The sequence below is a fragment of the Miniopterus schreibersii genome (genome assembly GCF_964146895.1).
Source record: "Miniopterus schreibersii genome assembly, chromosome: 15".
NCBI classification, from domain to species: Eukaryota; Metazoa; Chordata; class Mammalia; order Chiroptera; family Miniopteridae; genus Miniopterus; species Miniopterus schreibersii.
This window is the reverse complement of record NC_138115.1, coordinates 30,005,147-30,149,325: the sequence shown is the minus strand read 5'-3', so window position 1 is coordinate 30,149,325 and position 144,179 is coordinate 30,005,147. Positions and strand designations below refer to the sequence as shown.

Below are 144,179 nucleotides of genomic sequence, written 5' to 3'. Positions count from 1 at the left end.
CAATAATTGTCAAAAATATGCTCAATGAACTAAAAGAGAATACATATAGAGAACAAAAGGATGCATGGACAAAATGGGGTTATCAACAAAAAGATAGAAACTACAAAAAAAGAACCAAATAAAAATTCTGGAATGAAAAACTAATGAGGGGCTCAACAGCAGACTTGATCAGACCAAAAAGAGTATTAGTGAGCTTAAAGAAAGGTCATTTAAAATTATCAAGTCAGAGGAGCAAAGAGAGAAAAAGAATGAAGAAAAACAAAGAGAACTTAAGGGTTGTATAGGACACTATCAAGCACACCAACATACACATAATGGGAAGGAATCCCAGAAGGAAAACAGGGAGAAAGGGGCAAAGAGTTTTTATGAGGAAATCATGGCTGAAAGCTTCCCAACTCTGAAGAAAGGAATGGACAGAGAGATTCAAGAAGATTAAAGAACTGCTAGCATAAATCCAAAGTGAATCACACTGAGACACATTAGAATCCAACTGTCTAAAGTCAAAGACAAAGAGAAAATCTTGAAAGCAGCAAGAAAAAAATGATTCATCACATAAAAGGGAGCTTCCATAAGATTATCAACGGATTTCTCAACAGAAATTTTGCAGGCCAAAAGGAAGCAGGATATTACTATATTCAAAGTGCTGAAAGAAGAAAAAACTGCCAACAAAGAATACTGTATCTGGCAAAACAGTCCTTCAAAAATAAAGAAGAAATTAAGACTTTCCCAAATGAACAAAAGCTGAGGGAATTGATTACCACTAGATCGGCTTTACAAGAAATGCTAAAGAGAATCCTTCAAGTTGAAACAAAAGGATGGTAGACAGCAGCACAAAGCTGTTTGAAAACATAATCATATCTGGGAAAAGTAAATATATGGATAGATATAACTTGTACTTCTGTAATCCTGGTGTACAGAATTTATATACACGTGTGATTGAGACAAAACATTTCTTTAAAACTATAAATCTATGTTAATGGGTATACAATATATAAAGATGTAATCTGTGACATCAATAACAAAGTTGGGGAGGGTGGAGCTGTAAAAGAGTAGAAGTTTTGTATGCAACTGAAGTTACATTGTCAGTTTAAAATGGAATGTTATAATATTAAGAAGTTTTATGCAATTGCAATGGTAGCCCTCCCCCACACACAGACAAACATACACAAAAGGAAATGAGAAGGGAACCAAAACACAGTACTACAAAAGAAAATGAAACACAAAGGAAGGGAGGGAGGAAAGAAGGAAAGGGGAGAGAGAAAAGCCACAATTAACAAAATGACAATATTGAGTCCTCCCCTATCAGTAATTACTGTAAATGTACATAGATTAAACTCCCCAATCAAAAGACACAGATGGGCTGAATGGATTAAAAAACAGGATCCAACTATATGCTACCTACAAGTGACATACTTGAGATCTAAGGACACACATAGGCTGAAAGTGAAAGAAAGGATGGAAAGATAGTCTATGCAAATAGTAACCAAAAGAAAGGAGTGGCTATACTAACATCAGACAATGCAGCCTTTAAATCAAAAACTGTTACAAGACATAAAGAAGTACATTATAAAGATAAAAGGGTCAATTCACCAAGATATATAACAATTATAAACATTTTGCACCAAACCTCAGAGCTCCAAAATATCTGAAAATCAACTTTTCTTAGACCCACAGAAAGTTGAGGTCATAGGGCAAACAGCTGCTCTGAAAACTGGAGAAATAGAGGGATACAAACAACCACAGCTCACCAGAAGAATCCCAGGAACAGATGCCCACAGCTGGAGCCAGTACTGATGGGAACACTTAAACAAAATTGACAAATTGCAGGAGGATCAGCATAGACAAGTTTAAGAGATAAACTTCAGAGGGGACAGCTTTGGGAATCCCCCACACTTTTATGAATTTTACCTCCAGGAGCCAACCAGGTTTTCACTGTGAAGACTGGAGAAGGGTTCACTTGTGCTTCAGGTATGGGGAGGGGGAAAGAAACCATTCTGGAACATATCCAGAGCTCCCTGTTCTCCTTAACATGATCTGCCCTCAAGGGAAGCTATTTTAGTAGATCCTAACTGCCTTGAGTTTTACCAAAGCCTAACCAACCTGGGGAAAAGAAAATACCCAACTCCAGTCCCCTGTAGGCTTCCTGTCTCGATTAAAGGGAGAGGGAACTGAGAGGCACTTTGAAGCCCAAGGACACAGGCCTACTAAAAGACTGAGACCTAATCATAGGACTACAGAGTGCTTCCCTCTCTGTTGGACTTTGAAATCTCTATGATGACAACAGGGGATTACAGCTAAAAGACTGCAGGCCTCAGATCCTATTTAAGAAGGAGTCTCTAGAGAAACCCAAAGACAGCAGAAGAGACAAATACAAGAATGCTAAGAGGAAATTTTAGCCTCTGGTACCACAGCTACAGCAAGCAGTAAGCACAGCCAACTCCTAGCTAGATAAACATAAAACTCCACACTATCATTTCCTTTTATGCATCATGTCTGACTTTCAACAAAAAATTCCAAGCATGCTAAAAGGCAAAAAACACAATCTGGAGGAACAAAGAAAGCATCAGAACCAGACTCAGATACGACAGAGATTTTGGAATGATCACACTGAGAATTTAATATAAATACAATTAATGTGCTGAGGGGGAAAAAATGGACAACATGTAAGAACAGATGGGTAATATAAGTAGAGAGATAGAAACAAACTCTAAGACAGAATAAAAATGAAATGCTAGGAATCAGAAACACTTTAGCAGAAATGAAGAGTGCTTTTGGTTGATTCATCAGCACACTGGACATCACCAAGGAAACAATCAGTGAGCTTGAAAATATGTTAATAGAAACTTCCTAAATGGAAAAGCAAAGAGGAAAAAGATACAGAATATCCAAGAACGGTGGCACAACTACAAAGGGTGTAACATATGGTAACAGGAATACCAGAAGGAGAAAGAGAAAACAGGAGAAATATGTGAAGCAAAAGGATGTCCACTTTCTCTAATTTGGCCTCCAAGATTCCCAATCAAAATACACAATAGGTTTTATTTTAATGTTTTTTATAGAACTTGACAAACTGACTCTAAAATATATGCAGAAATACAAAAAGCTAAGAGCCAAGATCTTTTACAGAAAAACAAAATGGACAAACTTGCCCTATCAGATATTAAGACACTACAAAGCGAGGATGGTACAGATCATGTTGATACAGAGCCCATAAACACATATAAATAGACTGGATTCAAGATGATAGTAGCACTGCAGAACAACAGAGTATGAATGGCCTTTTTGATAAGTTATTCTGGAACTATAAAATACCTACATGACATGCTATATACCTAAGCTTACACAATGTTACATGTCAAATTTATTCTACAAAAATGAATAAAGTCTTAATTAAAATATACCCATAAGAAATACTAATGAAACTTAACTCCTATATCAAACCATGCACAAAAGTCAATTCCAGGTGGACTATGGACCTAAATGTAAAATGCAAAACAATAAAGATTTTAGGAGATAGAACAGGAGAATATTTTCTAACTACAGGATAAAATTTTTATTTAAAAATAAGGCACAAAACCACTACCACAAAGGCAAAGGTTGATAAATTTGACTACATTAAGGAAAAAATTTTGTTCATCAAAAGATGCCATCAAAGCAGTGAAAAGGGCAAGCACGGAGTGGGAGAAAATATTTGCAATATATGTAACTGACAAAGGGTTGTATACCTTATATCTAAATAATTCCTATAATTCCTAAAGAAAAGGCAGCCAAATAATAAAAAAATGAGAAAGGGGTGAACAGGTATTTAAAAGAGGCTTCCCAAATGAGCAATTAAGGAGACAAAAAGGTGCTCAACCTCATTAGTAATCCACCTAATGAGATACCACTATCCTTCCACCTGACTGCTTAAAATGCAAGTTTCACAACACATACTAAAATATGAGATCAAGTTGCAGAACAGAAGGCATACTAAACAAATAACAGAGATAATCTATGATGGGAAATACCAAGGCCACGCCACAATAACTTATTGGCTTACAGCCAGTCTGCGTAAACGCAGGGAGCTATGTGAACACAAATTCAAATGAAAACAACACTTCAAGGAACTGAACTCTCCCAGTTCCTGGAAACATCTGAAGGCTAAGGTGGAGAGCCCTGAAATTCCTTCCCACTGGTTCTCCCCAGGGCCCTTGACTCAGCCGCTCTGAAGAGTGTGGTAGATCCCCTGACATGAGAACCAGGAAATGCTCCCTCCTTCTTTATCCCAAGAAATAAGATGGACATTTCATGCCGGGGGTGGGGGTGGGGGTGGTTTAGGCAGGTAGGACAAGAGGGTAGCCTTTTACTAACTGGTTAAAGCCAATTTATTCTCTGGACAAGACTCTTCAATGTGTGATAAATGAATGATTGTTGCTGATTGAAATACGATGAGAGAAGGGCTGTCTATGGTTCTTTTAGGTATGCTGACAATTTTTGTAAAGAAATTTCTAAAGAAACCAGTAGAATCAGGAATTTTGCATTTGAATCCAATGAAAATGTGTCATGCATTTGAAACATTTTAATCTCTTCCTAAAAGCGGGGCAGGGGTAGTGCATAAACTTACTGATGGAGGTTTCCTACTTTGGGAAACAAGGAACACATGTGGGCTTCCTGGCAGGGACATGGATAAGTAGGAGGCAGAGAATTCTAGAACAGGCAAGAGAGCAGAGACAAGCCAGCTGAGGTTGGCACGGGCTTCCCACAGCACAGGCTGTAATGAGCACTCAGTAAATGGTGGTGATCATGGTGATGGTGGTGATGATGATGATGGCGATAGTGGTCCTGAGGATGGTGGACGGGGGAGAAATCATAATGGTTAGTAGTGACCATGTACAATGTTGATGATGTTATACGTCAGAAAGAGTTCGTTCACCCGGTGCTAGCAGAGCCAAACACGAAACACCGAGAACCGTGAAGAAATATTGGCTATTTTATTATGAATGGTGCCACCCACGAAGCTAGTGATCAAAAGCTCAAACTCCTGGATGGCATGTAGGTTACAGAGTATATAGGGCAAAATCACAAGACACTGAGGGTTAGGGGTTCAAGGTCATGCTGGGAGCTGAATGGTCAGAGGTAAGGTAAGGGTAATGAAGAGAACCAAAGTCCTGTCACTCTGAAGCTGCCCTTTTGGGGATATTGATTTAATCTGTTTATTAAGAAACAAAAGACTCAGAAAGAACCTTTGACCCTCCCTGCTTTCCTACCCCAGAGATTCAGACAGAGAAACCTGCTTCAGGAAGATCTTAGGATGTTGCCTTAGCCTAACTGAAGTATGGTAGAGGGTTTCAGACAGGGGCCTGTTACCTAGATACTCCGTGTCCCAATGTTTCTGAGTTGCCCAGCAAGAAATTTCCTTTCATGTATGTTCAGCTCTTCCTCAACTACCTGTAAATCGCCCATTCTCACTTCTGAAATCTAATACCCCATTCCCCACCTTTCTCTTTTGTCCAAAAATGTCTTATATACCCAGTGTTGCCTCATTGTCTTTGGAATTTCCATGCTTATGTCAATTCCCATACACATGTATTAAATATTTTATTTTCTCCTATTAATCTGTTTCTGTTAATTTGATTATTAGCCCAGCCAGAAGAACTTAGAAGGTGGGAGAGAAAGTATATATATATTTAGCCCCCATAGTAACAAGCCATTTCTTCAGGTCTTGAGGGCAGTTCTGAGATCTGCTCCAGTGTCCCTCTGTCTGGTCTCATGGGAAAGAAGCCAGGGAGTCATTCCATTTAGGTCAAGATGTTACCTTTAGCCTGCAGAGGTCCAAACCATGTGACTATTAGTCAGGTTGTGTGACCATTAGTCAGGTTGGGGCCACTGTCTTTTGTTGCCTCAGGGGATGCTAATTATCAGGGGGAAAGGCTAGGTCTCTGAGGGATATATATATATATGTATATATATATATATACATATGTATATATATATATATATATATATACATATGTATATATATGGGGGGGGAGGAATATCATTTCTAAAAAGAGGATTTAAAGCTAAATTTAATCAAACTCCTAAGGCGCCTGGTTTCAATGATGACAAAGATGGTGGGGGAGAGAGCATGTTATAGGTGTGGAGGCCATGAGGGCAGGTGGGTGGTGGTGGCAGTGGTAGTAACAATGAACATTGATGGTGATGGAAAAGTTTTCCACCCCTCTTGTAAAGAATATAGCTATAAGGCTTCAAGCTCGTCGCCTCCATAAACTCTCTGAATCCACCCCAAATAAGAATAATCATGTAACAATGGAGGTTTTCTCCTCTTATGTAAGATACGAATCAGAACACCCTTAGAAAACTTGGCTATAGTCCCCTCAGTTCCCCTCTGTCCTCATGAGATAGTATTAGCAGAAAATACCATTATTCCTGACCCTAAATGAAATCTCCAACAGGTCTCTCAGCTTTCTGATCACTGGTGAATAATGAAAAGCTTCTAGTCTCAAGAATCCTGGAAATAGAATATTTTACACTGCACTGCTTCTCTCACAGGATGCGGATATAAAATAGGGGGACTACATAGCAGAGCATGTACTTCCTGAATGTGTGACCCTGTGGTGTGTCACTAGAACTTTGCGTACAGTGCTCTCTCTGGCCAGAGCACTCCGCCCATGTCCTCCCCCATCTCCTCCCCCAAGCCAACTCTACTCTTCCTCAGAATGTAGCTCCTGGGAAGCCTTCCTGACATCTCCACGCTGAATGTGGGCCCCTCCCTCATGCTGCCCCCTCTTGGAGCTTGACCACACTGCGCTGTGTGTTCTTACTGTCCTGAGATCCACCATCACATTCTGCAGCAGTGTTTGCTCAATAAACAGAAAGAACAAGGAAGGGAGGGGTGTCATAGTCCTTTATAAACAGTGATGAGAACTTACCAACGTGAGGTTGGTATAATTGCCAATAAATGAGAAAAAGGAGAGGCAAAGAATGAAAGCAGGAAAAGGGAAGAGGAGGGGTGGGAGAGAGGACGGTAGAGAACCAGAGACAGAGCACTTCCGAGGAGAGAAGGTGAGAGGCTAGCTACCCAGATCCCCAGGCTTCCTGAGAGAGCAGAGATTAAGTGGGTGGGGACGAGCTGCTTCCCAAGTCTGCTGCTGACCAGCAGGAGGAGAGGAGAGAGTAGGGTTAGAGGGCTGGTCAGCTTCTCTTTCTCACTGCGGCCTCAGCCCTCTGGGGCTGGCCTGTAGGTAGACAGATGGGTGGGGATTCGGAGTAAGACTATCTCCAAAGAAATTCTCTGAAATGCTTTCTTTCCCAGTCTTCCCTCATTCTTCAAATGAAACATTTTCATTGTAAATTATGTACGTGGTAGTCTGTCTCAGACGTGCTTGGAATCTGATTGCCTATCACAATGATTCACTCAAACTGAATAGGACAGAAAGAGTCCCATTTTAACATTGATTACACTGGTGAAAAATGGCAAGAGGAAATAAAAATTACAGCACTAAGCATGGGAAAGGGGCCACTGGGGGAGTTTGAAGAAAATGACATGGAATCATCCTGATGGGCAAAGCAGGGCAGGGGAGGCAGCCACAGAGGAGATGAAAGCCATTGTTCACTGGGGGTATGGGAAGACTTTGTGGTTAGAAGGTATAGGCACAGAGGGCAGGAGCCAGTAGGGGGGAGAAATCAGGGTGAGTCCTAGGTCTATCTGGAAAGAGCTGTGTCTAAGAGCACATCCACCTTATGCTTGCTTCTGTCTTGAGTAGGCAGAACAATAGGCCAACCTGGTATGCACCCTAGGCTAAGCCAGAGGGTGCATGCCCTATAAAAGAAACTGGACAAGATCTCTGGGAAAGGATAGGGCTCCAAGAAAAAGCTCCCCCATTTTATCAAGTGGGGGGTGTGATCTGACCATGACCCCTAAATAAAATCCTGCCAGTCAATGATGGCCAGTTGATCCTGCACAAGCCTCCCACTTGGAGGAGAGAGCTACTGAAGGAATAGATCAACATGATGGTAGAGAAGACCAATACCAATGACCTATATTAAACCAGAAATCCTTTACTTGCCAATATAAATGGATATCCAAGGATCCCGATTTTTGTTTAAAACCAAGAGTGTACACACACACACACATACACACACACACACACACACACAACCAAGATAAACAAACAGAACAATGAACCTAGGATAAATATAGAGATAGTTTGGAAAATAGAAAATAACTTTTCAAAAATCTACTGAGCATCCTCATTGAAATTCTATGTTTTTCTTCTGTAGACCAAAAAAAAGTCATTAAAAAAAGAGAAAAAAAACAATAAGATGTTCTTGGAAATTAAAAATATAACTGTCAAACTAAAAGATGCAAAGAAGAAATACATGTCAGAGAAATACAGGGAGAATCTGAATTGTGTAGCTTCAGGGCAAGGGCTGGAGGGACGGCTGACACTGTCCCTGTGTTGAGCCCTCCCCCAACACTGCCAAACCTGATTCTGCATTAGTCTGGTAAACTCCATTATCTCTACCCTGATGACTCCCTGAGACCTTGGCTAATCCAACTAGCACTCCACTGGAGGCTCTATAAAGAGCTGAGCTTTATGGCAGCCAGCAGGTGGCAGTAGGTCTCAGGGTGCCTTGGGCCTTTTGCTGACCTGCTCTAGGCCTGGTATTGGTGGCGACTTCTCCTGTAGCATGGTCCCTCAGATGTGCATCCATCCAGATCCAACAAAGGAAGCTATCAACTGTGAATCACTTTTGTGGTTGGTTTCAGACCACAAAAAACCCCCCATCCAATTAGTTCCACAAGGAGCACACCCAAAGGGAAGTCTTGGTAGGGACAAGACCCCAGTGGGGTGAATCCCACTCAGTAGGGTCAGCCCCCACACAGCAGCTCATACACTGTGGTTATGGCCAATCCTCAGAGCCAGTCAGCCTGAAGGTCAATCCCACCCACTGATGTGCCAACAGCAATCAAGGCTCAACTACAACAGGAGGGCACACACAACCCATACAAGGGACACTCCAGGTGATAAGGGAGATGGCCCCACAGGACACCTACTACATAAAGCCACCCTGCCAAGACTAGGAAAGGTAGATCTACCTAATACATAGAAACAAACACAAAGAGGCAGCCAAAATGGAGAGACAAAGAAACATGTCCCAAATGAAAGAACAGGAGATTTTTCCAGAAAAAGAACTAAATGAAATGGATGCAAAAAGTCTACCAGATATAGAGTCCAAAACATTAAGCTCCTTGAGCATTATAAGGATGCTCAAGGAGCTTAATGAGGACTTCAACAAAGAAACAGTAAGCATAAAAAAATGACATAGAAACCATAAAAGATAACCAGTCAAAAATGAAGAATACAAGAACTGAAATGAAGAATACACTGGAAGGAATCAATAAGCAGAAACAATCAAACTAAAAAATGGGCAGAAGACCTAAAGAGGACATACAGATGGTCAACAGACTTTGAAAAGATAAGTCAGCATCACTAATCAGAGAAATGCAAATTAAAACTACAATGAGATATCACCTCACATGTCAGAGTGGCTACTGTTAATAAATCTGTTGCTGTTAAAGCCATTAAACTTTAAAACCCAAATCCATTAAAAAGTGGAAGAGCATAACTGAAAAATAGAATTGATGAATCAGAAGGCAGGTTACAAAATGTTACCCAGAATGCAGTACAGAAAGTTAAAACGAGGAAAAAATATTAAAGAGAGATTAAGAGACATAGAAGATAGAACAGGAAGAGGCAACATTCCCCTTCAAAGGTATTTTTCTCCCTCTTATTGTTAGGGTTTAATTAACCTGACAATAAACTCTAGTCCTATACCCACAGCTTGGCATTTTCTCCCAGATGACAGAAGCTAATCAAATGCTTAATGTAGCAAATACACTTGATATAAAAAATACATTTTCCTTAGATCTTCAAAAACAATTTCAAAGCCACTTTCTGGTATCTGTGCCTAGATGAAAGTATATTTGTAACAAAAGTACTGCACACTTTCTAATTTCACTGCATAAAAAAATAAATCAAGGAACCTAGTTCCTGGAGCAGGGAAGAGGGAAGGCTATTTGTCATGAAGTCACTATGGCAGTTGCCAGCGCCTCCCTTTCATGGTAGGTCAGCCAACAGTATCAAGTCTTCAGAATGACATTCTAGGGGTGTTTGTGCTGGTGATGTCTAGGTCATGGGTCATTTCCTTAGTGGCTCATGGCCATAGGCTGCAGCTCCACCCCAGTAAGCACTGTGGTCTCAGGTCTGGGTCCAGGAAGTCAGGGCCATTGGGCAGAAGTTGTTACCACTATTAGAGAAGCAACTCCAGAGACTAGCTGGATTGTATATGTGCATAAATGTAAGTTGAGTGAATGCAAGAACAGATGAGCCAGACACTGTTCAATGTCATGGGGACACAGCTGTGGGAAAGGATAGGTACCCACCCCATTGGTGGGGTTCATGTAAAAACTCCCTATACATGGCCATCTCACTCTGTAGATCAATATTAATGATTGCCTGTCTGTCTCTCTCCATCCTTCCCTTTCTCCCTTCCCGTTTTTTTCAGTAGTGTGTCTTAGAAATCATCTCTGGCATACCTTTCTCTAAGACTTTTAAATACATTATTTTTTTTCTGCCAGTAGAAATTCTTGGAATAATGAATTCCATATCTGTATATTTCTCAGTAAGAAGTGGGAAGACTACCATTATTTGGTCAGTAAAAATTACTCTTTGCTCCAAGAAATCATATATTTAATAAATCCTAAGTGTTAGAAGGAGTTGCAGAGGAGGGAGTGGAGTGGTTCTTCTTTGCTTGGGGAGCTTACAATGTAACAGACCAAAAAAACACATCTTTGAGACTTCCGGGTGAGATGGAGGCGTAGGTAAATTTGCCTCCTCCCACAACCACATCAAAATTACAACTAAACTACAGAACAACTATCATTCAAAACCACCTGATATCTGGCTGAATGGGAGTCCTATAACTAGGGAATTAATCAAGAAGCCACATGGGACTGGTAGGAGGGACAGAGACAGGGAACTGGGCTGGGCCCCTGTATAGCAGATCTTCCATGGTGGTCAGAGGTCAGTGGTCAGTGGTTGCAGCCAGTCCTTGAAGCTGATTGGCCTAGGGATAAATCCCTCCCACTGACATGCCAACAGCAATCAAGGCTCAATTACAGCAGAAGGATGTACACAGTCCACATTGGGGGGGGGGGGTTCACCTTGAGTGCCCAGCTTGGGTGATCAGAGAGGCTGTGCCACTGAACCCTACAGAACACCTACTACATTACACCATTCTACCAATCCTGGCAGATGCAGCAGCTCTTCTCAATATATAGAAACAAACACAGAGAGGCTGCCAAAATTAGGAGACAAAGAAGCATGTCCCAAGTGAAATAACAAAACAAAACTCCAGAAAAAGAACTAAACAAAAAGGAGACAATCTACTAGATGCAGAGTTCAAAACACTGGTTATAAAGATGCTCAATGAACTTAGTGAGAACCTCAACAGCATAAAAAAGAACCAGTGAGAAATAAAGGATAAACTAACTGAAATGAAGAATAATTTACAGGAAACCAACAATAAAGTAGATGAAGCCAAGAAGAAAATCAGCAATTTGGAACATAAAGAAGCAGTTAGTTACCTACAAGGGGGCTCCCATAAGACTGTCTGCTGATTTCTCAACAGAAACTTTGCAGGCAGAAGGCACTGGCAAGAAATATTCAAAGTAATGAAAAGCAAGGACCTACAACCAAGATTACTCTACCCAGCAAAGCTATCACTTAGAATTGAAGGTCAGATAAAGAGCTTCTCAAACAAGGAAAAGCTAAAGGAGTTCATCACTAACAAACTAGTATTGTATGAAATGTTGAAGGGTCTTCTTTAAGAAGAAAAAAAGATAAAAAATATGAATAATAAAATGGCATAAATACATATGCATCAACAATTGAATTTTAAAAGAACAAAATAAATGAACAAGCAGAACAGAAACAGACTCATAGATACAAAGAACATTTTGACAGTTGCCAGATGGGAGGGCGGCTGGAGAGATGGGAGGGGGGCTGGATGGATGGGTGAAAAAGGTGAAGGGATTAAGAAGTACAAGTTTGATGTTACAGAACAGCCATGGGGATGTAAAGCACAGCATAGGAAATATAGCCAATAATATTCTAATAACTATGTATGACAGATGGGTGCGAGATTTATTGGGATGATCACTTAGTAAGTTGTGTAATGTCTAATTACTGGGGGATACACCTGAAACTAATATAATAATGTATGCCAACTGTAGTTGAAAAATAAAAGTGATTTCAAAATGGAAAATAAATACATCTTTGACGTTTACATGATTTTATGGCTCCATACTAGTTGAGGAGAAAAACATTTCTCATAACTTTTCAGAATGTTTAAAAGAAATGCTTCAGTGATTTCCACAACAGGAAAAAGAAGATAAGGCTGGCAGCCAGGGTTGCACTGGGAAGAAAGCACAGGTGATAGAAGAGTCTGGCCCATTGACCCTGGAAACTCTGAGGATGGAGGGGCTGAAGAGGGCTTATCAGAGACCCCAAATTCTGCCTCTGAATGACTCAGTAAGAACAAGAGACGACGTGAAGGAGGCTCCCTGGGGAGAGCCTGGTGAAGGGACCAAGAAGGGAAGGATGTTTTGTGTGGTCTGTGTTAGGGTTGAGGGAGCTGTGTGACATCCAGTTGGGGATGTCCACAAAGAGATATTCAAAACGGCCTGGAACAGAGACCCAGGTGTGGGGTTGCTGGGCACAGAGCAGTTATCTGAGCAGAGATGGAATCACTGAGGGGCAAGATGGAGAGAGAAGACTGGGATAGGAACCTCAAGAATCTGTCATGTTTCGGGGGAACAGGAGAGAGACAGAAGCCTGTGTAGAAGATAAGAGGAAGAAAAGGCCCAGGAAAGAAGTGTTGAGGGAAAAGAAGGTTTCAAGCAGTGTGATGTGGCTGGTAGGGTCAGGAAGACAAGGACTTAGAAAAGGTCACTGAATCTGGCAGCCCTGGGAGTCAAAGGACTTGCAGCGAGAGCAGCCCCCCCCCCAAAGAACAAACAGTGGTCCCAGGTCAGGGGGCACTGACACCCAGAGCAAGCCACAAGATGGACCAGGAGTGGTTAAGCCCTTGGCTCTTCTAGGCAGTGTGATGGCACCAGGCAGGGGAGACACTGAACGAAGAATGGAGGGAAGTCATGGCCCAGTTCACATGCACAGAGGAGGAAGCCATCAAAGATAGGAAAATCATACGAGTACAGATCACAGTAGAACAAAGCCCAGGGTATGCAGGGTGGCAGAGGACAGTAGTGTTGGCAAGAGGGAGAGATGAGAAAGCTCTTCTGAAAGCCCAGAAAGCCCTTCTGTCTAGCATAACCACTCTTGCCTTGGTTGGTTTCCTGAGGCTTCCTCCCCTCACCCAATTTCCAGGGCAGGGAGGGGATGCTTCCTGTGCAGTTCCTTCTGGAATTCCTGTGCAGGCCTGTGGGGTCTCCAGCTGTTCTGGAGAATCAAGCTGTGCCATATTTGTCCACTGTGATGATCCAGACAGGCCCTTGTCAGGAAGATCCCATCACAGGGTGGCTCAGGCAGCTGTGAGGAGTGCACTGAAGTGGGGGAGGTTGGAAGTCAGCCCCGTTAGGAAGGGATTGTAGTTGTTCAGGCAGAAGTGATGGAGGCCTGGACCAGAGGGATGGTGATGGAGTGAAGTGGGAAGATGCAGAGACACATTTTAGGAGTAGACTGGGTATGGGGGTGAGAGAAAGAGAGGAACCAAGGCTGGTCTCTCATACTGAGTGGCACGGAATGTTGTCATCTGAATGACTTCCAAGTAAGAAGTATAGCAGGTGACCGTGTGATAGTCCACTGTTTTTTCCTTGCCTGGGAAACCTCAGGGAAGGGAGCAGATGTCTGTTTTCCTGAGAAGGGGGAAGAGGGTGGGCAGGCCCTCTGGATGACTGGATGGGAACAAGAGAGGGGCCACTTCTCACGTCCAGCCTCGGCAGGGACTTCCCTCAAAGATTCGGGGCCAAAGTCTCTGAGCCAACTCTGGGGAGGCCGTGAGAGGTCCAGCCTGGCAAGATCACCTCAGGCCTGACCCCTCAGCTTCTCCCAGCTCCTGCCCTGGGTGCAACCACGGCAATAAGGGCCTGGAGGCCTGGCCAGAATCCTCACTATCCTGAGAAGAGAAATCCCCCTTGACCTAGTGTGATCCAGCTTTCCACAAGATGGGCATTTTTGTTTTTACCTCTGGGAAATGGAGCATTTATTTTCCAAGAAACATTCTTGGACAGAAAGGACGATTTACAAATAAGTTTTAATAAAAATAGGAGGGGGAAACAGTGGAAGGCAGCCTGATTCCAGCTGATGCTGCAAGTGGTTTCCTCACTGTCAGGATGAGGCCCAACTCCAGGGAGTATTCGAAGCTGCAGTTACGCCCTGGGACCGGGTGGTCTGAGCCACTGGGCTTAGAGGGGCGAGGATTGGGGGAGGTTCACAGATGCAGTGTCTCATCATATCACTGAGGCCAATTAGAAAACCAAACTCAAGGACAGAAGTGATGGCCACCCACAGGCAATGGTCTGAGCCATTCTCCCTTAGAGCCAGGGGCACTACCCCTCCAGGGATCATCTCATGTCTCAAGATGCCCTCCATGAATGTTCAGGCTTCTAGGTTTTACTAGGCCCTTTAGGAAGGTTCTCTGGGGCTGGAACCTTGGGGGTTCCAGCTTCAAAGCCTTTCCTCCCACACATATTGCACCATAACTGGCTGGTCCCCACCACCAGACTGTGAAGACAGGGTGGCCTCCCTGCCTTCTCAATTACCAGGACCTGGCAGAGTTTCTCAGCTGTTCTAGTTGCATGAACACACCAATGACCAAATCCCTCTGGTACAGTATAAACTTACTGTTCCTGAGTGGTAAGGAGAAACAGCCAACTTTTATCTCCTTGAAAACCCCTCCCCTCCTCAGGGCCTGGCAGGAAGATAATGCAGCGATGGGGCTGTACTCCTTCCCACAGCTCTGCACCCACAGGTCAAGCCTCGGCACTGAACCCAGCATGGAAATTAGCTGGGTTCGTGTCCTGATCTGCCCATTTTGTTCCCCTGCAAGTGACTGATCAGCTGATGGTAGCTAACGTACAGGACAGCTATGGTCCAGTGTGAAAGATGAGACGAGATGGGCCAATCAGATTGTCTGTCTCAAAAATTTCATATGAAAATAAGTGAAGACACGCCCATTAGTAGCAGATATGTAGTGTGTATATATAGTTGGTTAGAAGGCCAAACTGGCCATATGTAAGGTTAAGTTACAAACTATAAATAAGCAGAGGAAGAAGACAGCTTGTAGCCAGACGGGGATAAAAAAAGGACTTTAAGAGACTGACTAGGGATCAAGGACCACCTTTTGGGAGAGATGGTTTTTATAGGTGAGGGGGAATTACTTGGAATGATGGGAAAGGGGGTATGAACACGAATTTAGTATTAAGTAGAGAGAGAGGAAGGGAGAAGAGAAGGGGAGAGCATCAGGGGCCAATGGTGAAGGGCATCAAGTGCTGAGACAGAAAGTCTGAGCACTGCAGGGTACCCCAACATGCCCTGTGACTGCAACTCTGGAAACCCCCAGCACACCGTGTCAACTTCCTACACCCATGGCTCCACCACAGGTTTTCTCCCAGAACTAAGCCACCTCTGTACAGAGCTCCAGCTCCTACTCTAACCATAAACAACTAGCTCCTATCCCAACCACTTCCTCCTTCAGTCTCACATCTGCTCTGCAACCTCTTGGACTCACAGCTTCCAGGCCCTCAATGTCCTGGCCTAACTACCCAGCCCAGTCGGAGCCCTTAGCTGACCACCTGAACTATACACCTCAACACCCCTAAACTTTCTTGCACTGCTATCCTCATACCTGTCCAGAAAAACAACCCTCCATCAACCCCACAGTCACCTTCATCTCCTATCTGGTCCCCAAATCTATTCTCTCCTTCCACAGTAATAGGGTTTTGGGAACATGGCTGCCCAGCTAGACCCATTTCCCAGACTTCCTTGCAGCTAGGCACCTACATTCTCACCAATGAAATATGAGCAGAAGTGATGTGCACCACTTCTTTCTTACCTAAAAGAAAATTATTTGCTTTCCACTTCTCTTACTTCCTTTCAGAGCCTCAGCTTTGGCCATGCAGCCACATCAGTACAGCGTATGGAATGGCAGAACAAAGTAAAGCGACCTAGGAACCCGAGTGGTTCTGGAAACTGAGCCACTCCACCAGCCTTGGCCTCCCCCCTTTCGACTGTAATGTGAGAGAGAAATAAACATTTACCTTATGCAATTCACTCCCTGTTACAGCAGATTCTACTACAGTCAAATCCGTGGAGAAAAATGCCATAACCAATCAGGACAATACCACAAATTTTTTATTTCCAGCCTCAGCTCAGTTCCACTTTTGTTTGATCTTAGTCCAATCCCTTGCAAAATACCCCCAGTAAAGGCTTCCAACTCTCATGCTGTTTATCAGAGGTCTTTCAACCTTTTACATCCCTACAAGTGCTGAGACTGCCAAATAGGGTCTCCCACCATGTCCCACCCCCTCCTGCTGCCCTCTTGGTAAAGGTGACTTCTGTGTGCTCTGGTCAGACTCCCTGGATTAAAATCACAGCCACTCTTTCCTCTACTTTAAAATGAAGATGATTACAGAACTTAACAGGTATGTGAGGATTAAATGAGATAACGCATGTATAGTAAGTAGCACAATGCCTTGCACAGAGTAAGCAACGGCCACCTGTGACTAGCATTGATAAAACAAGTGTGACCACACCACTACCTGGTGGGAGCCCTCCACTGAATCTCCATCGCCTACACAACAGTCTAAACTTCTCAGTATGTCAGGCCCTTCATGACACACCTGCCACTTATGCCTTGAATCTTCTCTCTTGCCACTTTCTGCCTTGAACACTATGCTCTAATAATACCAAACTGCCCACAGATCTAAAAAAATAAAGTCAACGTTCACTAATTTGACAGCTATATATTAAAATGTCCACTTGTGGAGCATTAGTGACCACTCCAGTAAATGAATTCCCCTTCCTGGGAAAGAATACCTACCGCCTTAAAAATCACCAAAGGGAGAAAGAGCTTATTTTCATCTTGTGTCTAGGAAGTTATACTGAATTCAGTTTCCTTATTAGTAAAATAAAAATATTAAGTTACCCTCCTTTTAGCTCTAAAATACAATGCTATGCTAAGGTGGCTGGAAGGGGAAAAATAACAATTTAACAGCTACCTTTAAATCACACTATATTGTTTAAATGAACTTGAAATATCACATCCTGTGATGCATGAGCCAAATGGTGAGGCTTGCAACAAAGGGGATGCTCAAGAACAGGAAGAAGTTCCAAGTGGCCAGAGGAAGGTGGAGACAGGGGAAGGCCCTCAGGTGGAGCCACTACCAGGTTTCCACAAAGCCCAGCAGTGCCAGGCTGCAGTCTCCTGTCTCTTCCTTTTCCTGCCTTCCCAGAAGGAGCAAGAAGGACCCTAAGGAGCACTTAACACAAGAGCCTGCTTAGCTGCCCAAGAATGTCCATCAGATCAAATAACGCTGCCATTCTTTCTGCTAAGTCATCTGTGGGTCTTTCTCAGGAAGAAAAAGAAAAAAAACAAAAGAGCAAAGGCCAGAGGGGCACTGCCTAGAGATTCCAACACAAAAGTTAAACTACAGGATTATCAGGATACTGCACTTCCTGATGAAGAAATTAAGGTTTAGTCAAACCCATTTGGCTTGAGGAGAGTCAGAGTTAGAGGAACTTTATTCAGAACATTAAATAACTCTGGTGCTCTTTTGGAGCCAGGGCCCATGATCAATTTCTCCTTGACTCCACCAGTCTCTGGAGTATCCTGTCCTCTGAGTTCTGTAGATAAATTCTAAGGTGTTCCTTGGATGTATATTAAGCAATGCTGTGGCTAAATAGTTTCAATCCAAAAATTAACAAACCTCACATGAATGCAAATGTCGTCTAGATAAAGGTATATAAAATGCAGTCCCATAAAAAAATTCATGTGGTCTAGCAATAAATGAATAAATAAATGTTTGCTTAAGCTCTTTTAATAAGAATTTTTATGAAGACATATAACCAATCTCTGGCTTACTTCCAAAGGCCCTACGTAGTCAGAACATGAAGCTACAAAAGCCACTTGGGAGGAGACATGTAGGCCAGATACTGAGAACATAAATATCCTTGAAAGCCCAAATCTACAAAGTGCAGGCAGAATTATAGACTGGCGGAAAACAGTAGGGCCAGAGGCCAAAGTAACAGCAACCACAATGGAATAGGTTTTCTGAACATAGAGGGTAAAAGGTTAGGTAGGAATCCTTACCAGGCTTTCTCCTCAAATAGAGACAGTACACACCAACCCAATACAAGCTGGCTGGGCACCCTCCCCCCAGTCACTGAGCCTCCCACTCACTGCACTTCCTCTCATATATGACAGAACTTCTGAAGCGTTTAATATAATGGTAAAAGGGGGCAGATGCCAGTCCATTACCCCACTTCTGCACAGAAGCAGACACTGCTAGTTGTCCACCAACAATCATCTCTACTTCCTTACCAATGGAAGCCCGATTTTGTTTGGGGTAAGAATGCGCTCAAATAAAACTCAATTTCCTGAAATGTGCATAAACTGACAAATGAACAGTAAGTATTCATACAATGGAATATTATTTGGCAATAAAAATAAACGAAATACTGATAAGTGCTACAATATGAACGAACCTCAAAAGCATTATGCTAAGTGAAAGAAGCCACACATAGAAGGCTGCATATTGTATGATTCCATTTATATGAAAGGTCCAGAATAGGTAAATCTAGAGAGACAGAAAGTAGATCAGTAGTTGTCTAGGGCTGGGGGTGGGAATGGAATTAGGAGGAACTGCTAATGGGTATGGAGTTTCTTTGGGGGATGGTAAAAATTAATTTGATTGTAGTGATGGTTTGCACAACTCTGAATATACTGAAAATCATTAAATGTATACTTTAAATGGATACTAGATAGTTATATCTCAGTAAAACCACTGGAAAAGACACACCAAAATAACACACCTAGTTTCTCAAGATGCCTAACAGCAAGGAGTGCCACGTGCTACTGTCCTGGCCAGTAAAATGTTGATGGAAGGATACTGTGGGAAAGTCAATCGTCCCCCCATAAAAGGCCTCAGCTAGGTCACATCTTTGGCCTTCTATTATTTTCCCATCTTCCTACCTAGTACAGGTCTAGGTCCTGAAGGGCCCTCAGAACAAAAACATGTTAAAGATGCCAGAGCAGCAAAAGTGGAGGGGGGGGGGGTAATGGGTGACATCCTGGGATCACTGCACCAGCCTTGGTTTCTCTCTGGTTTTGTTATTGAGAGAAATGAACCTGAATTTGGTTAAGCAATTAGAGCTGGATTTCTATCACTTGTGGTCAAATGCTACGCCTCCTGACGCATCAGCCTACGCGTAATCTCGGAGCCAAGGAGGCAAAAGCCAAAGAGCACTCAGAAAGAGGCAAAAAGATTGGATTCCAAATGTAACATCCAGGCACCAAGAAGTCAGCCTTAATTTCCTTCTTTTTTAAGGGTAAATAGTTATTTTATTTTCACACTATACATGGTTCCCCCAATTTTTGAGGGAGTGTTTACCTCTTTCTAAAGCAAATCACTATAAAATGCTTTAGTTTTGAAATACTGATAAACCAAGTATGAGCAAATGGTGTATTATTTGCTCAAAGAGAAGTAGTTTCAAATATCAATTCCCTTTTTCTAAAAATAATTTGTTAATCCTCACCTGAGGGTATTTTTCCATTGATTTTTCTGCCTTTTTTTAGAGAGTGGAAGGGAGGGAAAAGGAGAGGAGGGAGGGGGAGAGAGAGAGAGGAACATCAATTGGTTGCCTCCTGCACGCACCCCAACTGGGGCAGGGGATCAAACATGCAGCCCAGGTAAGTGCCCTTGACCAGGAATTGAACCCTCGACCCTTTGGTGTGCAGGCCAACACTGTAAAAACTGAGCCACACCAGCCAGGGCTAAAATATAAGTTTTTAACATCTGTTCTTTGAAGGGTTAGGACATCTTCCATTAAGCCCTCTAGACCTGGTTAGCCTGAATTACTTAAGGAAAGTCCCTCTCAGAAAGAAATCAGAGGCCCACTTACATACAGATTGTACATACAGTCACGTGTGGCATAACATTTCTCTCAACGACAGACAGCTTATACAACATGGTCCCATAAGAGCATAATGGAGCTGAAAAATTCCCATCGCCTAGTGATACAGCAGCTGTCCTAAGGTTGTACACAACACAACACATTACTCATGTGTTTGTGGTGATGCTGGTGTAAACAAGCCTACAGTGCTGCCAGTCGTTTAAAAGTACAGCACAAGCCCTACGATGTTTGCACAACGACAGAATCACCTAATGACACTTTTCCCAGAAGGTATTCCATCGGTTAAGCGGCACATGACTGTACTCAATACACTTATGCAAGATGTTCTTGTGTCCCAGAAAATTAGGTTAATGTTATCCTGAAATATTAAAGGCAAAAAATGAATGTGGAAACAAAAATCATTAATAAGCAACTGTTTAAATTTTTCTTTTTTAGCCCCATAAATTCTATCACCTCCTTTTTATTGTATGGCGTTGGGGTGAGGGGCATGGGAAAAGAACACCTGGAAAACAATCTTCCAAAGCCAATGAATTACATCGTGTACAACTCCAAATAAAGTTGGCCTTGTAGAGATGTATGAAGCAGAATTTGCAATCAGGCAATTTGTTCCTGTGACCAAAGAAAAAGCAAGAAAATTAAGTAAGAAGGGTGTTGGGAATGAGGTTGGGGGTGGGGAGGGTATGGTCTTCCATCTGCTTTTATTTCATGCCTTATTAGTTTATATTACATAAAACTTAAACTCTTCAAATTTGAATACCACACTGGTGATAGAACACAATATTTTAAGTATAAGATAATGCTTTAAAGGAATGAGCATTTTTTCTTTTAAGCCTCCCTAATTGCTCTCTTACGTAAATTTATTTTTACTCATCAATTCATTAAATATTCAACCCTACCACATGTCAAGTGCCAATTAAGCAATGGAGATTGAGCCCTTAGTGCAACACAAGTTCCTATCCTCAAAGAATTCACAGCCAAGTGGTTAAAATAAATATATGTGCCCCGTCTTACCTCTGTCAGAGTGCAAACCCAGGGAGCAAGGCTGAAAAGCTCCTGCAGGAGCAGGGTACAGTGTCAGGGCTCCTGGGCGCCGGGGCTGTCTAGTGAAAAGCGCAGCACTCTAACACTCTAAGAGCAGCAGCACATGCGAAAGAAAGAACACATGCAACAGCATGACGTGCTTGGGCAGAAGTGGGAGCGGGTGGAGAAGCAGGAGGTGAAACTGCAAAGACGAGCGGAGACTGTGCACCTGGAGTTCTCAGCTCCACCCTGAAGGCTTTGGGAAACTGCTGAAGGGGCCATGCAGGGACAGCGCCTCTGGGAAGCCCTACTCTGGCAGAGGCTGAATGGACGGGTTAAGGGCCAAGGCCAGTTAAGCAGTTACAGAGGCAGTGGGGCAAAAGATGGCAGCCAGCAAGACACTGTGATGGGTCCCAGGTTCTAGGTTAGTCAACTCAACAGATTTCCATGCAGTGGGGATGTTTAAAGTTTGGTATACCACCTCCCCTCACCCTCACATTAGTTCCCCATTACAAACATAACCTTTTCCACAACCAAAGGAACTGGGGGGTGGAGTGGAGAGGCTTTTGTGTTTATGGACCAAATGGCAAGAGGGGTGTCCCATACTCCAAAGGGATTTTTCTCCCTCTACTGGACAATTCCCATTAGCCTGTGAAAGAAACATTCTCTGGTACCCCTACCTTCACCTGGAAAAACACACGTTCTCCTCCCTGTCCCCCACCCCTGACCAAAAAAACCCAAAAAACTTTTTTGATCTTCTCTAGTTACCACTCCCATTTCCAGTGAAACTTTCCAGCAGTGCTGACTACAGGACCTTGACCTTCCCACCTGTGTTCACACTTCAACTTGCTCCAATCCCTGCTAGTTTTGCCAATACTGAACCCTCCAAAACACCAAGTCCCACAGAGGCTTCTCTCTTTATTTGGAAACGTTTCTTCCCTGGGCTTCCATGACCTCTCATCTTCCTGTTTTCATTGCTGCTTTTTCCAACAACAGTGGCTTCTTCTCAGTCTTTTATAGTCATCTCTTCTTCCGTCGCCAGACCATTAAATGTTGGCGTGCTTAGGACTCAGTCCTAGGACCTCCTGTCCATCTATACCATATCCTGAAGCAAGTTCTTCCAGTACCAAGGCTTTAAATACAGTGTCTATGTTACACTCCTACATTTATATGTTCAATGAGACCTCCTTCCTGAGATCCAGACTCTCATTTATCGACTCCATTTAGATGATCAATTGGCAACTCAAACATAGCCTACAAGTTACTGATTCCCCTGCCACAGCAAAATCCTGTTCCTCCGAGAGTTTTTCCATCTCCCTAAATAGTTTAGCGATACAGTCAGATGCTCAAGCTGCAAACAAACTCATCAGTCTCATCACTCTCTTTCCTTCTCCACCCCACCTCCAACATCCCATGAATCCAGGCCCTGTCTATTACCTTCAAAACATCTCCAGTCTGTCCTTCCAATCTTCCAAACCACCGTCTTTTTTCCCCTAAACTATGCGACAGATTCTTAAAAGCCTCATTTCTTCCATCTTTGCCTCCCCAAAATGCAATTTTCATAAATGAGTTGGCATAATCTTTTTTAAATGATAAATCATATATCAATCAATCCCTTATTGAAAAAAACCCTTGAAATTCCACTGTATGTAGAATAAAATATAAATGTGTCCCGTTGCTTCCAGGGCCTTGCTGTCCATTTTCATGTCTCCCAGACCTCATCTGGAACCCCCCTTTCCCCACCTACACTCCAGCCACCCCGACCTCTGTTCTCTTCTTCCAGCAGCAGCAGCTGGAGGCTAAGCAGGAAGGGCCGAGCTGGAGGCCAGCTTGTGCCTGCTTTAAGGCTCTGCAATTATGCCCTTTCTCATAGCTGCTTTCTTGTCATTCAGATCTCAGCTCAAGTGCTACCTGCTCAGAGAAGCCTGGCTAAATACTAATCTAAAGTTATTCTCTATACCACCACTCTACTTTTTTTTATTGCACTTAACAAAATCTTATGTTCATTATCTGTTTCTCCTACCCTGAATATAAGACCTAGAAAGGGAAGAACCTCATCTGTCTTGCTCCCTGCATATCCTGAGAGCCAAATATACATGGGCACTTAATACACATATACTGACTAAAAAGCCCACTGCTCCTTGCTTCCACAAATAAAACATTCTTATAATAGAGGTGTTAAAAGAAAGGACAGAATATATTACAGCTCTAGGTGACTAGAGTCAGCTTATAATATTACATCAGTACTTTGTGAATTTATTTCTTTCCTATAAAAATATCATTTTGTGCAAAGCCTGCTCAGTAATACTCACAATCTATGACAAAACAACTGGAAGATGATCAGCCATGAAAATCTTATAACCGGTCTTTTCTTCCCATGTCAATGCCTTCAAGCAGCTCAGCAAGAAAAATCTATTTAAACTCTTAAACCACCTACTATAAAACAAATATACATACATAAAACAGCTTACAATCACAAGATAAGGTTAAAAGCACCACACAGCCCAGCTAATGGAGAGCAACTCTTGCTACTTGCTAATTTGGGATAGAAGTCAGATGTCAGTACCTTTTCTTTTGAACTGACCTTGTATGTAGAACTGAGATTTCTAAACAATGCACTAACCTGAACACAAAAAAAAGAATGCACTGAATGTTGGAAGGGACGCTCGAGTTGTGCATAATACCAGTTAGTGCTAAACAATATTTGTTAATTGAATGCCTTCTAAGATTGCAGGCTGTGAATGAAAACATCTGTAACTTACAAACAGTTCAAAGAGCTCTGTAAAAACCGGCCATTCGTGGGGCTGAAGTACTTCATAAAACCAAAGGACCAGTGTTAGTAAGTAGCACAAAGAAAAATCATGCTCTTGGCCTGCGTGTGGCAGAGCATGTACTGTGTGAACTATTTTTCCAGATGTGCTGCTAATTCATAAAGCTTCTTTAACAAAAGCAAAAGTCTCCAACTGCTATGCATCCTCCCTTGTACACCTATGAGGATGGGAGCAGGGGTGGGGCACCTTCAGGCCTAACTATCCAAGAGGCCCATTCAACTCTGCATTAGGCCAACTATAACCAAGCATCAGTACACACATACCCCTAATGTAACAGTTCTGGGGTCATTGCTGTAATACTTCTTTGCAATCATAATTCCACCTTTTTATTGGAACCTAGAAGCTGGATAGAGTTAGCTGTAATTGTATTAGGGGTGGGGAGCCCGAGCAAAACATCCATGAAATAAAACATGGTATATCTACCTGCTGCATGTTCAAAGACCTACCAGACACAACCAATCATTGATTAGGAATGATACTGTCAATACTGCCATAATATAAAACAAATCCTTTAATTTTTCAAGTGTTTTAAAAAACAATTTTATACTTAAGCCAGCCTTGAAGATAAGCACAAAATTTACCAGTTTACATTTTTTAACCCACAACTCAAGCACCCACTCTGTGCATAGCACTATTCTAGGTGCAAAAAGGGATTCTTAACCTTAGAAACGTGATTTCACTTTCTGAAATTGTATTATCACCTTTTCCAGAGAGTAAAAATAAATAAATTCACCATTCTTTACTACTGACCTGACCCAAACCCACATCTGGCTCACGGAAAAGCTAATTTCTGCCAAATTTAAGATGTTTCGATGAACTCAACTCCTACTTCCTCAAAAATAAAAAAAAGCAGAACTCCTTTTCATTAAAAAAACAAAAACAACTTTCCACGAAAGGGCAGTTTCTGTTTCTAATAAGTATTTTTTAATTTCTTTTTTTTTTTATTCTAGCTTTTAAGTTTTCTTCCTCCAATACTGCCTTATCCTGTATGAGGCAAACCAGACATCTTTTTATGCTGTTTTCCTTTTCCTAAGAAAAAGTACTGTATCTTGAAGACAAACCATTCCCCAGACTAGTGAAAAATATTTAAAAACTTTAAAGGTAAATCACCTATATTTTACCTTGATGAAGTCAAAAAATAAAAAGCAGTTGGCACTAAGAGAGCTATTCCAAGTGTTTAAACAATTTTAAAAACTGTTTATTTATTTTGTAAGAATGTACCCCTAGTCCAAAGTAACTATGTTTTAAAATTTTTTGGCCAAAAAATTTACAAAAACCCTTTCAGTTCAACCTAATAAAAGTGATATCTAGAAAATATTCCACATTATTAAGTCTGTCTTAAAAAGTTCAGATTCTAATGCGTTCCTAAGGCACGGTGTTCTGGAAGACAAATGTGCTTCTGCTGGTGTCACGGGATGGATGGAGCGCCCATGCCTGGCTCTGAGTGAGCCAGATGGCACCTTCTGCCTGGATGCTATGGGATGTGAGAGGAGAGTCAAACATAGGCCCCCAGGGCTGCATGGAACTCTGTGAGACACTGCACCAGCTGCTGGAACTTGGGCCTCTCCTCCGGATCCAAGGCCCAGCAACAAGCCATCACAGCAAACCTGTAGAGGGACAAAGACAGAAAATTCAGCTAGTGACAATACAGTACTCCGAACTTTTTAGTCAATTTGATGCCAGTTGTGTTTTCTGTCTACACGTGGGCATGGAAAGGATGATGTATTAAAAATCAGTCAGTATTACTACCTGTTGGCAGTTCTAAAATGAAAAGAAGCTCAAACAAGGTATGTGAATCTTATATGTGGATTTCGATTCTTTATGAGCATATCAAAATATATCAGCAAATACGGAGATTTTATGTAAATACCTGTGTTATCCTGTATTTACATTCTGAGAGAAAGAACTTGGAAAAAGAGGCGGCTTTATCTAAGCTCTAGGAACCTTGGATCTACAGTAAAATCAGTGCAAATGCTGTCACCCTGTCATAGTGGAGAAACTTTCAGGGGATTCTAGAATGAGATCACGCTCACCTGTGTACTCAATCACCCCTGACTAGCCTCCTGCCCCCCTCAATCTCCATCACATGGGAAGGTTAGCTATGTGATCAAAGCAGGAAACAGGACTCTCTCACCTGCTAGCTCAAAACATCTTCCTTGTACATCAACTGACACCAAATGACACGGCGAGATGACAATGAGAAAGGCTTTTTATAACTAAGTATGTCCTTAAGGCTCTATAACTAACAGTCAGTCCTCACTCGACACAGAGTAACCCATATAATGTTCAGCGTTTTCTCACTATGTACATTAGTCTCTTGGATGAGATTAAGTACAACAAATATACGATGCAAAACGTCTTCATGTCAAATGCATTAAAGAGTGAACGAGTCTGGCTGACTTTGTGGTTCTCTGTAAGAGTCTAATTCAAGTCCGAAGAGTCATTATTCTCAAAAGGGAAGTCTCTTGACACCTGGCTCTTTTTCTTTTATCCCAATATCATAAAAGGAATGAGATCCATGTCTTCAAGCTCAGAAAAACTTACAGTTCATCAGGACAGTTGATAGGCTGGGCTATTCGGTAACCATCTTTCAGGTACGCGGCCATCTCAAAGGGGTCGATGTCCACATAGGGCGTTTGGCCCAGAGTCATGAGCTCCCACAGCGTCACTCCAAAGGCCCACTGAGGAAAAGAGTAGCAACACAGGAGGGGTATTTAGAACAGCTGTCAGAGTGCCACTGCCTGTGGCCAGGTATGAACCAAAAATAGCAGGATCAACCAACTCTTATGGAAAGCAAAATATTACCTACCTTCCCAGTTAGTTTATCTTGCTGGGACAGAAAAAATGCATTTTAATGGATATATCCTTTAATGTGAAATGAATATCATTAATGGATATTCTAAGATAATTAGATCCATTGGAAAGAATTGTTTTTACTGTTGGTTATAAGCCCCACCGCCCAAAACTGTTAAGTATAATTTTCCTAATATGGAAATGTGTTACTGTAAATACTGCAGTTTGTATGGACAATTGAGAAGTGGAAAATGAATGTAACTTGAGCCTAAATGGACAGAAGAGCATCCTGAAACAGTGAAACATGTAAATTATGTGAAATAGATGTCATGGATTTTTACTATATTCAAATGTTTTAAATTAACAGGTAAATATAACCTGAGGAAATACGTTCCAACCTTGCTTGAGTAAGAGATGAGATTTAAAAGCAACATGTGAACTACTGGTAGGAGCAGAAATCACAAGCAGGGGCAACAGCGCTCATTCTGGGCCGTCCTGGCTACAGTGTGGCCCCTGGGAAGCGTGTGGAGGGCAGGCGATGTGTCCACACAGAGCTACTGCCACATGGCTGGGAAGGACGCACAGAGGGGACTCCCACTGATCTGCTGCCACCTGTGAACCCCAAGGTCAGAAAGGAGGCACAACGGAGGATACCTGTGTACCAGGGTATCGTGTTTATGAGTCCTTTAGAATTCTAGACATTGTGCATCCTTTATCTCACTTAATTTTCACAACAAACCTGTGAGAATAAGGGCAGCCTGATTTTACAGGTGAGGAATTTGAGGCTTAGAATAACTTGCCTCAAAAAATGTTTTGAGTGAAGGAGAAAAAAAAAGAAGAAAAAAAAAGAAAAACACAAGACAAAAACAGGTCTGTTTACAAAATCTAAGCACAGCGCATTAAATTTTATGTTGCTATTTTTCAATAACATAATCCAGAAATACCCCTAAAATGTACAGGTTTTTTAAAAGCCTTACATTAATGAACAATAGCTTTCTTATCATAATCTTTATAAACAAGAAAACAATGGAATGATATCTTAGAGAATATCTGAAAAACTGCTAATGGAGAATACTATACCAATCTAAAATATACTTCAAAAATGAAAGCAAAATACAGTTTTTCAGACAGACAAAAGCTGAGAGCATGTCACCAGCTGATCTGCACTGCAAGACACACGAGAGCAGTTCTTCACGTGGAAAGAAAAAGACCAGATGGAAACCTGGACCTACACAAAGGTGAACAGCTGAAAACATGAGTAACAACTAGGTATTTTTTCCTCATGTAAAAATGTCCTTACTGGATTGTTTAAAGCAACAACAGCAACCATATATGGTGGGGTTTATAACATACAGAGAAGTACAATGCATGCCCACAATAGCACTAAGGGTGGAAGGGGATGAGTGGAAATAATATACTGTAAGCTGCTTATATTAAACATGCAGTGGTATAATATTATTTGAACATTTTTTAAAAAAATCTATCTTTACTGATTTCAGAGAGAGAAAGGGAGAAGGAGAGAGATAGAAACATCAATGATGAGTCATCGATCGGCCGCCTCCTGCACTCCCAGACTGGGGATAGAGCCCACAACCTGAGCATGTGCCCTGACCAGAAATCAAACCTTGATCTCCTGGATCCTAGGTTGATGCTCAACCGCTGAGCCACACGTGGCCGGGTCATATTATTTGAAAGTTGAAGGTCTGTACTGTAAACTCTAGAACAGGTTTCCCAACCTCAGCCCTCCTGATCCTGTGGGATGGGTCATTCTTTGCTGTGAGAGGTTTTGTGCATAGGATGTTGAGTCTTTCCTTGCCTGTTCCCAGCTTCTGGTGGTTTGCTGGTGATCCTTGGTGTTACCTGACTTGCAGCTGCAACATTTCAATCTCTGCCTCTGTTCTCACATGACATTCTCCCCTCAAATGTCATGTCGGTGTCTCTTCTCATAAGGATACTATTCATAATGGATTAAAGTCTACCCTAAATGAGTATGACTTCATCTTAACATTTTATCTGCAAAGATCCTATTCCCAAATAAGGTGACATTCTGAGGTACTGAGGATTAGGACTTCACCTATTCTGTGTGGGGATGGAGCAGGGCACACAATTCAATCCACAGCACACCCCTACACAAACTCTTTTGGAAGGAGGAAACGCTTCTCAACTCATTTTGAGGCCAGCATTACAATAAATACCAAAACCAAAGAGTTCAGCCTTTTGGAACTCAGTAACCTTTTTATTAACAGCGACCATTGGGGAGGAACAATGCCCATCCTTGAGGTCTGTGCTTTTGGTGGGGGGTGAGGGTGGGGAGAGACAGGGAACTGATGGAGACGGATGTATAGATTTTAAATCTCCATATAGACAGAGCCTACTAGTTTAAGGGGAACATTCTATTCCACTTAAAAATGAAAACATGTCAAATTAATAAAAGTTAAAAGAAGCTGTTTGCTTACATACAGGTATTTGTCTACCTCGATACCTTACTCTTTATGAACTTTTAGGACTGACAGTGATAAGTACATGTAAGGCTTAAGTTTAAAAATAGTGTCCAATTTCCATAGGGAAGGTAAGTTTACTACACAGAACAGAGTCCAGAGATGATAGACTGGTTAGGAGGGACTTCCCACCCCTGGAGCCGCTGTGGGGAAGGGATAACCGATCCAAACCAGACTGTGGAGGAAGAAACAATGGGGAGTGGTAACGAATGGACACTGCCACTGTGTACGGGAGAGTAACCCATCCTGACAAGGCAGGGTCATTCTAACTTTGGACTGTAAGGGGCTTTCACAGTAACCCTGGTGGCATCTGAGACCTGACGTGTACGTAGGTACCAAGCTGGTGGCATCGGAGACCTGGCGTGTACACAGGTACCATGCTGGTGGCATCTGAGACCTGGAGTACACACAGGTACCATAACAGTACCATGACTATAAGCTGACTTTAAAAAAATCACTTCTTTTGCATTGTTTTGTCCACATTATCTCTGAGCATTCACCCAAGGTTCTCACATTAAAAACTGCAATTCTAATAAGTGCCAAAAAAGGACAATAAAGCTGAAGGGTGCACTGCAATTTCACTTCCTTAAAAGCCAACAAATGATTAATTACATGTTGGCTCACTAACCCTTTAAAAAAAAATCAAGACCAATAGCACAGGGATGATTTATGGAAAACTTGCTCTCTAAAGTCTTCTGATAACTGAACCATTTAAAACTCAGACAGACTTATTCTATAATTTCCTTTTGTTTGACGTCACTGGAAAGGGAGTGATAAGAAGGTCAAGTTGTTTTTTCCAGAGTTTTATAAAAGGCTGCTGCTACTGTTAGAAGGGTCTCAAGGGCTGGGTGGTTCTTACTTTGTGCTATTCTTACCAAATGTTAAAATGAGGCAGAGTATTTTGCAGATGCAGTTGTAAACAGGATGAGCTGACAGGAACTCAACCAGATAAGTATAGCCAATTACAAAGAAGAAATCAACATGAAACTGACCAAATAGTATATATAAGCAATGGCCAAGCCTCTCTGCAGAGACACAGAGTTTTAGATATGAATTCCATCTTCTTTACCTGCTGATAGTAAATAAAACTACCTTGCAACAACCCTGAACCCCTTGAGTCCAGTAACACTACGTCCATTTAAAGACCGTTTAGAGAATAACAAATTCTATTCATTTTATTCCTCTTTTCCCAACCTGTGTTATTTTACAGATTCTCAATAATATACAGGATATAAAGCTTTTTTTTTTCTTTCAACTGGCAACATATTCTGATGTGACTTGTCAAAAATTGCATAAATAAAATTCTTTTTTACCAATAACGTAACTTAACTAATGTTGGGGCTACCAAGAGATTTTCATTCTGTTACTTCAGGAACTCATAATGCAAGGCTAACCTCAGTATACTACATATGATGAGAAAAATTTTTCCCCAATTTTCAATTATTTCATCTGATCACAGTAAAAGCATAAAGTGTTCTATGGCTAGGCCAAGTGCTTCCCAAGCTTGACTAAGGAGAAGAATCATCTGGGGTGTTTGTTTAAAGTACAGATTCCCCAGTCCTATCCTAAAAGTTCTGAAGCCTGAAACGCGGTATTTTTTAACAATTCTAGCTGTGTCTTAAGATCCAGCAAATTTAAGAATTAGTCTTAGATGTTAGCAGAGGTGGTCAGATAGCAAAGACAGTTTTCATTTTTATTGTAGTATGGCTGACATACAATGAACTGCACAGTATTCAACGTGGTAAGTTCTGACATACGTATATACCCCCGAAACCATTGCCATGTTAAGATAATAAACACATCCATCTCCTCCAAAAGATTCTTCCTGCTCTAATCCTTTCCTCCCACTCCTACCATCCCCAAGTAACCATCTGCTTTCTGTCATTATAGATTAGTTTGTATTTTCTAAAATTATATATAAATGGAATCATTTAAACTGTATGCCTTTTTTTCCTTTTGTGCATAGCTTCTTTCACTCAGGGTAACGATTCTGAGATTCATCCATGGCACAGCATGTTTCAACAGTTTCATTCCTTTTCATTGTTGAATAAGTAGTCCATTGTATGAATATAGTGATTTGTTTATCCATTTACCTGTTGATGGACATCTGGATTATTTCCAGGTTCAGTTACTAAAAATAAAGCTGCTATGAACACTTGTGTACAAGTATTGGTAAGGACATGTGCTTTCATTTATCTACCAGCAAAATGACTGGATATGGTACATATATGTTTAACTTTTTAAGAGACAGCCAAACTGTTTTCCAAAGTGAACGTACCATATTAGATTTCTACCAGCAGTGTAAGAGAGCTGCCGTTCCTCCAGATCCTTGCAAACACTTCAGTCTTTTCAGTTTTAGTCATACTAACGGGTGTGTGATGGTATTTCATTGTGGTTTCAGTTTGCATTTTCCTGATGATTAATGATGTTGACCATACTCTCATGTGCTTATTTGCCATTTGTGTATCTTTGCTGGTGAAGTGTCTGTTCAAATATTTTTCCCATTTTTATAATGGGTTGCTTTTTTATTACTGAGTTTTAAGAGTTCTTTTTTATATTCTGCATATGTCCTTTATCAGATATGATTTGCAAATATTTTCTCCAGGTGTGACCTGTCTTTGTATTCTCTTAACATTGTATTTCAAAAAGCACAAATTTAAAATTTTGGTAAAGTCTAACTTGGTTTTTTTATAGACCTTGGTGTCTTATCTATGAAATCTTTAATGCAAAGCCCCAAGATTTTCTTCTATGTACTCTTCCAGAGGTTTTATACTTTTAGATTTCACATTTGGTGTGTAGTCTATTGTGAATTCATTTTTGTGTATGGAGCAAGGTATGGATCAAAGTTCATTTTTCTGTAGCTGGATATCCAATTGCTCAAGGACTGTGTGTTTAAAAGATAATTCTTTCTCCACTGAATTGCCTTTGCACTTTTGTTGCAAATTAGTTGTCCATACCTTATGTGGGTCAATTTCTAGATACTCTGTTTTCTTCTATTGATCTATTTGTCTACGTTAATGCAACACCACGCTGTCTTGATTACTGTAATTTGAAATCAGACCTCCAGCTACATTCTGTTTTCAAAGCTGTTTTGGCTATTCTAGGTCTTTTGCATGTTCATATGAATTTTAGAATAAACTGTCAATTTCTACCAAAAAAATAAAAAGCCTGCAAGATTTTCTTTGGGACTGTGTTAAATCTATAGATCATCTTGGAGAGAATGAACATCTTAAGTTTTCTAAACAGTAAACATGGTATACTTCTCCATTTATATAAATCTTTAATTTCTCTCAAGGATGTCTTATAGTTTTCATTGTATAGGTTTTCCCGTTTTGTCAAATATATTCCTAAGAATTTCATATTTTTTGTGTTTTAATCTTTAAAGAAACTTTAATTTCTGATTTTTCATTATCGGTGTATAGAAATACAACTAATCATTGTACACTGATTTTGTAATCTTTATAAACTCATTTGTTAGTTCTAGTAACTATTTTGTATATCACACTGAATTTTCTTCATAGATGATCATATCCACAAATAGTTACTTTTTCCTATCCAATCTTTGATTGCCTTTTATTTCCTTTTCTTGTCTTAGTGCACTGGCTGAAACCTCAAGTACAATACTGAAGAGAAGTGATGAGTGTGGGAGTCCTCATTTCTGTTACTGGTAAAGAGAATTTGGTCTTTCAGCATTAAGTATGATGTTAGCTGTCGGTTTTGGTTTTTGTAGATGCTATTTATCAGGTTAAGTTCTCTTCTATTCCTAGACTGCTAGCAATTTTTATTAGGAATGAATTTTGAATTTTCTGCATCTATTGAGATGATCTTCTGGTTTTTCTTTTTTAGTATATTAATACAGAAAATTGCCCTGTTTGATTTTCAAATGGTAAACTTGTATTCTTGGGATAAAGCCTATGTGGTCATACTGTTTTTTAAAATGTTTTTGGATTCTATTCGCTAAACATTAGGTTAAAATTTTTGAATCTATCATCATGAGAAATAATGAGCTACAATTTTCTCTTCTTCTCATCTTTGTTGTTGTTTCAGGTAATGCTGACCTCATAGGATGAATTAGAAAGTATTCTTTCCTCAATTTTCTGAAAATTGTGTAGAGTTTATATTATTTCTTCCTGAAATGTTTGGAGGTACTCAACAGAACCCTAGAATTCACTGCAGACCTAAGCTTTTAACTAAATATTCAATTTCTTTGATATAGGGCTATTCTGATTATCCATTCCTTGAGTGAGCTTTGAAAGTTCTTATCTTCCAAAAAATCTGTCTGTGTCTAAATTTATTGGGAATGAGTTGTTCATAATATTTTACTACTTAATACCTGCGAGAATCTGTAATGGTATTGCCTCTCATTCACTGTATTGTATTTGTTTGTTTTTAATCTATCTTTATTGTTGGAAGTATTACAGGTGTCCCCTTTATTCTCCCCTCCCCATTATATTGTTAATTTGCAACTTTTTTTTTCTTAGTCTGGCAAGAGATTTATCATTAATGATATACTCACAGAGTTAAACATTGGTTTCACTGATTTTCTCTATTGTTTTTCTGTTTCGCATTTCACTGACTTCTGTCTAATCTTTACCATTTCCCTTCAGCTACTTACTTGGGGTTTAATTGTTCTTTTTCTAGTTTCTTAAGGTAAAAACTAAGGTCACTAATTGGAGACTTTTCTTCTTTTCTTTTTTTCATTGTGAAAAAGTCTTTAAGAAAAAAGTTTAGTTAACAAAAAAAATTTTAACAAATTTCACTTAGCAAAATACACCCAAAAGGAAATCACAGTAAAGAAAGCTTTAAGTCAAGGCCTCACCAATTCCTACAGTATTCTTCTTTTCTAATATTGATGTTTAATACAGTATATGTCCCCCTTGAATATCATCCCCAAAATTTTAAAATGAATTTAATTCCATTCTAAATACTTTATAATTTCCCTTTTGCTTTCTTCTTTGACACAAGTAACCTAGAAGTGTATTATTTAGTTTCTAAATATTTGGGGATTTTCTAGACTCCTATTTTTGATTCTTGAATTATTGTGTTCACAAAACCCTACTTTTTATGAATAAATCCTTTTAAATTTATGGACTTATTTTATGGCCCAGTATATGATCTAGTTTAGTAAATATTCCATGTGTATCTGAAAAGAATATGCATTCTGCTGTTGTTGGAATGGAGTATTCTGTAATTGTTAATTAGATCAAGTTGGTTGATACTGTCATTCAACATACTGATTTTCTATTTGATCACTTACTGAGAGATGGGCATTGAAATGTTTTCAATTATCTTTTAAAGAAATTTAAATAATAAGAAAAAAATCTTATGTATTACCCATGCAGTTACCATTTCTGGTGCCCTTTGTTCCTTTGTATTAATCCCTATTTCCATGTGGTATCATTGGTTCCTAAAGAATTTCCTTTAACATTTCTTGTAGTGTGGGTTTGCTGGTGATGACTTTCTTTAACTATTGTATTTCTGGAAAAGTCTTTATTTCTCCTTTATTTTTGAAAGACATTTTTCCTGAGTATAGAATTCTATGTTCTAGTTCTCTCTCACAGTACTTTAAAGATGTTACTTCACTATCTTCTCCTTTGCATTGCTTCCAATGAGAAATTTGCTGCCACTCTTTCCTTGGCTCCTCTGTTAAATATATTAACATATTGTTGTTTTTCTGGATGCTTTTAAGATTTTCTCTTTATCACTAGTTTTGAGCAATTTGATTATAATGCGTTGTGGTTTAGTTTCTTCAGGCTTCCTGTGTCTAGAGTTTGTTGGGTTCTCAGAACTTCAAAGTAGTCTATTTATTGCCACCACTTTCTCACCTTCCACAGTATCAAATATCACATCTATCTTTAATGATTTACTAAACCTGCTTGTTCAACCCCCCGCCACACACACACACCTCCCAATGGTTTCCTCATTCTTACTGACCACGGCACATATGTTTACAGACTAGATTCTCCTTGAAACTATTTTCTTTCCAGGCTTCTATGACACAGCATTCTCTGGATTCTCTTCGTATCTTTCTGTTTTATTTCTTTCTTTACTGACTAATTAAAAATAAACATTCCCTGCCCCCTTTGCTTTCTTCTCCCTATACACTCAATACCTCTGGGATCAAATGCTCTTGTTTATTCAATCACCACTTTTAGGAAGTTAATGTCCAATTTCTAATATCCTGCTTCTATGCCTTTCCAGAATTCCAGACCCACATTCCACTCATCAGTACTTAGAGCTCAACATGCCCCACATCAAATTTACCATGTTTTCCCCAAACCAGATATTCTACCTGCTGTCCTCAATCATGTTGTATCTTCACAGTGACTTAGGATTTACTGCAACAGCAGAAGTAACTAAAAGTACAAATCAAAGATTGCACTAAAGTTTTCAGAAACATGGGCCCTGGGTAAAAAGGCAGAGGAGACATCTATGCAATATATCTAATAGTTAAGCGGGGAGCTCCAGCCACAAAGGTGAATTAATAAATCATTTACTCTGATAACAGCTGTAGTCAAAAGAACAAATGGGATCTCTGATGTGAAGTCTGTGGGAATGAGACAAGGAGAAATGTGAGGATTCAGCAAGGAAATAGAGAGAAGAGGCGAGTGTGAGGCCATGCAGGATTCTTTTACACAGTCAAGTACACAGCTCTCCAAGGATAAGATCAGCACTGCTGGCTGGGACTGTTCTTAAAATAAATGACCCAAAAGACATATATATGCATATCAACTTCAATTCTGTAACTATGGAACACCTGCTAAAGGAAAGTAAGTAAGGCAGAGTTTCCATGGCCCATTCTGGGAAGAATGCCTTGTCCATAAATACATAAGGCAGCATGTAACAGGTGTTATTAGGTAGGTTCAAAATTCTCTGGAGAATTGAAAGGCAAAACCAAAGGTCATGAAGGGCCCTGGCCGGGTGCCTCAGGTGGTTGGAGCATGGTCCCATGCACCAAAGGGTTGCAGGTTTGATTCCCAATCCGGGCACATACCTGGGTTGCAGGTTCGACCCCTGGTCGGGAAGCATATGGGAGGCAACTGATCAATGTTTCCTTCTTTCTCTTTCTCTCTAATCAATGAAAAATATCCTCAGGTGAGGATTAAAAAAAACAAAAGGTCATTAAGGTACCTAGTATGTTTGGACCCAGTGGGAATTCCAGATTGGCAGAAATGCAGAATATAAGGAGACGTACAGTGGAAAAGATGAAGCTACCAAGGGACAGTAAGGTAAGGAACAGAGGCTCTGAAAAACAGGGGAAGGAGTCTGGATCCTTCTTTACCAGCTCACTTTAAGACTTCACTGTGAAGATCAAATCATCACAGAAAATGTTCCTAGCAGTGGAAGGCTGAGTTTACTCAACTTACTAACTTTAATCAATTTTCACAAGTTTTCAAAACTGACACTCCACTGTGTACATGTTACAGGCTTTATTATATGTGCCCCTTCCTAAATACCCAATTTTGGAAGACTTTGTTATTCTGTGAATTTTAATTTTTCAGACACGTTTTCTAGGCCTTTTCAGTAACTATAACTGAAATATGCATCTACGGGATTATGTCACTTTGAAAAAGTTTTACTATTCAAATTTTACTATCCAATAAATTTATACAAGTAACCCCTGAAGGGGTGGGGTCTTCTTAATAATTCTTCAATGTTAACTATTAACTAAAAAGCTTAATACTCCTCCAGATTTATCACTGTGGCAGTATTTTTTTATTCCAGCTAAACAAACGTCACCAGATGGACGACTATATAAAATGCACCGACTGAATCAGGTACCAAACTTAGAGAGTGTGGTAACCCAACGCCCAAAATCAACTGTTTTGAGGCATAAGGTGTCACACGTGACTGAAAAGAGACTCCTTATGCTATAGATCAGTCCTGTTAGGAAAGACAGAAGAGCCAACACCGGATGCCTAGCAGGCCATCGGACATTTCTGCTGTTTATGGCACATCCCTCCACTGAACCAGGGGCTTAGACATTGCTCCACCAGAATGCGGGGTCATCTGAAGGGACGCTAAACACAAACGGCAGGGCAGGAATGTTAACAAGATCTCTCAAGGAAAACATTCTTAGGGAGAGCCAAACACAGGGCATACATCAAGGGCAATTACTTGATCAAAAAATAGCAACTGGAAACCTCTGAAAGTATATTAATTGCTCCTGAAGTAAACCCACTTATTCCTCCTTCCCAGGAAATATTAGGACTAATAAAATAATAGTAGGACTAATAAAATAATACTTTTAAATAAAACTAAAAAATATCTTATTATTATTAAACTTAAAATCATTATTTCCTAATGCCCAAATGATACTATCACCTCGCTAACTTTTTCTTTTTTTTTTTAACATATCTTTATTGATTTCAGAGAGAGGAAAGGAGGGGGAGAGAGAGAGATAGAAACATCAATGATGAGAGAGAGTCATTGATCGGCTGTAGCCCGCAACCCCGGGCATGTGTCCTGACTGGGAATCGAACCCAGATCTCCTGGATCCTAGGTCGATGCTCAACCGCTGAGCCACGCCCACCTGGGCGTGGCTAACTTTTTCTTAATGTCTTTATATCAGTTCTTCTTAACATGAATTTAATATTTTTTAAACAATAAGTCTAAGATTGGTGATGTGTAAAATCTGCAACCATAATGGAAACAAGTAAATACTGGTCATATAAGCATGATTCTAAAATTAATAATGAAGAAATAACACAATATAAAGTTTTCTAAAGGGACTGGGTCAAGAGAAAGAACTCACCGACACGGACAAGAGTGATGACTGCGGGAAAGATGGGTGGGTGGGGCGGGGGAGGGGAGAGGGAGATAAATGGCGATGAAAAATAAAATAAAGAAAAAATAATAAGCATTCTCTGAAAAGTACAGTTTTGTCTTAGACTAGAGCAGATCAGACGACCACTCCTCATGGGTTCGTTATGAATGTGAGTTTCTCCTGCTCAGGTCTGCTCAGGCGTGGCAATGACTTCCCATGGGGCTGGGCAAACAGGAGTGATAAGCAGCACTCTGCTATAAATATACTATCTGGCTAAGTTTACAGATGTCCCTTCTCGAGGTAATGTTTAATGTTTTCAAAATAAACAGCGTAAAGGCACAGAAACACATTTTCGTTTGCCCTGCACCCTAAAGTCTGTTAACTACCTTAAAGGCTCTCCTCGTGGCTATAAACCACACTGATATGATCAGCATTAAAATAATCTTCTTGATTTGTTTTTCCCAGAAAATGCTTTTTAAACACAATGTACTACTATAAAGACAAGAAAACCAACAAGGACGAAACTCTTAATTGTGCATTCTTGACGGAATTTAGTTTCTTAATATAAGGTAGTCTCTTAACAGCAGAATTATATTAGCTACCATAATTAACTAAATAATTCAAAGAAGATATAAATCAAAAAATAATTTTCAAATAAAGGAAAAGAAAGTCACACACAAAAAATCTACGGTAGTATTCACATCTGATGAAAACAGAATAGAAACAATATCCAGAAATTCTTAAGAATGCACATGGTGATGTCATGTCTTAAAATAATATCAGAAAGAAATTTATAACTAGTCAAATCTAGTTGTGCGTATTTCCTAAGTTCAACAGTTAAAAGCTGATATTAACATTATAAGAATCTTGACATATTGAAATACAGAGTCTTTCCATTAAAAACTGTGAAAACACAACGGAGACACAATGTATTATTTATAAGATGGAAAACATTAATATATTTCTACACGAATCACATAGAGTTTTTAACTATAAAGAAATGCAAAACTGTTAAGGGTCTTTTAAAGGGCAAAGAAAATGTCCCCTCCAAGACAGTAATATAATTAGTTAAGTGTTACATTTATACCTAAAATATGTATTGTACACGTGTAGAGACTCTAGTGGGAGTGAGGTTACATTACTTGTTTTGCCTGTGATTCTGCATGAAGTTTTTCAGCCCAAAAATAGACTTTTTTTTTTTAAAGAATAAGTTTATTTTTATTTTTTAAAAAATATATCTATTGATTTCAGAGAGAGGGGGAGAGAGAAACATCAATGATGAGAGAGTCACTGACCGGCTGCCTCCTGCACGCCCCCTACTGGGGATAGAGCCCGCAACCCGGGCATGTGCCCAGACCGGGAATCGAACCGCAATCTCTTGGATCCTAGGCTGACACTTAACTGCTGAGCCACGCCCGGCCGGGCCCAAAAGTAGACTATTAAGTGTAGCTTTTAAACTCCCAACTCCATCCATAAAGAAAAAGTGGAAACAGAGCAGAATAATTATGTATATACATTTTTCCTTTTCTAAATTATTTTTTAAATATACTTTGAATTGTAGTTAACATACAATGTTATACTAGTTTCAGGTGTACAACACAGAGATGCAACACTTATATACCTTATAAAGAGATTAGCACAATAAGTCTAGTAGTCATCTGTCACCACACAGTCATAGTATTATTGATTATATTCCCTATACTGTACATTACACCCCCAAACATTTACAACTGGAAGTTTGTACTTCTTAATTCCCTTCCCCTTTTCTGCCCATCCCCCACCTCCCCTCCCTTCTGGGAACCATCAGTTTGTTCTCTCTATATATCTTTGAGTTTGTTTCTGTTTCATTTGTTTGTTCATTTGTTTCACATTTTCAATACAAATGTTAAAAAGCAATCTTTAACATTTGTGCTTTAATATAAGAATTCAGAAAATATTCAATCCCACAAAATTGAAAAGCAGAATTTTTACACTAATAGCCACATCACAGGCATAGGAAACAGAAGGGCGTCCCTATTCCTTTAAATCTCAATTATCCAAGGCAAAAGATATTTGGGGGTTGGGGAATATATATATGTGTGTATATATATATAATTACATATATATATATAATTTTAAAAGAAATGAATTTATAAGAATCTAAAGAAGAAAAATCTTAACATTTTAGGAGTTAAACCACGATAAATGTAAATCAATAGGTATTCTCAGCATCATATTGAAGTACAGCTCAGAAGAACTTGGATCACACAGACATTTCAAGTAACTTTATGCCAAAACACTAAAAGTGATTATTATTTTAAAGTAATTCTGTTAATTTGCTTACCATTAAGTTCATGGTTTTTAAAATTAAGCTGTCAAATGATCAAGCAGCAACAAGGTATCTGGTATGATGACTATATTCTGACGGAAGGCAGGTTCTTATATAAAATTTGTGAACTGTTGCAAAATGTATAAAATATCATAACCATAAAAATAACTAATTTTAAACATAACTTTGAAATATTTGCTTAACTAAACCATGTATCCTCAATATGGACTTTACCAGCTAATATAGGGCAGTGTACACAGCTGAAGAGATAGAGATCACATTGCTTAGAGATGTGTTATTAACGACAGTCTTATTGACTGAAAGTGTACCATCTAACTTAACTTTTACTCTGTAGTTACTCTGAAATATTTGATCATGAGTGCTATAAAAATAATTCATATTAGTGCTTGAGTATAAAATGGAATACCTATATACAAAAATAAACAAATATATGAAATGAAGCAATGTTTGGGGGCTTTGGGGGGCTCCCACTGTGCAAGCAAACAGCACTACTGGCCATCGTGAATACCCCTCAAGTATCAGCTCTCAAAACTCCTTTTTGTAAGAGACCGATCAAACACTCCCTAGTCTCGAGGTTACACGGCCTACTTGTTGGCTGTCATCTCAGAAATATCTTCCATTTCCTGCCTATTAGACTACTTTTGGATTAGACTAGTTTTGAGTTTACCTCGACTGTCAGCTAGTTTCTACTAAGGCAACTACGTTATATTTCAGTGAGTAACAAAATCATAAATATTTTAAATCAATCATTGAAAAAAATATTAATATCCCAAAGAGATGAGTCAATTAACCTTTTAAATCAACCATGGAATGGTATTTAAAAAAAAAAATGACGGAAAATTTCTTTTACTTTCCTGTATTCAAAAATGTTCCAGAGTAGGCTTTTCTACTAATGGGGTAAATTTGAAAACCATATAGCTCTAATTCAACTGATACCATTTTTAAAAACTATGTTCCAAAACCAAAGTTAAACCCATTTTCCCCCCATAAACATAGCTTTGCTTAATGTAGAAACTGGTGAGGAATTCCAGCTACAGTTCAGAACTCCTGAATAAAGACTTGGCAACCCTAAAAACAAGCACCCGACACCAAACAGCACAATTGGTCCTTACTGTCATTAATGCAGCAGCTGTATGCTGGCCTCAACTCAAACTCTGCTTTCCCTTTTTATAGTATTTGAGAAAAACCAAAACCAAAAAAGCAACCCCCTTTTCCCCCAAAGAAAAATTCCAGGTTTTCTTTACATGTTTTGCATATTTGTACTGTTTTACTTGAAATTTTAACTTCTTGACATTCATGACAGAGAAATTTTATTCTATTACGAAAGCTCTGAAACAACAGACTAGGCCTAGCTCCCTGCTGCTATACAAGCTGAGTCCTCAGGGTTCAGGATCTAGGAGTGTGTATGCATTCCCCCACCCATCCTCCAGCACACCCCATGCCTCTGCTGGGACGGGCTATTGCAACACGAAGCAAGGTTCTATCCCCCAAACTTTTGCGGCTGTTCACGAAGAAAAGCTTCCTTTTCTCTCCTCATCGCTCATATTTACTCTGCCCATCTGACAAGTGCCAAATACGTTTTGTTTTTTTTCCCTGAGAGTAACAGATTTGAAATTAAATTATAACAAAGTATTTTGAAGATATGCACAATAAAAGATCTTAATTAACAGAAAAAAGGCAAAAGACAATGTAAGTAAATTGTTCACCCACATCAAGTGAACACACTTTATCAAGACACTTGGTATGTACAAAAGGCACACTTTGTCAAACAGCTAACCTAGCTTCTGAAAAAGAATAAAAATTAGATTTTAATTAACAATAGGGGGTTTTTCTCCCCTTAAATAATTCTCGTTTCAAGAATTTTAAATGAAAAGGTTAGCTTTTCAATATGGAAATCTTAAATAATTTCAATCACTGAGTGTAGTAAGTTGAATGATGGCCCCAAAGATATGCCTGCATTTGAATGAAATTTGTAAATATTACCTTATACGGCAAAAGAAGTGATTAACTTAAGGACCTTGAGTAGAAGCTTATCCTGGCTTATGTAGGTGGGACCTGAATACAATCGTATATATCATTGTAAGAGAGGGAGAGGGAGCTCTGAGAGACAAGCACACAGGGAGGAGTGATATGAATCATATCACCTCCTGCTGCATATTCGTATCGCACACAGCAATAGGATATTCGTATCGCACACAGTGATATTTGTATCACACACAGTGCTATGAATATGGAGCAGGGAAAGAGGCAGCCACAAGCCAGGAAATGTCAACGGCCTCCAGAAGCTGGAAGAGGTAAGGAAGGTTTGCCTTTTAGGGCCTCCGGAGGAAGCATGGTCCTGCCTGCATCTTGATTTCAAACATTTGGCTTCCTGAACTCAACCCTGAGAGAATAAATCTCTGTTGTAAACCACCAAGGTTGTTGTAATCTGTCACAGCAGCCACGGGGCACTAAAACACTGAGGGAAGAGTGTGTTAAAAAGAGTAATCCTTAAGGCATACACACGTAGAAGTAAAAGGATAACTTGATACTATAAATAAAATATATCCAGACACAATATATAATGATACAGTAAGCTTGGTTTTTCACAGTTGTAACGTTGAAGCAAATTATTCTATTAAGATTTTACAAGTAACACAAACAGACATCATTGATCATTCAGTGTTTGCAGTTAGCACAAAAATTATGATGGCAACTGCTTATTTTACTCCACAATCCCACCCCATCCCAAAATACTTCTTTATACCTACACACTGAATATTTAAAAAAGCTACTGTGTGACCAAGAATATGGTCCCATAGCTCCCTGTACTTATAACTACCTTACCAGAAGTTTAAGCTAATCTCTGAATGTTTACTACAATAAAGTGCAGCAAGCAAGAGACAGGAAAATAAATTAATCTTCTGAATCTGACCAAAAAGTGTCAGAACTTAAAAACAATTTAAAATGCCTACAAAATACCCACAAGCATATGTGACTTTGGAAACTATCCATCACCGAGTATAAAGAATCCCACTACATGATCTGCTCAAGTGGGCAGGACCACCCAGAAACTGACAAAGGGGAAGAAAGTGACACCTGAGGAATTATAAATTACACAGGCCATAATACTTAGAGAGGTCATTTTAAGAAAACAATAAATCTTTGTGACCCAGGAACCACTTGGTCACTCTGAGACTTAAATAAGAAAAACAATGAAATACTGGAACCTGAGTCTCAATGTCATCACCTTTAACATTGGGATGACAGTATCTCCCTACCCCATAGTGTTAACAGTGTTAACAGTGCCCCTGACAGGGTTATCGTGGGGATGAAGTGAGATTACATGCAAATGATGGGCCATGGTTTGGGTCACGGCTTCTCTCCATACACTGGCTGATTGAGAGCTAACTACGCTTGCTTTATCAATGAAAAATTTTAGGGAAAAGTTACTACATTTAAAAAAAAAAAAAGAAAGAAAAAATATTTTAAAACAGCCCTGTTTCCATTTTGTTGAAATCCAGGGGCCCCAGGACTTACCACATCACTAGCGCTGGAGAACTCATTATTAACCAGACTTTCCAGAGCCATCCATCGAACTGGCCTGTTCTCATTGTCCCCCAGACAGTGATAGTCCATGGGGAACAGGTCTCTGGAGAGGGCATTGTCTGTGATCTTAACTTGAAGTGTGTCATCAATGCTGAAAAGTAAAGATACAAATATCAAATGCAGTAAGGGTATTTTAAAAATACGGGTCAAAGGTTACTCTTAAATACAACGTAATTCCCACAGTGATTTCCGAAAAGAACCCCAAATCCAAGGAACACTAAGCAATCAGATGACGGCGATGCTCTCGTGGCACCTACACACAGTTCCTAGCAGCCAGGTCTTTGTGGATGACTTCCCTCCTGGCCAGGTAGCTCATCCCGCAGGCAATCTGAATGGCCATGTGCACCAGGTCTTGTTGAGAAATTGCCTGTGGGAGCAGAAAATGACAATGTCTGCAGTTAGCACAAAAATTATGATGGTAGCTGCTTATTATTTTATTCCACAATCCCACTCCTTCCCAAAAATACTTTGAATACCCACTCACTGTTAAAAAAAAAAAAAAAAAGCTCCTTTATGACAGAATGTGCTCCCTGTACCTGTATCTGCTACAGTCCTTACCGTTCTGTAAGTTACCATCTCCTTCTCTCATCCGTTAGGCTTATCTCCCCAACATCCAGCACACAGAGAAGCTGCTCATAAGTATCTGGTCAATGCTGAACTCACAAGGTAGTAGTTCAGATGATTATTACGCAATAACTAGTTCTTTTCTTTTAAATAGTTTTTAGTAGGAGATTATCTCCTAGGGAGACTCTTTTCAAGCTAATGCAAGCTTACAGCTCTCCCCACGGATGCCAGTGCTGTGGGCTGAGGAATGAAATTCCTCCCCAGGTGATGCCGGGGGGACTTCAGCCTCCAACCACCTGTTAGAAACCCGGCTTTAACCCTTTCCGTTTACAAAGCATGTCAAACGTGTTAAATCAAATACTCAATGCAGCCTCTGAATCTATTTCTTCCTGGCAACTGTAGGAAGTACATTATTATAAATCTGGAAACAAGACATAGTGGCAGCAGAACACCCACTAGGCTTTACCACCACCATCGTCATGTGTGCGCAATCTGACCAACGCTGCACAGCTACATGCACAAGCAGTGAAGAGAAAGAAATGCTTAGGTGACTAACATCTTACAGCCGAGCACATTAAAAATACACCTTCCAGTCATCACCAGCTTCTGGTGCACTATGGACCAAGCAGGCTGTTTCAGCTCCTGGAAGGGAGGTCCACAGACGTGCAAGTGCCTTCAAGACTTATCGGAAAAGTGACTGGGGAGGTGTTACAGAGGGTCTGAGGTGATTCTAAATAAAGACACGATGGGTACACAAGGAAAAATGTCAATATCAGCAAAGCGCATGCCTTTAGGCAGGAGGAGTCGTAAACCAATCTTCCTCCAAACCAACAGGTTATACACATATTTTGACGCACTCAGTCTCTTTGTGCAGGCCTCTACACCGTTCATATTTAAGAATGTAAACATCTGCTTTCAAAGACACTATCAGAAGCTACCGGTAAATTGCTGGTATTTGGCAACTTTTTCTCACCTGAGGATTATTGGCCTCTACTAATTTGCACTGTCGCAGAAACAACTTTAGATTCCCCCAGTTCATGTAGGGCAGTACCACCATGGGCTTTTCTCCTTCTTCTATACACACGTGGGTAATGGGGAGAAGATTTCTACAAAAAAATCAGAAATCAGGAGAAAGACAAGTGGAATTTAAAACCTCTTGCAATAAAAAGCAGTAAAATAAAGATAACCTAAAATAAAACAATATCTGTAACATACTTAAAAACATGAGTACCATTAAAAATGTAAAATTAGAAATGCTCTTTTAAGCTAGACTTTAACATGTCCCATATATGCACTTTCTCGACAAGAAAAAATTGTCAACTGAAGTTGTTTCCTGTGGACTGGGTTCTCTGAAGACACATCTGGCCACTCTGAGTCTTCACTGAGAGGATAATTACAGACAAATGCTTGACTATGAGCGTATTATGACAATATCCCATTTTGTCCATCATCACACTTTTTTTTTAAAAAAGCCCTGATGCAGACTGTGGATAAGAATATGATAGTCAGGAAGCCTCTAAGAGCCCAGCAGGCACAGCTCAGCGGTTGGGCATCAACCTAGGATCCAGGAGATCGCGGTTCGATTCCGGTCAGGGCACATGCCCAGGTTGTGGGCTTGATCCCCAGTCGGGGGCGTGCAGGAGGCAGCTGATCAATGACTCTCTCATCATTGATGTTTCTCTCTCTCACTTCCTCTCCCTGAAATAAAAAAAGATATCTTTAAAAAAAAAAAAAAAAAAAAGCCTCTAAGAGGCTAAAGTTATCACAAAAGGCAAGATGGTCTCAACTGGTCATGTGGTATTTGGAATCCGATTTCCAAATCCATAATTTACCACTAACTATCTGGGTGACCATCTCTTTTGACCTTGGCTGCCATACCTCTGACACAGGAATCCCAACGTAACACGCTGCTACAATGTGCGCACAAAGTTAAGCATGTGGTAAACAATGTTTTCCTTCTTGAATTTCTATGGCACAATACATACATTTCACCCTATTGCCTAATGACACCTTTTTTATTGGTACCTGGAAATAGCCATTAATTTTCCCCAAGGTTATGTAATTTTTTATATAATTGCCTCATCTTCCCCACTAAGCTGAAAACAAAGAGCTGTTAAGAGAATATGAGTAAAAGCTGATCTCATGGGAAAGCTAGATACAAAATTCACATGTTTGCAGGATAATTACAGTTACAGAGAAAAAAGTAAAGCTGCACAGAAACATGCCAAGATTTAAGAGTTGTTGTTTTGAGTTGTACGGCTGGATTATTTCTAACTTGCTTTACTGTATTTCCTAAACTGTCTCAATTGAACACATATCTCTTTCAAAACCACCATGACACAATTCTGGACCGACCGACAGTGTACGAGTGAAAACCGTGGGCTCCCCTGTGCTGTGCAGGAGTTCCTAGCAGGGAAAGTCCTGACCGTGGGGAGCTGGGGAAATCTGGGCTCAGATCAGTGAACCTGTGCAAGGTAACCTCCCTGTGAGGCTTCTGTTGCGTTACAGTCTGAGAGTGGCGGCGATGATGAGTCCCACTTGACAGGGAGGAAGCATGTGTGAAGAGAGAGGTCAGGTAATCGGTGAAGGTCAAACGCAAGTACATAAAAAATAAAAAGCAAATCTTTATCTGATTCCAAAACCCTTACATGTTCCCCTGCACATGTCCCCCCAGGGGAACAGAAAGGAGTACAGGGGAGATGACAGGGCCTCTTTTCACACCAAGTCCCATGCCCACTAAAATGACTACAGCAAGTTTGCACTCAGGATTACATGAGCATCTCAGGGGTGATGTGAAGAGTGGCCCACTGTCTTCACCCCCGTCCCGAATTATTTCTCTGCTCCTTTCCTCATGACTGAAATTCACTGAGCAGACCGAAGGCATTTTATCCAGGCACAGCAAGTTTCCTAGAGGAGATAAAATCATTGTCTCTATCATCAGAGGGTTAAAATCCCTCTGGGAAAGGTAACGAGCAACATAAAAATGTTTCAAAGTACAAATGGCTGCTCTTCGTTATTTGGTTTTATAAAGGAAAGGAACACGAAGAGGAAGGCCTGGGCTCCAAGAAGGGTGGACGAGAGCAGAAGCAGGTGCTGCAGAGAAGGACCCGGGAGAGGAAGGGCAGGTTCTGTGGTGGTTTTTCTTCTCACCTGTGATGAAGGCCTCGCAGCTTACAACTTTCAGTGAGCATCATTGTCACCTGAACTTCAGAAGCTTGGTCTGTGTAAAGAAGACACTGTCTTAAATGACAATACTATATATACATGTGCCATTAATATTTTGTTGTAAGGTAAAGTTCTATTGTAAGTCACGACTAAATTTAAACAGGTCTAGCTTAAAATTCTACTGCAGTAGAAAAGGTCAACATTAACAGATGCCGTTAAAGATGAATTTTACTACATAAAAATTAGAAATTAAGGTTCCATAAACAAAGTAGAGGAAGTTAATAACAGACCGGAAGAGTATCTGCAACACACCAGGCATATAAAGGGCTAATTTCCTTTCTGTCCCCCTTCTTTAAAGAGTTCATACAAATCAGTAAGAAAAAAAAAAAAATTAAAGAGGCATCTCTCCACTCTTTGAAAAGAACATTTCCACTAAGTAAACAGTATATTTTCATTATAAAATTAAAATTGAGTGTCATTTTTAAAAAATGGTTTTACATACCAAAAACAAAATTAAGAGTACAGTGTATCCTTAAAATCACTTTCAAAGAAACCAATAACTAATTTGTATGTCAACAGTAAAAATAATAATAATAATTTATAAGCTTCTAATCAATGCAATAAGAGGAAGAAGATATAAAGATTGGCAAAGCCAAGATCCACATCCCTAGTAAAATCTGGAACCAACAGTAAAATCCGGACCACTGAATTCAGGCACTAGGATTACACATCACATTCACTCCTTAAAGCTCAGAAATTGCAAATTTCCTTTACTTCCAACTCCAACCGATGGAATCACTCCCTCTCCCACTACTTGTTATTACTGTCCCCTTTCCAGACAGCGTCACTTAGTTAAGACTTTTGTAGAAATGTCAAATACGTGGACAAAAAGCCACATATGTGGATGTGGAACACTTGGCACTTCTTTGAAAAAGGCAATCCACGCCAGTGTCCAGGGAAATAAACTCTAGTTGTCTAAAAACTGCCTAACATTTACAATCATTTAGTAAATGGCAGGATGTACCTTATTATGACTCTTTCTGTAATCTAAATAATTTTTAATGAAATTATAGGCAGGACTATTTGGGGGCTGGCAGGATCTTTTCAGGATTGAAAACTAGTAATATTTGGAGGTGCACACCAGTTGGTAAGAGTTTGCCACCTTCCCATTAACCGGTACAGAGACCCAAGTAGAACAGAAGGTAATTTCAGGATGTGTCATTGTATGCATAGTATCTTTCAAGTTCTTAACTTTGATAAATATATTCTATTAAGCAGAAATACCTGAACTTAATGATGATCTAAGGAAACTTTGAATTGGAGAAAAAATTGTATCCACTTAGTAAGAAAAAAATCATTTTCCTGGATTCCCTTCCCTGTGTAGTCCTACTCTTTTAATTTTAAATGCTGAAAGATCTATCTTCAGGAGGTATACATTTGAAAAGAATACCAGAAAATAATTTACATTCTAAAAGCTACAAGAAAGAACAAAATGATTTAAAAAAACATATTCACAGGTTACAAAACATTAGCAATTAAATAAGAACTTACCACCAATAACCTCAAATTAACTCCTTTATTTTATGAAAATCAATTTGACCATCTTGTGTGAAATTCAGATTCCTAACTTTAATCTCTAGGAATTTATATGGGAATATCTATTAAGTGTCTGTGCAAAACTATGAATTTTTTAAGAAGCCAAACTCTGCCTAAAGGTAAAGGGCAATGATCATTTCGAAACATATTTTTTGCATTTTAAGCCGCACTTCTAAATACAGATTTGTGAAACTGTCAGTTCTATGTAGGCTCAATTAAAAAATAAAAATAACATTGTAAAAGAATAAATCTCAAAGATAATCCTGTGGAATTATCTGACAATTTGGAGGTGAGGACTGTAGTCAATGCACTTCCTCTCTGTTTCCCAAGCAAACCATGACCATATACTGGCTAAGAACTCCCTGTGCTTTCTCCTGTTTCCGTCTGGCTCAAAGAGAACATTGTAATTACAGTGGTAAGGCGTAGAAACAAGCAAGTGACTCCAATTCAAGTGTATACGGAAAGAGAAATCTTATCTTGTGAAACAGTCCCAGTATCCACATTGTGTTTCCCTATCACTATTATTTCCTCCTTTCTCCCCTTCCAACCCTGTATCAGCCCAATTCTGTACAGAAATCTCTTTTGTTAATTCAAGATTCATTCAGAACAATTGAATAACAGTCCAGTTCTAAACTGTCCATAGAATATTTACAAACCCCAGAAGAAATATTAGAATTAAGGGAAAATGTTTCCTCAAAAAATGGGGAAAGTGTAACCAAAGGCAGTGGTTATTAAACACAGGGTTCAAATTTTACATTTACGAAGAGTAACATGTACCCTGTCCCTCAAAACTAGTCAGAAGCCCTGGCCGGTGTGCTCAGTGGTTAGAGCGTCAGCCTGCACACCAAAGGGCGGCAGGTTTGGTTCTCGATCGAGGGCAGGTACCTGGGCTGCAGGTTCGTTCCCTGGCTGGGGAAGGCAACCAATCAGTGTGTCTCGCTCACATCGAAGTCTCTCTCTCTCCCCACGCCTCCCACTTACTCTCTAAAAAGCAAAGGAAAAAAATACCCTTGGGTAAGGATTAACAAAATAAAAATAAAAAACTAGCCAGAAAATCTAGTGGGACCTGATTTAAATATTAACCTTTAAAATTATTTTTGGGCTAGAAAAGTGGGTGAATAAAATAAATACTGAACAATATAGTGAGTTAAACCATTTACTTAGAAAAGATAAAAGGTGTGTGTGTGTTCGTAACATCCTTAAACAAGCAATTTTGCTAAATTCAAAGAAATCAAATCCCAAAGAATTTTTGTTAGATTAGTACAACCCAACTTTTTAGAAACAATAAACATGGCTCCTCATACTTTCCATAAATTCCTTTAAGTAAATTTAGAAACAAGTTCTTATATATTAACTTTGTTAACTTCATAACATTGTCACCTCCTCAAGCTGAATTTAATTTTGTCCTCAATTTCTGCATTCAAAATGCTAAATCTGTTTTTCCAAAATTAATATTTTGTCATCTCCATCTATAGCAGACAGTGTCAGACATTAAGCACCTTATAAATTACCACACTTTTCTTTCTCTTAAAAAGAGCAAATAGGCTTATCTAAGAATTATGTAAGCTCTTAGGAACATCAATTATAAATAAAATTCTAATGTTTTAAAGTCTTACTAGTATTTAATTTACTAATATTAGGGAATAAGCCATATATAAATAATATTCCAGTATATTTTGCTATGGAATCTCTAATTTAAAAATTTATGTAAATCAATTATTGAAAAAGTGGGTATCAGATTTCTCCAAATGGTTAATATGTTCATGAAAATATGAACTAGTGTTACCTTTTAGAAAACAATCTGGCAATATCTTTCAAAATTTTAAATGCAACATCTGTTGGGGCAGCCAAGCCCAACTATGGCTTTATGTGCAAAACTATACCAAGAAATACCTACACGTGGACACACGGATGCACCTATTTTCTGCAGCATTATGTATAATAGCAAAGGGGGGAGCAGGAGGAAGGAAATTCACATAAGGTACAGTGAGTCATCTTTTTTTCTTTTATTTTAATCCTCACCTGAGGATATGTTTCTACTGTTTCTACTGACTCTAGAGAGAGAGGAAGGTTATGGGGGGAGAGAGATCAACTGGCTGCCTCCGGCAAGCCCTTGATGCACAGGACGATGTTCTAACCAACTGAGCAGCCCAGCCAGGGCGCATCTTTTTTCTTTAGAGTGTTCAGTATTGGGCAGGTGGAGAGAGAGGAAGGAAAACTATTAACAATGTTGTTGTTTTTTAATTAAATTTATTGGTGGTGTGACAATGGTTAATAAAATTATATGTTTCAGGTGTACAATTCTATAACAAATCATCTGTATATTGTATTGTGTGTTCACCACCCCAAGTCTAGGTCTCTATCTGTCATAATTTACCCCCTTCTACCTCCCTCTACTCCCCTTAACAACGTTTTTTTTAAGAGGGAAAAAACAAAGAATTTTAACCTAGGAAAACCACAATATTAGCTATAGCAACAATGAAGTCAAGTGGATGCAGTTTAACTAGAAGCCTGAGTAATATCTAATAAATGTTTAAGGTCTTAATTTATTAGACTTCTATTTTCTATACCTTAATGAGAACACCACAAATCTCCTTAATAGTCTCATAGGAGCTAAATTAACATGGACTGATTTATAAAGGTCTGGCACCCTGAGAATTTGAGGCAGAATTTAGCTCGCATGAGCTACCTTAGACTGGAAAGCATTATGGAAATAGCATGGGAAAAATTCCTACCTTTAACTGTTTTTACAAATGCTTGCTTTTCTTTATTTGGATCTTTTTCATCTATTAAAATCCCATGGAAAATACGCCCAAAAGTACCTAAAAGGAAAAAAAATAATTAATGAGATCATAAAATAACCTTCATAAAATTTTAAGTACAAAACTTTCTGGCACAATTTAACTTAAAACAAACATAACAAGGGCATATGTGATCAATAACATTACTCCAGCCCTAGAGTAAAAAGACCCAAATCTCTGTCTTTTAATAACAGAAGTTCTTTGTAGCTAAGAAATGCTTTACTTTCAGAAATACCAGATCTCACAAAAATATGAGAATTCTTTCTTAATTATCCTAACTAATGGCTATTATAGCCAGGAGCACTGAAGCTCAGTAGTGGGGTGTCCACAGAGACATGGTTCTAGGCTTAGCCTCAGAACAATTACAAAGGAGAGAAATGGACTATTCTCACACATTCAAAAACAGACAACAAATATGTCTGCTTCTGTTGACTACTATTTGCCGCTGGGGACAGTTCCAGACCCCCAACTAGCTGTGACTGACCTACAAGCATCCCAACCAACAGATAAATTCAAATGACTCCTATGCATCCAAAACACTCCAAACTGAATCCCAGAGGGGAAAAGCGTGACTCTGTATTTAACAACTTGAAGAGCTCAACGAAGTATTTTATTATTAATTTCTGCCCTCTTCTTCCAGCATCTCTCCAATCAATACCCTAGAACTCAAAACAGAAAGCAAGGACCAACAAGAGGGGAGGGAAAGGGCACTAGTATCTATCAAACACCTATCATGTGTGAGTTCATTTAATGTGCATCATTTCACTTCATCTGATCTTCATAACTAGCCTAAGAGCAAACCATGTGGTCCAAATTTATAGAAAACTGGTCACAGAAGATATTAAGTGATTTCCCCAAGGTCACACAGGTGATATATCACAGGAATGGGACTGGAGGTTGGGTGTGATTCCAAAGCCCATGCAAGCTCCTTCTGCTAGAACCCCCACACTATCTGTCACAGAGAAAATTACTTAGAATATTTCGAAGAGGCCTGCTAGGTAATCATCTTTAAACAAGAATTAAACAGAAAATGTACTTTAAAGGGAACAAGCACTAATATATATGCTTTAACATACTTGAAAATCAAGAATTACACCAAAGCCATACTAAGGCGAATTAAAGATCTAAAGAAGGAGAAAATAAAAATCAGTTTTATAAAGGAAATAAATTATGCACTGCTTTCTATCCTTAGACATAAAATGAAATTTTTAGTGCTAACATTGAATATTCCTTGACAACCTGACTTTGAGATGATACAAACCTTCTTGGAGTACATCTTTTAGAGTTATCCTCTCCCTGGATATTGCTATATCCTTCACCTTAGCTTTGGCTTCCAAAAGAGTGACACTTCTTAGGTCATTCTTCTCTATCCGCAAGGTAGGATAACCTGAGGAGCCAACAAAGCCAAACCAAGAAATATAAATACCCTTATTAAGGCATCAGGGTCAACTGGCTCAGTTAGGACCTCAGGAATGAATGTAACCATCATAAAAGGTCCACACATGAACAGGGGGATTACTTACGAAGGCCATACTCAGTTTTAAAAAAACACTTTTCCACCTACCCCAAAATCTTAAAATGCAGATTTAAAATAAGAAACACTAAAAATAACATCACCATTACCACCACTTCAGTTGCCTTTCAGCCAAATGAAACAAGCTTTGATTAGTGAAATTCAATTTAATCGGTCTTACGGACCATTTGCCTCCCAAAGGATTTTCTAATATAGTCTCCTAACAAAAGAACTCTTCAAATGAAGAGATGTTTGTAAAAATGTCTTTTCTAACAAAATACATAATCAATTTAATCATTCTGATACTCATACAGCTAGCTTAGTCATACCATTGTGAGATTCACATTTGGTGGTTTTTTCAGTTCCTTTAACTCCCATTCATTTTTTAATATGATGATAGCAAAAACAAAATTTCTAGCCATAAATTAAAATTTTCATTCAAAAAAAAAAAACGAAGATCCAGTGTTAGCAAGGGGAAATTGGAATGGTATCTCTAATGACTTATCTGCTTTGGGAAACACTGAGAAGAACTACCCCAGAATTAGGGGACCTAGACAACGATCGCCGAAGGCTGCGGGAAGAACGGCACGGAAGGCTTTGGGGACTTCGTAACGGATGGATTCGCCTGACAACCTGACTTCACCCGTCAGCAGTTCGACCATGACGTGTCTAGGTGTGCGAGTACAATGTGAGCAGTTATACCTGTTTATTCCTGCCTGGAGTTCTCCTGAGTTTCTTGGATCTGTGGTCTGCTGTGTTTTGTGATTTTGGAAAATTCTCAGCCATTATGTCTTCAAATATTTTCTCTCCTCCTTTTTCTTTTTTTACTTATAAACAAAGTATTTCCATTGAGCTTTTAAAAAGTACTTGTTTTATCGTAATAAATAAATTATCTGTCTACTTAAGGTTATGTCCATAAAAACAAGGAAATTTTTTATTGATGGTAACTAAAAAAGTATTTTAATAAGTAAATGGATTCCCACTGACTTTTTCAAGAAAAGTATTTTGCTTTTAGCATAATTGAATTATCTGCCTCTTTATATCCACAATCACAAATTGACTTTAAAGGCAAAGCTTGACATCTGAACATTGAAAGCAATGCTGTGTTTATGCTGAAGAGTCTGGACTACTTTCACATCGATCATCATATTTCCTGAAGAGTACATATTTCTTTCTTTTGTTGGTGGTAATGGCAACTGCTATTTTAAATTTATTTTAATCTAGAGTACCCCCCTTCCCCTTTCTTTTTCTTTCCACTCTCTTATTAAAGAAACTTGGTCAGGCCCTGACCAGTGTTGCTTAGTTGGTTGAGCGCTGTCCTGTACCCCGAAAGGTTGCAGGTTCAATTCCTGGTTCGATCCTTGGTAGAGGCAACCAACTGATATTTCTCTCTCTCTCTCTTCCTTCCCTCTCTCTAAAATACACACACACACACTCTCTCTCTCTCTTAGAGAAACCTGGTCAGTTATCCCAGGGAATATCTGGCATCTGCTTTTTCGAGTATCATTTAGCTTCTGTATTTTGTGTAAACTGTAAATCAGTTCTACAGTTTTGATTAGATCTAATTAGATCCAGGTTAACTCTTGAGGATGGGAGGGGAAACAAGAAAAGCCCAGGGGTAGTGCATCACATCTGTGAATGCAGAATATCTATTTGTCTTACTTTTCATAACACTAAGTTTCATTAGTGGATTTGGGTAGTGACAGTCTAATCTCTCAAATGGTTAAGTTCCCATTTCCCTTTGTTCACAGGGTTTTAAACATTTACAGTCTTTTTCTGAATCAAATACTTTATTGGGATTACAAATACAATTTCTAATTCTACCAATCCACCCCCTATTTATTAGCTGAGAATCTTCTATAAAGAAACATTTTGCCTCATGAACCAGCACTATCTGGTTGCTCTGTAGCCACCAAGTAGCCAGTTGTCAGAGTAAGGTATTACTGGTCCTTAGTAACCTCAGAATGACCAGTGTCAGAGTAAGGTATTATTGGTCCTTAGTAACCTCAGAATGACCAGTGTTTTAAAAAGGTATCATTATGAACTCATGGATTTTTACACAGTTTATGTTACAATCCACTGCAGTCATCATTTTTTTAGATGCTCAAATGGGCCCATTTTGGGGAGCTCTTCAAGTCTTTTGTGGCTCCCTTGACTTTTGTTCAGCAACATGTCCCAGGTTAATCTTGTACATTCCTGATCCAGTCCTGGAATCATCCATTTCGCCAAAGAATTCTGGTTCTTTTTATTGAAAAATGGTATTAAAAGGCACAACAGGACACTGGGTGAAGAACGGATATTCTTAGTATTAGTTTACTAAAGAAAAATGCTAGCCCAAGGAAGGTAACAGTTAACTGCCTATAAGAACCTAATTAAACCACAGCACCACTGAGTGGAGCCCTGACCTGTGTGATCCAGTGTCTCCAGTGTTCCTTATTTGTATGGTGACTGATTCCTCTTTATGTCTAAATTATACTCTAAGAATGATCACTTCCCCCTAAACATCTACATGTTACAGTATAAAACTTTTATCAAAATCCTGTTCAAAAAAAGGAAATCAGGTCTCATGCTCTCAATTCTAATAGCAGCTAGTGTCCTATCTTGATAAGAAAACAATGTAAAGTCCTTACCACAGCCTGTAAGACCACCAAACAATTTACTAAAACCCAAGTCTCTGTCTTCATGCAGCTCAATGGCTTATTCTACTTAAATACCTGAAATCTTCCTTCTGAATTTCTATAGGAGTGATTTTGTAGCCCCTTTAATGTACTTAATCTACGGAAACATCCACAAAACTAAATATAGCAATTAAACTTAAAATTTTATTTTTCATACTCTAATTTTAGAATGTTTCATTCAATGCTCTAGAAGGCAAAAGTTGAAGATCAAGCCTAATTCTGCACTTGTTGGATACTATGTACATAGTATGGTACACATGTCCCATAAGTAACTAACCACGCAGGACCACTGACGGACAGACAACAGACGACTTTAGTAAATCATCTTTAGAATTAAATTAACTCTTACTGGTAATAGGAGTTGCGTTGTTGGGTGTGTCGGCTCTCAGATACTGAGTCGTCTGGGTAGATGGCTGAGATAGCCCTTGCGAACTGCTGCTGGCACTGATGCTGCAAACAAGAGATGCATTTGGCAAGTCAGCTTCAATGAGAAATTTCCTTTCCCCATACACATGAAATGCACGTAGACATTATAACTAGCTTAAAGTCCTGACGGAGATCACAATAATGTGCATCTCCATCACAAATGTTCCACACTAAACATCTTTACTTCATAATGTAAAGCTACGTTTTTTTCTTTCCTTTCTACCTCCACAATCATCAAACAGGTTCACCTACCAAAGTCATTCAGAAATGCAGGTACCGGTCCTCAGACACTACGGACAGTAGCAGCAGTCCTAAGCCTCATACAATGCGTTACGGAACTACGAACCACCTCTTACAAAAAGAGCCCATACCATTCAATTAGATTGTTTTTAAGAAAAGGAAGAGAAAGACAGGTCTCCTTTAATGATGGTTCAAAATCAAATGGCCTACAGATGAGGGAGTAACAAAACAGTTACAAGTTATTATTACTAATTATTTTTGTTATTACTAGTATTATGCATCTCCAATCTTTTGAATGACAAGAAAGCACAAGGCACCCATTTTTGGAGTTCTGAGCGCTACTCAAAGATGACAATGGAAATCAAAGTTGTTAAAAGTCCAAAATTCAATAACGAGGAAGTAAAAGCAGCATTACCATCCCCAAAGAGGGCGGAATAAAGAACTTCAATTAATGTCCCATAAAATGGGATTAAGAAAAACCTACCTCCCAGGATTTTTGTGAGGCTCAAGTTGTATAATATATGTGAAAACACTGCTTAAATATCCCCTGCAACCAACATACACTGATGGTAGAAAGCCCAGACCCCAAATTATTTACTACTGTGTTTCGCTCCACTAGGTGGCACTCTTGTACCAACTCAGAATTCTTGAAAGGACTGGGCATGCGCAGATGTTGAGTATGTCCATGCCAATTTTTTGTTTGTACAGCAAATATTTATTGTGTCCCTACAATGAGCAAAGCACTATTAAGTGGTCAGAACAAACCTTTGAAACCCCAGAGAAGCAGGTAGCAGTTGGGGATCCACCCCTGACAACTCTTAAAACCACTATCTACATAGCTACGTCACAAGGTAGAAAATGAAATTAAAATGTACATTTTCTAGCACTTTATAGTTTAAAACCAGTCTAAATAAATTATTTAATTTAATTTTCATAAGCAAGTAAGATTAGTTATGGAGATACTAACTCTGCTTTAGAGTTGAAGTTAGAAGTTAGGGCAATTTCATCATTTTCCTTCATAGCACTTGTTATAATTTGTGTTTCTCTATTTTCTGTATAACTTTATTTATGCATTCAACGAGTATTTATTAAGTATCTACTAATGCCAGATACTGTGCTGGGTGCTGGGGATCCGGCAGTGAACATAATATACAAAGGACCCTACCCTTGTGAAGCCCATAGTCCAGCAGGGATTTCTTCTTCAATGTCTGTCTTGCCCAGGCAGATACCGAGTCCACGAGGGCTGGAAAAGTGCCTGTCTGTTCACTCCTTCCCCCCCAGCACTGAAGCCAGCACCTGGCATAAGAGGCCCCACGTGGCCCCAACAAAGGGAGAAAGGTTCGAAGAACATGGGAGATAGATCTCCACGTAATGCAGGGCTTTGACTTTGCAAGCCATGCAACTGGGAATGTCTTCAGCCAACAACTGGGAATCATCGAGGAGGGAACCAAGAATCGTGTGCTGGGAAAATAAACCTGTCTATCATTCCATCTTGACCTCTCAGGCTATCCTGGCTGTAATGTCCTCCTTGTCATCTCTGACTCACCCAGGCTGGGGCCAGCACCCTTTGTATCCCACACATACTGTAATCATCAACTTCACAAACTTTCATAATTATGGGTTAATGTCAAAGATTAAATACTTGAAGCCATGAGGTATATCATTAATTTTATAATTCCCAGCACTCAGTATGTCTAACCCAGTATATCTCAAAGGCTACACATTAGAATCATCCAGGAAGCTTTAAGAAAAATAATGATGCCCAAACACCACCCCAGGCCAATTACATCAGAATCTCTGGAAGGTGGGACCCAAGTACTGATATGTTTTAAAAGCTTACCCATGATTCTAACATGTGCCCAGGCTGAGAACCGACGGTTTAAATCATGGCAGGTTCTCAATAAATGTTAACTGGATGGATGAGCAGGTGAGTGGACAGATGGAAAATGGTGAAAGAGCAAAAGAGGAGGGAGAAACAGCTATTTGTAAAAGGTACTAGGAGTCTGAAATATGGTCGTATCAAAGGGGACAGGGGAAAATTGTGATCTCGACTTCTCCACCAACTAATAAACTGTTATTTCTGACTTCGCGAATTTTAAAAAATAAAAATAGAGAAACACAATGATGGCAATCACAAAGACAGTAATTCTTCCTTGGGCTAGGGCTGGATCACCCTCCCTCCTTCCCCTGCACCACTGTGCACCAGCATGTGCGGGTGTATGTGGGCTCCCAGGCAAATGCAGATAACTACTTTTATTTTCTTCCTTTCCCAAAATATGTACGATACCTGTCATCCAGTTCAATCCTTTTCATACTATGAAGGTGCAAAACAGCTAATATTATTGCTACGAGAAATATTACTGCACAGCAAACCCCTACGCTGATGTAAAACACACGCGTAGAAGTGGTGGGAGCTGCATGTACAGGATCATCTGAAATAAAAATGAAAAGCACATTAGGCTTCTTAAACATATCAATTGCTTTGTGACCCAATATACACAATAAATATGTTCTTTGTAAAAAAGATTTTCATTTTATGTGTCCATTCTTTGATAAGATCAGTTACCAGTAATGTGTTGATGTAAGTTCACATAATTTTTTAAATGTTTTGTGGTAGTTTTTTAAATAGAATTTTGGTTAATGAATATGAGTCACAAGCGGACCCATATAATAAACCAACTATGGTAGTGCGGTCCACAGATGCTCTGCGGTGATGGAAATGTTCTATAGTGTGCTGGCAATAGAGCAGCCACTGGCCACCTGTGGCTACTAAGCACTTGAAATGTAGCTGGTACAACAGAGGAACTGAAGATTTACTTTTATTTCATTATAATTAAAGTTAAATAACCGCATGTGGTTAGTAGTTACCACATTGGACGGTAGATCCTCATACTTCCTCAGCATTGATGCTGAAGTAGGGAGATCAGGAATCTTTGGTGCCAATCAGCACCAACTCACAGAAGGAATATTCGACACAGCAACCCATACATTCAAAAAACCAACAAGCGTTTAACCTTTTCCCTTTTAAGAGTAACAAATTATTTTGCTTATCTGTGTTTAAAGATAAAAGCAGAAAAAAAGACTATTCATGAAATAAAGTAATATTCAGCTTTATATTATTCAAATAAGAAAGAGAAAATAAGAAAGCCTCAGCAACAGAGAAAATAACTCAGCAGACAGACACACAGACACAAACTAAGAAAGAGAGACAGAGACAGAGGTACAGAAAAAGATCAGTGAGTAGAGTGGAAGACAGAGAAGCAGAGCTGGTGTAATTGGAGATTTAAGTAAGTTTTGATGAGTACTTACATCATAATTCTACCGGACAAAACCTGAGGAATTTGGGTTTTATCCTAAATGAGATAGGAAATCACTGCAAGGTCTCAAGCAAAGGAATGACACATTAGCATTCTTGAAGGAAAAAAGGAGATGAGCGACTGCATGCTGTGTAGAGAATGCTGTGGACGCCTGCAGAGCAGAGGTCCCAGGAAGACAGCAGTGGCCTGAGCGAGAGTTTCTGAGTGAAGAGCGAAGTTAAGGGACTGGGAAGCAGAGTCCACAGACCTTGCGAATGGATTATACTGAAGTAGAAAGAAAACGAGGAATCAAAGCTTTGGCTTAAAGAACTAGGTGAAGGCTGCAGCTTTACAAAGACAGGAAGGAAGCGGGTTAGGGGAAGAGAGCCCAGAGTTTTGTTCTTTCCGAAAATACCTAGTGTGCACCTATGTGGAGATGTTGAGTTGATGGAACTCTGGGGATAAATTAGGACAAAAGGTAAAAATTACAGCTTTCAAAACTTGTAAATGAGACTGCTTTCTAAAACTTAAAGTCTGAGTCAACCAACAATAAATCAGAACAAATTAATGCCAAGAGACCGAATGGCTTCCAGGGCCTCTAGACCTGACTGCACAAGGAGAATCCAGTAACCTTTTAAGATACTCCTTTTAAAACTACCTGAGGAAGAATCAATCTCAAGGACATGTCCATGTCGGAGAAGTCTGAGTGACTATCTAAACACAACCAATACCATAAAAATAAAAATCTACTTTGTGTTTCTGCTCTGTAGGTTTAAATGTGATATCTGTTTTTAAGCTTACATTTTCACCTGGAAGAAATAAGCTGAGGGTTAGGTCCAGATCACAAATCAGATTCTCTAACCTTCTGCTCAATAGAAGAAGATCTTACACATATTCCATGTTCACGCTTAAATTATGACCATTTGAAATAATGTGATGTGAATTCTTGCTTATAAAAGTTTTTTTTAGATCACTTGTTATGAAATATGTATGAATTTTACTTTAGAAAATGTTTAATATTCTAATAGTTTCATCTGACTATATACAAATCTACAAAACATCAGCAAATTAAACAGCATGGCATCATTCATCTTTTGACAAATTGGGAACCACAAGGCCTCCAAGCTTCATGTAACCATATTTATTTGCAATCAACTATTTTTCATCCCTAATGACAGAAAAGGATAATACAGAAATACTTACAAATAGTTCTGCTAGTGTTTTTGTCCAAGGCTGAAGTTTTTACTTCTTCAAGTTCTGAATTAGAAAAGGAGATAGAAGATGCTTTAGAAATTATTTTCTATGAAAATCCTTAAACATTGTAATTACATTTTCTAAATTTTCTCTAACATAGTTTTATGTTATATCACAACATTGCCTGAACTAAGTAACAAGGTATTTGTTGCAAGATAATAAATGATGAATTATTATTCTGATAATTATCACTATAATCATCATTAACCAAAGGCTGTTTCTTATAGATGATCAATGAAAAAGGGCTTTTCTGTGGTTAAGCAGTTTAAGGAAAGCCACACACTATATCCTGTGTGGACGCTCACAGAGCACATTAGCAGAGTGTAAAGACAATAAGGAGTTCCAGAGAAACAAACTTGTCTGACCCAGTAATTTCCACCCTCATATGATATGGGAAGCTTTTCTTGCCGGTAACACCCATTAACATTTGAAATAGTACAGATATGTTTTCTGTTGTAGACAGTTTTTTAAATGTCGGGGGATGGAAAACCAGATAAATAAACATAGCAGGATCACATACTAAATGAAGAGTCATGACTGGGGTGGGCATTAGTATGACCACCAAAGAAAAAGGGTGGTACTATATTAAACTTAAGTCTAAAACAGAATAGAAAATTACACCAACTGTTAACTCTGATGTTAATTTTCACATATACCTTAAAGTAAAAGGAGAAGGCCTGGGGTCATTTTGAATACCCACTGATCACCAACCTTAGCGAAGTGGTGGGCTTCACAGGCTAAATCCCATTTGGTCACCATTCTTTTTCTTTTTTAAATTTATCTTTATTGTTGAAAGTATTACAGATTCATTCCTTAAGCATTAAAAGGTGAAGTGCCACGGCCAGTCGCTACCCGCCTCCCCTAGGGATCAGGAGCCCAGTGGTTTACACTCCTCGCTGACGGGTGTGCAGGGTTAGGCAGCCTCTCTAGGCCCAGTCTCCTCATATTAATGACATAATGACCAGTCAAACCAGACAGTCTCTGAAGTCCACTCAAAAATTGATTTTTGAGCTTCTTAAAATCTATATAAAACACATACATTGGTAAATAAATTCCTTACTTTTGTAGCACATTTTCCTCCGTTTAAAATTTAAGACTGTGAAGTTTTTTGAAGAGTTTACTGTCAAATTGAGCTGCATTAGAATCATAACCTCAGAATCTATTTTGCCAGTACAGGAAAGCTCAACCCGGAACACTGTTTAAAAAAAAAAAAAAGTAGCATTATTTTAATTTTCTCAAATTCAACATTAACACCCATTAAATATTTTTAAATTATTTTATTTTTGTTGCAATAATACATTTACATAAAATACTATTTAGACATTAAATATTTCATTATAGATGTAAAAGTTAGTGTTAAAGAACCAAGAAATAAATGAAGAGATAATTATTTTCAACTTTTGCTCATGATTTTCAATACCACTTTGTCTCATAAGTTCTCTCACTATAATACAGTAAAGCTACAGAATTGTAAGGCAAACCCTGCTACCTCACCAGTCACATAAAAAATAACAAAAATTACTTGATAAAAAGGAAAGACAATTCACCACCAAATGCAGTATGTATTGCTCTTAATGAAGAGATAAATATAAAGCTGTAAAAAAATCTGATAAATTCTCAACTCTGAATGAAGAAATACTTTTCTAAAGAGAAAGTGGCTTTAATCAATTGTTGTATCAATCGGATAACAAACTTTGGTGCACATCAATTTTTTTCAATCTTTCAGTTTGAGGTTTTTTTCTACAAATTTAGACTATATCATTCTACCATCTGTGTGAGCACATGAGAGACACGGGCATTTCTGAATACCTTTACTGACCTACAAACATTAACCAGCCGTCCTATGCTTTCTCAAAGCTTAGATAAAGGTATGTCACTCATAACAGTGAGTAAGACTGCCAGAAAGACGTTCACCACACCGCTGTGGCTTATCCAAGTTTCAAAAATTTCCATTTCCTTAAAAATCTCATATCTTCAGGAGCCTTTCTCAAAAGACTGGTACAAAAATAGTTAAACTGGTGTAAGTATGACACTTAAACCATTTACTCAGATGAGCCCTGAGTGCCTATCCCGGGCCAGGTGCTATGCTAGGCGCCAAGGCTAGAGAGTTGAAAAGACAGCTCCTGCCCTCTGGGTAGTCACAGGCTAGCAGGGAGAGGCGAAGACAAAGAATTACAAGATAATGTGATCTGTTCAAAAATAGTTAAATAAAGATTCTATGGGAAAGGAAGACCAGAAGAAAGAGTTAACAGTAGATTTTGAGACATGGAGAATATTCAGTATGAACAGGAGTTCACAAGCAGAAAAGAGGAAGAGATGGTTCCAAATACAGAGACCAGCACGTGAAAGGGCAGGGATGTCAGAACTGCACATGGTGTGGAGCTGCTGGAACTCTGGGGCAACTACGGCATCAGGGCCAGACAGGCAGGTAGGGGCAGACGGCCAACACCAGCACACTGGCTGGAGAGTGTGGGATGTACTCAGTTGATGGAGGTAGGGGGCATAGGATGGGAATTACTCCAACAGGAACAAGACCAGGCACAGGGACCCATACAAAGGCCAGTGCCAGCAATGTAGAAAAAGAGGTAAGGAAGAGCTAAAACAGACAGTTCTAGAGGCGATGGAAAAGAGGGGATGGTTTAAAACACAGTACGAATAATCAACAGTTACAAAAATTACTTTTCAAAGTACTTATATATCTTATACCTATCAAGCAAGATGTACTACACACCAGTATAGCATATAAGCTGTTCTTTTTGAGACACGGGGGACACAGTTGAAAACAGTAGGTTAACTCTTTGAGACTTACCTGATAAAGTGCGTGGAACTTCCCCCTGAGCAGAAATGTTGACCTGGGGCATGTCCATTGCCACAAAGTTGTCTACTTGGAATCCCAGCTTATATTCAACCTGTAAATGGTGAAATAAACAAACTGGATCTGTGATATCAGAAAGTACAGTAATAACCTGACTTCACTGATTAGCTCATTAACTAATGAATACATGAGCCTTTCATATGTACAAATAATCTAGTATTAAAAAATCCAAATAGCCAGAGACAGTCCTAGGAATTTTCAATTGGATAAAAATTCAACCCTGTAAGCCACCCTCTACCTCATGTCCAGAAAAGTACCACTGCTCTCCTGTAAAATCTAGATTTCAGAAATCCTACTGAGACCTACACAGTCACTGACAAAGAAGCCTGGAAAGCCACTGAAAGGTGTAATTCACAGACCAAGACTAGCCACCAATGCCTTCTCTGGCTGAAAAAAGCTAAGCTCTGATGGGCTCCACATGGCTGACAGACCCACTCCCACAAACAGATCCCAAGGCACGAATTTCTCACATAATATCTAAGCCACATTCTCTAGCCCAACTTTCAGCACTAAGAAAGTTCATCTACCTCTGGATCTGTTTCTCAAGTGATTCAGAATCCGGAAGGGAAAAGAGGTGACTAAAAAGATGTCACTTGCCCGGCGTTGCTCAGCAGCTGAGCATCAACCTATGATCCAGGAGATTGAGGTTCAAGTCCCAGTCAGGGCACATGTGCAGGTTGCAGGCTTGATCCCCAGCAGGGGCCGTGCAGGAGGCAGCCGATCAATGACTCTCTCATCATTGATGTTTCTATCTCTCCCTCTCCCTCTCCCTCTCCCTCCCTCTCTCTAAAATCAATAAAGATATATTTTAAAAAAAGGAGATATCCCTGGAACACCACTATTATCTATCAATACCAGGCCCACTGGTATTTTTAGTGTAACTTAAAAGAACCAACCAGCATCAATAAATATACAGTCTTGCTGCTTAGAAAGATGTTCATGGAAGAAACAGCTCAAACTGCAAAGCAACAACTAAAATTCAGAATGGCTGCCACCTTCAAGACCTTCAATACGGCCTAATATTTCACATTATTGTTTGTACTGCCCATGGGGTCTTGATAAGACTAGTACCTGCTCCCATTCAGTGGTCACAAGGGTGGCTTTGGTGGAGGGCTAGGACAGGTGGAAGCCAAGGGGCAGTGGGTTGGGAAAAGAGTGGCAGGAAAGATTTGAGAAGCTATTCTTTTAAGTTTTAAAAAAAATCTTTCAATTATAGTTGACATACAATATTATGTTAGTTTCAGGTAAACAACACAGTGATTAGACATTTATATAACTTACAAAGTGATCACCCCAATAAGTCTAGTGCCCATTTGACATCATACATAGTTATTACAATGCTAATGCCTACATTCCCTAAGCTGTACTTTTAACTGGCAATTCGTAAGTCTTCTTTAACAAGCTTAACTAGGAAGAAAGGAACCAGGCAATAGTGGGAGAGGGGGAGTAGCAGATTCCAAAGCTTTTCTTTCTTCTTTTATCAATGGGAGATATTCAAATGTGTTTATATGTTAATAAAAAAAGTCAATGAAATGGGACATCTTAAAGATGAAAAGAAACTGGGAAAGAATACCATCCCAAACTAAGAGAAAGGACTGGCCTTGGGTATGGCTGGGAAGGGGGTGTTTAGCCATGGATAAGAAGGGCTTAATCCAATGAATTTAACTCCCTCTCTGGGTTTCTCCTTCCACACTCTACCTGAAAGTCCCTGAACGCTGCAGGTATATGCAAATGTTAAACTACAGCTCTGCAGTTATGATAGGTATACAAGCAATTGTTAATGGCTGTATTTGGTAAATGCAACGTTCACAACAAAGGAAATGTTCTTGCTGCTGCACATCAGTGACTTAGTGGTACCCTGGCTAGGAAGTGTTCACTCTCACCTTAGCAAACCACAATACTGTCACTGCCACCAGGGGGTGCTAGAGGGCTACAGTCCAGCAATCTTGGGCCAAGAACTAGCAGACTTTTCAGCAATTCTCACTGATTAACAGTAAGATAATTCATTGCCTGTATCCCTATATCCATGCTCTCTCTGAACAGGACCATACATGGAGAACAAGTGCACAAAAGAAATTGGCAGTCAGCAAAAACTGGATTTGGAACCATTAGATTGTGTGATCCTTAGGTAAATTATTAATTTTTGCAAGTTCCAGTTGTAAAATGAAGATAACAGAACCCGTTTTGAAGATCAAATACGATAATTAATGCAGCACATCTGTCAGTCTGGCACAGGTCCCCCCTGATGAATGCAGATTCCAGTGGCATCAGCATTCATTCAAGTAGCTACCCTATTGCCCTGCTGCACTTCCCATAAGCACCAGCCTACTCCCAACCCTAGAGATCCTGACTGCAGCAGTGTTCCTGTGCTCTGCCAAGAACACTGCTGTAGTCCTTCTGTTTTGTCCCCCAACCTGCGAACCCCACTATTCTAAACATCCTCCCACACTCTTCGCCTCTTCACAAATGTCTTTCCCACCTTGTTCCCCAGCCTGGCTTTCCTCAGAAGTCATGTCCTCCCTCGCTTATCATTCAGTTCCTGTAACACTTGACCCTCAAGGACTAAGGAGTACAGTCAGCATTCATTTAGGATCATTAGGTCCTTTCTAGACATCCCTTCCTCATGCAAAATCACCTCCATTCTGGAGCTCACAATTCTACTCATAATACCTCTTCTCATGCCATCTACAAAAACGACAGACACAGGTCTTTGCAGAAGTCTTGGCCCTTGGCTCAATTTGTCTCCTGCCATCTACCTGGTGGCTTCAATATTCAATATCCCTGCATACTAAAGAACTTGCTCCATAGCCAAAACCAATGCAAAATTCTTACTCTATCAAAGAATACATCACTACCTCTGATTCCTACAAAACCAGTTCTTTGTCTCCACCACTCTAATTCAGCCAACATCTATGAAGCGCATTTATAAGCAAGAGCTGTGCTCACAGCTGAGATGCAATAGCCAGTAAAGCTATTTCCCTCCTCTGTAGCCCAGCCAGTGACCTGGTTTCACTTTCCCACAGTCTGTGCACCAAAGAAGACAATGTTATCGACACAGTCATATCAACACCCTCAACTGGTTCACTTCCCTCCCCCTTAAAGAGCATCCCCAGCTCCTGACACTCCCCCCACTCACTCTACTCCTGCTGCCCAGCACTGCCAGAGATCACATCCCAGGAGAGAAAGGTGCTCTCACACGATTTTGACCCCTAGGCTCAGGATAGGCCCTTAATCCTGCGTAGCTAGCTATCTTTCCTCACCAACCCTCTCTCCCTAATTTTCTCATTCCAAACCTCATAGGACCTCACAGCTTCACCATCTGCTGCTCTGCCCACTTCCTCACTCAACAACGTTCTTGTCCCCTTCGGTGAGTACACAGCAACATCCTTTCTGCCTTTCTTTTCAGCACGAGGAAAATCTTTCAGAACACCCATCCTTTGCACCCAGTCCCAAGGAAAGATCTATTCTCCTCTCCTAAAGATAAACCCTTCTTTCTAGTAAGCTGCGTTCTAGCCCATTGGGATCTCATACTATCAACTGGTCTTTCTCACTCTCTGTATCTTCAATCTCTCCCATATACCTAATTACCTACTAGACATGTCTACCTAATAATCTTCTTACAGCCTCGAATTTAACAGATTCAAAGCCAAACTTATTATGCTTCCCCACACTTACTTTCTCCTTTATTGTCTCAGTTATTATAAGCAGAGGCACAGCTAACCAGGGACCAGGACCCCTAGGGAAGCAGAGAACATGGGGTCAGGGGCCCTAACTGTAGTGCTGAGGACAGGGAACAAGACGAGCATGATCACAGTTCATCAAAGCGTGGCAGGTGGGGAGAAGGGCAAGAGGGAGGGAAGTGAGCTTGTGCGTGGAGCTGGGTAGAGTGAGGGGCATGAGGAGAGGTGGCGAAGGGGCTCAGTAAGAGGTCTGAGAGGGACAACACTTTGGCCAGAACAGCAGCCTAGAGGAATAAGTTTGAAAGTGTGAAAGCCTGCCCTTTGCTGGCTCCCTTTTTGAGAGACTGTCAAAATATGTGAGGCACTCACAAGGCAGTTCTCTTCTCCCTCTGGAATCTTTAAGACATAAATTTTGAAACTGTAGTTTCTGGGGGTCAGAGAAGAAACTGCCCATTATTAAAGTCCCATTTTCTGTACTCTGGCATGGACCGATCTATACGGAATCTCACCTGCCAGCAATCCTTTGAAGAAACAGATCTGTTCTACAGCTAACACTTATAATCCACTGCAGCAAAGGAAATTTGAACAGCAGTTGTTTATCAGAAAAAAAAAGAAAGAGCCAAAAGACTTCAGAAAAGAAGCTGGAGAAAATATAAATACTTGAATAAGCTAAAAAATAAACATTTTTGGTCATCTTCTCTTACTTGGAAACGAATGGCAACTGCAAATAGGCAATTGATGAGTAAAGCCATTTCCTTCTGAAACACAGTACAGATTTAAAGTGAATACGCTCGCCTACAGCCAGACAGCCCTTTAATTTCTCTGAAAACATCACAAGTGCTGCCTTTCTCACGGAAACTCCACTCTGCAGGGGACACCACAGGCTGCTCCTGGGGCTGCTGCTAGAACTCTGGACAAGTTCCCTGCAGACCCTCCCGACAATGATGAAAAATTCCTGAAACCAGAGAACAGCTATGAGGTAGGGATGTGTCAGGGAGGTATTCTGCTACCCTTTGATATATTTTTGCCTTTCAGATAGCTAAAATATATATCGACACTTAACAAATGCAGTTTTTTTCTGGATATTGGAGAATGTTCTGGATTACAGCAGAAACTAATTACTTGTTAAAACAACCCAGTAGCTTTTGATTTTTTTTTCCAAGTGTGTGGCCTTGTGAAAGAGAAGCAACATCAGAGTTCTCATCCCATCTGGAAATGCAATTAGCCAATGGTATTTATCCACCACTCACTACGGCAATGTGACACACATAGAATATAAGACACAGCTCCAGCCTCCAAGGAGACCACAGTCTGTTTGGCAGGACAAAACAGAGTTGTGTAAACACTGGAGAGCAGCACTATGAGCAAAAGCTTTGATGTGTGAAAACGAATGTTAAAATATCTACAATGTGAGCTGACATACCATGGAGCCTGGAGATCTTTGGAAGCAAATATTGCATCTTCCAGCACAGTCTTAAAAAGCAAGAACGGAGAGTTTCTGATAAAGTGTTAGAGCTTGGGAGCCATGGCCCTCCTTCTGAAAGCTCACGAACGCATCCCAGAGCCAGCACGATCAGGTGAAGAATCTTCTCCACGTCCCTCCTGCCCCCTTGCGTGACTTTCCCATTTCAAGTCAACTCTACCTCCTGCTTCCTCCCAAATATAGGTCTTGGTTTCCTCTTATAATAACTGATCAATAAACCAAAGTACAACCATATAATATCTGATACAATCATCTGAAGGAGAAAAATGTTCAACTCTATAAGCAATGAGAAACTTTATCAGGATACATTGAAAAATGTGCAGTATATTACTTGTTCACACACACAGGTGTTTATCCATGCACAGACCATCTCTAGAAGGGAAGGCTAGAATCAGATAACAGTGGTTGCCTCAGGGAAGGGCACTAGGTGGCTGGATTGCTTGGGGTGGTACTAGGAAGGTGAAAGAGACTTATTTTTCACTATATGCCCCTTAGGCCTTTTGAATTTTGTACCATGTGCATATATTGAATATTCAAAAGATTAATTTTTAAAATAAAAAACTTCAATTAATCAACTGAGCTAAAATCACCAGCAACTATGACCTAAAACTAGAATTATGAGCTGCAATGGTAGCTGAAGCCTGAAACTAGATTCACACACACATATTCCTAAGTTTTTTACTATAAAACCTTTTAAGATACAAGATGATTACTTTCCTCTAAATTCCCATACCTGTTATAGATGTGCTTGTAAAATTATTTTAGCTATACAGTCAATCTATGAATTCCATTTATTTTTCCAGATTTACAACTTTATTCTGAGTAAAATACCTGAAAAAGCCCACATGTGCAACTGGTGTCAAATGTACCCAGCCTATGTTTTCATGCTCCTAGAAACAGGAAATTCACAGCTCCTGAAGCGGCACAGTACAACTTTGAAAAGCTCTACTGTTCACAAGTTCCCCCGTTTGATGAACTGTGTGCCCTGTCGCTTCTGCTGACATCTCTTCTGCAGTCAGGTAAGGAACACCTGTACCTATGTACCAGGTGCTATAACAGGCACAAGGGACAGAGAGAAAGATGAAAGCGGTTCCCACCCTTGGGATGCTGAGCATCTAAGAGGGATGCAGAGAAGAAAATCACTACTACAGTATTCTTAGAGCGTGATGAGGGCTATGAGGGAAGAAAGAGCAACGCACTGTGGGTACAGAAAAGGGCACTGAAACAGCCAAGGAAAGGTGATACCAGGTCCGATTTTATGAGATAAACAGGAGTTAATGAGATAAAGGATAAGAAAGTACATTTCGAACGGACCAAATAGCAGCAATGTAACAGACCACAGGGCATTCAAGAAATTGCTAGAAAGACAAAATGGCACTAAATAATTAGCAGGAGAGGATACAAAGAGAAAGGCAGGGACAAGATCATGAGGGCATCCTAAGAAATCAGAACTTTATTCTGGTGGCAACTGAGAACCTCGAGCGGCTTTGTGCTGGGTGCAGTTTCCTTGAAGAGTTTAGGTGCACGCTCATTGAAACTGACGTATTTCACATTAAAACGTCTCAGGTGAACCTCTTCTGAATTATCTGTGTCAATTCTGCCACTTCAGCACGTCCAGGTTACCATGTACTAAATGGTTTCACATGAACTTTTCTCCTTCACCTCTGTTTTTGCATTTTTCACCCAAAGAGATCTATCCACTCCTAAAAGAGCACCCCCATATTAGAATACCCTAAGGTAACAACACTGGACAGCTGGGGTGCTCCAGGTAGCAAGACACACATGCTTTACCCAAGATCCAACCTAGCTCAACTTTAATCACAACATTTCTGCTGCTACATTTAATACATGTATTTGTATGTGTGTATAGTATTTCTATAACGTATGCATGAGTATATATAATATGAATATGTACATATTTATATAATCATTTTTACTTGTACTTAAAATATTTAGTGGTAGGGAGTGACTAAAACAAACAAGCACCCTTTACTCACTTTGTAAGGAATGCTGGTTCATTGGTACCATCTTAGGAGAGGGAAGGGAAAAACAATTTGACATTGTCAATCAAAATTTTAAACATACACACTATTCAATCCAATCATTTCACTTCTTAGTGATAATTTTTTATTCAGAAATAACGTCACAAGTGCACAAAAGTTTCTGAACAAAGATGTTCTTAATGTGTACACATACACACATATACATACACACATGTACACATTCACACACACATTCTTCCCTTCTTTCTATATTCATCGGTAACAAAGGTAGAAACAGCAACAAAAGATGAACTATCAGGTGTTTTCACCATCCCGTTACCATGGACTCTGTCTGCCAAATGAAGTAAAGGAAACTATTTGTAGGAGTGAAAGGAAGCACTGTTTGAAATAGTAAAATGCTATTAAAAATCCATGTGTCAATGAGGCACCTAAATAGCCATACATCATACTTCCATACAATATCATATTACAAAGCCACTAAAGAGAATGAGTTAAATCTATAAGTAGAGAAATGGAAAGACGCCAAGATATAGTACTAGGTAGGGGGAAAATACTGTACAACACATGTGTCATAAAATCCCCTTTTTGTTTAAAAAGGGGGAAAAAAGAGCCTTGAAGTACACTAAACTATAAACAATGATTACTTCTGGGTATAGATCTACAAAGTCTTAAAAGTTCTTAAAATAAATCTATAATATTTGAATTTTCCCAATAACCATTATTGCTTTACAAGTAGAAATAAAAACCTGTATTAAAGTGGTCAAATTTAAACGACTTTGGAAAAATACAGGACAGACATCACTTTACAATACTTTTAAAAAACACTCTACAATAGGTATTATTCGCTTTTAGTAGCAAAATTATTTTTATTTCCCAAATAAAATCCTACTCGGAAGCCTATATATAAAGCTGAATGGAGGTGGTGGGCTCTACACTCAGCCTCCCACTCTTTGACCTATGAGAAAACTTGTGTTCAAGGAGGCCAGACAGTCCAAGGAAATGTGAAAAGAATTCAGCAACAAGTAAATCAGGCAAGAGGTTCCTTATGGTTAAAGCTTAGCCACAGCACACATGGGGGCCTGAGTCAGCTGTACCTCACTTTCACCATTTCTCCATAAATGGGAGAACTATATCCATTATATCAAACATGTCTAAAATGCCTATCTCACCAATTCTCCCACCCTCCACTCATATCATTTCATCATAACAGCCAGTCATTAGCAGGTCCAAATGTCCCCTCTTCAAGCAAGACCTCCATCCCTGTTTGAAAAGCCTGAAAGGATGTAAGTGTTCTGTCATAAGCCAGGCATATAGGTGATGGCTTCCTTCATTTTAAAAATGAAAGTCTAGAGAAATAAACTAAAGATTTAAAAAAAAAAAAAATCTGAAAGGATCCAGTACTGCTATAGCCCTCCACCCACTGGCCCTTCGCATATGTGGCAGCCCACCCCTCAGACACGGCCCTTGCCTCAGCCTCTGGGCCTGGGTGGGCCTCTTTGGTTGACCACTCTCTTACCTTGGACTTCGCATGCCAAGTGAAGTGCAGGAAATTTGTCTCACTGGGTACTAACAGGTTAAAGGACAGAGCGTAGTGACTAATAAGGTCATTTCTCACATAATAAAGTTCTGCATCGAGACCTAGAAAAAAAAAATAGAGAAAAGAGAATTAAACTCCTAAAATACTCTCACAAAATCATTAACCATCAGTGTTTCAAGTACAAATCGTGGAGTGAAAATAAATATTGATGTACAAATGTACATAATAAATGTCTCCCATTGTGCTGCCTTAAGAAGCAAGGACACTAGTTTTCATCGACACCCACAAAGATGAAGAAACTGAGGTTCAAAACAATTAACACGTCGCTGACTGGCTATTTCAAGCCAGAACTCGCCTGTGCAGCAAGGTGTTTAAAATTACTTAAATTAATGTAAGTGCAGGCACGAGTTACCTTGTGACAGGTCAGCAACGTCCAGACACGGAAACACATGTATACTCATGACTGGTGGTAGCTGGCCGGCTACACACAGGGTGCTGCAACCAGAACTCTGGTAGTCACCCTGTCTTCTGGGGGCCAATGTGACACTCTTCCTTTTACACACAGTGCTTCTCAGTAACACCTACAAACAAAAGCCCCTTCTCCCCGCAAAACTGATGTGAATTTAGGAAGAGTGTCAAATGGAAGGAAGAAAGGTACCTGGGTGAAAGCACTAGTGTGAGCCAAGGCCTCAAGCCCTCAGCCAGAGCCAACCTCTGCCTGCTGCTTGCTCCATCAGCATGCCGCCTGGCTGCTCTGCTGGCACTGACCACAGCACACGCACAACACCTGTTGCACAAACACGCGTCCTCTCCCCTACCTGGACTACAAGGTGAAGCAAACCACGTTTCCCCTTGTATTCTCACACAGTGTTCTGCACAAAATAGATGCTCAGTAAATACTTATTAAACAACAAGTACTGCAGATAAAGGAGAAATGATCGGGACACCTAAGAGATGCTAGGGGAGTAACTCTGAAATTCCACTCATTTCCACACCACCTTCTTAACCAGGAACCCATCCAACCTCCAACACATACCATGTTCTCCAATTTTGCCATACACCTTCATCCTATGTGTATTTAACATTTTTCTTTAAAACTGATTCAATTTTTAAAACAAAAATTTTAAAGGCAAATTTTCATCACTATCTTGAGTAGAAAATCAGTAATTACTATGAAAAAAAATACAAGGTAACCCCCCAAAAATCAATTAAAAGGAAAATAAAACAATGTTAATAAAGTAGAGCTAAATACTGCTGTCCATCAAGAAAGTGAGTCTGAGCCCTTACAAAAAGGGAGGGGGAGTATTAGCAAGTGTTTGAGAGAGGTAAAGAATCAAACAGAGCCCAAGCCGAGTGTGGCTCAACAGTGAAGCGTTGACCTAGGATCCAGGAGATCACAGTTCGATTCCTGGTTGGGGCACATGCCCAGTTTGCATGCAGGAGGCAGCCGATCAATGACGACTCTCTTATCAATGTTTCTATCTCTCTCTCTTCCTCTCTCTGAAATCAATAAAAGATATATATTTTTTTTAAAAATCAAACAGAGACTTTCTCCATGATAATCTAAAAGAATAAAAGCGTAACTTTTTCTCAGTGATTTACTGATGTTTAAAGTTGTGTTCAGGTGTCCCTCTAGTAATCCATGACACATGTATTCCACATGCTGGAGGGGAAAAGGTACAGGGGAGACCAACGGAAATGTAAATTTTGTATTTTCTGGGCCTATACATGGATCTCATACCTCCCGGCATGCAGAGGACTCAAGATGGGATCTCACATCTAAGAATGCAGATATAGAAACAACTGCTACAGACACTTCTCCTATAAAATTAGTTGTCTTATTTCTGAACTAAATCTAATACAATCATCAGTTCAGAAATAAGCTCTGAGGCTTCCATAGGGAAAAGTTGCTGCACTGGCTGGGTAGCACTGCTTTATTGATCCTAGAGTGGGTATCAAATGCAATGGAGGTTAGAGGTCTTCTGCAAAAGGCATTCCCTGCGGGCAGGACCGGAAGTACTAGCAAACATCTGGAGGCAGGGTTGGTGGTGCTGGAGAAAGGGGGGAAAGGAGGAGAAAGAAGGTAATAGATGGGAGAAATGAGGAAAAGCAGTAAGAAAGCTGGGAACAAAGAAAACGTCAGCAATCACAGTAACTGTAAATAGCATAAACTTGCAAGGTTGAAAAAAAAGAAAAACAAAAAAGTAGAAGAGGCATTAACATGAGACAAACTAGAACTCAAGGTAAAATATTTTACATTAATAAGTCCATTAATTAATACAGAATTTCTTAATAAGAAAAATTTCTCATTAATAAAAAACATAAGATATAGTAGTGCAACTAAGAAAAGTTTCAAATATAGAAAGTGAAAACTGACAGGGGGGAAAAATCAAGAAGAAATAAATAAATCCACAATAGTTGAAAATTAACATGCTCTCAGAATACAAAAGATCAAAACGTAAAAATTTAGTGTGAATATAGAATTTGAACAATATAATTGTGGAACATGAAACAAGGGGGGCGGTTTAATCATGAATTAGACCATACACATTAAAAACAACTGATTCTAACTAGAAATATTACAGGCCACCTTCTCTGATCAAATACCATAATAAAGAAATTAACTGTAAGATAGTATAAAGCCAAAATATGATTATTTGAAAAGATTAATGAAATAGTTAAACCCTTTGCAAGACTGATTAAGAAAAAAAAGAGAAAATACAAATTACCAATATTAAGAATGAAGAGGGAACATCACTATAAATCCTACAGATGTTAAAAAGATAAAATTATAAACTTTATGACAATAAATTCAATAACATATAAAATAGAAAAATCCTTGAAAAACAAAATTTACCAGAACTGACAAAGAATTAAAAATCCAAATAATTAAAAACCTTTCTTCAAAGTTCCAGGTTCAGATAAATTCTATATTTAAGAAAGATATAATACCAATCTTACATAAACTCTTTCAGGAAATAGTTAAAGAAAATACTTCCTGATTTTATGGGGCCAGCGTCACACTGATATTAAAACCCAAACGAAAACATTATAAGAAAGAAATTATAGACTGACATGTCTCATGAACATAGGTACAAACATTCTCCATAAAACATTAGCAAACTGAATCCAGCTACATATATAAAGTATAATACATCATGATCAAGTGTATATGAAAGGTTAACCTTTAAAAATCAATATAATTCACCATGTTAACAGAAAAAAACAAAAACATATAATCTCAATAGATGCAGAAAAAGCATTTGGTAAAATTCACAGCCTATTCATGGTAAAAAACTGTTAGCAAATGAGGATAAGATAAACTTGCTCAGTCTGGTAAAGAACATCTACTAAAACCCTAACATCATAATGAATGTTGAATTATTAAAGTCTTACTTCTAAGATCAGAAACAAGGTGAGGATGTCCACTTACATCACTTCTATTCAACTTATATTGGAGGTCCTTGTTAATATATTATGACAAGACAAAAAGCATAAATGTTGGGAAGGATGAATTAAAACTCGTTATTCAGAGAGGATAGGACTTATGTGTGTAGAAAACACTATGGAATCTACTAAATTTTATCAAAACCAATTCCTGAATTTAGCAGTTTCAGAATATAAGGCCACTATTTAAAAAAACAATTGTATTTCCATACATTCTCAACAACTGCGAAATAAAATTTACAATTCAATACCATAACATCAAAAAACACCCATACCTAGAAATAAATCTAACTAAAAATACGTAAGGCCTCTATGCTGAAAACTACAAAACCTGGCTAAGAAAAATTAGAGAAGACCTAAGTAATTGGAGAGATTCCATTCTCTTAGATAAGCCTGAATATTATGATGTCAAGTCTCTCAAATTGATCTGCAGATTTAAAGTAATCCTAATAAAAATCCCAACAGACTTTTTTTGAAGAAACAAATTATTTCTAAAATGAAATTTAAATGCCAAAACAATCTTGAAAAACAAAGGACAATGTTGGAAGATTCACATTACCTGATTTCACAACATAATGAAAAGCCACAGCCACCAAAACAGGGTGGAAAAAAGAGTCAATAACAGTTTTTACCTCTCCGTTCTAATTTTAAAAGCCTGCATACCATAGAATTTACTAGCACTCACAAAAAAAGTTTTAGAAAAAACTAATTAACCTTAAGTAATCAACAACTTCCAAATTTAAACTTCAAACATCTTTCACAGGGAAATAAAGAACTCTGGTCCTAATAAATAGCAGTTTATAATATTATTACTGGTAATAATAACAACAATGTGTAAATATTGAAGCTTTCCAGACATAGTTCAAAGTATCAAGAACATCTACGGGTTTGTAAATTCAACTCCCTTAAACAGCAAGGTTAAAAAGTAGGAAAGAAAGAAAGAACAAAAGGCAATCACATCCTCAAGCCATTCACACGGTCATTTAATAATTTGTGGTTTAAATTCTACTTGAAATTCTCCAAATTACCTCTCATGAGACTTAGGGATACGGCCAATTTCCTTTCCAACATCCTGGGGACATCTGTTCTCCCCAAACTGCTCAAGGTCTCTCCTGTTCTACCAACTCAAACTCTAGATAGAAACCATGGCTCCTAACTAGTAAACATTCTCTTGGAACACACGTGAGCAGCTTCACAACGTTCTAATTGATGGCTGGGCAAAGACTGGAATCTGTAACTTTCCCAACCTTCTAAAGCCTACTAGGACTTCAATTTTGCTGGCGCGCTTACTACCTATCCATCCATCCATAACCCCTTCTCATCAATGACCCTTTCGTATACTGTCATCCCCTAATGCCTCTGTGACTTCCACAACCTCCTCACCTTCTTGAAGCACAGCTGGCCCCGTAGAGCCCTAAGGAACCATTCTCCCGCCCTCAGTGGGCACTGCCCTGGATCCCTGTGATCACTTCAGGTGATTACTTGAGTATGCTTATCAAAAGTCCTGTTTCCATTTAGGCACACACCATCAAACTATGCCACCTCCTATCCTCCCCATTCCCTGAGGACTCTGGGACTAGTTTATAAGGTTTCTACACATCCTTCTGCTGTGACTTATCATGGCAGGCTCCAATGTCTGTGAGACCGCCCCACTCTCAACCTGTCCTTCAATGGTCCTTTTATTCTTTAACTCCAACCTTCATCCAAATCAAAGTAATCCATTTCTATGGACAGTAGCAATATGTAAATTGCTCCACCTCCAAAATCTTGCACTGTATATCTCAACAGCTAGTAGCTCCTTAGCGCCTTCCCTTTGTTGTTACAATAGCTGTTCTCTAGGCTCATATCTCCAGTGTCCATAATCCTCTCGTTTCTCCCATTCTACTACACCAATCTTTTCTCATTCTCTTCTTACCGACCTCAGTACCAATTACTTCAATTACTTACATATCAGGACTTTCAACTTTTTCCCACCAGCCTATGTTGGATATGCACACGCCACCGAAAAAACACCCAATCTTGAACTGGCTGGACTCCCCTCCTCCCTGTTTTCTCTGGTGTTATAACTGAATGCTGCATAATTCTGGATGAAGCCATCCCCACAAAAGAGAGTAACTACCAAAACATAACTACTATCCTCAAATAAATTAATGTCCATAAGCTACTGACAGTTTGGAGCCCTGTAACCCACCAACATAAATTGAAAATGTGAAATTCACTACTCTAGATTGAGGTATTGACCTTGTAATGCAATCGCTAAACAGAGCTGCTGTTTTCTCTTTTCTTTTTTTATTTTTTAAGATTTCATTTGAGCTAAACTGATGATACACCTGGAAGCAAGATAGCAACATACTGAGAAAAATGCTTCCCAAGTTGCTGTTTTCTGACTACAGATTTTGAAAACATTTGTTTTGAAATAGATACTCTTTATTAACTGAGGTCATTAATTCCTAATTGGAAAGGGTCTGGATTTTTTCAAAGAAACCATTAAAATGAGATTCAAAGTTTTGCTTATCAAATTAGCACATATAGTCTGTTTTGTCATAAGACAGGTTCCTGTAACACCAATTAGCTTATAGGTGGTTAGTAAATAAAATAACAGTGCCCGTAATAACATAAAAATTGTGTTGGTTCCCAACGGAATTTTCGCAGGCAAGGGAAACTGGAAAAGCAGGTAAAAAATTACAACTTTCAGTCCAGCCAGGCATAGCTTGGTGGTTGAGCATAGACCTAGCATCCAGATCTTGGTTGGATTCCCGGTTGGTGCACGTGCCCAGGTTGTGGGCTCGATCCCTAGTCAGAGGCATGCAGGAGGCAGCCAATCAATAACTACTCTCTAATCACTGATGTTTCTATCTCTCTCCCTCTCCCTCTCCTTTCCTCTCTCTGAAATCAATAAAGATATATTTAAAAAAAAAAAAAGAATTACAACTTTCAGTGGGAAAGGAAAAGACCCTTACTCAGCTCAGCTATGACCGGGCAGGAGGCCTCTCAGCCCTATTTTAAGAAAACTAAAAATGAGCACCTAAACCCAGAGCTCCTTCCTCAGAGGAGCACTGCCGGCCTCGGCATGGGACCTGGATCTCAGCAAGCTGTACTTCCTCTTGTACTCACTGGCTTAGAAAGCTACTTTTCAGCTGCACTATCTAAAGACCATGCAAGCCAGCAATTTCCATCCTATTATGTTTTAATATCTTTAACTCTCCTCTGAGGCAGCCTCAGCCATCATGAGTGGTTTGACTGGGCTGTCCAAGTTATCTCATAAGGTATCAATTATGCTTTTGTTAGTACTTGGTTTGAAAATTGCAGAGGTCTTGAGTGGTTTGCCCTTAACCTTACTTTTCCCATAAAGCCTGTTATTTTTAGTGAATAGGCCATCTTAAAGGTGTTTTGTTTTTGTTTTTTTTAAGGAATGTATTTGATGTTGTAACAGGAACACTTATATTCTTTAAATATAATACTAAATGTTAGGCAGGGTATGGCAAGCAAGCAGTTTGTGAGTATATATCAAAGTTTTATAAATATTTATGCTCTTTGATCCAGTAATTCCACTTCTAAAAATCCATCCTAAGGAAATCAAATATAGACACAAATCTTATGTAAAAAGATATTAATCAAAGTAATATTTAAAATTAAAGAATATAAATGACTGGTAATAGAACACTGATTAATAAACTATACTGTATCCATAACAGACAATAGGTTTCACAGTTTCTCTTTCTTTGGAGAAGAGATGGTACTCCAAGCCACCACACCCCTTCGATCAAATCTCTCCCCGTTCATCTATGTGACATATTGAGCTTCCCCTAGGAAAACAGGTTTTAAGGACCAAAAAACACTGAAAAAGACTAGGAAGCCATGAACAGGACTGTTACAAATAAATTTTAATGAACTGGGTTTTGCTTAGAATGTAACATTAAATAAAAACAGGTAAGATACAAACTATATACAGCAAATTTTCAATAATGTCTGGCACCTAGAACAGTGAATTAAAGTTAAAAGTATACATATATGTACAATGTGTGTGCTTCATTTCTCAAAAAAGAAAGGAAACATAAAAAAATATATATATATATTAACAGTGGTTGATTATCAATGGTGAATTATGGGTTATTTTTTATTGCAAGCTTTTGTTTTTTTCCTTCTCTTAAATTTTCTATGAAAGCTAAGTTAACTAAAAAAAAAAAAAAAACAGTTCAAAAATGTTTCAAGAAATACACATATGGCTGCAGCAATTCACTAAACAAAAATCCAATTACTGCCTAAAATAATATATAAAGGCCAGTGGGCACTAGAGAGAAAACCCTCAAACAACAAAACCCAATAAAAACACACACACTAGTAATGATAAGTTACTAATGACTAAAACACTTTCCTCCAACGTTCCCTTAAAATACCCAAATATACTGAAAGGTAAAATTTGGAAAAGCACTATGAACTGAAAAGAGAAGATCAGAGCTCCAAAAGAATTTCCATATGCAACACTGACAATAGGACTGAAACGAGAAGAAAATTCTTGGACTCCCCACGCTCACTGTCTAAATGAGAACAACATGGGGAAGAGCTGAGTAAATGGGAAGACTTCCCATCTTTGTGGACTGGAAGACTTACTATTATTAAGGTGGCAATACTACCAAAAGGGATCTAGCAGTACAATCCCTATCAACATTCTAAGCATCTTTTTTTTGCAGAAATGAAAAAACAGATTCTCAAATTAATATGGAATGGCAAGTGGCCGCCAAGAGGCAATCTTGAAAAAGAACACAGCTGAAGGATTCACACTTCCCCATTTCAAAACTCACCACAAAGCCACAGAAAACAAAACAGTGTGGTGCCAACATAACTACGGACATGTAGGCCAAGTCCAGAAATAAACCTATATATTTGTAGCCGAATAGATTTTGGGCAAGGGTGCCAAGACCATTCCATGGGGAAAGAATAGCCTCTTCAACAAATGGTGCTGGAAGAAGTAGATATCCACAGGCAAAATAAAGAAATTAGGAATTACCATATGACCCGCAATTCCACTCCTAAGTATATATCCAAAATTGAAAACAGGTACTCAATCAAGTACCTTTATACACGTGTTCATGGCAGCATTACTCATAATAGTGAAAACGTGGAACTAGCCCTAATGTCCATCGAGAGATGAATGAATAAACTGTGGTGTATATATATAGAATGAAGTATTATTCAGCCATTAAAAAGAATGAAGCACAGATACATGCTACAATGTGGATGAACCTCCAAAACATTATGCTAAAGAAAAGCCAGACACAAAAGGTCTCACATTGTATGATTCCATTTAAGTGAAATATCCAGAACAGATAAATCCATAAAGATAGAACGCAAATCGGTCATTGCCAGGGGCTGGGAGGACAAGAAACTGCTTAATGGGTAAGGAGTTTTACTTTTAGCAATGGAAACGTCTAGGAACTAGACAGAGGTGGTGGTGGTGGTGCAACTACACGTACACGATTGTTCCCTTTGAAATGGTTAATTTTGTTATTAGAATTTCACTTCAACAAATTATTTTTAAAAAAGAAAAGAAAAAGAGCTGGCCCCTGAGCCATAAACGGGAAGGGAGTGTAGTAAAACTAGCTTCCAGTGACGTGAAAGGATTATGAGGAAACTATCACTTAAAAGAGAAAATCAGGTTTCAGTTAGACTGAAGAGATAAAGCAGCATTATGAAGAGAGTCTAAGGAACCCTCAAAACAGAACTGGAGCTCCCAAGATAAAGGAAGGCCAGCAGAAAAGAGGGCAGAGCAGGTGAGGTAGAGCAGGGAGAGGGGGAAAGAGGCTCTGCTGGAAGGCAGACAGGAACAAGAGTGGACAGCTGTGGCCGGAAGACATACCATTTTGTTATTAGAAAGCACAGAACTTTTCTCTTTTAATCTAATTGTTCAATTACCGTCATCAGACTGCCAATTCCAGCAAAGCAGGAACGCTTCTCTCTTGTTAGAAGATATGACATTTGTTCATAATTTCAAACACCCAAAATCCAAGCTGAAAAACCAAAGTTATTCCTGCAAAACTCAACACCCATTAAGAAAAATGATTTTTTCCCCTAGACAATCTTAAATTCAAACTTAATTCAGGCCTGTATTCTACATGATCTGGCCTGTTTAGCTCATGTTCAAATAACTTAATAGTTCAAAGTTTTTTTCAAATGTTTTTAAAAGTTAACTACCGATTTCCCAAAGCTACAACAATGGTTGTTTAGTGTCAATGAGCAAACCATCTCTCTTTATAAAAAGAGCCGCCTTTACAGCACTTAACGAAATACACTCCAGGGAGTCGTCCACTGTCTGTCTGTCTTCCCCAATACCTCACAAGCAGGGTTCAGTCTTAGCACTGGTAGCTACTCAAATGTTAGATGCATGAATGGCTGGCTGTTGATAAAAATCAACTACATCAAAGATGGATTTTGATGAATTGGATAAAAAGCTATTTTTTTTTTTAAGTCAGTAATCAGTTAAGGCAAGAAAATAAAAGTGATGTCATAGAAAGGGAACTAAAGCAGTTTTTGCTAATAACTAGCTGAGTGACCTTTGGCAAGCAATTATTTAACCACCTTCTCCAGCCATCAATTTTCTCAACTATAAAACAAGGGAGGTAAACCAGATGATGCTAATGTCCCTCCTCAGCCACAGAATCCTATTATTCTATGATATCATCCATGGTTTCCAAATGTCAGCCAAAACCCTATTATTCTATGATATCACCCACAGTTTCCAAATGCTAGTCAAACTCGAGTAAAAAAATTTATTTAGTCAAGATAATCTTCTAGGTTCTGAGGACAGTGTGGTATATGAGCCAGAGGGAAAAAGCCAAAATCACTTAATACGTATGAAATCATTAAATACTATGTATTTTAACTGACACTAGAAGATAATAAAAATGGGGCTCTTATTTCAAATTTTCCTAGTTTATAGAAACTAACAAGCTGAAATAGATATAATAACTTGTCCATCAGAATCTAATAAATCTATAGTAAAATTATACCAAGAAAATTAGCTGAGACCTAATGTTTAACTACATCATAAGACAGGGAATTTACAAATGTCAGACTGTAGGAAAGGGCATTTCTTCACAACTAAAAAAAAAAAAAAGCACATAAATAAATCGTCAATCACCACAGCTGTTTAAACAATAATATGTTAAATAAGATTTTCTGTGTAATCCTCTCTCCATTCAGCATTTGCCTCCTATCTTTCCTGTGCAACCTAAAGCATCTTGATAGAGCGAGGTTGAGATGTACACAGAGTGTAAAAAGAATTAAAGTGTCTAAGAGAAAAAAGATATGTATGATTAACAACAGAAGACAAGGTAAATAGGCCACCGCCCTCCATGCCCTTCCTCCAGGATGCCTCCATATCTCCTACCTAAGACTGGCCTCCTCAAAGGAAAGCCAAGAGGACCCATCCCCTTTCAGTCCCAGAGAGGCAGCTAGGGAGTCAGCTTCAAGGAAGGGAATCTCCTGACCCTCCCAAGGAAAAGCCAGGCATTTGCAATCACTGAGCACCTTCCTTTACTTTGCCATTTCAGGAAGAAAACACGATCTGAGGTCAAAATCAACGTCCACTTAAAAACAACCCACTAACTGGCAACTGCACTAACAAACCAAGCTACAGAGTGCAAAGATCCACTTAGTAAGCATCTCCCTACCCTTAGGCTCTAGAGATTACATTTCAGGTTCCTGAAAATGGAAGTCCAAAGCTGTCCACCACCAATGCTGTGCTCAGGTTTGTCTCTCTAATACCTGTGTTGGTATCAGCTTTGGGAGAAGTTATGTGAAATCAGAGGGGAAGTATGGTCACTTTTGACTTCAAATGGATGACTCAGATGATGTGCTGTCACCTCCCCCATCTGAAAATACTACGGCAGACTGAGAAGAAATTAGAGAGCTGGACACTAACATACAAGATCAGGGAACAAGATTTCACCTCCAATTAATATAGTTGTCACTTTTTTTAATCCATAAAAGAATTCCCCTACTGATGTGATTTGACCTACAACTGGGGAGATGTTGAAGGTGATTCCCAAATCCTATTCAAGTTTAATAAGGAACAAAAACATAACCCATGATCTCCAGCGCTGTAACAGAAAATAGGCAGCTGCCACGCCGTTGGTCAAGGAATCCCAGGATGAAATACAGAATGTAACAGACACCCCCTTCCAGAACCAGCTTTTGTGGGACTCAGATGCACCCATAAGCTTTCATCACGGGTTCCCGGCACAGTATACAAAACTGATTATGTGTGGGTATCCATGCCTTTGTCTAGTGAAAGTCCCCAAGGCTTTCACCAAAAAAGGCTGACAGCCACTGACATTTCTCTTGCCAGCAACTTCCTAGCTAAAAAATTGAACTGCTTTTGCTCTAAACCTAATGATAATATCTCACTGCAATTATCTGGATTCTCTGCAAGGACATTACTACACAGCCATTACCACAAGCAAATAATAAACACCACCAATGAATTTTACAACTCTAAAAGTTGTGACAGGCACCAAAAAAAAAAAAAAAGAGGTGCAAAATTACATGTAAGTTTCCTTTAATCTAAAGTGCACCATTATTTTTTGTGCCACTAATAATGAAAAACAAACTGTCAATTACTGATGACTCTCCACTGACTGTAAAATGGTTCCAATTTCAGAGACATTCAAATGTAGAAAAACTATACATCTTATAATCAATGAAACATGGCATTCAAAAGGTTCATTAGCTGTGGCCCATCTCAGATCTGCTAAACAAACTGCTCAGAGCAGGTCCAGGAATCTGTGTTTGTTTACATCCCTCAGATGATTCTGGTCAGATAAAGACTAAACTGCTAACCTTCAGAGGCAGCACAGGACAGGAAGCATGTACACTGGAGTCACAGAGCCCCAGACATCTCTGTGACCTCCAGCAAATTCTGTAATTTCCCAGAGCCTCAGTTTTATCTGTAAAAAATGTCAATGCCACCTACTCCCTACGGTTGATAAAATAAGAGAACACGTGAAGTACTTGCCACCTAGCAAGAGGTGCACTAAAACACATGTATTTATACAAGAACGTATTTATTTATGAACAAGACATAACATATTTGTCTTACAAATAAGAATGGGACCTATGAAGTCAGTTTTCAGAAATATTCTACCACACAGCACTGTCACTTGCTGGGCACAGTAAAAAGAATCTTTCAATAAGTATTTATTATGTAACTCAGCAATACCTATGTGTTTTTGTTTGTTTGTTTTGTTTTTGGCACATCACATTTTAAGAGGCCTTACATAAAGGCAAGCTGTTTAATAACATTTTGATTAGAAATATTATACTTGATGTACATCGATAAGGATAACACAAAAAAAGCATACTTTTAAGTGTGATATAATTTCAGAGTAGCTAATGGCTCTGTTTCATGTCCAAGTTTTTGTTTCATTTAGTTTTAGTTTGTATAGCTGGTGAGTTTTTTCTGAACACTGGCATAACTGCATTAAAACCCCAGATGTAATGCTGTGGAACTTCTCAGTTCACGGTGCTCAAAAAATACCTCCATGTTTTCATTTGTTTCTAAAGTGACCCTTAAAATCCAAACAGTATTTTAGGCAGCACCTTCAAAACTGACTAGTCAACTCAGGATGTGACTCATAGGGGACAGGTTTAGCTATAATTGGATAGAGTTCTCCCACATGTGTAGCACGAAGAAGGAAAAAATAACTCAGAACCCACAATTGCACAATGTCTCACTCAGCCTTGCTCCCCCAATGAAGAACACATGGATTCAAACTGATGCTGCGTCAATGCCACCAATCCCACCCAGAACGCCCAGGGTGAAGAGTTTGCTGCAGGGTGCTGACCCACTGCCACCAGCACCCCAGGGTTTCAGCAGTGGTAGGTTATGCTGGACACATCAGCAGAGAGGACACCCTCACCGCCCTCCCCCACCAGCCTCAGCACTTGGCCTGAGGTTGAAGAGGAAAGAAAGATGCTGGGAGAAGAGGAATACATGGCTCATCTCATTTTTCTTTCCCTCAACCACTTCCCAAAAGAAAAGAGTCCTTCCATTCAGCTGCCCAAATCTGAAACCCTGGGTTCCTCTGTGACTCCTCCCTTTTCTTTAACCCTCAAGTCTCCACTAAGTCTCCTGCAAACTCCCTGTAAATTCCTCACAAATCCATCTCACCCCTTCAACTGCCCTAGTTGATCCCTCTTATCACAAGGCTGGCTCTGTCCCAGTTTCCAGATCCAGCTTTTCAGTCTAAAAGCCACCATTCTATTCTCACTGGGGCTAAAACTATCTTTTCTATAACTCAGTCCTCTCCTTTTCTAAATTCTTCAACAGCTCTTCATTGCCTAGAAGATTAAACTCAAATTCCTAATCCAATCTCAGCCTACCTCCCAGCTTTATATTCTACCACTCCCTGAACGTTGCCAATTTTTCTCACCTTAGCCACAATACATGTTTCCCACTCCTTGATTCACACACATCTGCTTCCACAGGACTATGGCTTTGGTCATACTATTTTCTCTGCCTGGCATGGACTGTTTCTCTTTTCTGCCTATCAAACTCATCCTTCAAGATGAAACTCAAATGCCTCCTCTCCTGGAACACCTTTCTCTAAGCCTCTCTCCCCTCCCTGCTTCTAGTCAAAAGTCATCACTCCTACAATAACTTAACTTATATCAATCAGCAATATAACTCTTATCTCAATGTTATAATTGTAGATATCTAAGTAGATATTCTAAGTTCCTCAAGAAAAGTTTAATAATTTTGAATCACTATTTCTACCAAAATATAGGCTTCAAAATTTTTTACTGGACTGATTTGGGGAGCAATAATCTCAACAAGTATTGACCTAATTTTAAATAAGATGTGCACAATGAATGCTTAACTCTTCCAGGGGGTATTTATTTTAACCGAGAAGCAAGTTGTCCAAAGTGAATTTCTAATTGGCGGGGGGAGGCAGAGTCTATTTTTAGAAGTCCCACCCTGGCCGGTGTGGTTCAGTTGGTTGAGCAGTGTCCCATGCAATGGAGGGGTCACCCCTTCAATTCCCCATCAGGGCACATACTTGATCCCAAGTAGGGAGTATGCAGAAGGCAGTCAATAGAGGTTACTTTCTCTCCCTCTCCCTTCCTCTCTCTCTAAAAATCAGTAAAAAAAAAAAAAAAAGTCCGACTAACCCTTACACATTCCCTATCACAGAAGTGGGGAATGTCTGGCCCACGGGCCGGCTGTATATGGCCCTCGAAATCATTTGGTCTGGCCCTGCCAAGGCAATGGCAGGCGGGACTCGAAATTCAATAAATTTAGGAGGTTTCTTCATAGCTAATTTTTAAATTGATAATTTTGTATGGCCCGTGAGTTATGTTATAAATGTCCAAATGGCCTTGGCAGAAAAAAAGGTTCCCCACCCCTGCCCCGTCACCACCAACACTGCTGCCATGACCAGCTTATACCATTCCCCCTGCCCCCCCGCATTTTTCCCCCTAACCCCTAGCACTGCCCCAGCCACATACCACTTTCACAAGCTCTGGACTTCAGGAACCTCAATTAGATAGAGAACACGGGAGGATGCAGATAAGGACCCAGACCACAGCAAGCACACGTGGCAGCAGGCGTGCAGATTCTACTCCCTGAGTATTCTGGTTAATTGCTCCTCCAGAGCTGACAAAGACGCAGTATGGATTCTGGACTCAGGCAGGACTGAGTCAAGACCTGACTCTCCTCACTACCCAAAGGGCCCAGAATCAGAGTCCTCATCAGTAAAATGAGGAAATGGATGCCTATAACGTAGCTTATTAAAAAGAGTAAAGGAGAGCAATGAAGCAGGGCCTGGGGAGACAGGGATGTCACATCTGATGAAAAGCCCCTGAGGTTCTAGAGTCCCTGTACCAATTGACTTTCAACAGAACTGCATGCCCACTACCAAGGAACCAAACTGGTTACATACCTCCTCCAAGTCTGCTTCCTCATCAGTAAAATGGAAATAACAATATATACTTCACACAGAGCCTACCTTTGGACCTGACAAAGGCAAAAGATTCCACGCATCAGCAGCTTTCTAAAAAGTGTCGACTGCTACTTCTACCACTAGTAGTCTTAATATTGTTATTTCAAAAAAACTGCTATATGGCACCAGCTCTTCAACCTTAGCTGCCATTTACACAGTGTGGAATGACTACTAGCCTTTATCTCCATTACCTTCCCAAACTTCCCTAACATGATAGCAATGAAATCACAAACACATTAAACCACAAAGACAAATAGAAAGGAAAAGCAAACAACAACACATCATACATTTCAACAACTTTTGCCAGATGAGAAGCAGTTGAAGGAGTGGTCACTGCCCCTCAGAAGACTCCTGAGGGGCTCAGCAATGGAGGCACCAAAAGCCACCAAAGTCCAGCCTAGGCTCAGGCCTGACAAAGGGGGGGATTCTGAAGGAGGTATTCAAAGTAGTTGGACCCCCGGGTCCAGCAGGAGACCCAAAGTCGTTTCTGAAGAAATTGAACCACACCGGCAGGAGCACTGTAAACAAAAGTCAAAATCTAACCCAAACCCAGGCCGCTGGTGTATCACCAAACATACCAGAGGCAGAAACTGGAGATATCTTCTCTGTAGACACTGACTAGTCCCAAAGAAGACATGAAAGTGCTGATATGTGGGGTAGACTCCACCTGCACCCCAAGGGTAGTCACATTAGACCAACACACACACACACACACACACACACACACACACACACACACACACACACACACTTTCTTTCCCCAATTAACTTTTCAGCATCTCACTCTTAATTACAGACAGCCAAGGATCACCAGACATTTGTGATATAAACAAACATAAAAAGAACCCTGAAATTAACAGGCACTGTTAAATTAACTGGAGGAAGCAGAAGATTAAAAACATATTAAATATATAGAAAAATAAAAAACAACATGCACACATACCTCAAAGATAAGAGAAAATAATACATTCATAAAATAAGGATAAAATGGAAACAGAAAATGAAATGAAGTGGAAATGGACAGAGAACAAAAAGAGCTTCTAAAATTTAAAAACATCATCAATAAAATTTTAAAATAGCCTGGCCGGCGTGGTTCAGCGGTTGAGCGTCGACCTAAGATCCTGGCAATCGGGGTTCGATTGCCAGTCAGGGCACATGCCCAGGTTGCGGGCTCCATCCCCAGTCGGGGGAGTGCAGGAGGCAGCAGATCAATGACTCTCACATCATTGATGTTCCTCTCTCTCTCTCCTTCTCTTTTCCTCTCTGAAATCAATAAAGCTATATTTTAAAATAAAATAAAATAAAATTTTAAAATAAAAACTTGTAAGACAAAATTAAGAAATTCTTCCCCTCTTCCCACCTCCAATACAAAGGCATAAATAAGAGGCAATGTAAATTAAGAAAATCTGAAGATCAATTCCAGGACAGTCAATGACCAAAACAACAGACATCTCAGAAAGGCAGAACAAAAACTGGAGGGTAGGAAATTATCAAAGAAGTAACAGACATTTTTGAAAACTGAAGGATATGAGTCTCTAGAGTGAAAGGGCCCAGATTGTTTGACGGGCAGACAGACAGAAGAAAGGACCCACACAAAAGCTTATAAAATTTCAGAACACCAGAAAGACTTCAAAAAAACAACAAAGAAAAACAAGGATCAGAATGGCTTTGGATTTTTATCAGAAACCTTAAAGCCAGAAAACAGTGTGAAAATGCCATCAAAATTGTGTGTGTGGGGGGGAATATTTTCAACCTAATATACTAAATTCAGCCCAATTATCTATAAAGCATGAAGACCTGATACATGCCTTCAGGCATGCAAGGCCTCAAATAATTTACCTCCCATGCACCCCTTTCTAAAGAGGATACACTTTAACAAAACAAAGCAAACCAAGAAAAAGAAAGACAGGAGATCTAGGAAACAGTCTCCAAGACAGAAAAGAAGGGAACAGAAGTCACAGGAAAAACAATCCCACTGTCCAGATTGGAATAAGAGGATAGGAGACTCTGGAGGGGCAAGTCTCTAAGGAGAAACCAAGCGGAACTGATAGATGTACTTCCGGGGGGGGGGGGGGGACCAAAAGGAATTTAAACATATTTCTTGGAGTATTTCAGGGAATGTATATATATTAAAAAACACACAACTAATCACAAAGTTTAAAAGGCAATTAATTACTTGCTCCAGGGAAAACAAAAATGTATGCGAAAGAAAACATATTCATGGGTCACTATTTAACTCTGAAGTGAGCAATAAATATATACACAATAATGTAAATACTGACTGCTGGTTTTACCAAAAATTATTACATAACTATATTGGGGGGGACTGGGGAAGAGAAGAGGCCAAGTACTCAGTTATGACATTAGGACGGCAATTGCTTATTATATATTGATTTAGATATATGAAAGTAAAAAACGGGGGAAAAATAAGCAGAACTAGTTTAAGACAGCAGCTTCAACTGCAAAGTAGAGCCTGGAGGATTAAAAGGCCAAAGGCAGGAGACTGCTATTTTTCATTCTGAGCCTTTTAGCACTATTTGATTTTTTTATAAATTATGTGCATGTATTAATTGAAACAACAACTTATTCTCATATCAAGGGCAGTTAGTTCAATTTATAAAGTTGTCACTATCAACTTCATTTATAAGTTTCGTACTTGGAATTCCAAATTCACTGTCTTAGAAACATTATAAAATGCTGGTTAGTTTCCCAAGTCAGCTTTCAGAAGACATTTAACCCATAAGGATACAGAAGTATAGTACAAAGCAGTATTTCAAGTAGTTGTAAATTAAGATTTTCTGTGGGAAACTGCATTCTGAGAACTCAGGATGCCTGGTACACACCTCAGTCCTACCCACTTGCTCTTCTGCACCCAAGTGTAGCCAAGGAACATTTTAAAGGTATAATGCATAAGGGACATGGGAAAGGAATGGAAGGAGGGGACCTGGACCTGGCAAGGTGGAGAGTCAAAAGACCCACTGTAACAGATCAACTCTACCTACATTAGAGAAAATACTACTGGAGGTCCCTCTTGCCCCAGAAGTGGACTAGGTTCATCAGCAAGGCAATCCTCCCTCTCTGCTCCCTACAGCCCACTCCTGCTCATCAATCAGGTAACATATACATCACTTCAAGTATTAATTAGCAATCACTGTTTTTCTACCATGCCATAATCAAACTTCTATAGTATCAACAATATCTTCATTTCATTCAATGAAACTTTGCAGCCTATGTCAACACTATGTTAGATTTTTTTTTTTAAGATTATAAATTGTGTGACCTTCAGCAAGTTACTTAAAGCCTTACTTTACTCATCTCTAAAATGGGAGTAATGATACCTACCTCACTAGGTCACAAGAAAAGTAGAGGAAATAATGTGTATAAAACAAGTAGGGGCAGGTATATGGCAGGCACTCAATCAATGTCAGCCTCTGGTTGTCCCCTGTCCCCTACCCCCACCCAGACTGGTTTCTTACATGTAAACAGTCACAAATTATAAACATGTTTTTAACAACAACAACAAACTTCACAAAACCATGCATAATACATGAAAATTTTTTAAAAATTAATGTGATGAGTCCATTTATAAGCATTGTTATTTTTCTTAAACCTTAGTTTTATGTTCCAAGTACTAACCCAATTTGCCAGTTTTAATTCAGCTAAACTAAGTCAGTTCAGCTGATTCAGCTAGACTAAAAAGAGAATTAAGAAAGCAAGACATTATAAAAACACAGCATTCTTCTTTGGTTAAAGACTGAAAACCCATATACGTAACAAAATCTAAACAGTCCGCTAAATGCAATTCCTCAAAAGACCTCAAGTAAGTCTTATAACTTAAAAAAAAATAAAACTGACCAATAATTGATGCTTACGAGAATAATTTTTCCCCTCACTCAGACGCACCACAAACCTGAGATGAAATAAAGGCATTGCCATAACACACAAAAGAACGTAAATGTCTAGGTATCTGCAACTACCAAAGACTTCCCATTTGGGGCCGTTTCTGTCAGACCTTCCTCCAAGGGGTCATTTCCAGAATCCACAAAGTCACAACACCAGAACACCACTGTTTTTTTTAAAAAAAAATTAATTCCCAAACGACAAAGCTAATTAAGTAGAATAGAACCAACTGACCCAAAGCCAAGTTCTCCTTTTCCTTACAAAATATTCAAAGTAGGAGAGTGGCCCAGAAATAAAGGATCAAACCCCAACACATCCCAGACAAGAAGTTAAAAGGTGAAGGCTACCTGAAAATTCATTCACTATTTAAAAGCATGGTTTTCAGTCGCAAGATTTGGAGACTGCCACGAGCATGTAATGCTTATAGCCTCTCTCATTTTTTTTTTTTTTTTTTTAAAACATGCTAACAAGAAAGTATGAGCTCAGTAATGTGGCCTCTACTGCAGCATCAAAACCACCGCCAAGGGGTTACAGCCTTAAATCTACATAAAGCGTAGATGTCGAGGTATCCAAAATCCAGGGCCCTAAAATGACACGCCCGGTGAGGCGGGTGAGGGAAGCTGTCCGGGCGCCTGACTCTAGCGACGGGGTGAAGAGGCCACATGGAAGAGGGAATGCGGTGGATCCCGGTCCCGCGCGCCGGCCAAGGTGTCCCCAGGTCTTTTCGTGGCGGAGCCGGAGGGCGTGGAGCGAAGCCAGGAGGCTGACCCCGGGGGGGCCAGGCGGGGACCACACCTCCCAGCCAGCACGGCAGGCGGAGGCCGGGGCCCGAGGGCGACCCCGGGCGCTGGGACGGGCTGGGGAGCACCGGGGAACAAGGAGGGAGCCGGCCCCGCGGGCCACGGCGGGCGCACTGGGCCGCCGACGGCCGGAAGCAGCCCGGGCCCAGCCCGACCTGCCCGCCCGGCGCGGCGGCCCCACTCACCGATGAGCCGGCGCACCTCGTCCTCGCTCAGGTAGAGGCTCACGCTGGGCCCCGCGGCCGCGGGCAGCAGCGCCGGGGGCCGCGGGGCCGGGGCGGCGGCGGCGCCGGGCGCGGGCAGCAGCGGCAGCAGCGTGATCAGGAGCAGCAGCGGCGGCGGCGGCGGCGGGGCCCTCAGGCCGCGGGCCACCGGGAGGCGGCCCCGGCACGGCGGCCCCGGCCGCGCCGTCCCGCGCATGGCCACCGCCGCCGCCGCCGCCAGGAGAGAGTGTCGGCCGCCCGCCGCGCCGCCGCCGCCCACCCCCGGCCCCGAGCCCCTCACAGCTCCGAGCCGGGGGCGGCCGCCCAGCTCATCGCGCCGCCGGCCCGTGGCAGCCGGCCGCCGCTTTAGACCGCCGGAGCGCGCCGCCGCCGCCGCCTCCTCCTCGGCGGCATCGTCCACGGCGGGGGGCTGGCCGCGGGGGCGCGCCCGTGCGCGTCGCCGCCGCCCCGAGCGCGCGCGCGCAGGCTTCGTCCGCTCCTTGCGGGCCCGGCTCGGCGCGGGGCGCTTTGATTTTAAAGTGCAGTCGCCCGCGAAGGGCTCCTTGGTCACCCTCTAAAGGAGGCCGCCCCACCCCACGTTGTCACCAACCTGATGTCTGCTCGTCCATTGTCTGCAGCACCCTCACCGCGGCGGGGAGTGCGGGCGGGCCTGCCGGCCGGGGCCGCGCCTGCAGCCGAGGGGGCTCCCCAATCCGGGGAAATGCCTGGACGCGGCCGCTCTGGTTGCAAAAGAGAAACTCGCTTTTTTGTTTAGTGAGCAAATGGAGATAAATAGAAATCACCTCGTATCCCACCATCGGAAGTCCACAGTAACCTTCCCATGTTTGTTCTTATGCATATATATACTCTATACATTTATTGTCCAAAAGGAGCTTAGCAAACTATAGTAACCTATTGTTAAACGTTACACAATTTTCTTTTTTTAATAATCGTTCTGCGTCCCTATTATCAACCGCATCTGGGGTTGTTAACCGGTGGTCCACACCAGGCTTTGGCAGGCCCCTCTCCCAAGAATGTGACATTGTACGCAAAAGTGTGTCTGTGTCTCTGAGTGTGTGCTTGTGTCTGTGGACATCTGTGTCTGTGTGTGCTGTGCGTATGCTTGAGCACACACAGAGAAGTGGTAGGTACATCTCATCATTTGTTGTAAGGAGTCCCTGTCCCCCAAGGAGGTAAGAATCAAGGATACTTGGTCTTTTTTAGAGGCAGCCCAGCAAAGCCATGCAAAGACCTCCGGGCCTCCTGCTGCATTTATGTGAGCCACCCACCATCGCAGTCAAGCTGTCTTCAGGTGCCCCCTCTCTCCGTGAGGCTTCCAAGCGCCCCTGCCCGGCCCGGGTCACCTGGTCCCGACCGCAGGCCCCAGGCCTGGCCCCAAGCGGCCCGCAGGCCTGCGCCTGGGGGAGCAGCTGCTCCCGGGCCAGGCCGCTTCCCCGCAGTTGCTGCGCTGCGCTGAGGCCCTGGGAGGCGGCTATATTTATCCTCTGGGGAGGCTGCGGGAAGAGAGAGGCCGATCAGGCCCGAAGTCCTGGAGCTTGGTGTTCTCCTTCTGGAGTGAGAGCGCTGGGTTCCTTTTAGGGATAAGCTCGCCTCAATTTACCCAGCTCCAGCCCCCCAGCACAATACAGCGCCCATCATCCTGCAGGAGGAGGCTGGGCAGAGCCTGAGGGCTGAGAAAACTGTACAGCCAGAGACTGATCAAAGCCACACAAGTCAGCAGAAATACTTATGTCGGGGCAGGCACTGCTACCTATTAGGGAACCAGGGCTCTGTCAAGAATGGCTTGGGGGCTGGGAATGTGCCCTGTGAACAGGTCTCCCAAATTAAGACAGGAGGCATCTTGTAAAAGGATGGTATATTCCCTGAATTTTTGGAAATGGCTCACAGACCCCAAGTAAGGAAGCTCCAGTCATCAAGGCAATCTCCTCTTATCAGTGACTCCTTGAGGTAGTCACTGTGACATAAACAGAGCAGAGCTGTCAGTTGGGCCTGGCTGGGGTCTGGTACTTGTTAATGGTGTGACCTTGGGAAAAATCCTCAAACTCTCCAAGCCTTGGTTTTCTCATTCATAAAATCGGGGTGATGATGCCAGACTCACAGTGCTTTTACAAGATTTAATTGGAGAAGATGTGAGTAAAACACCTAGGCAGACTCTGGACTGGGTGTCAGTCACACCCATTGTTACTGCTGTTATAATTAACCCCTTTCCTCTAATGACCACTTTCTGGGAAGTTTCTTCACCAATAACCTCTAAACCAGGGATCCTCAAGAACTTCTTTCAATATAGCACCATACCTGGCCCAGAGCCAAGCTCAATATATTCATGCCAGGAATCATGCTTGGCACAGGGACACAGAGGTGAGCAAGGTGCTTCCTTGAGGATGTACCATAAACAAATATTTATTGCACATTGTCATCAGTGCTATGAAGAAAAAGTTAGTGGTTCTCAAATTGTGGGTGCCAGACAAGCAGAATTCTCACCTGGAACCTGTAGAAATGCAAATTCCTAGGGCCCACCACAGACTAACAGAAGTAACAGCTTCTATTAGCAATGCACAGAGAACTGGCATGCACATTTAATTATTCTAAGGAGTCCTTGTCCTCCCAAAGAGCACCACAAGCCCTCCAGGTGATGCTGGCCACTCTGTCAAGGAAAATTCAGTTCTACATCTCTCCTTTGGGCTATTGCAGTTGTCATCTCACTGGCCTCCCTGCTTTCCCCTTACTCCTTTAGTCTGTTAACACAGTAGCCAGAGCCATCCTGTCAAACACCAGCCAGATCATGTCCCTCCCTGGCTCTTGGACTGCCAATGGCTTTCTAACTCATTTAGAATAAAAGGCAAAGTCCTTACAAGATATCAAGGCATTTAACATGTCACCAACTGCTTTTTTAAAAGATTTTCTAGTCTCTTTTTTTAGATTTTTTAAATTGATTTTTAGAGAGAAAGGGAGAGAAAAAGAGAAACAGAGATGTGAGAGAAAAACATCGATGGGCTGCCTTTCGCACACCCATCGGGGATCAAGCCTGCAACCTGACCATGTGCCCTGACCAGAATTGAGGTTGCCCTACAACATTTCTGTGTACCGGATGATGCCCAACCAACTGAGCTACACCGACCAGGCAGTCACCAATTATTTTTAAAAAGAGCCCGGCCAGGCGTGGCTCAGCAGTTGAGCGTTGACCTAGGATCCAGGAGATCAAGGTTTGATTCCCAGTCTGGGCACATTCCAGGGTTTCGGGCTTGGTCCCCAGCAGGGGGCTTGCAGGAGGCAGCTGATCAATGAATACTCTCTCATCATTGATGTTTTTATCTCTCTCCCTCTCCCTTCTTCTCTCTGAAATCAATAAGGATATATATATTTTTTAAAGTTATCAAGGCAGTACTTACACCCCACCTTTTTCTCTTCCCTTCAGATCTTATCTCCTCTCCTCCCCCTACTCACTCAGCTGTAGCCACAAGGGCTTCCTTGCTGTACTTCCAAACACAGGAGACACAGTCCTACCCCAGGGCCTCTACACTGCTTTTCCCTGAACCCTAATGCTCTTCCTTCTGACATCCACATGGCTTCATCTCTCACCTCTTCGAATCTATACTTAAATGTTAACTTCTGAATAGATTCAAGTGTGAACTTCCCAACACTTTAACTGCCCAGAGAAGGAACCAGTCCCCAGTCTCTTCTGACTCTACAGGCTACTTGGTTTCACATAAAGGTCTTCCCACAAGCCCTAACCCATCCCTGGAGAAGCAATCCCCTCTCCCTCCCCAGCCAAGGTGTGGGTGGCAACTTTTGACATTTCCCAATAGGCCTCTGGGCGTGAAAATGCTGGGAAGCCCTGACCTCAGTCTCCTGAGGTTTCTTTGCCCGGAGGAAATGAAGGCCACAGTCACCACCACACTCTACACACGCCCCGCTCACTGTTTTGCTTTTCACTGTGGTTGACCTTATTCTGCTCCTCCAGGGATCAAATTTCAGAAGGACTGGAAAATAGCATCATCAGGACTTGTTTCACTACTCCTTAAAAAAGGACAGCCTTGGGTTTGAGATGCAGCAGGGTGGGTGGGTGGGAGGACTTGGGAAGCAGGGAGGGGTTTGAGGCCTTTGTGATAATAGAAATGACTGGGATGTTCCATGCATGGCGTCTGATGCCCCACTTAGAGTCCCAGCTCATGTCCACAGGGTAGACACCCAGCTCAGAGAGCCCTGGGAACAAATCCCTAACCTGGACTATGCTCACTTAGCTGGGGAAGGGATCTAGAAAGGGGTGGTTGTAAGTTCTAGAAACAGCCCCGTCCTTTGCCGGGAGCAGTGGGGATGCTGCTCTGGCCTCATGGTTCTGGTGATAGACTGCATATCCTTACACATGCTTCTTTGTGCACATATGTAGGTATGCGTTGTAGATTCTCAGAGGTGGAATTGCTGAGTCAAAGGGAGTTACCTTTTCATATTGATAGATTCCGTTTAATTGTCCTTCGAAAGACTTTACCAATATACACTACCACCAATGACATAAATGAGAGCGACAAGGTAATACAATACATCAGTGTTTTTCATTTTGCTGGGGAAAGAAAAATAACTCGTTGTTGTTCAATCTGCACTTCCCTCACTAGTGAGGTTGAGTATCTATCTTCTCATATATATATATTTATTGCCCATTCTGTTTACTTTGTGGCCTACCTGTCCACATCTTTTGACTACTTTTCTAGTGGATTGCTTGTGTCTTATCAATTTGTAGACACTGTAAATTCTTTCACTTTAGCTCTTCTCATTTAACCTTGGTTATGATGTCCTTTGCTCAATTTAAATTTTGGATTTTTATTTTAGATAAATCTTCCAATCTTTTTCTTTATGGTTTCTGGGTTTTGTGTCTTGCTTAAGAAGGACTCCACAATTAATAATTTTTATATTTTTCTAATGCTTTTGTACTTTTCTCTTTTTAAAAATGAGCTCCTCAGTCCATCTGGAATTTATATTAATATATGGTATATGACATGATTTTATTTTTTCCATATGGGGAGAGATTTCTTTCAAACACTATTTATTGTATTTATTGAATATTCCCCTCTTAGTAGCTGCAACCAACTATATTAGAATTCTCCGGAGAAACAGAACCAATAAGAGATAAAGGTAGAGGAAGAGCTAGAATGATTTTAATGAATGCACTTATGTAATTGTGGGGGCTGGCAAGTTTGAAATTTGTACAACAGGTTGGCAGGCTGGAAATTCAGGGAAGGGTTAATGTTCTAGTCTTGAGTCCAAAATACTCAGGGGAGAAAATCAGGCAGAATATCTCTGTTGCTGTCTGAAGGCCAAATTCCTTCTTCTCCAGGGAACCTCAGTCACTCAAAGCCTTCAACTGATTAGATTTGTGCCCACCCACATTATGGAAGGTAATCTGCTTTATTCCCAATATATTGGTTTAGATGTTAATCACATCTAAAAAGCACTTCCACAGCCACATCCAGGCTGGTGTTTGACCAAACAACTGTGCACAAGTTAACACATAAAAACAACGATGGCAGCCAGCCTTCCGGTTCTTTTCCTTGTCACTGCCCATGACGTGTATTGTTACTCATTGTTGATGTTGGGCAACATGTGCTCATGACGTGTTATCTCCTGTGCTCAGCCACACAGCACTCGAAGCATCAGTGCTAATGTAGAGCGCAGAAATCACAGGGTGTCATTTTCACTCAAGAGTCAGAATCACTCCGTGGTTTTCCCAGCCCCACTCTGGGAAGCTCCGCTGGGACTAGGACTTAACTGGACTGACTTTCTTTTACAGGGCTTCATTGTTTTACGGAAGTTGTCTCTAGGAAGCTTTTCCTTTCTTTTATTACAAATATAATCATAACAAATAAACAGTATATTTTTGAGACAATGCATTCTTGAAAAACATCTTCTTTTTTCAATGGTGTTGTTAGAGGTGCCTGCTATAAATTCATCAGCCAAAGAAAGAAAAAGCATGGTTTCCTCCCTGTTCAAGAGGATCTTTAGCTCGTGATTTCCTTAAATGCTTAAGGTCAGCCTGGCTCTCCTCACCCCCAGAAGAGAGATATCAGGCCTGTGCTCTCAGGAGCTTGGTTAAAGAAGCTAAACTGGATGAATTGGGAGTGGGGCTGAGGGCTGGGTTAGGGCCTCCAGGGAAGAAGGGATGTATATAGCTGCCAAGAAAACTTCGTGGAGTCTGCGAAGGGGAAGTGTTTCAGGTTCTGTGAGAAGTCTAAATGTCTGTGGACACTGAGTGGTGGACCTGATTGCCATAGGGGACCCTGTCACTAAGCTCCTAGTGGTCTGCCAGGACCAGAGGCTTATCTTTACCCATTGTTCTGGACTAGATAAGCCTGGGATTCTGCTCTGACCCAAGGGAAGAGAAAAGTCACAGAAAATGACTGAGGCAAGACTTCTTGCCGACCATTATGAGTGGGCCTCAGAGCCAGGTTTTATTTGACTGAAAAAAAAAGAGAAAAAAAAGATTATATGTCACCCTTGCAATTTAAATACTATGGAGTTGTCCTTACCTGTTACATACATGTGTTTTTAGACCTGGCCTCATTCTCTGCAGATTCTTTCTGCTAGATTCTGTCCTTTCTCTCCAAGCCTGTGGAATTCCTCCCTTTACTCACAATATCCCTTCTCTTCAGCATCTGTCTCCACCCAATTCTGTCAGTGGAAATATGAGATGCTGCAGAACTCTAGGGGTTCCTCGCTCTTCCTGTAGAAAATATCCTCCTTCCAGGTGGTCAGTTTGCATTACCTAAAACCCCTGCTTCACGCAATGCCTGTATTTCCTCAAAGGGCTTTTCTGCAAAGGGAGCCAGAGTCTCCCAACTCTATTCCATGATACACCAGCTCGGTAAGAGGTTAAGAGCTGCTCCACCAAACTGTTTATCCAGTAAGTTTGGAAACATGGCACAGCAATGCCTGGTTTTGGAGATCAAATACATATGGACATATTGAAGATTGCGAGAAGTCCTGTTAAACTTTACTTAACTCAATAATTCCCATATTGATTTAATCACAGGACAATTTCTCATGGCACACTTGTTGGCATCACCAGTTCTACAGACCAAGTTTGGGACACTGGTACAGTGGAAGGAACACTGGGCTTGGAGTAAAGGGAACATTTTCCTAGTCTACTGGGCCCCTTGACAGTGTCACTCTGCTTCCTTGAAGTAACTCATCCAGTTTGCAAAGTGGATAGACTTGATAATTTTATTCAGACTTGAGATTGAACCTGACCACAATTAGAAAATTGGGGCCTATGGGAGTAGCTGCAAATTTATCCAAGAGCAAGGAGAGAGCCCTGAATGGCAGTGAGACAGATCAAAGCTGAGACCCCAATTCCCTAACCCCCTCCAGCTCTGTGACCCCAAGCAAGTTATAGGTCCTTCTTATAAATGGAGTTAACTATCAGCTCCGCAGCTGGGATTCAGACAGGAGGTCAGAGATTGTGCGTGCAAAGCACCCAACCTGTTGCCTGGCCCATAGGAAATATAGCTGCGAAATTACTGCCATAGTGGTGATACCACACAGAGGAGAAATAACAACACTCTTAGAAATTTGAATATAACTGATTTGAAACCCCACCTTTGCTTCCAATAGGTTTACCATACCCACCAATAAATAAATAAATAAATAAATAAGTCCTTTTGTTCCTAGGATCTGCAGGCTCCAATTTCATCCTACCCAGGTTTCCCAGTGACACCAGGAAAGCCCTCCACCTCTGCTCTCAGTTCTCTGTGCAGAGCAGATCCACACAGGACACAACCCCTTTCCTCCATTTGCAGGATCATGTGGGGCAGCGTTTGGGTAATAAACTTTTACTAAAGGTGTAGGGCAAAGGGAAGTGAAGTTGAGGCAGAATGAGAAGGGTTCTAGACCAGGACAGACTGGTCCCAATCTTGAGAGGACAATAAATTAGACACCTCTAATCTCTGCATGACAGTCCCGCTCCTGCTACTGACCGCTTCTCTCTAGCCACCCACTGAAATGGTGAGCCCGTATCTCTCCTCCCATCCCCCAAGGCTTTACTCAGTTCCTTTCCCTTCCAGGATGCCCGTAAACTCCCCAACTCTGGTTTATGTCCTCTGTAGAGGAGTTTAACTGTCTCTTTGTTGTCTATCCGCAGCAGTTCACCTTCCACATCCACCCAGGTGTTCTGTCGAACAAAGAGCCTTGTGCTCAGGAGGAATGCATGCCTGAGGGGAAGATGCAGCTGCAGTCTGTTTTGATTTTAAATATTAGCTTTCCTCCCTCCCTGCTACAATTAGAATTATTGCTTAAAGATGCCTAGGAGAGACATGACAGTCAGACAAGCATGCTAGATGGGTCATTTGGGGGAGGATTTAGAGGCTGCACCAGAAGTGAAGTGGTAAGACCAGCAGAGGCTGGGAAACCAGGCAGCATGAGTTCCCCAAAAAAACCAGGTGAGAGAGGATGGGGCTGCACAGGCCAGGGCAGCGGGGACGGGAATGGGGAGCCTGATAGGAGGGATGGGTAAGGGACAGGATCAGTAGGGTGGATATAGATTGAATAAGCCTGGGGGGGCGGCAGAGGTCAAGGATGAATCCCAAGTGTGTGAGCTAGAATGAGGCGATGGTGGTACCATTGTGCTGGATAGAGAATAACAGTGTTAATGCCAACCTTGCAGAGCAGTGGAAGGTGAAAGGAGCAAGGTCGCAGGGGATGTATCACGGTGTCTAGCTCCGGTAGTTCCCAAGGGAAGCCAGGAAGGGCTGAAATAGGGTGAGGCACTTCTGCTTAAAGACGGCAGGCTGAACACCGCTTTTTTTTTTTTTTAAATGTATCTTTATTGATTTCAGAGAGAGGAAAGGAGAGGGAGAGAGAGATAGAAACATCAATAAGAGGGTCATTGATCTGCTGCAGCCCGCAACCCGGGCATGTGCCCTGACCGGGAATCGAACCCCGATCGCCTGGATCCTAGGTCGACGCTTAACCGCTGAGCCAGGCCCGGCTGGGCTGAACACCGCTTTTATCCCTGCAATCTCCCCAAACCCTACTAAAATGACAGGAAAGGGATTGGTTTTGTTGTTGTTTTTTAAGGGCATAAACCCAAATGAGAAAGGGAAATAAGATAAAGACAACAGTAGCTATATTTTGGCAGCTGAAAGCGGATGGTAACTGACTTAGCTAAAACCTAGGCTGGGAATCAAACACCAGTATCTCTGAAAGGGGAATGCGGGAGGGCTAAGAGTGGGAGGGTCGACCGAGTGTCTCTTCGAGAGGTATATAGATCCCCAGGTCTTCTCCCCAACCTAAGCACAAAGCTAAAAGTGTATGACCTGGAAAGGATACAACAGAGGTCTTTGGGCTGGAGGACATCAGACACTGGTGAGAGCCAAGGTACCCTACTAAAAGTAGGACAGAGCGAAAGTCTGCACATTGAATAGAGAAGGACCCCCTCCCCACCCCTTTACCCTCAGCTCTCTTCCTGCACTTACCTCCCAAGATGCTGGCAGCCAGGTGGGAGACTGGAAGATTTCTCCAGGGAATCTGATCAGTCAGGAAAAAAATCTCTGAAGATACTGACATGTGGTACCCCTTCCACCTTTATTACTCTGGGTAAAGGTTACCAGTGAAGAATCAGATTTTTAGCCTCACTCTGAAATATGAAAGGAAAGGCAGCAGACATCAAAGGTCAATAGGCATTTGAGGTAATTCTTAACCATGAAAGGCAAAGATTTCTCTGGCCCAGTAATTCAGTTGGTTAAAGTGTTGTCCTGATATGCCAAGGTTGGGGGTTTGATCCCTGGTCAAGGCACATACAAAAAGCAATCAATGAATGCATAAATAAGTGGAACAACAGATCGATCTCTCTCTCTCTCTAAAAAAAAAAAAAAAAAAAAAGGCAAAGACCCAAATAAACAGAAAAAGTGAAATCTGCATAAATAGGCAATGCCAAGAATAGAAGAAAATATTTAAGATATCATGATAATAATAATATTTCTAGGGAAATTAGAGATAATATAGACTTCATGAAATAAAAACAGATTGCTTTTTTAAAAAAAAGTCAAAAAACAAAGAAAATAAACTATGACAATAAAAATTTTAAAGCCAATATAAAAGTTGCAATAAAAAGGTTAAAGAAATATCCCAGAAAGCAGAAAAAAAATATAGAGATAAAAAAATAGAAGAGAGAAGAGAGTTAATATGAGATGATAGCTGTGCTGCAGACCAAGAGAGCGGCAGTCCAGATGTTAGCTAGAAAGATCTAGGAGCAGTCTCCAAGGAGGGTTTAATGTTTAGAGATAAATACATAGAAAATTAAACAAAGGGGGAAAGGGGAATTTATTAACTCAAAGGAAAACAAAAAGTTGTTTGAGAAATGAAAGGCAATGAAAGGATATGATAGTGTTTACCTGTGACTCGTATGTACCTTGGCCGAACAATGTAAACCCTAAATATTCACGGATGAAGGGGAAGTTAGCATGTGTGGGAGTCTTTTAAAAAGAGTTAAATCTTCATCTCTTCTACTTGGAAATTAGTAAATAATACCTAAAAATCAAGAAGTAGCAATATAATCCCACTCTCTAGAAATGTAGAAGAAGCAAAATAATTAGCTAAAGTGAGACTGGGAGTAGAGGACAGGAGAGGGGACCAGAAGACTGCTGTTTTTCTAGCGTTTTAGAGAACTGTTTGACTTTTAAAACTATATGTATCTACAACTTGGATAAAAATTAAATTAAAAGATTGGAATGGGATATAGAGGGCTCAACTGGAGCACAATAAAAGGGTTCTGCCGGATGCAGGGATTGAGCAGCCTGGTAGACTTCTTTCCAACTACATTAACTTAGTAAAAAGCCATGTACCTCCTGAGACAGGATCGAACATGAAGTATTAGTTTGCAGTGGAATAATAGCTGAGACATCAAATAGCACGTTCGCTCCCCTCAACCACCACACAAAGCCTGCTAACAACAAGAATGGCAGACTGGTAAGCTTATCATTTCAAAGACCTTCTGTTCTCTGGTGGATGGGAGACAAAACAGTCTGGAAAGTATGCATAAACTCGGAGAACTGGTTTCCACCTTGTGTGTGTGTGTGTGTGTGTGTGTGTGTGTGTGTGTGTGTGTCCCACCTCCATAAAAAGAGCTTTGTGCTGGGGGAGGAGGGAGAAAGAGGAGACAAATCTAGAGGAAGAATAACCCCTCCCCCTTGATATATTTTGAGGAGAAAGGGAAGGAAAAAAAAACATTTCTCTGGGAAGGACAGGGGGATTCAAGAGAAAGGAAGACGGATGGGTTATAGGCTGTTTTCTAGCTGCAGTCACTCAGATGGGTCTTGCACCTTCTGAAAAGGGAAGCAAGAGGGATGGTGGCATGGTGCATTTAGACATGAGTAGGCTCCAGTGTGGCTTGGAGAGCTTCTATGAGCTCATAGGGAGACAAGGGATAGCTGGCAGTGAGCGACAAGCTGGTCTGGTTGGGGAATGAGCTTGGCCTGCCCCAAGAGGTAAAGGAGGGACAGGCCTGTTCCTTAGAAGTAAAAGAAGGATGAGGCTGGGCTCATTGAGATGAACAGAATGTGCCACTGACCAGAGCTGCCACACTGTCATCTCTGAGAGAGTGCCACAGACCACAGGACATAAGTAGCTGACAAGAGCATGGGGCCCAGAAGCAGATAGGAGACCAAAAAGGGAACTACTTCTCCCTCTACATGGTGACTATGCTGATGACCGAAGTTCTCAGATTGTGCCAGACCAGGAAGGAGCAGAGGAAGTGGAAATGGAGCTCTGAGCTCCAATTTGAGACTCATCCCAAATCTGGCCGAGTCGTCATGGGGTGGGACTGCACATGCCAGGATCAGATTGTCCTCCAGAAGCCAGGACAAAACCACAGGGTCAGAAATGAAGGCTAGCTCAAGAAATGACTAAGGTTCCAATTTCACACTTGAGTTTTGTGAATGGCCATAACTTGCTATTATTTCTGTTGCACTCGTTTAATATCCTTGACTCAAGAGGCCACAGGGGCCTGAAAACCTAGTTGTCATAATAGTTTAAGAGCTATTGTTATTGGGTACCTACTAAGGGCCAATGCTTTACAGCCAGAACCTCATTAAACCCTCACACACCAAGTGATGGAGCCACATTATAACCCCCACTTCACAGGTGAAGGAATTGGGATTTAAACAAATTAAGTAACTTGACAAAAACGGGCAGTAAATGGCAGAGCCAGAGTACAGACTGGATCTATACTGATTCCCAAGCCTCTGCTGACATTGAAGGCTGACAAGTCCTAACTGTGCTTAGCCACAAAGCCTGAGTTCCAGAACGTAGACAGTGTCTGGACATCAGTAAATCAGTGCATATATTCTCTTTATGGGGGAGGGAGGCATTATCATTCCAGAAAGGTGTTGTTGGAGCAGGAAGGTGTGGTCCATGGTGTGGAATCGCCCCCAGGTGAAAGCCCAGATGTGCAGGTAGGTGCTCTAACCTGCTAACAGTAGCAGAGGCAAGTATTGAACAAGAACCCTGAAAGTCTTCCAGTTCGAGGCATGCTTTTTCCTAAAGTGATTTTGAAACAGTTGAGGAATTTCTTAACTTTGGAATGTGTTCAATACATTTCTGTTAAGTGAGGTATTCAGTTCAAGTTCTTTAAAGTTGTGCCAAAGAGCTGTCAAGTTAGATCACAAAAGATCATAACATTGAAAGCTTTCTCTTCTGGCAAGATTCATCAAGCCCCGTGCATTTCCCTATTAAACTCTTCCACATCTGTCCTCTCTCGTCTTTCTCAGGTCCCAGAGCTGGCTTACACCTTTATCACACCCAGCCTAGGCCACTGCAACAGCTTCATCCATTCAGCAGGCATGGATGGAACACCATTCTGTGTCAGGAAGCAAACTCGGTACTAGGGACCAGAGATGAAGGAAATGTGGTTCCTGCACCAAGGAGCTCCCAGACTCAGGAGAAGATGGGTACAGATTGCCACTGCCTGCCCCAAATCCCCCTCTTCCCTAGTAAAAGAATTACAGCTCTCTATGGCTACCCAGCTGGGCTACATTTCCCCACCTTCCTTGGGCTTTAGGTGAAGCCATGTGACCAAGTTCTTGACAAAGGCGTGCACTGGAAGTGATGCGTGCCAGGTCCAGGTCCAGGACATCAGGCCTGCCTCCTCCACGTCTCTTCCATCTTCCGGATTGGCTAGGGCCTGGATTTGATGGTGACCGAGTTTCTATCATGCAGTTAAGCACATTGCCTGAGGGGACAGCAGAGCAATGACTTAGAAGGACCTGAGTCCTTGAATGCCCTTGAGGGGCAAGTCTCATCTCATAACTGTTATATGGGAGAGAAAAGTAAACATCTACATAATTTAAGTCACTGTCTTTTGGGAACTCTGTTATGGACACTTGCCTTTACCCTAACCATAACAAGAATGTTAAAAAAAAAAAATGTAGCCAAAGTATTCCTGGTGCTATGGCAGAAAAATCAGTTTAGATAGGACAGAAAATAGGCAAATGGAAAAAAAGGGCAGGCGGTGGCTGGCTGTGCCTGGTAGAGGGCACCCTTGCACTGAATCTTGAAGATAAGTGTTTTCAACAAATTCTACTCACAGTTCTTATCTACCCTTCATTGTTTTGGTTTGCTATTGTCGTCCATGTGACATCTTTCAGATTTATTCTCCCTATGCTCCACCTTTTAAAGCCTAACAAGCTTTCCAGACTCACTTTCTCCAGGAAGCTCGGGGGAGGGGAGAAAATTCCTGTACCCTGGCCCATTCCTAGACTTCACATGCCCCAAACTTTGGTCAAACTTCACTTTTATTTTATTATTATTATTTTAATCCTCACCTGAGGATATTTTTTCCATTGATTTTTAGAGAGAGTGGAAGGGAAGGAGGGAGGGGGCGAGAGACAGAGAAAAGGAGAGACACAGAAAGAAACATTGATTGGTTCCCTCCTGCAGGGGCCCTAATGGAGCCAAGATCCAACCTGCAACCCAGGTACGTGCCCTTGACTGGGACTTGAACCCGAAATCCTTTGGTGTGTGGGGCCACCACTTTAACCACTGAGCTACACCGTCCAGGGCTGTGCTTGTTTATTTTTTATGTATTTATTTGGCTTAAGGAATTGTAGGAAGTCTTACATTTCCTACTTGTTGGAAAAAGAAATAATACAGCACTAAAGTAAATTTCATTTGGGTTAAAGGTTTAAATATCAAAAAAACAAATCATAAAACAAGCTAGAAGAAAAGAGAATCAGTATTGATCAACTTCCTGGACAGGAAATATATTTGTAAGCATTGAAGTAAAAACAAAAAAGACAGAAAAAAGAAGAAGAAGCCACAGAGGGAAAGACTGATGAATTTGAATAAATACAAATTGAAAACTTCTGCACAAACAATGCAAAACTGATGCAAAACTTCTGCAAAAGCAATGAAAATAAAATAACCAAAATAAAAAGTCAAAGGGACCAGAAAGGGGGTGGTAGGGTGGAAGCTCTAAGGTGCAATTACCATGACCAGAAGACTAACATCTTTGTTATGAAAGTATATAAAAATTGGTTTAAGAAATTAAGGCTGGAATAAATAATGAACCAACAGCTGTGCCGACAAATCAAAGTGGAAACATTGCCATAAACGAATGTGGCAGAAGATTAAAGCCTGTGACAATCACAGAAATACAGACTAAAATAAGGAAAAAGTAGGATTTTTGCTCATCACAGTGACAAAAATTAAAACAATAATTTCTAATCCTGGTGACAGTGCAAGAAACTGGTATTTTCGTAGATAGTGCTTCTCCTCCATGCAAATCCTGGAAAACAATTTGTCTACTTGAGTTAAGAGTCATAAAAAAGTATCTTAATACTTTGACCCAGTTATCCCACATCTGGGAATTTATCCTAGGAAAATAATCTAAAAGAAGAGAGCAACTCTTCTTGGTGAGGTCCACTGACTGTTACTGTCATCTCAGGTGTTTCTGGATGATCTGGCCCCTGAGTCTACAATGCTCCTGGTGGATGGCACTGGCGACACCCTGCTCCACAACAATGTGTTTGTATTAGTACATGGCAACCTTGTGATCTTGGTTGAAGAATGAAGACAAGGTCCCTTGGGAGGGTAAAGATGAGGATAGTGGAGGATGGGAGGGTTTGAGTCTCCACCACCCTAGAACTGGCTGCCTCACTGGTTTTGATGCTTCATGGGAAAAGCAGGAACAGAATTAACGAAGGGCTATGTGAGACCCCACGTCCAAGCGGGGCAGCTGCAGAGCCTAGTGGTTGAGTGCCACGCAGAGCGAAGATAAGAGCATTCCCTTCCCCTCTCCACTCTATCATAGACCAGCAGGCTGTCCTGTATTTAACCTACATACGGCGAAAGGTTTAGGGTATCAGGATGAAAGCAGGAAGATCAGTGAGGGGTGTTGCAGTAAGCCAGGTGAGAGATGAGGGTGGGTCAGACCAGGGAGGTAGATGGTAGGTGGTGAGAAGTAGCTGGTTGGATTTTTGGGTATATCATGTTCCCTTGTGTATCCTCTGTGCCCCCCCCCTTTTATGTGAGCTAGTTTGATTCATTTTGCACCAAAAACAGAGGAAGAGGGGTGATGGCCATTGGGAGGATGTGGCTGGGGGCCTTCTGGCATATGGGCAGGATGTGGGTTTTACCACACTTTTCGTATGGTTTTAGGGAACCCATGAGAATAGAACTAGTCTCTCAAAGGTAGAAAGGAGCCAGAGGTCTGGTGACAGCTCCGAAAGAGTCCTGCCCCACCCTGCTCAGAGACAAGGTGATCAGCCCCTGGAGAGGTGGGAAAACACTTTGCTATGACACTTCCTTTTTGGTTCCTTCCCCTTTAGCCACCAGACTGGCTGGATGATGGTTGGAGGAACAGTGACCTGTAACTGGATTTTTCTTTTCAGATCTTTTGTTCTGAGACAATATGCTGAGGATGTCCTTAGAGGCCAGGGTCAACATCTTACAGATTATTGGAGTTGGAGAGAGGGACAAGAGCCCCTGCAATGTGTCTAAGTGCCTGTTGTGTTGCTCACAATAAGCCAGATCCAGACATTATCACCCTTTTCACAGATGAGGAACTGGCACAGAAAGATATGGCAACCTCCTCAGGGTAGTTTTGCAGGACTCACTGATTTCCCATCATTGTCACTTGTCTAGTTCAACAGAAATCACTCCAGTGCTGATGAACTGAGAGCCTGAGAGGAGAAGATAAGGCAGCTGTACAGTTTTTATTCCACTAAGAGTTTAAGACCAAATGTTTGGTCCAAAGAGACCCACATAATCCTTACCAGCTGGATTGCCTCCCTGCCTGCCTCCTGCCTCATTCCTTCAATTGTTCAACAATAGTTATTGAGCATCTTCTAGATGCCAAGTTCCGTACCAAGCCCAAGGATACATGGGTGAACAAAGACTGAGCTGTGAAGTTGAGGTATGAAGAAAAAGAATAGTTAATCAGGTCAAGAGCAAGGGACAGGGAAGGTGCCCCACTAGAAAAGCTTATGCAGATGCTCTGTGCTGGGAGGGAGTGTGGGTAACACCAGGGGCTTAAAGAAGCCTGGAGGGGAGAAATGCAGAGGCAAGGACGCTGTGAGAGTGTCTGACAGGTCACCTGCAGGACTTTTAATTTTTACCCCAAGAGCCAGGAGATGCCATGGACATACTTTGAGTTAAGCAGGACTGGAACATGATCAGATGCGCATTTCGAGAGATAAAACCCAAATGTCTGTCACTAGAGGACTAATTAGATCCATTAGGATATATCCATATAGGGCATAGCAAGCATATGTTCAAAAGAATTAATACAAACTAATAGCATGATTTCTAAAAACAATTTTAAAAATATATAAAGTACAGAAGGGTGGGTACTGTATTCTACCATCTGTGCAGAAATACACGTGTAGAAACAGTTGGTGGTTGTTCACGGTAGCTGTGTTCTACAAAGCTGCCACGAATGCTGGACTATGGCTCCCAGGAGATCCGTTTCCATCAGGCTCTAGTCACAGTATTTTGAACAACCAATCGATGCACATGCAAATATGCAACCTTGTTTTATGTGTGTTTCTTTCAAAGACATCTTATTTAATATCTGTTGTTGATTCATTAACATTGAACTTGTACCCAGCAGCACCCTAACTCATGCCTGAACAAAGCTCACCTAACATGTATTTTCTCCAGAGGGCACATCAAAGCTTGCCTGTGTTCTGAGGAGCACTAGACAGCACTTCAGCACTATGATTGGAGGCCATTTTAAGTAGCGAAATCAACAAAAATTACAAAAATGTGAAGAACGTGGCACTAAGTAGACTGCAAACAGGACACTTATTTACAGGATCAGAGCTGAACCGGGAAGGCAGAGCGTTGCCTCATTTGACCTCAGCTAGGAGCATGCGTGTTGGGCGACTCAGATCTTTCACTGCTCGGCCCAAGTCTGCTGATGCCTGTGGAAGAGTCTTGAGTATTGACTTGGGGTTCACAAATAGACTTTAGCAGTAGACAAGTGTGCAAATGTGAAACCTGTGAATGTGAACCTCAACTTTATAGGGGAAATCATCTCAAACTTAGACATCAATTGCAAAAATAAAAATAGTACTTGAGTATTCATCAATACTTTACCCAGATTTTACCCCACTTGCTTTACCATTTGTGTGGCCACCCTCCCCCTCCCCTGTACAAACACACAAACACACTTTTTTCCCCCTGAATCATGTGAGGGTAAGTATATAGGGCGTACCAAAAAAATGTATACACACACTTTAAATAATTATAGATGCAGTGTTTATTAAAATATATTTCATTTTCAAAATTGAGCTATCAACTGTTAAAATGTGTATGCATTTGGGGGGGACACCCTGTACATTGTGGCCCTTTACCCCTAAATATATCAGCGTGTGTTTCCTTAGAAAGGGATTATCTTACATGACCACAGTACACTTATCAACCTTGGTAAATTTAACATGGATACAAGGATTTCATCTAATCTACCATTCTCCTTAATTCTGGAGCAAATCCATAGCCTATTGTTGTGTTCTGTGATATTAATGTTTTATAACCAACACTTTAAAAAAAAAAGTCCCTCACTTTAGGTTTGTTTGATGAGTCCTCACAGTCAGGTTCAGGTTGTGCATTCTTCCCTGAAATGCTGCCCGGGCGACAATGTGCAATATAACTGCGCTAAAACACATGGCGTATCTACGAAAGAAGCTAAAGAAATTGGTCATGGGATTGTCTTTGGAGAAGACAGCTGAGGCCCTGAAAGAGAGAAGTGGTGGGGAGAGTCACTTGCCACTCTATGCCCTTATATACCTTTTGAATTGTATACTAAGTGTATTAGTGCCTATTCATAAACTAATTTTTTAAAATCCTGTAAGGCCGGTGGGTCTGGTATTATTACCCGCATTTTCCATATACAGTATCAGGAAGGCCTCGACTCCTGGCCTGTGGACCTGTGGCAAGTGCCTGGTGTCACTCAAACTGCTGCTCTGAAACTAGGTGGGCGCAGGTTGTGATGAGGGCGGAGTGTCAGGGAAGGTTCCCTGGGGGAGGAGATACCTGAGCTGAGTGTGGAAAGGTGACAAATTAGCCAGGTGTCCAAGGGCTATAGGACTAGGGGACGGAGGGAGAGAGGAGGAAGGAGAGTATTTCAGACACAAAGTGCCTTGGATCCAGGGTAGCAGGCTTGCAAATGTGCACACCCCGTCCAGACCTGCAAAGATTAGGATCTTCCTTGGCAGCCTCATCCTATTGTGTAGTGGGGATGCCTAGGCTTGCCTTTTAACAATAGACTGGTCTTTTTGCAGCGAACAAGCCTCCTTTCAGTCAGAGTGTTCAGTCTATTTGGTGATGAACTCCCTCGTGTGGCTGGTTTCCCACACTTAGAAAACTCAGTCTTTTTCAGCTCTGTCCCTCTCACTCCCTCTCCCCAAGATGCCATCTGGATATCTTGGTAAGTGAAGGCCCTCATTGTATACACTGAAGTTGATGGCGGGGGGCCCTCAGTACACCCAGGTCCTCTGGACCTCTGCTGCTCTCTCTGAGGAGCAGGGCATCGGCTCTTGGCAGTTAACATGAGATGGGACTAGTCCCATATGGCATCCCGGGTAATGTGCTGCCAAGGCCAGCTACAGAATTTGCAAGACACAGTGCAAAATGAAAATGCAGGGCCCCCTTGTTCAAAAAGCAGGGGAAAAGTATTACTACAGGTACTAAAATTAATTAAACACTTTCCTATCTTCTGTGGTCTCTCTCTTGGTTTGTCATGCTGTTCTTAAATTGCCAGTGAATATCATTTTAAGTAAAGAAAATCTAAAATTTTATATTATCACTATGAATTTTACCATTCATCTTTATAGTGCGCAATGCTAATTTAAAATAAAAAATTTAAGAGCATTTAGGTCATATGCATTTTCAAAGTGAGTGATTGGCTAATACAGGGAAGTCATACACATAAGAAAGGATACCGCAGGGTTTCTAGACTGTGTTCCTTCTTTCGGCATTTGAAGCAAGTTCTGGTTCAAATGGAAAGTGTGGCCTCTCAGGGCTGCCAGCTCCCACTTACACAGTCATGGACATAACATGCTTACTTTGTATTTACTTTGGGTCTTGCTAAAATCCCACACATTGTGGGGCCACCGGAATCCTGTGCTCCTGGCACTTGCAAACCCATATGGCTATATGCGTATGCCAATGGGTGGCAAGGAACAGAAGACATGTGCATTGCACATCCTGCATCGGCCTGCTGGACTTCACTTAGAATATGCAAATTCAAAAATAAAATGAATTAAAAACTCAAAACCGGAATAGCGAAGCATGAAATGAATGCTTGCATGGAGGCCCTTCTGATGTGGGTCCAAGGATGGGTAAGGATGGGTAAGCAGTTTATGGAAGCCGCACAGCAGACGTTACCCATGTTGTGCGAGAATGAGGGTTGCTTTGGAGCTGTAACAGCAGAGTTAAATAATTTCACGATAGGTACTATTTGGCCCTTTAAGAAAAAATTTGCTGACTCCCATCTTAGAAGATTTCACTCTCTGAGAAAGCCACTTGCTCTGCCACAGTCCATCTACCCTGTGGGTGCAACCTCGTAAACCCGAGTTTCACAGCCCTCCTAGCCTTCCATTTACAACCCTGCGGGCCAGAAGGATCAGGCTTTCCCAAGGGTATGCCGCTAAATATCTAACAGGCTCCCTGGAAGGGAAAAAGCCCTTGAGTATGTTGGCCCATATCTGTGGTGAAATATTCCCACTGTGGTTCATTACAAACTGAGAGCATGATGCCAGTGGGAGCTGGGAAGAATGGAGACAGTCAGCTGTGAGGAGCAGTGGAGACAGCTCCAGCTCATCCCTGGAGCCATTTCCTTACAACCGTCCTGGGCTCCCCCCAATGCTGCATTTATTAGAACCCCACACACTAATCAACCAGGCCTCGCTTTCCATAGACTAATTGCACCTAAAGGAATTTAGAGACTTTAGCTCCCTAGCTTTCAGCACTGTTTTCCCTTCACTTTGTCAAGGTTTAAAATATTTACATTCTGTCCTGTTCATTACATGTTTTGCCTACAGATTGAGTCTAAGATAGTAAACCCCTCATAAATAACATTATTGTAACTTATAACTAGGACGTTATAATTGTGTAAATATTATTTGCTGCAGAATCAAGTAGTATGACTGGAGGTCTTAAGAAGAAAATTACTTTATATTGCTTACTAAACATCTGTAGGTCAAAGGACAATACATGTTCCAGGCATCAAAGTCTAAATTAGTGTCCATTTATCTTTTTTTTCTGTGTTTATACTTCTTTTTATACTTAGCTTCCATTTAAAAAAAAATCTCTCTCATTCTTTGTTGAAGTACTTTGCTTTGGTAAGACATCTCCCCGAGTAATTTCTTCATATGCAGTGCTTGGCTAGTATAGTTTCTGACTCTCTGGATTTCAGAAAATGTCTTTATTTTTCCTTCACTTTTAATTGGGCTGGCTATACAATTCCAGATTCAAATGAATTTTCCTTTAATATCTGTTGCAAAATCTTAGGGGAGGCTGAATCGTATCCCTCCATATGCAACCTGTTTTTTTCTTCCAGGAAGCTTATATGATTTTCCCTTTGTGCTTCTGAAATTTTACCCAAGTGCATTTAAATGTGATATTTCTTTACTCATCCTCACTGACCCTCAGTAGGTTCCTTACAATAACACAAAACCGAAACAAAACATTTCTTTGGTTTAGTATCAAAATGTATCACGAGGAAAACAAAGATGGCAATAATATTATCACCCAGATACCTCCAATTAACATTTTTAAAGCATCAAAGAATATAATATCATGCAAAGGGTGAAATAGCTTTGTACAGTGTAAAAGTGAAAGGTACAGCTCGTCTCAGTCCTCAGCTACAGTCCCTCTCCCCATCTCCAATGGTTCATTGCGATCCACCCATCCAGGAAAAAATGTTCATACTGGCATATAGTGAATCCTGTATGTGAGAAATGAATCTTTCTAAAAAGATTCTACAGGTAATAAAGATACCTAAAGATAATACTATATGTAAAAAGTAAATCTTTTTTTTTTAATATATCTTTATTGATTTCAGAGAGAGGAAAGGAGAGGGAGAGAGAGATAGAAACATCAATGATGAGAGAGTCATTGATCGGCTGCAGCCCACAACCCGGGCATGTGCCCTGACTGGGAATCGAACCCCGATCGCCTGGATCCTAGGTCGATGCTCAACCGTTGAGCCACACCCGGCTAGGCAAAAGTAAATCTTTTTTAAAAGTGCACACCACACACACTAACACAGTCAGCCTGCCGTCATTCCACCCTGTGATTGTATCATCAGGGATCTCACCAGCACTCTGTGGATATGTTTAAATTATTTCAAGTTTTATGTCCCCTACCAACAATACTTCAGTAAACACTTTGAATGATTATAAATATTGTGACATATTTTAATGAGTATATGCAAGGAATGAATTCCTAGTAGTGATATTATTGGAATAGTAAGGACATTTAAAATTTTTATCTTCTTTTTCTGCAAAAAGGTTGTACCACTGCTTTCTCGATAACAGATTATCAAAGTGTCTCGTTCCCGACTTACTTACAAATACTAGGTATTATCCAGCTTTCTAAGTATTGCCAGTCTGGATAGGTGAAAATATTGCTGTTTTCATGTGTATTTCTTTAGCTGAATATATGGCTTAGTATTGTTTCTTAAGTTTATTGGCCATCCGGATTTCTTTTTTCTGGCTTCACATTCGTGTTTTTGGCCTCAGTGGATCCTTTCTTGGACGGCCCGTGTCTGTCTTTGCCTCGGGAAAATGTCCTTTGGTTACTTCCTCAATTGTCTCCTCTTCTCTCTTCTCTGCCTGTCCCTCTGCATCCAAACATCTGGGTTTGTCCTGCTGTCATTTTATTTTTATCTCATATCTTCCATCTGTTGGACTTTTCTCTCTGCCTTCAAGGAAACGTTCCTCAACACTATCTCTGACATTTCTCTTGCTTTTAAGACATTTTTAGATTACTGTTTTTGAGGATTTTTTTAAAATCAAAGTAGTGCCTGAGGGTTATATTATAAAGTGTGGGTTATACGGTTTACAGATAACACTGTCCTGCAATTTCTTACTCCTGATACCCATTACTAAACTTTTTGGCTATTTTTTTTAGCTATGTACTTTTGTATTTCTCAGCTCTAGACCTTATCTTTGACTTCCTATGATGAGAGATGTAGATTTAGCACTAATACTACCTCCATATCTCCATTGCCCTTCCCTCCATCCTGCTGCTGCAGTTATGTCCCAACTTCTTGTTAAATTATTAGTTACTTTTGTGGGAGGGGGGTAATATGTGAGTGTAGTTCATGCCTAAGTCAAAAAGTTCATTATGATTGTTTCCTTTCTTCCCCTTGGAATTTATTATTATTATTATTTAGATTTATATGTACCTTTAACTAAGGCCTTCAAAACCTTCCCAAAGGAACTGTAAAAGACTTGAATTTGGAAGAGCCCTTTTCCACGGACTGGCTGCTTTCTTTGTTTCTCTCTTCTTGAGGTTTGAGGACAGAGCCAGGAAAGACAGGATCAGGGTGTCAGGGAGAGATGGGAGGCAGGAAAAGGCTGGGGCCTGGAAAGGGGAAAACAGTCCACAGCTGTCCGGGACTGGAACTTTAGGAGTCTCTTGTCTGACCTCAGAATGTCTCTAACAGAAGCATTGTTTTTGATGGTGGGTGGTTCCCAGCCCTTCTCTCCCACCCCAGCCCGCCCCCAAGCTGAACAGCTACACCAGACCTTTGCAGGAGAGTTGTACTATGGTAGCAATATTATTTTTCAAGCTAGCCAGAAAGCAGAAACATTGAAGCACCCGCAGTTTTGCATTTATCTGGAATGGCTGTGAGGGGTAAGCAGGAGGACTATGCGATGGTTTGTGCTTTGTGAAGGCAGAAGTGGGCTAGAGGCAAGCCCTTGGTACCTCTAGCTGGGCAAATGGAGTGAGATGGGGAGGAGAGAAAAATTTCAAGTCATGAGAAGGGGGAAACTTTGACCTGGGCAGAGGCCACTTCCTGATCTCAGCATCTATCCTTTCCTAACCCTTCCCTAGCACATTGTAGGTGTTTAAGAAGTAATATAACCAATAAGCACAGTTTGCTCAGGGTACAGCTCAAGGCCATTGGGATTGATATGCATAACTCAGAGGTTGGTAATATAAGGGCAGGATGGGCAGCAGAGAAACAAAAGTCCTGCATTTTCATCTTTCAGAGCATCTGGGCAAACATGTAAGTTCTTCTGGATGATGGAAGGACTGAGAGTCCTTAAAGGACCCCACCAGGGGCTGGCAGATCCTGTGTATCTTTTCTAAGCCTTCAGCTCCCCACTCCTTCTCCATTGCCAGTCCTAGGCAAGGCCTTCACCCCCTTCAGTCAGGAGGAGAAAGCTGGGGAACACTCAGAGGTTGCTAGCTTTTAACAGAAGCAAATTTTAGTCAGATGGAGTCCCAGCGATGGAGCAAGGGTGACTGAGAGCGGGAACCTCATACCTTTTCCTGGATTCTTCTGGTCTGTGCGGACCCACACACATTCCAGAGTTGGGTGGTGACACACCTCTGGAAGGCCACCTGAGCAGAGGAATCCTTACTTGCCTAGGCCAGGCTTTGTGTACTTCCAATTATTATGTCCTGGTGGCTGCAAAAAATACGATGATTAGTCCCCGAACACCACTCTAGACTGGACCCCCACCACCCCACTGGGTCGGACCAGCTCTGTTATTTAGCCCTGACCTGTATTTGAAATGATCTTGCTATGGATGTTTATCAGTTTTGTTAACTCTGCCCAGTACATAGTAAGTGATCAATAAATAATTGTGGTATGCATTAATAAACTCATTCTCCAGAATTTAGCTCTGCAGTGCAATTAGAGGAATAAGTGACACTGGCTTCCCCTCTGGAATGTGCACTGGGCATCTTCCAGAGCTCTCTGCCTTTCTATTTGTGTGCACACATACATCCCAACAGACACACACACGCACAAGCTCACGCTTACCACACCTGTCTAGGACACGTTCATTGCTCACCCATGTCTATTAACACAAAAAAGCAAGAGTTCTTGCTCAGGATCTCCCACTCCTCTTTCAAGGCTGGCCTAGAGATATTTTCCAGGTCTTGTAGATGTCTAGAGGCATCAACATCAGCCATGAGTCCTTCCTATGTGCACTGTTTACTGCTCTTCATTCATCATCTCATTTAACCCTAGCTAGAAGTAAGTAGGTCTGCTAATTGCGTTTTACACTGAGCACTCAGAGAAGCTAATTTGTCTGGGCCACACAGGAACCTAAGACTTTCCTACTCATGTCTAGGCAAACAGGCCACAATACTTGGACTTCAAACTGAGGGTGGGGCAAATGTTAAAGCAGGAGAGGTGCTGAGGGGCTGAGGCAGGGTGTGTGTGTCTAAGCCACCAGGGGTCGCTGTTTCCCCATGCTCAACCCAGGAACCTGGCTGCCATCTAATGCAGTCCCAGCTTGAACTAGAGACCCTAAGGGACTCCTCCATGCCCTATGGGGCCCACCCCCTGTTCCCACAGTACTCAGCACAGTCCTCAGCCTGCCCACCCCACAACATGACAAAAGGGAGCATGGAGAGCTTGGCAATTGCAGATGCCAAAGTAGAAGTCCAAATATTTTTCTGCCCTATCAGAATTTCTTTCTATTGTAGGGGCCTATCTGCCTGGTTTTCAGGGGCCTGGCTAACTGCTGGGTCCCCTTCTTCAGAGAGGAAGGTTGCCTTTCAGACGTGTGGGTCTCTGGGGTGGGAGCGTCCAGCTAGGCCGGTGGTCTCCATATTGGGGTGTGCAAGGTGGTCTGTTGGAGGTACAGGAAGAAAATACTAGAACTTTTATTTACGTATTTATATTTTAAATCTAAAAATGAGAATGTGGCTTCACAACTATTTGATATCCAGATTGGTGCTGGCTCTGCCATTGGGTTGTATGTCCAATAGCCCTGTATCAGCCAGCCTGTGTGGTGAAGTGGGGGAGCCCTGACAATCAAGCCCGGTTACATGTCCCTAGTGGTCTGGATTTATGCAACATATTACATAGTTCAACTAAAGTAGTACTTACCTCATAGACAAGGAGCTTTTAAGGATCCCTGAGAAGAAACCAAGGTTTGAAGGTTATACTAACAGTTCCTGCACAAATGAATCAGAGAGAGATAAATGACTGAGCTGTCACCTCCACTCCTTGTGTGAACTCTTAGCTGCATTTTAACATAAAAACAATGACAGTCTAAACAGACCTGACAGGATGTCAGACTCTGAAACTCAAACCTGTCAAAACTATTTGAAATTATATCTATTATTACTTATGATGAGCCTTATTATAGTATCAAAAAAGAGCTGAGTGACAGGAGTACAACTCTGTAGTATACCAGGAGTGCAAGCAAAAACACGTTTGGAGGCTGAGGTACCGATCAAGAGCTTGGAGATCACTGGCGTGTGAGGCTGACAATGGTCCAGCGTTCCCGTGCTGACATTCTTAGCGTTAGCTATAGGCCGAGGGCCTAAGCGTCAGGTTTGTGAAGATGGTAGCTGACCCTGTTCTAGTGCCAAACATTGGCACTCTGACCCTTTGGGATCTGGTTCCGATTCCCAAACCTGAAGCGAGTTTTGAAATAGGGTGGTTTTTGTTTGGTTTTGATCTGTTTCATAAGTGTCCGATTCCTGTAAAAGGGGTGGGGGCAGTAGCCTTCTGCATGTGGCCCTCTGCTGTGCTCATGGAGTATGTCTACTCTGTGGACTCCTGGGGGTCCACCCTGGTTTACTTAGTTTTCCCCATCCTTCGAATACAGTGCCTCACTCTCAGCCCCCTTTCCTATGTGTTTCCTCTCAGAGGCAGAAGATTTAAATATCTCATGGGATTTGTCCAGACCTTGACAGAGGCAGAGTTCATTTAAGCGGACTTACTGAGAACATACATAAGGTTGTCTGTGTCACTTCTTGCCAAAGTGCTGTCCAAAGACCAAGGGCATCAGGATGACTTTAAACATGCAGATTCCTGGGCCCTACTTGCAACCTCCTGACTCAGAATCTGTGAGTGGACTGGGGAAAATGCATTTTAAACACACCCTTCTTTCACCGCCCCCTAACTGGGGATTCTGAGCACACTCAGAATTTTCAGAAACATTACTCTAGTTTTTCAGAGTTTCTTATCTCAATTTATTTTTCTTAATATGGGAAAAGTAGGTAGCCTTCAATGGATTTTAAGTAGAAGGGTGGACTGAGGCTCAGAGGGGGACAGCCATTCTCCTAAGTTTGGGAGAACATCAGGAGCAGATGGGAACTAGGCCCTCCCTGCCCAGTTTTCAGGCACGTAACTGGACACTTGGGGGTTGTGGGGAGTGAGATGATGCTCCACATATCAGTGAAGAGGACCCTGGCTTGAAGTAACTCCATGGGGAGGGGGTGAATTTCTGGGGCAAATTCATTCCTGAAACCAGATCCCACCTGGGCCCAGTGGAAATTACAATCCCACTCATCTTCATAAAATGACCTTGGAACTCACAGCTTAAAGGCTAGCCAACCCAACCCATCCACATGACCGGCAAAATCCATGGAGATTCTTTAGCAAAAGATCAGCACAATGGCATGTTGGCCTCAGATGCTAAAGAGGATTCTAGAGCACAGGAAATAATAAAATCTAGGCTCTTCTGGCAGTCTTCCTCCTGCCCCAGTTCCCCTGGCCAGTCCCAACTCTTTCAGAGCTTCACTGGAGAACAGTCCCTTCCACAGGGCCCATTGTGCCCACGCTCTGACCCAGGATGGGCCGGGACCACTCCTCAGTGCTCCCACTGCTGCCTGGGTCTGCATCCATGTTGTCGTGTATCACTCTGCATTATATGGCCCAGTTGGGTGTCTGCCTCCCCCAGTGGACAGTAAGTCTCTTGGAGGTAGGGCCTGGGTTCAGTACACCTTTGTAAAATGGATAGGTTCATCTCTGGGGCTTCTCTTGTGTCTAACTTAAGTCATTACCACCTCAAGCACCCTGACATCCCAACAAGACAGAGCCTTGCACGGCCATTTGATGAACTGTCACAGAGGCGTGAAACACCTAGAAGGTCCATTTTCTGTGTCATTTGGAGGAGGCAAACCTGGCACCAGGGCTGCAACCTCAAACGAGGGCTGCATGACCTCTTGTCACTTGTCACTCTGGGCCTACCTCCACAGGTACACTCCTGCCAGGTAGGAAGGGACCGCTGTATTTTCTTCTTTCTAGAGGCTAAGAAACCAAGCAAGCAGGGCGGACAGGCTATCAAACCGGACCTCCAAGCCAGCTCTCCTGATTTCCCACCTTTTCCTGCAGCCAAGGAGTTGGCCAATGAGAGTTTGGCTTCTGCTTTTTCACCTTTCCTGGCAACCTTTGCAACCCTTCCTGATGGTGAGCAATGCAAGTTCCAGGCATGCCTTGTTTTGTTGTTGGCTTCCCAGGTGCTACTTTAACCACAGGGCGAGTCCTTGACAGGTTGTGGGCTGATAAACATGCAAATTTCCATATGCAAACAGTGTTAGGCTGCAGCTTCTTTCCCACTAAGAATGATACATGTCAACAAGCCCAGAAAATGGGTTGAAGCCCAGGCCTTCCCAGCACTGTCCAACATTCCTGGTGACCAGGTATCTGGGGAGACAAGTTGCTTTTCCCCTCCTGTGGCAGTAAGTAAACAGTACACACACCTCTTCTTCAAGTCCCTGGAGGGTGGGAAGTGACTTAAACAGGTACAGCGCAGTCCTGTTTGGAGCTGTCAACATAAGAAATGTCCAAACCTGTAGAGAATTTTTATAAGTTTTTTGAGCTGAAACTGATGACATATTCTGGGGAGCAATCTCTCAAATGCTCTGGAGACTGACAGTTTTGCATGAGTTTTTTTTATTATTATTATTCTTTAAAGAATTGTTTTTTAAGTTTATTTTTCAATTACTGTTGACATTCAACATTATTTTATATTAGTTTCAGGCGTACAGCATAGAGGTTAGACAATTATATAAATTTACAAAGTGATTCCCCCCAGTAATTCAAGGACCCACCTGGTACCAGGCATAGTTATTATAATATTATGGACTATATTCCCTATGCTGTACTTTACATCCCTGTGATATATTTTGTAACTGTCAATTTGCATTTATTAATCCCTTCACCTTTTCACCCAGCTCCCCAAACCACCTCCCCTCTGACAACCATCAATTTGTTCTCTGCATTTATGAGTCTTTTCTGTTTCCTTTGCAGTTTCTTTTATGCATTTGAGATTAAGAAGGGAAGGAAAGGAAGATTACTTGAGGGTGAGAGAAAGCAAGGCAGGGATTGGATTACAGGATAGTTAAGGTTATGTGTTCTCTTGAGGGTAGTTATGGCTTATTTCAAAGGGTGTTAACCTAGATGCACAAAAACAATGGACAGTGCTTGCTTAGAGCAATGGTAAAAACTTTTACTAAAGAAGTTATATGCCTGGGGTGTGACTACTCACCATGACCTGCCCAGTTAGGGATTTTGCATCAGATCGCCTTGTGAGGTTACTTTCCATAGAACCCTTTTGCTTGTCCATGGGGTAGGAGTAATTTTTTAGTTTACATGTTTCAGTGGTGTTTTGACGCTGATGCAATTGTGTGTGTGCATGTGATCTGAGGAGTTTCCACACCATCCTGGAAAACCTCAGCCCAGTGGCTTTCAACTTTGTTGATGCCTCCGCTCCCATCAGCAGCAGCCATCCTTGCTATGGGGCAAAGGTGCTTTTTCCAGTGTAGACCAAAGTACAGACCTACTTGGCCCATTTTCTCAGATTTTGACCTAGAGTCATATGGACTAGGGACAGGCCACATTTCCTCCCCCTAAACCCTCCGTGGAGCAGGGGGAAGTCACCTTAGGGGCACAGGTTGAGGCCTGAGGCTCATCCATCTAGGTCTCTGGCCCTGGAGGTGCCTGTGGGGAGGAGATGGCACTCAAGGGTGGGAGATTCCTGCAGAGAGATCCTCCTGGGAGGAGGCCCATTGGTGCAGGAGCCTTAGAGAAGGTCCAGGCTGGCTCCCTGGGTGTCGGATGGGAAACCGGGAGAGGAAGTTACCCTGGGGATGGGATTTTGCTGCTAGGCCTCTGGGAAGCCATTGGTTTTTACCTGATTTGATTGGCATCAAATCACAAAAAACAAAGACAACAGTGGAGCGGGGTGGCTGAGATGGAAGCAACAAAAACGCTCTGGAGTCTTAACACAGTGCCCGCAAGCTTCCAGGAAAGGAAGAAGGGGCTTCTTGGATCCTAAAGGCGGGCGGGGCGTGAGCGCGCAGAGCCGGGAAGGAGGCGAGGAGGGCGGGGAGGGCGGGGAGGGCGGGGAGGGCGCGGAGCGCGGGGCCGCTCGCGCCGCCAGGGGGCGCCCTGGGGGCGGGGCGGGGCGGGGCCCGGGAGGGGCCGGGCTGCGCTCCCGCCGCGGCCGGAGGAATGCGGCCTTTGGCTCGTCCCCGGTCCACATTCCGGCCAGCGCAGGAATGTGAACAGGGTGTTCACTGAACGCCCTGGACGCACGAGTCGGTCCCCTCCCGTCAGAGAACGCGGGGCAGCGGCTGCAGGGCTGGCCCCTGTCGGCCACCCGCAGAGCCCGCAGCACCTCCCGGGGGAGGGGAGGGCCCTGAGGGCTCTCAGGCCAGCGGGGACTCAGGACTAGCACCTGGCAGGGGTACTTGGAGAGCAGGTGTGGCTTAGAAAAGGAAGGGAACCAGAAGCAGCCTCCTGAGGCACCAAGAAGGCCGGGCCCATAGCTGGAAGCGGAGTTTGGATCAATGCTCTGCGCTACCAGCTTCAAGGGGCACTGAGATCAGACCCTGAGGTTTGCCCACCTTTAGGGCATCTTGTGCATGGCAAGGCCTGGCGAGGAAGGAAAAGCAGACGATCCAGTTTGGGATTAGGTGCTTTCTGACCAGCCAGGGAATGACTGAGTACCCGAGAGTAAGCATTGAATTCATTCAACAAATATTTACCGAGCATCTGTGCCAGTCCCTGAGCTAAGTTCTGGACGCACAGAGGTGAACGAGGCATCCCCTGCCCTTGAGGAACTGGCATTCTGATCCTAGAGACGGTTGCTGAAACACCCACAGAAAGCAAAGAAGCCCACGGATGTTGGGGACTCAGGGGAACAACTCAGGTTAGGGTGGAGATCTAGGAGGGATTTTCGTGGGAAGGGGCTAAGGGATCTGAAAGGCCAGTAGGAGTTAGACCAAAAGCTGGGCAGAGTGTTCTAGACAGAAGGAACCTTGTGTATGGAGGCTGAGGAAAGAGCATGTGGCCTGAGTGTCCCCAAGCAAAGCCTGGGCTTGCCTTCCCACAAGTACCTGCCAGTGGGTCACCAGAATCACAGCAGGGATCATGGTGTCCACCTCAGTCAATTCTGTGAAATTGGTTGGTTTATGAAGCCCGCATTCTGCAGGAGGCACAGTAGAGGGCCTGTGAGGAGGGTGAGGATCGGATCTCGGCATAATGCTTTGGTGTATTGTGGAGACTGAGCGATAAGGCCCATAAAGCACCGGGCATGGCCCCAAGCACCTAGCAGGTGCTCAGTAAACATTGACTGATCTTTCAACACGGCCTGATTCAAGGACTCTTTCTCTTTCCCTTCAAAATAGCCATTTCTGCCTCTGAAAAGGGCAGCTGTCCAGTTCTTCATCCCCGAGGGGGTGCATGGTGGAGGAGGCGGACACTGTCATGGAACTTCCTGTTTTGGTTTTTTGGGGGGGTTTTTTTGGTCCCTCTCTGGTTGGAGAGGGGGAGCATGCTGGAGATGAAAGTGTTGTGATTGGCTGTCCTGAGGTCCTGAATGAATGAAGCAAGGAGGGTCAGGGCCAGGAAGGCTGGAATTGGGCAACAGTCCAGGAAAGGAGTGATAAAAGCCTGAGAAGAGCTGAGGAAGGGAGAACAGAGAGAGCTGTGCTGGGAGATGGAGACCGAGGAGGCAGTTGAGACCAAACTCTTTAGCTGCTTGGCTGCAAGGTGGGGCCAGGGCTCCAAATCCACTGTTAGATCCTTACCTGGTGTAGGTAGTATGGATAGTGTGAGTGGTGTGCTTTCCTGCCCAGTGTGGCATCTACCTCTTGCCCTTCTCTCTTGACACCCACTGCCCACAAGAATGGTCATCGTAGTATTTCCTTACTTCACCAATCACAGGAGGCCACGGGGTGTCCTAACTGTCCCCATCTGCATGTCCCAAATGACCCTGAGTGGTAGAACAGGAATGTTTACATCCAGAAATTCCTTGTCTGGCCCCCCCTCCCAGGAATGCACTGGACCTAAATTCTTCTGTGCAGAGGAAAAGTGCAGGCCTTGGATGGCCTCTCCAGCATTGTTCCTTGGCAAACACAGGAAGATGGGTTTCCTTTAGATTTGTGGTGCTGACAACTAAATCCGGACCATTCCCCCTCCTTAGGGGTAGGGGTGGGGGGTGGGGGGGAGGCAGAGGACCAGGCAGTCTATGGAAAATAAACACCCACCTCTGCTCCTCTGACTTATTTCATGTTCTTAGAATTTCCTCTCTTGGATTCTGGCTTTGTTATTTTAAAATTCCACACATTGGTTCGGGCTGGGAAAATCCCTTGCTGCTGTTGCTGTGGAGAGGAAGCTGTACACTGGGGGCCCAGGCCCGATGCCCTGGTCAGTGGGCCTGCCAGCCCCAGTGTTCAAGTGAGCTCCTGAGTCAGCCTGTGCGAGGGAGACTCTCGGGGCTGGGTGTGTGTGCCTCTGCGTGAGCATGTGCTAATCTCACAGTGGGGACGTGGCAGTGTTTTGTTCCAGCTGCCTGGGCCAAAGCCAGGCCAGAGTAGTGATGGCTCTGTTTGAAATGGTGGGGACCTCCAAAGCGGCCTTCAGGTGGGCCTGTGCAGTGTATACACTGAAGGACATCCAGGCTACCAGAGAGCTGTCCCCTGCCCATGTGACTTGGGGGACCCTCTTTCCTGAGCTCTGTGTGGTACACATGTGAGTGGTGTGCTTTCCTGCCCAGTGTGGCTTCTACCTCTTGCCCTTCTCTCTTGACACCTACTGCCCACAAGAATGGTCATTGTAGTGTTTCCTTACCTCACCAGTTCATTCATTCATTCATTCATTCATTCATTCATTCCTGCACTCATTCTATGAATATTTATTAAGTACCTACCAGGCTTTTGGGCCTTGTGCTGGGTGCTGGAAATCCAGAGACCAATAAACTGGAAAAATTGGAAACAAAATTAAGATCCCAACAATTAGTCACATAAGGTATGAACTACCCACATGACACAGGACTGGGACTAGGGTGAAAGCAAGCAAGGTACTTGCCTAGGGCAAAGAATATAAAGGGTGCCAAGAAATTCTGCAATCAAGATAAATAATATTTTAGCAAATAAAAATCAATCTATGGTGAACAAAACAGCAACAGTTTAAATAAAGACAGGGCCAGTAATAGTTCTATCATAGACCTATTGGGACCTGAGGCAAAGGAAGAATCAGTAATATTGATCCCGTGTTCAGAACAAAATACAGCACTGACAGAATGTCATATAAGCATTAAAATATGTCGTGGAAATTTGTTTGTTGACAGAAAGAAACTCATGGCATATTGTTGAGTGGAAAAAGAAGAGATTACAGAACCATATATAAAGTAAGCTCCTATTGAAAATGTATTTAGGTATTGAAAACCGTAAGAACATATGCTGAAATGTTAAAAGCTCTTTTCTCTCTTTTATTACCTTTTTCTTGTTTGTGTTTCCTGGTTATTTTAACAATGAATATGTAATGCTTGTATAATTTTATTACAGTTATTTTTAAAAAAACAAGAGAACTGTAGCAGAGCATAGCTGATCATGAGCTTTCTGACCTATGAAAGACTGGAGGACTGTCCAGATCAACCCCTTCTCACAATGGCAAGGAGGCAGGTCCAGGATGGTCACTCCCACCTTAGAAATGAGAAGCCAAGGCTCAGGGGGCTGGAGGCACTCAGAGAAGAGTAGCCATTTGGCCTTGGCTGGGCGGCATGGTTGTTTGGAGCGTTGGCCCGTACACCAAAAGGTTGCTGGTTCAATTCTCAGTCAGGGCAAATACCCAGGTTGCAGGTTTAATACCTGGTAGAAGCAATTAATGGATGTTTTTCTCTCACATCGATGTTTCTCTCTTCTTCTCTCTAAAATCAATAAATAGATCCTCGGGTGAGAGGAAAAAAAAAGAGTAGCCATGTGGGGCATGGAGGAATGGGCCTTTGCATGCAGGCCATCCTGCTAGGATCCACATCTTTTGCTTTCTGCTTCTTCCAAGCTGAACCTTCTAGGTTTCTCTACCTCATGGCCAACTGTCTTCTGTTGACCTACCTCTTCCATTTGGTGCTTTTCTCACTTGAGAACAAAACTGTCTGAAGAAAACATGCAAGAAATATCTGGGTACCAGCTGGCATGGCTCAGTGGTTAAGGGTTGATGCATGAACCAGGAGGTCACGGTTCAATTCCAGGTCAGGGCATATTCGGGGGTTGTGGGCTCCATCCCCAGTAGGGGGAGTACAAGAAGCAGCTGATCAGTTACTCTCTCATCATGGATGTTTCTCTCCCTCTCCCTCTCCCTTCCTATCTCTGAAATCAGTAAAAACATATTTTTAAAAAATAAATAAATATCTGGGTAGATGTGGCTGGCCCCTGTGTGGGCCCTCAGTGAGTGACAAGTGGGCTTGTGAATGACTGAGAAAGTATTTGCAATGTTATGTTTTTCTCTCTGGCACAGACACACCCCACAGACTGGCATGAATCATAAGTCATTCCCTACAGCCCCCATCTGCCTGGAAATGCCTGGTGGTTTTTCCAGAGTTCAGAAGCCATCAGCCCTGCATACCAATAGGCTTAGCTATTCCCCACCCAGCCACAAACCTCTTGTCCCTCTCCTGGGGAAGGCACCAAGAGGAGAAGAGTCCAAGGCAGAGGTGCCACCTCTGGAGCCTGGGACCACTCTGGGTTGCGTTTACACAGCCTCAGAGCTGAGACCCCCCTGAGTGCCCTCTCTGTGACTTAATAGGCATATCATCTTAAGTATGATGCCTGCGGGAGACAAAATAGATGGGTTCCCAGGCTCCAGGTCACCCTTAGCAGTGTGTAGTCTCTGCTTGCCTACTGAATGCCACAAAGCAAGAGTGCCCTTGGTTCTAAGCATGGGTGTGGCAGATTGCATTTCCCAAAGGCAGCCATGACAATATTTTTCCTTACAGCTAGCTATGGCTGTATAACTGAGTTAGGACTAAAGACATATAAGTAGAATTCTCATGTGGAAATTTCTGGAATGTTTCTTTCAAAGGGAGATGGGTTCCCCTTCCTGTCCCTTTCTTCATCCTGCTGCCTGTAATACAGATGTGATGGCTAGAGCACTATCAGCCTTCTTGGACCGTGAAGACTTGGGGTGGGGGAAAGCTTTAACAAATACCAGAAACCCAGAAGCTATGAAGGAAAAAAATGAACATGTTTGACTAGATTAAGCTGATAAACTTTTTAGTTTTATTTTTTATCTTCACCTGAAGATATGATTTTTTAAAAAAAATCTATTTTAGAGAGAGAGAAACATGGATCAGTTGCCTCCTGTACTTGCCTCATCTACGTATGTGCTCTGACCAGGAATCGAACCCTCGACATTTTGGGGGATGGGATGATGCTCCAACTAACTGAGCCACCCTGCCGGGGCAAACTTTTAAACTTTCTGTGGCAAAAGATAACACACAAAGGCAACAGGTCAAGAGATTTGGAAACTGTATTTATAAATCCAAACAAAGGGTGCAAAAAACTTTTACAACTTGACAAGAAAAAGATTACTGGCCCAATAGAAATATTGGCAATTTATGGAAGAGCAGTTTCAAAGAGCCAAAAAAGTATGAAAAATCACTAGTAGTTAGTGAACTGGTTAGGTTAGCCTGAAAAAATGAAAAGGATTGGTAATGCCTACTGCCAGTAGACACACAAAGAAAGGGATATTCATATACTACGTTACTTATAAAAATGTGCATTGTGTAGTCTTTATTTTTTTTCATTGTATAGTCTTTAAAAATCAATCTGGCAACATCAATTAAAATGATTATATAAAACTAATTATACACATTATGTGTGTGTAAGTATATTTTGACCACCAACCCATTCCTTATCATCTGTCCTCAAACATTTGTACCAAATAACAATAATTGTGGCATTTCCATAGTGTCCAAAAATTAGAATTAAAATGCACGTCCAGCCACAGGTAAGTGGCTGAGCAAGTTACGGTACATCCATATGTCAGGATGTTATGCAGTCATTAAAAAGAATAAAATAAAGATATACTAGTGACAGATTTTTCTTAAATACTGATGAATAAGAAAAGCAAGATGAAGGAGGGCATATACAGCATCAAGGTAAAACAATGATTTAAAACATATACATATATTTTGTCATTTGGGTCCTCCAAGAATGTTACCAAAATGTAATTCAACTTGCAAGAGGTTTCCTGGGAAAAACCCCTGTGTGAAAAATGGGAAGTCTTAGAGGAGGCTGGGGAGTGCTGAGAAAGTTCCAGCAACTGGGATGGGGAATCCTTGAGTCAAAGTCCCAGGTTTGTGGGATCCTGCGTCCTGGGAACAGGCCTGCCTTAGTGTCCCTGTCCTGCTCGGCCACTGGCTGGGGACGCCTGGCCTCAGGGCAGACACTATAGTCAGAGATCTGAGAGACGTGCTCCGGAGCTGCCCTACTCGCACGTGGATACGCTTGTGTATGTATGTGTGTCTACAGATGGGCATGCGTGTATGTGTACATAAGGGCATATGTGTGTGTATCTATGTTTGTATATGTAGGCATATAAAGGCATAGGGACAGGTGTGGAAGGATACCTGCTAGGTTGTTACGTAGGTTATTGCGGGGGAGGCCTTATAAAAAAGAAGGAAAGAAAAATAGATTGCCCTAAAATCCCCAACAGCCAGCCTCTTCTACTCAGCTGCCTACACAACATCTGAAGGAGCGTCAATTTTAATGTGTTTAAAAAATGATTTCCTGAGTTTGCCCCTCCACTGGTGAAATGCCCCTTCCAGCTCCTGCGTGGCTGTAGATGGCCCGTGTCCTTCCCGCTGGGAGCCTGCAGACGAAGGACCCACCGCCGGTCTTGCTGTGGGTGTTTCCTCATTTGCTGTACTGGGTCCTTGATAGGCACTTGGCTCATCTCCTCTGGTTCGGGGAAGTTTCCTTGTGGCAGTTTTACATACTATGTCTTTTTCTCCATTTCCTCTGTACTTTCTTTTTGAATTGGGTCATTTGATTGAGACTCTAAATTTTCTTATCTCTTCTGTCTTTTTTCCTTCTGTTCTTCTCTCTGGGTGATTTCCTTCATGGCCAAATTTTTCTATTAAATCTTGTCTGTTTTTGCCTTGGCCAGGCAGCTCCGTTGGTGAGAGCATCACACCGAGGTCGCAGGTTCTGTCCCTGGTCAGGGCACATACAAGAATCAACCAGTGAGAGCAAAAATAAGTGGCTCAACAAACCAACAATCAATCTCTTTCCCTCTCCTCCTTCCCTCTCTCTAAAAATCAATTAAAATATATTTAAAATCTTTTCTTTTTTAATTTTAGAATCACATTTTTAATTTCTAAGAGGTCCCCCCCCCCCCCGTCTCTAAAAATTATCATAATCTAATTTCATGGAATCCATTTTCTCAGCTCATGGGAGACACTGTTCTTCTTGACGTTTCGTCTACTCTGTTTTATCTGTTGTCTGCTTTCATTCTTTCTTTGTTGTGGTTTCTGTCTTTCGTGTCCTCAGTTTTCTCAAGGGACTGGTGATTCTCGCATTTCTGTTTCTATTTCACGAGGGTGCTAAAGAAAGGTGGCTGGAAATGTGTGCTCTGCTTCACTGGGGGGTGACAAGAGGACCCAGGGGTTTGTTTGGAGAATTGGTTTCTCTGGGTCTTTTCTCTGAGGCTATTCAGTTCCCTCTGGGAGTGGTACGATCTCTTCCTCTGGGTAGGTAGGGCAGGGGACACTGTGTGGCTGCCTGGCGGTGGTTGGGGGTGTGGGGAAAGGGGTTGGTGGGCACATCTTTCACATGGCAAGTCTCTGTTTTCAATGCTGTGTCATATCCCCCGATCTGGGCCTCGGCCCTCTGTTGTGCCCGGTGCTCCTCAATCTGGCATCTCTCCGGTTTAACTTCTTTGCATCTCCTCTGGGTGAGATGAGCTCACCTGCTGCCCAGCTGGGGAGGGTACCTGGATCTAATCCCTGTCTTTGAGACTCTTAGCCTGTGCCTTGCTTTCCACTCCAGCCCCTTCTGCACCGCCTGTGTCCCAGTTCCTGAGCCACCTGGGCTTTGCTGCAGGAGGAATGGGTGGGCATCTCTTGAGCAGGCTCTTCTGGGTTGGCACTAGGCATTTAGCTTGCCCATCTGCCATTTGCTTTTCCTCTTTTATAAACACACTAATGTCTTTCATCTGTTAGTTTCTCCTCCCTTCCCCTGCCATCTAAGGGTCCTTGTGGGATTTGTCATTATATATATACAGGGTGCCCCCCCCCCAAATGTATATACGCTTTATAGCTGATAGCTCAATTGATGTTTCTTTCTTTTTAGATTTAACCCATTGGAATTAATAATTACTCAAAGTGTGTATACATTTTTTTGGTACACCCTTTATATATGTTATTCTGCAATTTGCTTTTTTACCTGTACATTCAGGTCCACCCATCCCCTGGTTTTATTGAACTATCCTTTATCACACCCACATGTGGCTTGTTCTGAATTTTCACTCTTGAAAACAGGGTTGCTGGGAGCTTCCTGGGCGTCCTCAGCGGGTTTGGTTTCATGCACCCTGCTCTCCGCCCTGAGACTTCGTCTGCAGGCCCCTGCGCTCACAGATGCACCAGCCCCTCTCCCACTGGGTCTCTGTTAGGAGAGGAGCCAAGGAGGCCTCTGGACTGTGGCTCTCGCCCTCCCAGGAGGGGAAAGGTGTGCAGGATGGTGCTGGTGAGGAAACCTGGCTTCCCCACCAATCGGCCCATCGGAGTGCTCTCCACTTAGTCACTCTCATTATCTCCACTTTTCTAGGGAGGAGGCCTTGCCACGGTGCCCAGGGCAGCACGTGAGTCAGAGATGAGGCTCCCGTTCCACTGGCTCCCACCCTCGAGCCCTGGTTCCCAGGTTGAAGTTCCCAGGCAGCCTGCCACAGAGATGCCAGTGAGCGGGCATTCAGGCTTTAACACGACCCGGCAGCTGGGGAGAGGAGATCTTCAGTGGTATTTATTTTCTGAATGAGTAAGACATCCATCGACTCTTTAAATTCTTGGATTCGAAAACAGTGAGATTGTCCCTCATGTTCCTGTCACACAGCCAGGCAGTTTCTTTTATTCCTTGCCAGTTTCTGGTTCTTTAATGGGAGAAGAAAAATAAAGGTAGATAAAGGCCCACAGTTCCTTATCTGGAACCTTTGGGGGCAGGTGTGTTTGGGAATTGGGAACTCAAGGTGTGCATAAAGGTAGCCCCGCAGGGGAACTTCCATTTCGCTGGTGGCTGGTGATTGGGACACCAGGGGCCAAGCACTTGCGGGTGGGGCCCACAGGCGCGGCAGAGGCCGGGGTAAACCATCTAAACCATCGCTGCATTTTCTCTTCTCAATCTTTCTCTTTCTCACCTAGAAGGCCCTGTGCTGAGCCAGTGCCCTCTACTCACAGAACAACAAGGTGGTGTGTGTATTATGCCGCACCCTGCAGGGTCTGTGATAACACGCGTTAATATTTCTGCACCAAGTGGGATAAGTAAAGATGGAATCAGCCTTAAGTCAGTTCAGTTGAATTCAGGTTTTGCTACCAAGTATGTTTGGGCCGGTTTTTTAAAAAACTTCTGCCCTTTTAGACATTTTTCAATCTCATAATTGAGGATAAGGGAATGTGGACTTATGTTTATACTACTCATTTAGGAACTTATGGTAGCATTCTGTACACATTGGATTAGTACTAAAGAGCCTCTTTTTTTCTTTTTTAAAATCTGCATCATATTCTATTATACACATGCCTCATAGTTAATTTAGCTTGTTTATGGACATTTGGATTATTTCCAGTTTTCTCCCCGGTTGCATCAATGCTGCAATGAATAACATTGTAAACTCATTTAGCACATGTGCAAACATATCTGTAGGGTAAACTCCTAGCAGTGGAATTGCTGGTCAATTAATAATGATGATAGTTAACATTTGCATGGCATTTACTAAGGGCTGGGCAGTGTGGTAAGTGCTTTACAATAATTAGTGTATTTTAAACCTTACAAGAATCTCCATAGGTGGAGATCATCCCATTTTACAGATGAGAAAAACTGAGGCACAGAGACGTTCGATGACTTGGGCAGCTGGGATTCTGACCAAGGTGCTCTGACTCCAGTTCCTTCTCTTAACCATTACATTCTACTGCCATCTGAAGGTGGCAGAAATTTGTAACTTAGAGAGACATTGCCAAATTGTCCTCCACACAAGCTTCACCAATCACTGTTCCCACCAGCAGCATGTGAGTGTGCTTGATTCCCCGCCAACGCTGTGCTGAGTCAAACTTTTTGATCCTTGCCAATCTGATAGGCGAACATGGTATCTCTCTGTACTCTTAACTTGAATTTCTTGGACTGAGTCAGGTTGAGCATCCTTTCATCTAAGGGCCATCTTATTTCCGTTTCCACAAGTCACTTATTCATAGCTTTTGCTGGCTTTTCTGTTTGGCTATGTGTGTGATTGTGTTGAGCTTTTTCTATCTTAGTATGAGTACTTGGTGATTCAAGTTACACAGATCTTTTCCTGGGTAGTCAGTCATTCATATTCTGATTTTGCATGTGGCAAGTTTGGGACAGAGTATTGTGAGGAGCTAAGTGAAGGAAAAGGCTTCAGGGTTGAGAAGTGGAGGGAGGGAGAACACAGAACAGGTTTTTGGAGAGAGATGCCCTCTGCCCAGTGAGGCAGGAGGGTAGGAAAGTGATGGAGAGAGTGAAGGTGTGGCCCACTCTGACCTGAGGCTGGGAGAAGGAGGGGTTCTACGGCAGTCACAGAGATTTCTCTCCAAGAAAGGACTGCCCAGCAGCAAGGCTGTGGTCGGCTGGCAGTCTACAGCTATTGGTTCCTGCTGGATCCACTCAGCTTTTGAACCATATTTATGCTCTTCTTGGGGTGGCCTCGGCCAATGACTGAGCCAGATGGTGGTAGGAGGGCCTAGCCACTTCCACAGTTCCACCCAACGCTGAACACTCTGGCAGGCCTGGTGGGCTGGCCGCGTCTGTCAGGTCTACATCCCAGGCTGAAGGTTCCAGGTCTGTTTTCTCCCTCCCCTTTCACAGGTGTTACCTCCTCCCTTCATACCTCATCTGTCATTCCTATCTCCATCTCAGCAAGAGCCTCTTGGTAAACCTAAGAAGTCCAGACACCTAAAATCTTTTGGTAAAAACAGACATAAAAATTTTAGAACTGAAGAGCCATTCCTCTGTTAAAATTTTTAATTGAGATGTATTTCATGCTGTTTGAGTCTAAAGATTTGCTTGTTTAATTTTTTGGTTTTGTCATTTTCCTATTTGATGGTGACTATAATTACCCTCTGCTTTGGACATAAAGTGAAAATGTCACCCTGTGGGTGAAGGCAGCTGAGGGTGGCCCTGCCAACACCTGGGGGGATTCTGATCTCAGTTCAAATGCTGGAGGTATGGAGTGGCCGGTCTGGGTCTGAGGTGACCAGCCAGGCAGGCCAGGACCTCTGGAAGGGTCTCGAGTTGGGTGTGTGGGAGCACCTCCAACGCTGGCCCCAGGCCTGAGAACATACCACACAGGGCATGGGGCTCAGATATAGCCTCAGTGGCAGAGCAGGTGGACTGATGGTGCCAGCCCTCACCTGCGGCTCCTCTTTGGCCCAGTTGTCTGTCCTGGGGCCGGCTGTTGTGCCCTGACTGGTCTCCCACCCTTTGTAAGTTGCCAGAGTTGTCCCATCGCACTGCTTCTGGATCTTAAGCTTTGGCTGGTGCAACCTGGAGTTTACCTCTCTCATCTGCATTCCAGGCTCTTAATATACTGGCCCTCTGTCCTGTTTTTCTGTCTTCTTTTAACCGTCACCATCCTTCATTCCATACTCACTGGCCATCCTGAGGACCCAGGAGGCACAGCGTCCCTCTTCATTCATCGCAGCTAGCCTCTCTGCCTGGAACACCTTTCCTGTTTCTCTCCACTCCTCAAGGCCTCAATGATACATCAGCTTCTCAGATTTGCCACATTCTAGTGTCCTTACGAGACTGCAGTAAATATTCAGTGCTCTTAATTAGTTAATCCCTCTCCCCTGCCTACCACTCCCTGGAACTGCTGTGTCTTTGAAGATGTTCAGTGCAGAGACTGGACCACGTGAGGGCTGGGTTAGGTGGGTCACACATACATTCCTGGAAGATAACCTAACTGGCATTTCTCTGCCATCCTTCCTGCAGCCACTTCCACCCCATCCCCACAGGACATACCTCCATAACCACAATCGCTGATCAACACTAAAAGCACTAATTTGGATCAGACATTCTTTCAACTCTCTCACCGAGATAGCCCGAAATGTCGAAATGCAACAGAATGCAAGTCAGCCCCAAAATACTTGTTGAGCATGTCAGATGGGCAATGAATGCTGGTAGGTGATAAGTTGGTGGGTTACAAGGAAGCATAAAATGCAAGAGAGCACCTGGCCCCAGGGAAACAGATTACCCAATTTGTAGATAGCACAGATACCGGTCGACCGATGGCTATGTACGGTATGTGACACAGGTCCTAAGTGACAGGGGACCTCAGAGGAAAGTGGTTACTGCAGCTGAGACAGCCAGGGAGAACTTCCCTCAGGAGGTAGGGAGTGAGATGGGTTATGAAGAATGGCAGCAATTCGGAGAGACTAGAGAGTGAGGAGGGCCTTAGAGAGAAGGTGGCTCCATGAATCACTCAGGAGGAGCCTTACTTATTTTCTCTGATGAGCCCGGGATGCATTACATAATTCTTGAAAGCACCGGTTCTCAGCTCTGGTTGAAAGCTGGATCTCACCTCCAAAGAGTTTGATCGAATCGGTGTGGGGTGCAGCCTGGGCGTCGGGAGTTTCAGAAGCTTTCTAGGGGGTGGCTGACGTGCTGCCAGGGCTGAGAGCCCCTGCTTTGCAGGAAGTTCAGGCGCGTGAGAGCTCTTGGCCTGGCAGCCCACAGACACACGCACCTGCTGGGCTCTTCGTACACTTCTAAGGCAGGCCTTTCATTCCCGCCCCCTGGCCGGTGGCCATCTGAGGGAGGGCCCTGGCCTCTCTTACATCCTACTCACACACCTGGCAGCAGGCTCCCAGGAGGATTTCTCTCTGCCGGTTTCATGTCAAGCAGTCACAGGAGTGGTCAGCCAGGCCACAAGCTGCTTGACTCTCCCTCTGCCGTCAATGCCCCTCTTCTAGTGCTTTCCTGAAGCTCTGATGGAAGCTATGGCCCATCCAGGGGGCCTGTCTCTCAGGATAACATGGTTTTCAGTGGGCCTGGGGCCAAGCTTCCCGAGCACCCGACACACACCAACCAGGCAGAAGCCTGTGTACAGGCTACAGAGAGAACTTCCCTCCCCGAATTTTGCATTTCCTGGCAATGAGCAGGGCCTGAATAAAGTCCAGCTTACCCTTTGAGGCCACCTCCACCAAACGGCCTCAAGAATGCGGTTCCTCATTTCAGAGAATCCTGTAGGTGTGGCTGTTGGCCACCGGCCCATGTGCCCAATGAGGAACGCATTTGTCACAGGTTTGACTCAAGGAGGCCACTACTCCCCCTCCTTTCTGCAGCGCAGCAGGGCGTCCAAACGGCTGCAGGAAAGGGTGCGCAGGGGTGACAGCTCTGATTTTCTCACAAGGATTGCTAAACCCTGGGGTTTACACTCAAGGCGAGAGGTGAAATGCCCTGGCTCTGAGGCCTTTTTCCTTTCCCTTCCCTTCCCTTCCCTTCCCTTCCCTTCCCTTCCCTTCCCTTCCCTTCCCTTCCCTTCCCTTCCCTTCCCTTCCCTTCCCTTCCCTTCCCTTCCCTCCCCTCCCCTCCCCTCCCCTCCCCTCCCCTCCCCTCCCCTCCCCTCCCCTCCCCTCCCCTCCCCTCCCCTCCCCTCCCCTTCCCTTCCCTTCCCTTTTCCTTTCTTTTCTTTTTTCAGAGAGTGTGGGGGGGGGGGAGAGAGAGACATCTATGTGAGAGAGACACATTGATTGGTTGCCTCCCACACGCACCCGGACCGGAGCCAAGATTGAGCCTGCAACCGAGGCACGTGCCCTTGGCTGGAATCGAACCCAGGACCCTTCAGTCTGTGGGTCGACACTCTAACCACTGAGCAAAATCAGCTAGGACTGAGTTCTTTTTCTTTTTCTTTTTTTTTAATATATATCTTTATTGATTTCAGAGAGAGGAAAGGAGAGGGAGAGAGAGAGATAGAAACATCAATGATGAGAGAGTCATTAATCGGCTGCAGCCCGCAACCCGGGCATGTGCCCTGACCGGGAATCGAACCCTGATTGCCTTGATCCTAGGTCGACGCTTAACCACTGAGCCACGCCCGGCCGGGCCTGAGTTCTTTTTCTTTAATTATTTATTTTAAAATAACTTTATTGCTTTAAAAAAAAGAGATACACAGTCTTTATTAAGAGAAAAAAATGCAAACAGCAGCATCACAGTGTCTCAAGGAAGCCACCCTCCTGAACACTTTGTGGGCCTCTCCAGGAGATTCTGCTGGCGCGGGTGCTGTGCTGGGCAGGGTGCGGAGAACATGACCTCGGCAAGCACGCCCAGTCCTGGGCTTGCATAAGTAACAAGATGACTCTCTCTCCAAATAGCCCCTCTGGAGACTTCCCACCATCCATCCTGCCTTCTTGGAATGAACGTTTTGTGCGTCCCACACCAGGACCCGGCCAGGGAGAGAAGATGCCGAGGCCATGGCTCATCTTCCTCGGGCTGAGAGAGGCCTCGGAGCAGTCAGTCATCTCTGTTGCTTCACAGCCCTCCAGCTATGCGAAGAATGCAAACCATTTCCCTTGGGACTAGCAACCTCCAAGCAATTCTGAGCCCAACCTCCCCAAATATCTGCTTTGCAAACAGATAAAACACAGAAGCATCCCGAAAATGTGATCTTCGGCTGCTTACCTTAGGCGGTTCTGAGCGTCAGCTTGCCTGCCAGGAGCGTTTCCTAGAACCGTTGGGGGCCAGCATGGGATGTGGCTGTGTCCTCCGAGGGGCCAGAGAACAGAGAACCCTCTGGAATGAGTCTTTCAAGGGAACAGGGACCAAGCAAGGCCTGGGCTCTTTGGAGGGGTCTGGCTTTTATCCCAGTGCAGGGATCATCGCTGACCAGTTCTGGGGTCATTTGGGTGCCTGATGACTCCTGAGATGTCTGGGCATGGGGCTGCCTTCACCAGCAGAGGACATGACTTTCTGAGTAGCTCTCACCTCCCTAGAGACTCCGGGATGCCTTCCTGCACCCTGGCAGGCATGATCAGGCCCCAGTGACCTACATAACCTTCCAGACATGGGACAGGTGGGCACCCTGACTCATCCCAGGGAAGCCTGACTTGGGAAGGGTGGGGATGGGGAGGATTTCTATTCCTGAGACACTGAAACCATCTAAATGTTCAGTGATGGCTCAGTGAATCATGATATGTCCACAGACTGGAATATTACGTAAAAGTGATTATTGTAAAGACTCTGTAGCACCACTACAAATGTTTGTGATATAGTGCTAGGTGAGCAAAAAGAAAACATGCATATATTTTGCACACGAATAAGAGAAAACTGGAAGGGGCTTTTTAAAATAGCTGCTGTGCTACAGCAGTGTGATTATGAACATTATTCTTTTAAAAGAAACAGTGACTTTCAAGCCAGGCAGATCTGGAAGAGTAGCTAAGTCCTATTTCTTAGAAATAACCCTGGCAGGTAGCTTCATGTCTCTGAGATTTGTTCCTGATCTGTGAAATGGGTACAGTAATTCCTGCCTCACAAGATTCTTGTGAAGATAAATCAGATAATGTATTTCCTCCTTTCTGACCTTCCTTTCTTCCTCCTCTCTCTGCATAGTTTTCACTAATACAGCGCATTGCAGTTACCCACAGTCTAGTCTGCCATGGGGCCACCCTTGGGTATGCTTAAATCTCTCTGCTTCTCAAGGAAGAGCATTTGCTTGTTTGTGCCCCAAGCATAGGTTTGGATGGGGAGGGGTGCTAACAACTACAGTCCAGGTCACCAAGGTCAGGGGATGCCTGTCTGGTTTTCCCTTTCAGAGCAACAACCAAGCTGAGCCCCCAAGCAAAGTCTCAAAGGCCATAAAGGTTGAAGCAGGGGCTTGGGGGGCCAGCCTGGCTGATACTACATGCTGAGCAGACCCTTCTCCCTTCCAGGCTCAGGCTCTCTCATCTGTAGCAGGACTGATGGTTCCCAAAGCCTGAGGCTGGTACCTCTGGTGGGCAAAGAGGTGGTTTTCTGTGGCAAGTGGACATAACGCTTTTCATGTTAGGAGTATAGCAGTAGCTATACTTCTAATGAAGCAGTAGCTATAATGATACACATATAATGGTGACAAACGAGCTGACATAAAGGAAAATATCACATAAATAATATTTTGGGCTGTGTCTGGATATGTCAAACACCACCAAGGAGGCAAGGGAATGACTGAAGCTTGAAGGCCACTGCCGTACTCTCTGGCACCCATCTTCTAAGTCTGATCCAGCCTCTGTCTCTTCTACTGTGTGTGCTCTTACCCCCTCCCTCCCACTACAGCCAGAGAGATCTTCCTAAAAGGAAACCCTTCATTACAAGGCAGTGCCCTTAGGGAGAAGTCTAGACCTCTTTTTACTTCTAAATATGTCTTTATTGATTTCAGAGAGAGGAAGTGAGGGGAAGAGAGAGAGAGAAACATCAATGATGAGAGAGTCATTGATCGGCTGCCTCCTGCAGGCCCCTGACTGGGGATCAAGCCAGAACCCGGGCATGTGCCCTGACCAGGCATCCAACTGTGATCTCCTGGATCCCAGGTCGATGCTCAACCACTGAACCACGCCCGGCAGGGCTAGACCTCTCTGTGACAAGGCTCCCACGGATTTCTAGGATGGGACTCTCCCTGTCTTGCAAGCTTTCCTGTCACCCTTGTCCTCTTCTGGCTTTAGATTCCGATATCTCGGACTTCCAAACCCAGCTCCCTGGCTGGGCCTCTGAGTTTTGGGATGCTCTGCCTCTTCTACTTGTGATGTCCTTTTGCCCTTATCTGTCTTAAGGACTCCTATTCAACCTTCAAAACTTTTTCAAGAGTTTCTTTCTTCTGTGAAACTGTCTTGACCTCTTTGCCGAGGGTTAATCCTGTCTTCCCCTCTGCCTTGAACACCATTTTATCATGTGTCGCCCAAAGCTTCTGTTTCCTTGACTACCCCCTGGGTGAGGTGGTCTCTGAGGGCCTGGGACATTTAGATCAGGGTCCTGGAACTTGGTACAGTAGTAGGTATCTGACAGGTGCTCAATGCTAATGAAAATACGATAATTATAACTATTTAGTGAGGTGTTCTCTGTGCGTTATCTCATTTAATCCTCACAGCCTCCTTAAGAGAAAGAAACTGTTAACACACCCATCTCAGACATGAGAAAACTGAGGCTCAGAGACATATTTGTTGCACAGTCAATGAGTGAAGGAGCCAGGATTCGAATCCATGCTGCCTGAGTTTTGTGCGAGGCCCTTATGTAACCAGTACCTAATCTTCCGCAGTTCAGATTTGCCCCTCAGCGGGGTATACCTGGTGGGCCTCTGGCCCCAGTTGGGTCAGGGGACTCGTTTCAGCCACTAGGTATGGCAGAAATCTTAGGCTCCTGGGCTGCTCTTTCAAGGTCACAAGGGTAGGGATGCTTAGCAAGAGGAAGAGAGAAAATAGAGTTGAGTCAGAGGCCTTGTGGAATTTCTGGCCTTTTGTGAATTCTGGGAAGAGAAAAAAAGTGGCTGTACTTATTCCAAGTATGTCAAGATAATAAGGGGCTCTTTACTATTTACATGCAAAAATCTCAGGCAGCCAGCACCTGCAAGCCACAGCCAGGAATCTGAGACTCAGAGGCCCTGAGCCTCGGCTGCGGGCTCTGGAGGGGGGCAGCTGGCTGAGATGGGGAACCGCAAGACCGACAGGAGTCCTTGCAGCCCCAGCATTTCCCGCAGGAAGACGTTGGTCCCCACCCCTGGAATGTGGGCGGACCCCTCCTGCTTGGAAGGGGAAGTGAACTGCTGTCTCCCTCAGAGCCTCTGGCTCCCCTGCCTCCGCTCCTCAGCCTCAGCACCCTTTTTCTTTGGGGGATAGGGCTCTCTGGTAGAGCCCCATTCCTCAGCAAGGAGAGGCCCAGGGGGGTGGGAGCTCTGCAGAAACACACCTGGTTATAAAAGGCCACCTGCTTTCAGGGTATCTGCACCCTCCAAGGATAAGGGCTGACTGTGCTTCCTTCCGTGAGGGCAGACCCGGTGGAAGCAGTGAAGGAAAGAGCCCCAGATAAGGGGAGTGGCCCATGCATTTGAGTGGGGGAGGGGAACAGCAGGTAGTAACCTGGCTTCTCAGCCTCTGGAAAGCTGTTTATTTACACAATCCTAAACATCTGAGTTGAAAATGGAAAAGGGCAATTGATTAGCAATCTTCAAGCACTTATACATCCATGACTTTAGTCAACACATTTATTCATTCATTCACTGTGTGCCCCAGGGCTGGATATGATGCCAGGTGCTGAGTATTTGGAAGTATCTGCCATATCTAGATTTCTGTTTCTAACCTGGCAGTGGGTTTGTGTGAGATTTACATACTCATGCTGCGGTCCACCCAGCCTAGGAACCAGGACTTTTGGGGAGGGATCTGGATATGAGAACTTTGAAAACAACCTGAATGAAATGGGCATGCATCTCTGGTCCAGATACAAGGACAAGGTTGGAAACATATTTGTCCAGAAGTATCCACAGTCCTATCTCTGGGAAGGTGTGGGCACACTCTCTGGCTTGGATTCACCCATCCATTCTTTTCTTTCTTCTTTTTTTTTTTTAATATATTTTTATTGATTTCAGAGAGAGGAAGGGAGATGGGGAGAGAGAGGTAGAAACATCAATGATGAGAGAGTCATTGATTGGCTGCCTCCTGCACGCCCTCAACTGGGGATCGAGCCCGCAACCCGGGCATGTGCCCTGACCGGGAATTGAACCACGATCTCCTGGATCCTAGGTCGATGCTCAACCGCTGAGCCACGCCCGGCCGGGCCATCCATTCATTTATTCATTCATTCCACTGGTGTTTAGTATTTATTGAGCTCTTGCCAGGTGCCATGTCCCAAGTTGCAAACTTACCCTGACCTTCTGGGGCTCTCACAGGTGCCACTCCCCTGCTCTGCAGTGCTCCCCATTTCATTCTCATGAAAGCCAAAGTCCTTACAGTGAACCAGTGACCAGTGACCTCTTCTCTGTACCTCCCCAACCTCTCCCACCGCCCTCCCCTCCGCTCCAGCCGCCTGGCCTCCTGCCTCTTCCTTCCATAGGCCTTCACTCTAGCTGCCCCTTTCACTGGCATACTCCTCCCCAGGTCCCCTCTGCTAACTACTGGAGTCTACAACTTGCCCCCACCCCCAGCATCACTTACCTTGCTCTTCTGTTCTCCTAGCACTATCCTCTTCTAACATTTTCGTCCTGTTCTTATTTATTGTGAATACCATTTGCTGCTGTCGGTCTCTCCCTCTCCTCCCGTGGAATGCTCCCAGAGGGCAGCATCTTTGCTTTGTCACTGACGTATCCCAAGCATCTAGAACAGTGCCTGGCATATAGTGTGTGCTCAGTAAATATTTGTCGAGTGAATTAGCAAATAGTAACACAGATAAGTGTAAAATTACTAATGTGGGACGTGCTGGCTAGGAGAGAATGATAAAATTTATCTCTGAGCTCCTCCCAACCCTATAATTTTACTTTTGTTTTTCTCTGAAATATCTTTCAGTATTTACAATTATCCTGGGTGGTCAAGATGCTTCCTGTTTCGTTATTATTGTGTTTCCCTGTGGCCCCAGCCTCAGGGAGGGAAAGTAGGTTGAAGACCCAGCCTGTGAGCCAGGGTAGCAGGTGACCTCTCGGTGTCTAGTCACGCATTCAGCCAGGATGAGTCACTGAGCCTGTTCAGAACGCTGAGATAATGGGATTTTTACAACAATTGTAAAAATAACTAACATACCAGCAGGAAATCAACCAGCAGATTCTGGAGATTCTAACCTTCTGCCCCTTCATGGGAGCTTAGGGAAAGAGAATTCCAAAGAAAGGTTGCCCCAGTGTCAGGTAGTTTGTGGATGTGTCTGTGTGTGTGCGTACATACGAATATGCTTATGTGTACATATGAGTGTGCTTGTGTGAAAGGAACTGAGCCAGTGACCTCCATCCCCAGGATCCCACCATTGATCAGAAAAGCCATCCCTCTGAGGCAGAAGCACAACCACAGGGAAGGACTAACTCAGCGAAGAAAAGATGTGTCAGAGCCCTGGAGGCAGCCCGCTCTGCCCAGAGGGCAGAGGGGACAGCAGCCTTAGCCCAGTCATCTGGACCCTTAATTGTGCCAAGGATGGGGTGGGGGCAGCAGGTCATCAAAGTCTGATGCTCTCAGTCTGATGCCCCTATTTTCTGTCTCCACCTTCCCTGGTGGCTTTGGCATCTGCCTATTATGAGTGAGACAAGTGTCCAGAATCCTGGTCCTGGTGACCATGAGTGCTGTCTTTGGCTTGGTTGATGTGCCCCTTTCCCAGAGAGCCAGGGATGGGCACCAGGAAAGCTGGAATGGAAAGCAGACTGAGTCAAGGAGAGAGTGCCATCCTGTGTTGTCTGGAGCAGGGTGGTCACCCATGGGCACTTTTCTGAAGCTCAGCCATTACTTGGTGCCCCAGAACCAGAGCCCTTCTTTAAATGTGTTGGGGGCAGTCCCTGGTGAGCCTGGAGATGGTGGGTGTAGATGGCTCTGCTGAGGAGTCTGCAGTGAGCAGAGGAGCCCAGGAAACAGCCCAGGGCAAGGTTCCCAGCTAGGGCAGCATGGGGGCTGTGTGCACGGGCCCCAGGGGAGCAATGGGGATGGAGACACCAGGCCAAGGAGGCTGCAAGGAGAAGGGCCAACCCAAGGGGTGGCATGGTCTGGGTCAGAGCCGGCACACTCCAGCAGGGGTGAGATCGGAGGTCATGGGCAGTGGCAGGTTCCATGGCGGG

The 144,179-nt window shown here is 42.2% G+C and overlaps 1 protein-coding gene across 2 annotated transcripts; it reads right to left on the bottom strand.

The window, feature by feature from the left end:
• Positions 1-24,542: 24,542 nt before the first annotated feature.
• On the bottom strand, positions 24,543-93,888 carry RYK (receptor like tyrosine kinase). Of its 2 annotated transcripts, none has more exons than XM_081159184.1 (15): positions 93,467-93,888; positions 73,115-73,236; positions 64,367-64,466; positions 62,618-62,752; positions 61,507-61,560; positions 59,295-59,439; positions 56,691-56,791; positions 53,412-53,546; positions 52,085-52,171; positions 47,739-47,808; positions 45,562-45,694; positions 44,282-44,391; positions 43,956-44,115; positions 26,594-26,730; positions 24,543-25,656 (listed from the first exon to the last, which is right to left on the bottom strand). In XM_081159184.1, exons 1-15 carry the CDS (start codon positions 93,699-93,701, stop codon positions 25,545-25,547), a joined length of 1,836 nt encoding a protein of 611 aa, XP_081015310.1. In that variant the 5' UTR covers positions 93,702-93,888; the 3' UTR covers positions 24,543-25,544. The 2 variants fall into 2 exon arrangements, with proteins under 2 accessions (XP_081015310.1, XP_081015309.1); XM_081159183.1 differs by having other exon boundaries at positions 53,412-53,537; positions 93,467-93,716.
• Between the last annotated feature and the right edge of the window lie 50,291 nt (positions 93,889-144,179).

Excerpts from the sequence above, each read along its gene's own strand:
- RYK (XM_081159184.1), bottom strand. The coding sequence starts at position 93,701 with ATGCGCGGGACGGCGCGGCCGGGGCCGCCGTGCCGGGGCCGCCTCCCG. Across the intron at positions 47,809-52,084 it reads ATTTGTAAAAACAGTTAAAG|ACCAAGCTTCTGAAGTTCAG; the intron begins GTAGGAATTTTT and ends TTCTTTACACAG. Across the intron at positions 25,657-26,593 it reads ATCAACTGTCCTGATGAACT|GTTTGCTGTGATGGCTTGTT; the intron begins GTAAGTTTTTCT and ends GTCCCTCTACAG.